Source organism: Cervus elaphus, chromosome 2, assembly GCF_910594005.1.
Source record: "Cervus elaphus chromosome 2, mCerEla1.1, whole genome shotgun sequence".
In the NCBI taxonomy this organism is placed as follows: domain Eukaryota; kingdom Metazoa; phylum Chordata; class Mammalia; order Artiodactyla; family Cervidae; genus Cervus; species Cervus elaphus.
In genome coordinates, this window is record NC_057816.1 from 21,304,586 (window position 1) to 21,448,156 (window position 143,571).

General features: G+C 42.3%; 5 protein-coding genes and 1 non-coding gene across 14 annotated transcripts; 1 reads left to right on the forward strand and 5 right to left on the reverse strand.

Annotated features, from left to right (window-relative positions):
* Nucleotides 1-9,394: 9,394 nt before the first annotated feature.
* TRNAE-UUC lies at nucleotides 9,395-9,467 on the reverse strand. Its single transcript has one exon. It is a non-coding gene; the product is annotated as a tRNA-Glu (tRNA).
* Nucleotides 9,468-21,737: 12,270 nt separating this feature from the next.
* LOC122704902 (secreted protein of Ly-6 domain 1-like) lies at nucleotides 21,738-45,156 on the reverse strand. Its single transcript, XM_043920004.1, has 3 exons — nucleotides 44,998-45,156; nucleotides 23,509-23,622; nucleotides 21,738-22,397 (listed from the first exon to the last, which is right to left on the reverse strand). The coding sequence occupies exons 1-3, from the start codon at nucleotides 45,068-45,070 to the stop codon at nucleotides 22,273-22,275; spliced, it is 312 nt and encodes a 103-aa protein (XP_043775939.1). The 5' UTR covers nucleotides 45,071-45,156; the 3' UTR covers nucleotides 21,738-22,272.
* A 14,519-nt stretch (nucleotides 45,157-59,675) lies between these two features.
* LOC122675267 (acrosomal protein SP-10-like) lies at nucleotides 59,676-66,178 on the forward strand. Of its 4 annotated transcripts, XM_043873733.1 has the most exons (6): nucleotides 59,695-59,816; nucleotides 62,112-62,180; nucleotides 62,370-62,541; nucleotides 62,593-62,648; nucleotides 64,703-64,822; nucleotides 65,812-65,936. In XM_043873733.1, the coding sequence occupies exons 1-6, from the start codon at nucleotides 59,765-59,767 to the stop codon at nucleotides 65,934-65,936; spliced, it is 594 nt and encodes a 197-aa protein (XP_043729668.1). In that variant the 5' UTR covers nucleotides 59,695-59,764. The 4 variants fall into 4 exon arrangements, with proteins under 4 accessions (XP_043729636.1, XP_043729668.1, XP_043729657.1 ...); XM_043873722.1 differs by having other exon boundaries at nucleotides 62,370-62,648; XM_043873701.1 differs by having other exon boundaries at nucleotides 59,676-59,816; nucleotides 62,112-62,648; nucleotides 65,812-66,178.
* An 8,505-nt stretch (nucleotides 66,179-74,683) lies between these two features.
* On the reverse strand, nucleotides 74,684-98,066 carry CHEK1 (checkpoint kinase 1). 5 transcript variants are annotated; one of them, XM_043873782.1, is made up of 13 exons: nucleotides 97,616-98,066; nucleotides 90,976-91,060; nucleotides 89,036-89,259; nucleotides 87,922-87,986; nucleotides 87,759-87,828; nucleotides 86,614-86,802; nucleotides 86,097-86,201; nucleotides 84,202-84,297; nucleotides 81,856-81,964; nucleotides 81,483-81,660; nucleotides 80,686-80,817; nucleotides 76,957-77,058; nucleotides 74,684-75,558 (listed from the first exon to the last, which is right to left on the reverse strand). In XM_043873782.1, the coding sequence occupies exons 2-13, from the start codon at nucleotides 91,038-91,040 to the stop codon at nucleotides 75,463-75,465; spliced, it is 1,431 nt and encodes a 476-aa protein (XP_043729717.1). In that variant the 5' UTR covers nucleotides 91,041-91,060; nucleotides 97,616-98,066; the 3' UTR covers nucleotides 74,684-75,462. The 5 variants fall into 5 exon arrangements, with proteins under 5 accessions (XP_043729717.1, XP_043729706.1, XP_043729726.1 ...); XM_043873771.1 differs by lacking the exon at nucleotides 97,616-98,066 and adding an exon at nucleotides 91,812-91,935; XM_043873791.1 differs by lacking the exon at nucleotides 97,616-98,066 and adding an exon at nucleotides 91,483-91,798.
* Nucleotides 98,067-98,518: 452 nt separating this feature from the next.
* STT3A (STT3 oligosaccharyltransferase complex catalytic subunit A) lies at nucleotides 98,519-119,391 on the reverse strand. 2 transcript variants are annotated; one of them, XM_043873745.1, is made up of 18 exons: nucleotides 119,202-119,391; nucleotides 117,005-117,137; nucleotides 116,181-116,241; nucleotides 113,709-113,830; nucleotides 113,184-113,329; nucleotides 111,587-111,677; nucleotides 110,304-110,410; nucleotides 109,477-109,641; nucleotides 108,069-108,249; nucleotides 107,114-107,269; nucleotides 106,084-106,175; nucleotides 105,258-105,413; nucleotides 104,816-105,004; nucleotides 103,697-103,813; nucleotides 103,477-103,579; nucleotides 100,497-100,685; nucleotides 99,569-99,684; nucleotides 98,519-98,623 (listed from the first exon to the last, which is right to left on the reverse strand). In XM_043873745.1, the coding sequence occupies exons 2-18, from the start codon at nucleotides 117,090-117,092 to the stop codon at nucleotides 98,585-98,587; spliced, it is 2,118 nt and encodes a 705-aa protein (XP_043729680.1). In that variant the 5' UTR covers nucleotides 117,093-117,137; nucleotides 119,202-119,391; the 3' UTR covers nucleotides 98,519-98,584. The 2 variants fall into 2 exon arrangements, with proteins under 2 accessions (XP_043729680.1, XP_043729690.1); XM_043873755.1 differs by having other exon boundaries at nucleotides 119,120-119,237.
* Nucleotides 119,392-126,677: 7,286 nt separating this feature from the next.
* On the reverse strand, nucleotides 126,678-140,494 carry EI24 (EI24 autophagy associated transmembrane protein). Its single transcript, XM_043873821.1, has 11 exons — nucleotides 140,342-140,494; nucleotides 137,202-137,314; nucleotides 133,955-134,100; nucleotides 133,157-133,217; nucleotides 132,247-132,313; nucleotides 131,110-131,234; nucleotides 130,683-130,802; nucleotides 130,192-130,303; nucleotides 129,390-129,501; nucleotides 128,776-128,850; nucleotides 126,678-127,715 (listed from the first exon to the last, which is right to left on the reverse strand). The coding sequence occupies exons 2-11, from the start codon at nucleotides 137,241-137,243 to the stop codon at nucleotides 127,553-127,555; spliced, it is 1,023 nt and encodes a 340-aa protein (XP_043729756.1). The 5' UTR covers nucleotides 137,244-137,314; nucleotides 140,342-140,494; the 3' UTR covers nucleotides 126,678-127,552.
* Between the last annotated feature and the right edge of the window lie 3,077 nt (nucleotides 140,495-143,571).

The window sequence follows — 143,571 nt, forward strand, 5'->3', positions numbered from 1 at the left end:
CTTTGGATGACTTTTGGTGCTGTCCTTGAAAATCTTTGGGGACCAAAATCTGCCTCCTCATCCTTAAACCAGTGTAGTCCTTATGCCCCATCCCTTTCCCAAGGGATCCTGGTCCAGGGTAGCTATATGGAAGGCACTGAGTGTGTTCTGCACAATTGCTCCAAAGCTAAAGGCAGCTTGTGAGCACAGGGCTGGGACTATGGGGGTGTTCAGCCCAGATCCCAGGGAACAAATGCTGAGCAGACATAATCTCTTAGTGCTATGCAGGTGCAAGCTTGGAAATTTCACTCCACTTGGTTAGAACCCATACCTTTCCCCCCAACCCCCTCTCATATCTCACCTTCTAGTATCTGCCATATCTCCCAGCAGGTAATGTGCCATATTCTTGTTCAAGGTTATTTTGGAAAAACAAACAGCTCTAGTGGGGCATCATTCACATAGTATGCAACTCGCTCATAAAGTATACACAAAGTTATTTATCCTGGATGGATTTTGAGATTCCCATGTCAAAGACCCCATTTCCTTAAATATCCAATGGGAGCAACCTAGTGGGGTATTTCTTTCCCCAGATGGCATGCAGGACAAGTACTTGGAGCCAGGCTTTGTCCCTCAACTCCTGGGTCCTACTGTGTCTTACATACCTTGGTCGCAGCCCATTCTACCCTGACTTCCACTTCCTGTGTGTTTCTCTGCAGCTCCAGCCACCTTATGTAAGGTCTGCACTATTTTTAAGAGGGGCATATGTTTGCATGGGGAGGGGAACTGCACTGCCGAAGGAGGCCCCGGTTGCAGAACTTCCGATATGTTCTTCTTCAATGTGAAAGGTAATGCTGTTAACGCAGGGCTTTTCTGCCTTGAGCGGGCACCTCATTTCTGACCCTGGGGAAGGGCTGCAGTCTGAGGGGCCCTCCCTGGGAGGTGGATATGTCTCTGGTCTGAGGCTGGGCTGGATGCGGCTGGGAGAGATTCCAGGTACGGTTCTCTGGTGCTGAGTGTCAACATCCTTCCCATCCAGATGGCTGGCTCTACAACCACACGCAACTGGACTGTTACGATAAATGTAGAGCTTGGAACTTGCTGCGCGGACACTTCAAAGTTTCAAGTTTTTGCTGTAAAGGCCGAGATTTCTGCAATATGTACAGAGGAAGATCACTGCATTGGAAGAATCACTAACTGCTAATTCCCTGTTAGAGGCGGTGTCCCCTCACCCTTCTCTTCCCCGTGTCTCTTGTCCTGGATCCTTCCACACTCCCTCCTGCAGAGCATTCGGTGTCCTCCTCTCTCCTCCAAGTTTCCCTCTTCACTTCCCTCCTGGCCACCAGCTCCTTCCCCCCAACACCAAATGCTCTCAGCTCAGCTCCCCCTTGGTTCATCTCTGGCTTCCTTCACATCTGTAAATCACCATCCCACCCTCACCCCTCACAGTTACTCTGCTCCTCTGGCCGCCTGGTTTCTGATCCCACCCACTCAGAAGTGACTGCAGTGTGCCCAGAAAGGGGATGGGTTCCATTTTCCACATCAGGAGTTCCTGGGGTTAGTGGAAAACTCAGGAAAATGTGTCCACCTGGCAGATGGACAGAGAGGCCTCAAAGTCCAAGAAGATACCAAGTACCGAGGTCCAAAGAAGAAAAAGTAGGATCATCAGATTTAGATGCTACACACATACTCAGAATCAATTGACAGCTTTGGTGATAAGGCTTACAGAGTTTCTCTAGGGAGTGAGGTGGGAAAGGGGGTGGACAAGCCATTGACACTAGAGGCTACCCAAGGGAAAAGTGGGTGAAGGTCACTCTGCAAAAAGGGTCCTGGGTGTGGTCCTGGAAGTAGGTGGGGAAGCAGGACAGAAGAGCTGGATTCAGTGTTTCCATGACGACGTGCTTGTTATTGGCAGAGCGGGTTCCGTGGAAAAGTGGAACAGAGGCCACCTCACAGCAGGTTAAGGCGTGAATGGACCAGGACAGGAGGACGAAGTGAGGGTGGGCAGCCCTTCCAAGGAGTTTGGGAAGAACTGAGAATGCGGAATAGCATCTTTATAAGAACAATGAGTTTAGTAAGTTGGCAGGCATAGGAAGATTTATGTCTTCTCTTTAGTGTAAAAATGCTTCTATTATTATGACTAAAAATACCTGTCACCATCTTATTATCACTCTCGCTCTGCGTGTGTTTTTTCTGACCTTTTGACCTCTCTTTTCTCCTTTGTATTATTTCCTCTGTCCTTACCCTTTTCCTTTATTTTTTTTCCCTATCCACTCATGATGCAAGAATATTATCATCTTACTTTACTTTTTTACTATAATCTTACACTTCTCTTTCATTTAAAACAAAGTATGAATAATATTTTGTTTCTTTTGTAGAGTCTAAAAATTCATGTTTGTATGATTTCTTAATTTCAGTAAAATTTTTTGAACTTGTGAGAAAGTCTTCTGTATAGCCTACTTCTATTTTCAGAATGTCAAGTGTAAATATTTTTATGGTATTTTCTCCCTAAAATTGAGGTGAGATAGAAAATAAAATATAAGGCCAGTTAGATTAGCCTTTGTAGGGCACCACCTAAGTCAGAGCTTTGTCTTTAAACCCTAAAATATAGCCAGGACGTGGAAGCAACCTGAATGTTAATCAACAGATGAATAATTAACGAAAATGTGGTACATATATGCAATGGAATATGACTCATCCTTAAAAAGGAATGAAATTGGGTCATTTGTAGTGATATGAACAGAACTAGAGTCTGTCATGAAGAGTGAAGTAAGTCAGAAAGAGAAAAGCACATGTCATATATTAACACATATATGTGGAATCTAGAAAACTGGCACTGATGAACCCACTTCCACCCTGGTCTATGCAAACTTGAAGGATGTTTTGATGATAATAGTGCATAGGACACAATGCGCACTGTGATATTGGAAAGGGGCATGTTATCACTGGGGAAGCTAGGAAAAGAGAGTGGAAAGCAGATAATGAGCTGGCCAAAACTTCTCATGGAAGTTTATGCTCCTCAAACATCCTGATGGTGCTTCCTCAGGGAAGGATCTTGGTGCCATTGTGAAAAACTCTACAAATAGCAAATGCTGTAGAGATGAGGAGGAGAGGGAAGCCTCCACACTGCTGGTGGAGATGTAAACTAGTGCAACCACCATGGAAAACAGTCCAAATATATATATATATGATCCAGAAATCCCACTCCTGAACATATATCTGGAGAAAACTCTAATTCAAAAAGATGCATGCAGCCCAATGTTTGTAGGAGCACTGTTCACAATAGCCAAGACGTGGAAAAAACCTAAATGTCCATCAACAGATGAATTGATAAAGAAGATGTGGTACACATACACAATAGAATATTACCTAGCCATAAAAAAGAACAAAATAAGCCCATTTGCAGCAACATAGAAAAATCTAAAGATTATTATACTAAGTGAGGTAACCAGAAAGACAAATACCACACGCCATCCCTTGTATATAGAACCTAAAATATGACATAAATGAACGTATTTACTAAACAAAAATAGACTCAAGGCTTCCCCTGTGGCTCAGATGGTAAAGAATATGCCTGCAACTCAGGTTTGATCCCTGGATCATGAAGATCCCCTGGAGAAGGAAATGGCAACCCACCCCAGTATTCTTGCCTGGAGAATTCCACGGACAGAGAGGCCTGGCAGGCCACAGTCCATGTGACAGTCAGACTCACAAAGAGTTGGACACAACTGAGTGACTAGCACTTTCACTTTGGAAAACAAAGATATGATTGACAAAAGTGAGAGTGGATAGTTGTGGGGCTAATCAGAAGTTTGGGAGTAGTAGATACACACTCCTATATATAAAATAGATAAACAACAAGGTCCTACTGTTTTGCACAGGAAACTATATTCAGTATCCTGTGATAACCCAGAATGGTAAAGAATATGAAAAAAGATATATATATATATATATGTGTGTGTGTGTGTCTGGTCTGTCTATGTAAAGCTGAATCACTTTCCTGCACCCCAGGAACTAATACAGTAATGTAAATCAACTATGCTTTTTTAAAAAGACTTTTATCCTTTACTTCAAGGACAGTAAATGTGAATCACCAACAACTAACTATACTTTTTAGAAAAGATTTAGGGAATGTGGCCCCACTGGAAAATGCCTGTGACAGCTATCTGATTATGCTAAAATAAAATGGAAATGTGATATGACTAAAATAGCTCCACTTGTGTATCTGAACCTCACATAAATCATTTAGAAGTATTTTAAGTTAAATCCACACCAGAAAAGGCCATGCTTGCCTCAAAGAAGAATATACTGCCCCACATTCCTGGCTGGCCTTCCTTCATCCATTCTTCCTCATAGTTTCTTAAACAACATTCCGTAATGCATCCACACTAGGCTGCACTGGAAGATAATGGTCAGTTTAAACGTTGGAGTTACTCTGGATAAGACTTGCACCTCCGTGAATGATGTGTTGTGAAATTTTTCTGGTTTTTCAGGAGAGGAAACTTCAGAGGTCCATCAGAAATTGAGAGCTTGATAATGTCATATATTCAATTTATCCTGAGCCCATGAGACTTCCAAAGTTGGGAGAGATCTAACAGTTAGTTCTAATTCATGGTATTCCAAGCTTATTCAGTAAACTCCCCTTTCACTCCCCAGAACTTCAGTCTGTTGCTGCTGCTGCTGCTAAGTCACTTCAGTCATGTCCGACTCTGTGCGACCCCATAGACGGCAGCCCACCAGGCTCCCCCGTCCCTGGGATTCTCCAGGCAAGAACACTGGAGTGGGTTGCCATTTCCTTCTCCAATGCATCAAAGTGAAAAGTGAAAGTGAAGTCGCTCAGTCGTGTCCAACTCTTAGCGACCCCATGGACTGCAGCCCACCAGGCTCCTCTGTCCATGGGATTTTCCAGGCAAGAGCACTGGAGTGGGGTGTCATTGCCTTCTCCGGAGCTTCAGTCTAGAGAATAAATTATATGGTCAGTCGACCTAGAGGTCATCAGGCACAATCTCTGTCTCAGTTCAGGAATCTTCTCCAGGGCAGCAGCCAGACAAGTGGCGTCTAGAACTACCACAGGCTTCCAGGCCCACGCTGATCTCCATCAGATCTTGCAGTAATGTGTCTAGGTAGAAACCCAACCAGGAAGTGTCCCAGCCAGAGACCAGACTCAGAAATTAGGTGGATCTGGGTTTGAAGACCCGTTCCAACATCTACTGGCTATGAAACCCTGTGTGTGTATGTGGTAAGTTGCTTCAGTTGTGTCCAACTCTGTGCGACCAGGCTCCTCTGTCCATGGGGATTCTCCAGGCAAGAATACTGGAGACCTTGGCAAGTCATTAATCTATAGGCCCTAGTTTCCCCATCAGGGAAATAGGGAATATAACACTGCTTAAGTCACTCGGTTCTGCATTCAATTCTTTATATTCATCTTCTGTTCAACTACTAACTAGAAAATCCAGTTAAGAAAATTTTAATTTAAAAACTGGAACTAAGTAATATCACAGGTTTATATTTAGTGACCTCTCTTCTCTGCCTGTTTCTTGGGCTCCTTCTTATTCACTACAAGGGCTAATGTTAATGCTGAAGCTCCAGTTCTTTGGCCACCTAATGCAAAGAGCCAATTCATTGGAAAAGGCCCTGATGCTGGGAAAGACTGAAGGCAAAAGGAAAAGGGGTGGCAGAGGATGAGATGTTTAGATAGTGTCATCGACTCAATGGACAGGAATTTGAGCAAATTCTGGGAGACAGTGGAGGACAGAGGAGCCTGATGTGTTACAGGCCATGGGGTCCCAAAGAGTCAGACACAACTGAGTGACTAACACTTTCACTTTCCCTGAGAAACAGAAAAAGTTTCATCAACTGGGGATTTACTTTGAGAGCCTGTGATACTTCCTGGAATGAGTCAGTGGTAGAAGAGCACTGAGCTTTTTATTTTATTTTGTTTTATTTTATTTTAGCACCGAGCTTGTTAAAAGACCCTGACAGTGTACATATTTCCATGCTTCTCCGCAGTGGTTCCACCCTCTCCTCTCCCACCCCGTCCCGGGTTCATGAGTCTGTTCTCTATGTCTGCATCTCCATCGCTGCCCTGCAAATACACGGCACCATATGTGAAATAGACAGCCAGTGGGAATTTGCTCTATGATTCAGAGAACTCAAACCGGGGCTCTGTGACAACCTAGAGGGGTGGGATGGGGAGGGAGGTGGGAGGGAGGTTCAAGAGGGAGGGCACATATGTACACCTATGGCTGATTCATGTTGATGTATGGCAGAAACCAACACATATTTTAAAGCAATTATCCTTCAATTGAAAAAAAAAAAAAGAGACTCTGTTAGGGGACCTGCTCTGCCAATGACTGGCCCCTGTCTCTACCAAGGACAGGACTTCCCTGATAGCTCAGTTGGTAAAGAATCTGCCTGCAATGCAGGGGATTCTGGTTCAATTCCTGCGTTGGGAAGATTTGCTGGAGAAGGGATAGGCTACCCACTCTAATATTCTTGGGCTTCCCTGGTGGCTCAGCTGGTAAAGAATCCACCTGCAATGCAGGGGACCTGGGCTCGATCCCTGGGTTGGGAAGATTCCCTGGAGAAAGGAAAGGCTGCCCTCGCCAGTATTGTGGCCTGGAGAAGTCCATGGACTGTATAGTCCAGGGGGTCGCAAAGAGTCAGACATGACTGAGTGTCTACCAAGGACTACTATAAGGCCAAAGCCCTGGGGTGGGGGAGGCGGGGGCCCTTTGACCTACTTAAGGGACTGCCTTCTGAGGCCGATGGACAAGCTGCTAGGGCTGAGTGCAGCTCTAGTTCTGTCTCCTGCCTGGTGAGTGCTGGGTGGGTGGGGAGTCTCATAACCTGGTGACCCTGGTAAGCTGGTCAGCTGACTCAGCGGCTGACCACCCAAGGAAGAGCTGCCTCTTGAAAGCCATGTGCTACATTTTCATCATCTTTGTGTAAAACACATTCTTTTAAACAATTTTTAAAAAACACATCAAAAAACCCTAACAGAGTATAGCAGATTCACTTTGATGTATAACTGAAAATAACACAACTTTGTAAATTAATCATGCTCTAATAAAAAAAGGGAAAAAAATGCTGGTACAAACACATTTAAAATTTTTTCAGTTTTTAAAAGTTTTAAAATGTACTTAAGATGTTAAACTTAGATGTATTAAAACTCATTTGCTTAAAAAAAAAACAAAACCAAAAACTATAGCAGAGTGATCAGCTCATCCCAGCTAGCCTGGGACTTTTCTGACTTTAGCACTGAAAGTCTCACATCCTGGAAAACCTCTTTTTTCTCAGGCAAATGTGAGATGGTTAAACATTTACGTACATGACAATAGAAGCATAGGGACTAATATGTTTATGCTGATTGTTGTTGTTCAGTCATTCAGTTGTGTCTGACTCTTTGCAACCCCATGGACTGTAGCACACCAGGCTCCCCTGTCCTTCACTATCTCCTGGAGTCTGCCCAAACTCACGTCCATTGAATTGGTGATGCCATCCAACCATGTCACCCTCTGCTGCAAGCTTCTCCTGCCCTCAGTCTTTCCCAGAATCAGAGTCTTTTCCAATAAGTCGGCTCTTTGCATCAGGTGATATTAGAACTTCAGCTTCAACATCAGTCCTTTCAATGAATATTCAGGGTTGATTTTCTTTAGCATTGAATGTTTTGATCTCCTTATATTGATTAACTCTGGTTAATAGATTATTTAATAGTTTATTTTACTTGTATTGTACGTGACCTCATATACTTTTTTTTGAGTCCAGAAAAGTTTGGTTATATTCTCAGCATAGGAATGGTAGGAACACTTCTTATGGACAATGCACTTTCTTTCTTTCAATTTTTATTTTATATTGAAGTATAGTTGATTAATAATGTTGTTTTAGTTTCAGGTGTACAACAAAGTGAATTTAAAAAAAATAGATACATGTATATGTATAACTGAATCACTAAGCTACAGACCACTTTGCTGTAGACAAGACTTTTAAAACTTGTCTTCAGTGACCACATTTTAATTTGCTAAACAGGAAGCTGGGGGAATTATAAAAGTCATTTTAAAGCAATACTAATTGCATTCATTGTTCCAGCTGTCATCATCAATAGCCTATCCCTGAATTTCCTGGTTAGGACTAGACCCACACTGACCTATATAGACTGGAGAATTTGGGATTGATGATTGTTTCTGTTTCAGGCAAGCTTTTGTATTGGGACAGAGAAATAACCAGACCCAGACTCACCTGTCATCCAACTCTCTCCTTTGTCATTCTCATTATTTTTAAAAGTCCAGGAAAATCATTATCGGAGTATTAAGTATATATTTGTTGAAGCTTATTTATGAAAAACAAAATGTTTTAAACTATTATAAGGATACTGAGTAAAATGGGGAAAGATTAGAAATAGATTTAACAGTAATATAAATGTTAATAATAATATGATGATTTAATAACAATGTAAATATTATTATTAAAAATAGATTTAATAGTAATAGAAATATTCTTCATTTTATATCAAGTCTTTTTTTTTTAAATAAAAGGGCTGGGGGAGAAAGAAGGAAAAGGCAGAAGAGAGAAAGAAGGAAATGAAAGAGAAAAAGAAACAGGAGAGGTGTGAAACATGATAGAGAGAAGGGGAGGGAGAATCTAATGGAAAATTAAAGATTAAAAAAAAAGAGATAAAAAGATGGATGAGGGGTTTCCCTGGTGGTCCAGTGGTTAAGACTCCATGCTTCCACTGCAGGGGACCTGGGTTCAACCCCTTGTTGGGGAACTAAGATCCTGCAAGCCAAGTGGAATGGCCAAAAAAAAAAAAAAATTGAATTGAATTAAATTAAAAAAAATTTTTAAGCCCCTCTCTCTTCTCCGCTTAAAAAAAGAGAGAGAGACAGAGAGAGACGGATGAAAATAGAGATTCCTAAACTGATAAGGTAGACTTTTTTTGCACTAATGTAAGGAAAGGAAAAAGATGACAGAAATTTATCTTTGTCTAAAAAGATGCTAGAATCTTTTTTCCTTAAAAAGCTGTCCTTTAATTCAGTCTCTCCTCTAGCTACCACTCCATTATCTTCTTATCTTCTCCAAGCTTCTTTTAAGAAGCCTTCACTTACTATCTTCACTTCCTCTCTGTGTATTAACTCTTTAATCCTCTCTGATCTGGCTTCTGCCACCAATTCTCACCAGAACCTGCCCTGACTAAGGTCATAGCAGGCACCAACGTCATGATTGGACCTTGCCTGTTTCTCTAACAATGTTGACACATCCCTGCCTCTTAGAAATTCTGCCTTGAATTCTGGATGCTGTTCCTTTTAGTTAGACTTCTACTTATCTGACTAGCAGCCCCTCATTCTAAAGGTGCTTCCCTCATCCAACCTTGTATTTATTTCAATTTTTTGGCCACGCCATATGGCTTGAGGAATCCTAGCTCCCTGACCAGGGATTGAACCTGGGACTTCTGCAGTGAAAGCACAGAGTCCTAACCCCTGGACCACCAGGGAATTCTTCAACCCTTTAACTTTATTGTTCCTTAGAATTCCATGCCAGAGAAGCCAATGGCAACCCACTCCAGTGTTCTTGCCTGAAGAATCCCAGGGACGGCGGAGCCTAGTAGGCTGTCGTCTACGGAGTCTCACAGAGTCGGACACGACTGATGCGACTTAGCAGCAGCAGCAGAATTCCATGCAATTCCTACCATTCAGCACCTGGGTCAGTGGAAAACCACCTAACTCAGGATTTTAGCAGCTTATACATCCTCGGTTAGCATGTAGCCATTTATGATCCCAAACTTCACATCTCCAGCTGTACAATTATCCAAGTGTTCACACCTTTGTATCCAGCTACCAAGCCCATCATTTCCTATGTGGCCAATAAATAATTCATCATGTTTGCAGAGAAAGGATCTCCCTTTCAGACTCTGTATGATTAAAAAACAAGCCATCCATTCAGCGAGGAGCTAAAACCAGTGTGAGAGATGAGAAAACACAGTCAAAGTCCTAACCAATGGACTGCCAGGGAAGTCCCTGCAATGAAATAGTTGAGAATGTTTAACAGTGATAGACTATTTTGGGGGGGCTCCCAAATCACTGCAGATGGTGACTGCAGCCATGAAATTAAAAGAAGCTTGCTCCTTGGAAGAAAAGTTACAACCAACCTCGACAACATATTAAAAAGCAGAGACATTACTTTGCCAACAAAGGTCTGTCTAGTCAAAGCTATGGTTTTTCCAGTAGTCATGTATGGATATAAGAGTTGGACTAAAGAGAAAGCTGAGCACCAAAGGATTGATGTTTTTGAACTGTGGTGCTGGAGAAGACACTTGAGAGTCCCTTGGACAGCAAGGAGATCAAACCAGTCCATCCTAAAGGAAATCAGTCCTGACTGTTCATTGGAAGGACTGATGCTAAAGCTTAAACTCCAATACTTAAACTCCAATACTTTGGCCACCTGATGTGAAGAACTGACTCCTTGGAAAAGACCCTGATGCTAGGAAAGATTGAAGGCAGGAGGAGAAGGGGACGACAGAGGGTGAGATGGTTGGATGGCATCACCAACTCAATGGACATGAGTTTGAGTAAGTTCCTGGAGTTGGTGATGGACATGGAAGCCTGGCATGCGCCATCCATGGGGTTGCAAAGAGTTGAACATGACTGAGCAACTAAACTGAACTGAACTGACTCAGAAAAAGGGTCTGACATATCCGCATGCCTCAGTCCTCGGAAATAAATAAGGTAAGATTTTGTATCGTTGTTGTTGTTCACTTGTGTCCGACCCCATGGACTGTAGTGGCTGCAGCAACTGTAGCGACTCTTTGCAACCCCATGGACTGTAGCCCGCCAGACTCTTCTGTCCAGGCAAGAATACTGCAGTGGGTTGCCATTCCCTTCTCCAGGGGAATCTTCCCAACCCAGGGATTGGACCTGCATCTCCTGGGTCTGCTGCATTACCGCTGAGCCAGCACGGAAGCCCCAGGGTCCTGAGCACCAGTCCCCAAGTCTCTCCCTCAGTCCACACAAGTCAGTCGTGTCCGACTCTCCACGGCCCTGTGAACTGTGCCCTCCGGGCTCCTCTGTCCGTGGGATTCCCCAAGCAAGAATACTGGAGTGGGCTGCCATTGCCTCCTCCAGGGGATGGTCTGGTAAGACTGGATGATGCTGGGCCTTGAATGCCAAGCTGTGAGCTTTCTAGATTATTCAAGGAAAGAGAAGGCTTGGGAGATCCATGAGAAAGACCAGAGGGAGCCTTGATGATTGTGATTACAGAGAAGCTGGCAGGGACCTGAGAGGCCTGTCCTTCTCTGCAGGAGCCTCTTCCTCTCCAGGGTCCCTGATGGGGGACTTCCAGTCTCTCCAGCTTCCAGGATAGGGGTTCAGGCTGGGACCAGGGTGGAGCAGGGTGATTAATGGCACAAGCTCCATAACTGGTCGGGTCTGGGCTCAAATCCCGACTCCAATACTTACTGGCCAGGACTGTGGCCAAGTTACTTAACTTTTCTGAAAGCATCAGCTGCCTCATGAGGCAAATGAGGACCACAGTGGAACCCACCTGCTGGAGTTTTGCCGAGGTTAAATAAAACAATGCCTTATAGGTACTTGATGTGTGTTAACTCTTTTCATGCGTGTCTTATCCCTGTTATATCTTTGCGTGCAGGCCATCACAAGTCCTACATAAAACTTTGGGCTTGGGAAGGAGATGAAGACTGAATCTGATGACCCTCCAACTTCTCTTCCTCTGTTCCTTGTATTCTCTTGGGCAGCCCTACACCTCCCCAACATGAGCAGACGCCAGCCCCTCACGCAGACACACAGCTACACTTCTCTTTCCCCTCACATCATAGAACATGACAGCCTGCTTCAGCTCAGCCTAAGGGCAGGCCTAGTCCTGCACGGCTTACCCTCTCTCACAAGCTTCACTCTCACAGATGTTCTACTCAGGACAGCCATTATCTCAGCCATGGGCCAAAAGACAAGGGAGCAATGCAGGCTAGAACGGGGACAGACAGCCCAGCCCAAGAGTTCTTCACCAGTTCCTGAGTTAAGCCAGTGGAAATGGCATTCTCTTACAGCATCGTGCCAGCCAGTTCGGATCAGCCAAGCTGAGGGACTGTAGTGAACAATCGCAGGCATTGTGGGATCAGCCTCACTGGGCAAAAACTCCTCATCACGGCAAGCAAGTTCTGTTTCCCAGCTCCCACTTCCCAGAAGCCACACCCCAGTGTGTCTGCAGGCGCCTCTGTCTCCACACCCCACCATGACACCCCCAGCCCCATCCCCGCCAGCAACACAGGGAGGACTTATCTGTACTTCATCCCTGCCCGGCTGCAGGCAAGACTCTCCATGTTGTGTGTGAGGCATGGTTGGATGAGGCGGGGCAGTTGGGGCAGCTGTGAGGATGGATAACTAGAAGGAAATGGGTCTGACACATTCCTTCAAGAGCTCCATGAATCAGGCTTTGATTCTTTGGCCAGCTACTGTGAGCACACAGCCTCTTCTGCCTTAACTTGGATGAGAGAATTCTTCCCAGACAACTCCTCCCCACCAGCTTCTCACAGAACTTTCCTTGGATTTCCCTCCCCTGGGGTCACTATCTGTTTAAACTAAAGTGGACCCCAAATTCATGTTGATGCACTACCTCCAGTGTGATCGTATTTGGAGGGGAGGCTCTGGGGGGTATAGGTATACCTCGCTTTTTCAAAAGTTTGCTTTATGCTACTTGCTTTTAGGAGATACCTACGTTTGTACCTGTTTTCCCTAACCAAAAGGAACCTGGAGAGAACTTGCTTTTACAAAAAAAAAAATAAAAGCGATCGAAAAATGAAGATAGTATTGCAGCATGTGTTTTTTACCAGTCTTTATAGAGACAGCCAGAGCCTCATTGTCTAACTCCTCCCCAATAACTACACTCAGCATCTCAGCCTCAAGCTACCAGTGCTTAGAACTGTGTCTGTGAATGTGCTTTGTCTGGATTTATTTTGTGCAACTGTTAGAAAGATATGTCCTAAGGTAATTGCTTCTTTACTTGACACTATTTCAGCTTATGAAAGGTGTCACAGAAGCGCTCTACTTCCAGATAGCAAGGGAAACCGGCAACTCGATTTGTGAGACTGAGCCCTCGTGATGGAGTTAGTGCCCTTAGAAGAGGAGACAGCAGAGCTCGCTTGCTCTCTCACCGTCTCTTCCCTTCGTTCTTCTTCTCCTCCTGTCTCCTTCTGTCCCCTTTCTTTCTCTGCTACTTTCTGCCAGGTAAGGATGGCTGCCAGCTGCAAACCAGTAAGATAACCCCCACCAGGGAACAGAATCAGTCAGCATTTCAATCTTGGACTTCCCAGACTCCAGAACTGTGAGAAATAAATTTCCATGGTTTAAGCCACTCCGTCTGTGGTGTTTTGTTATGGCAGCCTGCGTTGACTGAAACACCATCCAGCGATTCTAGGGAGAGGTCAGCTTTGCTCTGTGAAGTCCTTCTGCTCTGAGACCCTCACAGGAATGAATTACCTGCCTCTTTCAAGCATGTCCTTCCTTTTTATTTTTGGAAGAGGTGAGGTTTGTATTTAACTTCTCTGAGGACAATGAAAAAAAAAGATTCCCTGAGGCATGTTGGTGTCCCTGCTTCCTCCAAAGTCAGTAGAAAACCAGGGTTCTGGGAAGCGGGGCTGTGCAGCCGGCAGCTCATCTTCTTGGAAACCTTCTGTTCCTGAGGGCCGTGGACCCACTGCAGCTGCTGGGAGCATTTCTGCTCTGCAGGCTGCAGGGAGTGCTGAGTGCAAGAAGCAGGGGTCGGGGTTCCTTCCTCACCATCCCAAACCATCTCCACTGGGGGAAATTATCTGGAAGAAGCTTGGAGAGTGTGTTGGTCTGCTAGGGCCACCATAACAAAATTCCCTGGTGGCTCAGATGGTAAAGAATTTGCCTTCCGTACAGGAGACCCCAGGTTCGATCCCTAGGTTGGGAAGATCTTGGAGAAGGGCTGCTGCTGCTGCTGCTCAATCTCTTCAGTCGTGTCCGACTCTGTGAGACCCCATAGACGGCAGCCCACCAGGCTCCCCCGTCCCTGGGATTCTCCAGGCAAGAACACTGGAGTGGGTTGCCATTTCCTTCTCCAGTGCATGAAAGTGAAAAGCAGAAGTGAAGTCGTTCAGTCGTGTCCGACTCTTAGTGACCCCATGGACTGCAGCCTACCAGGCTTCTCCGGAGAAAGGAATGGCAACCTACTCCAGTATTCTTGCCTGGACAATCCCAAGGACAGAGGAGCCTGGATGACTACCGTCCATGGGGTCACAAAGAGTCAGACATGACTGAAGTGACTTAGCATGCACACATGCATACCAAGATATAACAACAGATATCTTTAAGTGATAGAATTATGAGTGTTTTTCACTTTTCTTTTTGTGCACAAAAAATCATTTTCACAACCAAACAAACGTCACTTGTTGGTCCTATCATACCCAGGACATCATTTATGACTCCCTGTGTAGGATCACCAGCTCCTTAATTAAGGTTGATGTAATTGGAAATGTGAAACTGCTTGTGGCTGCAGTTTACGTCTGTGGTGGTTAGACTCTCAGGGCAGCTTTTCTTTTTTTATTCTAAAGAAGTACTGTTGATTTACAATATTGTGTTAGTGTACAATAGGTACACTATACAATAGCTATACAGTAATGTGATTCAGTTACGCATCAGTCAACCATCCTTGTGTCTCTGGAATGAATCCAACTTGATCATGGTGTGTGATCCTTTTTATATGTTGTTGGGTTCAGTTTGCTGAGATTTTGTTGCAGAGTTTTACACCCATATTCATCAAAGATATTGGCCTCTAATCTTTTTTGGTAGTGTCTTTATCTGGTTTTGGTATGACAGGTGGCAGGAATACATGAAGGAGAAAAGACAGCTTCTTCAGTAAGTGATATTGGGAAAATTGGACAGATACATGTAAAATAATGAAATCACAACATTCTCTAACACTGTATACCAAAAAATAAACAAATAAATCATAACCACCTCAAAGTAGATTAAAGACCCACATCTAAGATGGGACTGTCCACTGGTCAAACTCAGGCTCCCTCAGCAACCCACTACCACCTGGAAAGCTGCTTGCTCCATACATTCTTACTGAAACCACCAGTGGTGGGAGAAGTTGGAAGTGTGCTGATGAACAGATAAAGGTCTTCCTGTCACCCATGTATGTCTCTGTGTTTGGTTTGAGACACCAAATGACAGAAACCAGTCCCTTCCATTGCTTCTCAGCTCGGCTTCTAAACCTACTTCCCTCCCTCCCTCCCAGGGCTTAGCATATTTTTACCTCTTAATGTTTTTTCTCTGTGTCAATTATCAGGGTTTTCAGTGTAATTTTTACGGAAGGAAGAGACTTGGAACTGGTATATGGAAACTGATTGAAGGGCTGATTGGGATGGGGGCCAGTGATTCCATGAGAGAGAGGTGACTGTACAAGACAACATACAGTGGGAGGGTGTGGGATTGTTCTTAATCTTTTAACAGTCCGAAACAGGCTCTAGCTAATTGTGTAGGTTCCATATTTGCCAGACAAACTGCTTGATCCCAGTCATGATTTTCTTGCCCTTATGCCTTGCTGGGCATTCACCCATGAATGTGTTGACAAGAGAAGACAAACAAGGTGAAGGAGGCATTCGAAGCAAGTAAGCCATGTTTTAGGAAGAAAAGATAAGTCATCAATCAGTAAAATGCAAATCAAAACCGCATTGGAACCCATAGGATTATAAAATGGTGTAGCCACTTCTGATAACACTTTGGCAGTTCTTTTAACTTTTCGTTAAAAAGTTAAACAGCAAATTACTGTGTGACATAGCAATTTCATATCCAGGAATTGGCGAAATAAAAATTTGTTTAAGGCAGAACAAGAAAAAAAATTCAAGCATAAAATCCCGTCTCTATCCATTTGGGCCACTGCCCCTCTTTCAGTTCAGTTCAGTTGCTCAGTCATGTCCGACTCTTTGTGACCCCATGAATCACAGCACGCCAGGCCTCCCTGTCCATCACCAACTTCCAGAGTCTACCCAAACTCATGTCCATCAAGTCAGTGATGCCATCCAGCCATCTCATCCTCTGTCATCCCCTTCTCCTCCTGCCCCCAATCCCTGCCAGCATTAGGGTCTTTTCCAATGAGTCAACTCTTCTCATGAGGTGGCCAAAGTATTGGAGTTTCAGCTTCAGCATCAGTCCTTCCAATGAAAACCCAGGACTGATCTCCTTTAGGATGGACTGGTTGGATCTCCTTGCAGTCCAAGGGACTCTCAAGAGTCTTCTCCACCACAGTTCAAAAGCATCAATTCTTCGGCGCTCAATTTTCTTTATAGTCCAACTCTCACATCCATTCATGACCACTGGAAAAACCATAGCCTTGACTAGACAGACCTTTGTTGGCAAAGTAATGTTTCTGCTTTTTAATATGCTATCTAGGTTGGTCATAACTTTCCTTCCAAGGAGTAAGCATCTTAATTTCATGGCTGCAGTCACCATCTGCAGTGATTTTGGAGCCCCCAAAATAATTGATTATATTCTTTGCAGCCAAAGATGGAGAAGCTCTATACAGTCAGCAAAAACAAGACCAGGAGCTGACTGTAGCTCAGATAATGAACTCCTTATTGCCAAATTCAGACTTAAATTGAAGAAAGTAGGGAAAACCACTAGACCATTCAGGTATGACCTAAATCAAATCCCTTATAATTATACAGTGGAAGTGAGAAATAGATTTAAGGGACTAGATCTGATAGACAATGTCTGATGAACTATGAACGGAGGTTCGTGACATTGTACAGGAGACAGGGATCAAGACCATCCCCATGGAAAAGAAATGCTAAAAAGCAAAATGGTTGTCTGAGGAGGCCTTACAAATAGCTGTGAAGACAAGAGAGGCGAAAAGCAAAAGAGAAAAGGAAAGATATACCCATTTGAATGCAAAGTTCCAAAGATTAGCAAGGAGAGATAAGAAAGCCTTCCTCAGTGATCAATGCAAAGAAATACAGGAAAACAACAGAATGGGAAAGACTAGAGATCTCTTCAAGAAAATTAGAGATACCAAGGGAACATTTCATGCAAAGATGGGCTCAATAAAGGACAGAAATGGTATTGTTAGGGGAAGCACACTGATTGAAACCGCCCACCCTGGCCAGGCACCATAGTAACCATTTGCATGAGTTGTTTTATGGCAGGAGATCCTGATAAGGAATACGGAACTAATAGGCCACCACCAGCCGGAAGAGGCCGGGAAAGATCGGAAGAGTTCGGGAAAGATCGAGAGGAGACACTACCTGTCCGTCCACTTCCCAGAATCCCTCTTGCTAGCATCCATCTTGGCTGAGCGATGCGTGCGCCACCAGGAAAGACTCTGAATTAGAATGATTGGCCAAAGACCACCCGGAAACGAATCCCATCACCATAAAACCCAAGACTGCGAGCCACGCGGCAGAGCAGTTCTCCTGGGTTCCCTTACCTACTGCTCTCCACCCGGGTGCCCTTTCCCAATAAAATCTCTTGCTTTGTCAGCATGTGTCTCCTCGGACAATTCATTTCCGAGTGTTAGACAAGAGCCCAGTTTCGGGCCCTGGAAGGGGTCCCCCTTCCTGCAACAGTATGGACCTAACAGAAGCAGAAGATATTAAGAAGAGGTGGCAAGAATACACAGAAGAACTGTACAAAAAAGATCTTCAGGACCCAGATAATCACGATGGTGTGATTACTCACCTAGAGTCAGACATCGTGGAATGTGAAGTCAGGTGGGCCTTAGAAAGCATCACTACGAACAAAGCTAGTGGAGGTGATGGAATTCCATTTGAGCTACCCCTCTTTACTGTGCATTATTTTCGTGCTCAGTCATTGAGTCGTGTCTGACTCTTTGCAGCCCCATGGACTGTGTGCATTATAACATCCTCATTATGCATTAACCAGATCTCCTTGAAAGATGTAAGAATGCCTGCTTGACTGAAAAAAGAATTTTCTTCTGACGCCAGCAAGGTAAGTCCTTAGGAAATAACATTCTTTCTCAATCCTGTAAGGGGTCACGATGATCCACGACTTGTTTTGGAAGTACAGATATGGACTATGTAGACTATCCATATGCTACTTTGATATATAACATTTTGTCTCAAAAGTGTACATAACTGTGCTTTGATCTCTTTCCGAGAGACTGTTTCCTGGGTTATAATCCTCAGATTGGGTTGAATAAAATTCCCCCCTTCTTTCTTGGATTGACTACTGATTAATTTTTTCTTTGACAGTATACATGTACAGCTACGAATTGTGAGTTTGTGTTTTATTCAGGGACTTACTGAAGAATATAGCCTGGATAACAGCCTCTCAGTAGCTCTAAGGGGATTATCTGAAGAGGCAGAGGGGCTTCCCAGGTGATGCTAGTGATAAAGAGCCTGCCTGCCAATGCAGGACATGCAGGAGATCTGGGTTTGATCCCTAGGTCAGGAAGATCCCCTGGAGGAGGGCATGGCAACCCACTCCAGTAGTCTTGCCTGGAGAAGCCCATGGACAGAGGAGCCTGGAGGGTTACAATTCATAGGGTCATAAAGAATTGGACACGCCTGAAGCGACTTAGCAGGCACACATGCACCCAAGAAAATTAAAAACAAGCTAACACAAAAATTAGCACACAGATGTTCATAGTAGCATAATCCATAACAGGCAAAAAGTAGAGGAAAAAAAACCCTATCCATACAATGGAATATTTTTCAGCAATAAAAAGAAATGCTGTCCTGATGCATACTTGTCTACTTAAAGAAAAGTGTACAGCCAAGAGTTGTGAGTTCATGTTTTATTCAAGGACTTACTGAGGACTATAGCCTGGACAACAGCCTCTCAGTAGCTCTGAGGGGATTATCTGAAGAGGCAGAGGAGAAGCCAGTTTGTGGTTTTTGGCTAGGGAGTACATGAAGCCAACTATACATCTTGATGAAGGTTAACTGCTAGTCAAAAAGAACACCTATCTCAAGTTAATGACTTTAAGGTTTTTCCACTGTATAGGAAGATGCAAGACTATGGGGTTATTATCATTTTTCCTGAGATATATATCTAAGGACCTAAGGGGCCTGCTTGTCCACTGCACAGGGTGCTTCATCTGTTATCATCTGAATTTCCACTCAGAGTGCCCAGGGAGCCCTGCAGTGGGTTACAATTTAACCCTCGAGAAACTGGGGGGTGAGCAATGCTCTCTGCTCTTCTTTAACATGCCACAGCATGGGGGAATATTGAGCAAACGAAGAACTATAGAGAAATGGTAAGTGCTTTCAAATGTCAGCTGTGCCTTCATCTTTGGGTTTTCTTCTTTCTCAAAAGGAGTTTGAGATGGACATGTAGATGCTGCTATATTAAAAATGGATAACCAACAAGGGTCTACTGTATAGCACAGGGAACTCTTCAATGTTCGGTGGCAGCCTGGATTGGAGGGGAGTGAGAGGGAGAATAAAAGAAAGTGAAAGCTGCTCAGTCATGTCCGACTCTTTGTGGCACAATGAACTGTATAGTCCATGGAATTCTCCACGCCAGAATACTGCAGTGGTTAGCCATTCCCTTCTCCAGGGGGATCTTCCCAACCCAGGGATCCAACCCAGGTCTCCCACATTGCAGGCAGCTTCTTTACCATCTGAGCCACAAAGGAAGTCCTTGAGGGAGAATGGATACATGCGGATGTATGGCTGAGCTCCTTTGCTGGTCACCTAAAACTATCACCACATTGTGGTTTTTTGGTATATACTTTCCTTTACCCTATTTTCTTTTTCCTTTGGTTAGTTTTGGCTGCACGAGGTCTTTGCTGTGCGAGGGCTCTCTCTAGCGGGTGGGGGGCTTCTCCTCTTGCAGCATGCAGCCTCAGTGGTTGTGTCGCATGGGCTTAGGTGACCTGAGGCATGTGGAACCTTCCTGGACCAGGGATCAAACCCACATCCCCTGTACTGGCAGCAGATTCTTAACCCCTGGACCACCTAGGAGGTCCTATCACAACACTGTTAATCCACAATACCCCAATACAAGACAAAAAGTTTAAAAAAAACAAAACCCTTTTTAAAGATTGGAAACTTCAAGAGAAGAATAGTATTGTATAACACGCAAATGCTATATGAAATTCAAACACAATATTGTAAAGCAATTATACTCTCATTAAAAAAATTTAAAAACCTAAAAAAATCTATAAGAATTTTAGAACACAGCCATGCTCATTCCTTTACCTATTTTCTGTGGCTCCCTTTTTGCTACAAATGGCAGAGTTGAATAGTTGTAAGAGGCCTTATGACTCCTAATGGAGAAGGAAATGGCAACCCACTCCAGTATTCTTGCCTGGAAAATCCCATGGACGGAGAAGCCTGGTAGGCTGCAGTCCATGCTGTAAAACCTAAAATATTTACTCTCTGGTCCTTACAGAGAACACTGATCCGTTCTCGCTCCAATTAATAACTCTTGGATTGGAGAGCAGCACTGTGAACTTTGGAGACAGATTGTCTGGGTGGAAATCTACTGCCATAGTTTTGGGAACTTACCACACTCCTTTAGTCTCTAGTTCCCTCATCTATAAAATGGGAATAATAGTACCTCCCTCACAGGGCTGTGAGAATAAAAAGATACAATGGATACAAGGGTACTGCTTTTGATATGTGCTACTTATGATTATTATTATCATTGTTATTATTATTATTATTGGCTACTTCACAGAAAGATATAAATGCTGACAGCAGACACAGTCACAAAGGTGGGATACACTGTAATGACACTCAACACCTTTGTTAATGAAATGCACCTTTGGGTGAAATATTTAGACATCGATTACGGGTGGATGAAAAATGGGTACTCAGCGTGCCAGAATTAAATCACATATGCACTCTGCTGCTTTTAAAAAAATATTTATTTATTTTTAAATTATTTATTTATTTGGCTGCTCTGGGTCTTAGTTGTAGCATCTGAGATGTAATTCCTTGACCAGGGATAGAACCCAGGCCCCCTGCTTTGGAGGCATGGAGTCTTAGCCACTGGACCACCAGGGAAGTTCTTGCATTCTGCTTCTTATTCTAAAGATAATTCTACCACTCAGAATTATCTCCAGTCTTCTGTTCTTTGCAGATGGACTTTCTCTGGTTCTCCATCATGTGACTGAAGATGGGTGCCCCAAAGCAGATGAGTTTCATATTACAGTTCTAATCATGTTCAAAAAATTAGCCTCTAAAATCCAATAACAAAATGCCAGGAAAGAGAATTTTATTGACACAACTTGGCAAGTGTTCACCACTGACCCAGTCAACCCAGACCAGAGGAAAATCTTAGTATGTCCATATAGTTTGTACCCTCGAGGAGATGTATCTATTAATACACCCATTCTCCCGCTCAGCCTGTGGCATGTATTCTGTGAATACAAAAGCATGCTATGGCCATCCAGAGACCATTATCAGGTAATAACCCCAAAAATGCAGAAGGCTGCAAATAAGAAAAAGAGTTTATTGAGAGTCCTAAGAATTGCATTTTGGGAGGCAACCATTTGAATGGCAACTCAAACGTGCTCCAGGTGGGGCAATAGACAATAGTGGGGGATTATAAAGGCAACAGAGACATTCTAGAGAAGAAACAAAGTTATTATTACAGAACTATGATTGGTGCTGGCAGGCATTCAGTCACTTGCTGGCAGCAGATTGGTTGCTAAGCTGTGCTCTCTAAGGAGAAAAGAAGAAAAGTTCTAGGTGGTCTCAGGATGGCTGGGTTCAAAGGTTATGTTGGGTTTAGCAGTGGATGTGTGTAAGTTTCATTTCCTTAATGCCTCCCAGCTCCATCTTAGATCCCTTTGACATAAGCGACTCCATTTTTTTTTAAGCCACTGATACTTAAGAGATTTGAGTTACACCACCTAGCCCACTGAACTAACCCATTATTTATGGAGCCCCTCACACTTCTACTTTTTTCAGCCTTGGAAGACTCCCCCTCCTCCTTCAGTTCCTGTCTCCAGAACATGCAGAATCATAAATTCAGCTTTCCCCAGACCCTGCCTTTTTAAGCAGCCAATCAATGTAACTGCCAATTAGGACCTGAAAAGGGAGAAAGTACCCTTGTACATAGCTATGCCCACTAATCTTCATCCCAATTTGGTTTCAAAGACTACATCCCTGGGGCTTTTCGCAGTGAAGGAAAAGGAGTCTGAAGATAGATCAAATCTGAGACTGCTTCTCACAGGGGATCCACATTCAGATCAGAGAGTCTTGGAGACTGTGGTGGCTTGGGGGCTTGCAATTTAGGGATTCCTAAATTAGCTTCATCCAACAGATCAGGGCAAAAGCTGGGGGCCCTGTCTTTAGAACTTGTTGCAGAGAGGCGAGTCTTGACAGCATTTATATTCCACAGTAATATCGAAATTAAAGAGCTTCATGGGAATACATAGTTGGCTACAACCCTGGTGTCCGTAGGAAAGCTTGCCACCTGGAGAGGAGCAGAGAAGACAAGTGAGACCCCAGAACCCAGGACGCAGCCCCACGGGTGTGAGGCTCAGCATATCCTGGGGGAACTGCTCCTTAAATATTCCTGAATGAAGCACAGGATTAATGCATCAACCAACTAATCAAGAATGAGGGGGAAATAGCACATTTCATGGAGGAGGACTCATACTCTCAGAAGAGAGAATGTCTGCCACCTAGAACTGAGAGACTGGAGGTAGGGCCCCCTGGTGGGCTCTCCTGGGATAGTTTTGCAAGCTCTGTATGCAAGCATGCATGCTCTGCCGCTTCAGTCGTGTCCGACTCTGCGATACCATGGACCGTAGCCCGCCAGGTGCCTCTGCCCATGGGATTCTCCAGGCAAGAATACTGGAGCCATGCCCTCCTCCGGGGGATCTTTCCGACCCAGGGAAGAGTCTCCTGCATGGCAGGCAGATTCTTTATCAGCTGAGCTACCAGGGAAGCCCAAGCTCTGTATATTAGAGTGCAATCCATCCCCACTCCGCCCCCCCCCGCCAAGAGAAGACAGAAAGGATGAATAGAAACTGTCCGCTCCGCCCTGCCCATTTCTCCCCCAATCTATGTCCCTAGTTCCCCAAAACCCCATCCCAGTCAGGTCCCACTCAGCCTAATTCCAGTTACCTTCAGGAGCTAAACTCCCTGCTTTCTCCCTCTCTTCCTTCCTCCTCCCTCCCTCAGTCACCCCTCCCTCTCTCCTTCATCCCTCTCTCCCTCCCACGCTCCTCCCTCCCCTCTCCTCTCCCTCCCTCAAAGGTCCCCATTCCCGTTAAGGGCCAGTGGCAGCCCAGTACCAGAACGAGGGGATAATGCTTCACTGCTGCTGCTGCTAAGTCGCTTCAGCCGTGTCCGACTCTGTGCGACCCCAAAGACAGCAGCCCACCAGGCTCCTCCGTCCCTGGGATTCTCCAGGCAAGAATACTGGAGTGGGTTGCCATTTCCTTCACTAATTTAGGTTAAAAAAAGAAAACCAACCCCTTTCTATGTAGCTCCTGCTCCCTGGGTTCCTGAGGGACACCCACTGTCAACCCCTAACCTCCAGCAAAGTTCACGCCGGAGACCTGTCAGGCACCACCTACCTTCGTAGATCTTCCTCAGAAAGCACTGCTGGTTCTCCTTAGTCTGACAGGTGCCTCCTGTAGACTCGCAGACCCCGCTGGCGTTGACTCTGTGGCACTGGAAACATTCTAGAGCTGGAAAGTCAAACCAACAGAACAAGGTTCTTCCAGGCCAGCCTCCCGGCAGCTCAGGAGGCTGTGCGCCCGTGACCCAGGGGCGCCTGCGCGCTGACGGTTTCCCTCCTCCTGATGAATGTTCTGGAGGCAGGTGATTTCTCCCTGCTGGGCTTCCACCTGGGAGGAGGCATGCGTGCCCCTAGGCACAGACCTGCACCTGGGCACAGAGAGCTCTCCGTCCTCCCGGGGACCCGCGGTGCCGCTGGAGGAAGGGCAAGTCCTTCACTGCGGCTCCCCGGATCCCACTTGCCAGCTGATTATCACCCCAACCCCAGGGCCACCACTGAAGATGTTCCGTGTGAATGGCATCTGCAGGAGCGGAGCGGATGAGGGCTGGAGTGAGAAGTCAGCACCATCTGCTGCTCTCTTTCTGGAAGAGCCCCCCATCCTCCACCCTTCCTGTTCATCTGAAGAGACAACCCCGAGGACCCCAGGACTCAGCCTAAAAGCGGGCAGGGAAGGGAGAGACAGGACAGGTGGGCGGAGGCGGTTGGGAAGAAAAAGAGATCAGGAGAGAGTGAGGCAAGATAGGGGGAGACAGCTAGCAGAGGAAGGCAGAGAGAGAAGGGGGGAGGAGGGAGAGGAGGGGGGAGGAGGGAGAGGAGGGGGGAGGAGGGAAAGAGGGTGATTGACAGCGGGAGGGAGGGAGATGAGGACGAGGAGAGAGGGAGGGGTCTGCTGGACAAACGCCTGTGCCCGGGGTCTCAGCTCCTCACTGCTTCCTCCGTGCGATGAGCACCCAGCTGTCGCTGGTCCCCCAGTTATTTACCAAACAGTGAGCTCCTACCAGTGAGAGGCGCTATTCTAGGTGTTGGAGATAAGAGGCTGAAGGGAGCACCGAAACATCCATTCCATCTATCAAACACTAAACAAATAAATTGGGGAAATGACTGACAATGAAGAAATAAGAAAGGTTATTTCAGGTCCTGGTGACTCATGAGGACAATGGGAAGGAGGATCATTGAGGAGTGAGCGTGAGGAGGCTGGGGGCGGGGGGGGGGGGGGGGGGGGCGCAGAGAGCTTTCTCAGGGGTGACTTGAACTCAAACCTGATTTTTTTTTTTTTATGCTAACCACTAAAACAACTGGCAGTAGCTGGCAAACTGGCTCCAGGAAGATACCCCGGCAAGTGCAGAGAGAGTTTCTGAGCTCCAATTAGCTTGGCCAGTTTGAGAAACAGAAGCATCAGCACAGGCAAAGTGGAAAAGGGCGAGCGTATTGTAAAACAGGACTGAAGAGGATGGCGTTCAGACCACAAGCACGCATCTGCTTAGACCTGCGCGGCTGGGGTGGTATTCATGGACCATGTGTGGCTGTTGAGCCTGTGAATGACAGTAGTCCAAATAGATGGGCTGTAAGTCAATTTCAAACGCTTAGCGCACACACACACAAATCGTTTAAATTGCTGATCAGTGACTTTGATGTTGATTACATGCTGAAATGATAGTCCTGTCTGACTCTTTGTGACCTCATGGACTGTAGCCCACCAGTCTCCTCTGTCCATGGCATTCTCCAGGCAAGAATACTGGAGTGGGTTGCCATGCCCTTCTCCAGGGGATCTTCCTGACCCAGGAATTGAACCTGCATCTTCTGCGGCTCCTGAATTGCAGGAGAATTCTTTACCACCGAACCACCAGGGAAGCCCAATAGTTTAGATATGTTGGGTTAAATAAAGTGTATATTAATTTTATACATTTCTGAGTGTTTTAATATGCCTACTGGAAGAGTAAAAATGATGTCTGCAGCCTGGCTTGCATCTTATTTGGACCATCATTTAGGCCATCATGAGAACTGAGATTGTATTCGAAGTTGGGAAAGGCCATCAGAGGCTTTTTCAATAGGCAGTGATATTGACTAGCTTTTTGCATGTACACTCTGGCAGCTCGGCAGACAATACTTTAAAGAAGAGAGTGACAGAGGCCCAGGACAGGGTTGGTGGAACCTGGAAGTTGGGAAGGAAGCCACGAGTCAACTGCGTCCAAGCAAAAATGTGAGAAATTATAGGTCAGGTATATTGAAATAGGGCTTCCCAGGTGGTGCTAGTGGTAAAGAACCTGCCTGCTAATACAGGAGATGCAAGAGACCCAGATTCGAACCCTGCGTGGGGACGATCTCCTGGAGGACAACATGGCAACACACTCCAGTATTCTTGCCTGGAGAATCCGCAAGGACAGAGGAGCCTGGCAGGCTACAGTCCATAGGGTCACAAAGAGTAGGAGATGATGAAATGACTTCGCATGCACACATAAATGAGGTATGTATGTGGGAAACAGGGACTAGGAAACCTACAACAGAGCAAATAGAAGGTCATTGCAATGTGCTTGTCATGGTTTTATCTTTTTGTGTCATTTAAAACTATACATTTATGTTTTTATTTACTCACACATTTTTATTTTGCAAAAAAGTTTCCAAAATTTCAAAAATAATGAACTTTGAAAAATACATGCTCAATAAAAAAAAAAAAAACTGAGCTCTCAATTCCTCTTCCTGTAAACTTAATGATGACTGTATAACCTGAGCAGTCTGTCTTGTCAATATTTACCGTCACCCATCGATCTGTGATGTCCTTGAGCACATGAAACCCTACTGGAGATACAAATCTGCTTGAGAATTTCAGTGATTCTTTTACCGTCACCCATGGATCTGTGATGTCCTTGAGCACATGAAACCCTACTGGAGATACAAATCTGCTTGAGAATTTCAGTGATTCTTTTGAAAGTTATAGTCATTTTATTAGAACTTTGCCCTTGGATGATTTCATATGAGCAGCTGCAACAAAGGCCTCACGTGTCACCGGCTGAAGCAGGTGCAATTCCTCTTGCCCAACCCACAGCCCACAACCTCCTCAGCCTCCTGAGGCAGCCCCTGCGGCATATGTGACTGGCTCACTCATCATGCACATTGGGCAGCTCAAACAGTGGAGAGCAAATATGCCTGGGAGCATCCTTCTCCCAAGAACAGATGGGGAATTGGTGGATGAATATGCCAACTTTCCTCCCATGAGTTGGATCCCTTACACTGTCCTCTACAATTTCCAGCAGGATGGGCTCCATTTGTTCACCATGGTGTCCAGCTTATTAATTTCTTTGCGTGTTCCCAGGTGGCCCTAGTAGTAAAGAACCTGCCTGCCAATGCAAGAGACATAAGAGATTCGGGTTCGATCCCTGGGTTGAGAAGATCCCCTGGAAGAGGGCATGGCAACCCACTCCAGTGTTCTTGCCTGGAGAATCCCATGGACAGAGGAGCCTGGTGGGCTACAGTCCATAGGGTCACAGAGAGTTGGACAGGACTGAAGCAACCATGCCTGCCTGCACATTGTCTTACGTCCCCACACCCCTCCTGGTATTTCCTGGAATCAGCTTCCAGACAAATGATTTTTTATTCTCATCAGCTTCAGATGATGGATTTTCATTTAGATCGTGTATGCTCTTGTAAATTAATTTTTCATATTTTGTACTCCAAGTCTTCTTATGCTTTTACAGAACAAACAAAACACCAACTATTAGCAGGCTGATTCCTTTTGCTAAGGAACATTGGAAAAAAGTGGTGCCTGTTAATGCCAATGATCATTCCAGTTTTAATCCATCATGGAGTAAAAAAAAGCTATGAAAGTATATTCTATAGAAGGTAAAACACCTTTTTGTAATGCTATAATAAATTTAATTGGAAAATCCACAAAGCATATAAACTCATTTATTTTTACAGTGGAAAAATAAATACAAATGCCAGTAGAATATAGTATTGCAGCAAATGTTACTAAATTGAGAACCCAGAGAGCAAAAACTGCCCTTGCAGTTGGTTTTGATGCACACATAATTGTGAATTGTATCCTGTGTCCAAACAAGATAGTATATGAATATATACTATTCATATAGTATGAATGGGAAAACACAAAGAATATAAATAAATGTATATGTAAGTATATTTTAAATATGTGTACATTAAAATATATATAAATATTAATATATACAATATTTATTAATATATAAATATTAAAATAATTGATGTATTTATATAGCACATATGATGAGCTATATATATGAAAATATATATTCTATATGTATGTGCACATACACACCCACAGGTATAATAACTGAACTGTAAAAGTTTCGTGGTAAAGGTAATGTGGAATAAAAAATAGTCTTCAGTAAAAATTCTCCCTGCTCCCTGTCATCAAGCAGATCAGAAAATGGTTAAGCTTCTGAAGAACTACATTGGGATTCAATCTAAGTGTTCTACAACAAGTGAAGGGCATTTTGTAAAAGGTCCCATGAGTATTCATTGCACTCTGGTCCTGTAATAGAGAGTCTGACTCCAGTTTTTGACGTTTCACAACTGGCAACCTTGAAGTCTTGCCCCTTGTGTCCCACACGTGGGCCCCAGGAGCTCCTTCTTTCAATATTGGTGGGAGTTTCACACCACACAAGCCCCTACCTGAATGCAGGAACCATCGCCCTGTCTCTCTTCCTCACCATCACCTAAATTCAGGAGTCTCTTTTCTCTGCTCCCCCAAGCCATCTTAAGACACCTGGCAGTAAGCCCTGCTCTCCCAAGAAAGCCTCACGAGATAACTAAAAAGGCTTTTCCTACCCTCCTGGTACGTATGTGGCATCCTCAGTCTTGACATATAATCCAAGTTTGGGTGAGGATCCGTCCTGTTTCTATCGTATAACCCCAACAGTTTAACATCTTCAAGTGTTCAACAAATGAAGCACCCAAGCATTTCAGCTTTCAAAAATGTTTAACCAGTTGAAATTATGAAAAACAGACTTTCAAGCAAAAAAGATATTGAAATGAATTCCTACAAAAGCAGAATGCCCCCAGATTATAGGGTAAATGGTCATCTTATCTCTTGGACATTCTAATATCTAGGCAGGTAGACAAAAAGTGGAAGAGACAGGCAATGCCTAGAACCATAAGCTGCCACTCACCCAGGTTCCCCTCTGTCCTCGTACATGCTGGGGGGTAGGGGGGCGGTGGGGGGAGCAGGGGAGCTCACCTTGCAGGAGTCCGAGCTGTGAGGACAGGACCGCCAGCAGCAGTAGCAGGAGGCACTTAGCCATCTCTGGATCTGGCTCCAGCCCCAAAGACTTGGAGAAGGCAGGACTAAACCACAGCCTCAGGAGCCTCTGAGATCCCGACTTTATAATTCCAGGCTGGGAGGAGCAGCCAATGGCAGCACAGGCAAAGGCTCACACTTTCCCGGACAAAGACGACAGAGTGCCTGAAGGAACGAGGGCCCTACATTCTTTCCAGCAATTACTGGCCTTGCTCACTGCCACTGGCCCTACTGAGGAAGCCAAGGTATGTAAGAAGAGCTGACTCTCTTGTGTCCCCATTGCACAATGGTAAAATTGAAGACTAGAGTCTGATTTACATCACCTAGGGACCTGGGAATTCGGTTAAATTAGTGATGTTTTACCATTTAAGAGGTTTACCATACTGAACATAACTACTGAAGTATGGTGTGGATAAAAATCTGCTATTAAGGATTCTCTTATTAAAATAAGCTAGGGAAATAAACACATGCTTAGACTTTGTAAAGTGCAGGCCAGACACAAATAGATTTTGATGATAGTGTTACCAACCAGGGTTCTTGGTCTTAATCAATAGAAGTTGATCAGAGGCCAGACAGAAAATTCAGGCAAAGCTTTATTGGGGCCCCTGCTGCAGCAGGGGAAGTGGGAACAAGCAACAGGTTCACTTGCTCGCTTACTCGCTCAGGGGAGACAAACTTGTTCCTTATATGGGGTGATGGTAGGGGTGTGTCCAGGGGTCAGGCAAGAGGGGTTACTTAGGTGGTTCGCCCACCCCTTTAGTGGTGGTGAGTGCAGGGGCCATGCATATACCCTACATTTGCTTCCAGCTCTTCAGAAATTGGGGCTTTGGTCTCTTTTTATCTTGTCCATAATCTGTTCCAACTGCACATGTACACAGTTATTTTTAGTTTCTGTGGGGGTTTTTTTTTGCTCAAGGAGACATTTGTCAGTTACAAGCCCTGGAGCAAATTGTCCCAGCCTGTTTATCATATACAAGCACTCGAGCAAAGGATCCCTGCCTGTCTCGGTAGTATTGTCTCCTTTCTTGGAAATGAAACACAACTGCATTTGTTTTTTTTCACTTTTTGGCAAATAGGAACAAAGTGGAGTATTTCTCCCCAGGTCATCAAGATCTGTACTACAAGTGTTACCGAAAGAGTGTTGGGGGGTCTGGCTGCTCACCCCTCAAAAGCCAAAAAACAGGCCAGGTTGGTGGAAAGTTTGCTTTATTTCAAGTGTTGGCACCTGGGGGGTAGGGGGAGGTGGGCAGGGAGGGTGGTGGACGTTGTCCAAAGGCTGACTCCCCTCCCTCCCCGGGTAATCAGTGGGGCAAGAGCTTTTATAGACAGAAGGAAGGGGCCACATGCAGAAACAGCACAGTCAGCGGCTTCACACTGGTCATTGATAGTCTGGCCCGCATCATCTTGACTGTTTCAGGTTTAGTGAATCTTCAGGTCCAGGGTCCATTTGTTCCCCCCGTTTTTAGATGAATTCTCAGAGAATTGTGGCAGCTTATGTCATGGGTACTGTTTGGTCATAATGTAGCTAAGTTCTTCACCCTAGTGTTCTCATATCTATAAAACAGCTCTCAGGATGCAGCTCAAAATATTATCTATAGTCTTTGGTGGCTCAGATGGGAAAGAATCTGCCTGCAATGCAGGAGACCCGGGTTCGATCCCTGGATCAGGAAGATCCTTTGGAGAAGCAATGGCAACTCACTCCAGTATCCTTGCCTGGAGAATTCCACGGACAGAGGAGCCTGGCGGGCTAGAGTCCATGGAGTCACAAAGAGTTGGACAAGACTGAGTAACTTTCACTTCTCTTGAGAAAGAACTAAAAGTCCTTGACTATATTTAATGGCCATATTATTATTATTTGGTCTCCTTTGACTGTTTTCCTTTATTTCCGTATTTCTCATTTCTCTGATTAAACATATTCTTTGACTAAAGTTTTCCACAGAAAAAAGACAGGTGGAGGACATGGGGGGTGGGGTGGGGGAAGCACCATAGATAGGGTCCTGCTCTGTTTCACAAGCGACCCAGAGTTCTCATTATTTTTTTGAATCTCATTTTTCCTTTTAAAATGAAATTTTCTTTTCTATTCTGGATGCTGGACTACAGCTAGTGGAGAACTCACTTTCTAGAACTGTGTCAGGAGAAAATCTGCTGACCCATCCCCACACCATCCAATGAAATAACTATCACTGGCAAAAACGATCTTAAATACAATCATTCTAAATTTCCGAAAATTGTCATAGGGGCATACAGCAAATCAAGAAACTTTTTTTTTTTTTTCAAGAAAATCTACTAAATCTCAGTAGGAACAGTGAGAATCCAGGCAGGTAATGCCACCAAAAGTGGGATCCAGATGCTTGTCACTCAAAAGCCATTGAAGAGGCCAGGTTGATGAAATGAAAGTTTGCTTTCGTTTGGATGTCAGCATTCCATAAGAATATAAGAATCTGAAGTTCTCCCCCAAAAGAACAAACTTGATTTTAAACAGAGTGTGGGGATGTTCAAGAAAAAGGACGCCCTCAAAAACAATGGAGATTTTGGTGGTAAGCAAAGAAAAGACTCTTACCTCCCTGCAAGGAACACCATAAGCTGTAGGTTAGCTAGTTTACAAGAGAGACCCAGAGAGAGAAACAGCTAAGAAAATCCTACTTGGGGCAGAACAGATATGAAAGACTGGGCTGAAGGTTGACCTTTGCAAAGGGGCCTGAAAATAATTGAATCAGACTCTGAAGATTTTCATGTCCCAGGAGACCGTCAGCATGAAGTCCACAGCTTTGTGTAATGACAGTTTCACAGAAAATCAGGGAAAGATCTGGCATACCCCTCTCATCCCAGGAAGACTGTGACCATGCTCTAAACTATGTCCTCTAAGGGTGACATCAGAGCTGACACACTACAGGGGAAATAGCTTTCACTACACTTGAAACTGCTGGGGTGTCATCTCTGGCGGCTCTGAAGGACACCGGTACCATAGTCCTTTATGTCTCAGCACAAAAATAATCTGGTGAGAGGCAAAGTGATAGGTGAGCTTCCCAGGTGATGCAGTGATGAAGAATCACTCTGCCAATGCAGGAGATGCAAGAGACGCAGGTTCAATCTCTGGGTCAGGGAAGATCCCTTAGAGTAGGAAATGGCACCCCACTCCACTATTTTTGCCTGGAAGATTCCATGGGCAGAGAAGCCTGGTGAGTTATAGTCCATGGGGCTGCAAAGAGTTGGACACAGCTGTGTTACTGAGCACACACAGCAGAGTGATAGATAAGAAGTGATATATTAGAATAAGATGCTTGTGAGGCTTACAAGTAGGTGGACGAGAGGGTACCATGCCCTGAGAACTTATGGGGCTACAGGTTTATAATCAAAGGAAAAGTGGGGATGTGGAGAAGAACTTCTTGGTCTTTTTTGAATAGACATCATGCTTCTGTCATCAGCTCCTTCTCCAGTTGACCAGGGGAATTTTCTTGTTCCTACATGGTCAAGCTAGGCTCACAAATTACTGTTTTTGTGTGTGCAGAGCACATGTCCTAGGGATCATTCATTTACTGAGCTCATCGGGTAGGCTGTGGGTCTCATGCCACCATTGTTTTATTGTTTTGGGGCATGTCTCACGCTTTTGTTTCATGGTTTTGTTGCTAAGCAAGCCTGCTTGGTTTTGTGATTAAGCAAACCTGCTTTCTTGAGTAATCATTAGCTTAAGGGGTCTCTCATATTTTTTTCCACTTATAATCCTCTGGTGGGATTAACTAATCACCTACTTTGTCCCTTTACTCTGTCCCTATCACAGTAGTCCAACCAATTCACTAAACAAATAAACAGAAAATCACAACAAAAACAACAAATGCTGGGAGGTAAGGTGAAAGAGCAGGAATCAATATCCAGAATTGCAGTGATTATTTGTTTAAATGTTCAGTTTTCAACCCCAAATCATGAGAAATGCAAAGAAACAGGAAAGTGTGACCCATACACAGAAAAAAAGAAAAAACAGGCAAGAAAAACCTCCTGTGACTGGGGGGTGGGAGGTGTGGAGGGGGTGATGTTGGTCAGAGGGCACAAATTTTCATTGTAAGATGACTAAGTTCTGGAGATCTAATGTGCAGCATGGTGACTGTACTTAGCAAAACTATATCGTGTACTTGGCATTTGCTAAGAGAATAGATCTTAAGCGTTCTTACAACACACACACCCCCCCCAAAGATAACTATGTAAGATAGATTTTTAAAAATAATTTCATTTATTTATTATTTGTTTTTGGCTATACTGGGTCTTTGTTGCTGTGTGCTGGCTTTTCTCTAGCTGTGGCAAGCAGGGGTTACTGTCTGGTTGCAGAGTTGTGGCTTACTGTCTGGTTGCAGAGTTGTGGCTTCTTTTGTTGAAGAGCACAGACTCTAGGTGTGTGGGCTTCAGCAGTTGCAGCACACGGGCTCAGTAGTTGAGGCTCCCAGGCTCTAGAGCACAGGCTCAGTAGTCATGGCCCATGCACCACATGCTCTGTGGCATGTGGGACCTTCCTGGACCAAGATCGAACCTGTGTCTCCTACACTGGCAGGCAGATTCTTTACCACTCATTCACCAGGGAAATCCCATAGATATTTTAATTAGCTTGACTGTGGTAAGCATTTCACAGTGTGTACATACGTGAAACCATCACACTGTATCTTTCAAATATGCATAATTGTCATTATCAATTATATCTCAGTAAGGGCTTCCTGTGGCACTAGCGGTAAAAAACCTGCGTGCCAATGCAGGAGACATAGAGACATAGATTTGATTCCCTGAGTCAGAAAGATCCCTGGAGAAGGGCATGACAATCCGCTCCAGTATTCTTGTCTGGAGAATCCCATGGACAAAGGAGGCTGGCAGGCTACAGCCCATAGGGTCACACAAACTCACACTACTGAAGCAACTTAACATGCATGTATACCTCAATAAAGCTGGGGTAGGGGTTTCAGCTGAAAAAAAAAAGTGCAGTCTAAAAGTTGAGTTGTTGTTCAGTCGCTTAGCTGTGTCCAACTCTTTTTTGATACTATGAACTGTAGCCCAACAGGTGCCTCTGTCCGTGGGATTTCCCAGGCAACAAAATATTGGAGTTGGTTGCCGTTTCCTTCTCCAGGAAATCTTCCTGACCCAGGGATTGAACCCATGTCTCTTGCATTAGTAGGCAGATTCTTTACCACTGAGCCACTGGGGAAGTCCATGTTGAAAGTTATGTTAAAACTTTATCAATAATTAAAGAAAATCAGATATCCCAAGTTAAAGAATTTAGTGCTTTTCTAGGTATGGGAAGACCCAAGAGTCTAAGCTCACTGAAATCATTCCTTTGCTATGCACCTAAGCTATCTGGGGCTAGTATCACATCCTAAATTCCCTCAGGGCTCACCAGTGTTGCAGAGAAGAAGCCAATTGTGACTCCATGTTGGAAGCTGTTTCTTTGACTTGCTTTTCATTGCTGCTGTTATTGTAACCATACATAATGGCTTGCCTCATAGGACCCTACCCCTATGCCTGAATGTTAAACTAAAGTGCCTTTGTTCAGCTCAGAGAGAGATAATCTGACCCTGCCCATGTGTGAGTGGCTACAAAAAAGAGATTAACACACCCCTTCCAAAGGCTGGCCCTTCCCAGAGATGTTTTGCAAGACTGAAGACCCTTTTTACTTCCTCACTGCCTCTCCCTCTCTATTCTGCCTTTTGACTTTAGTTCCTCATTGCTTCTCTCTCTCTGACTCTGTGAAAGAATCTGTCATCCAGACCCTGACAAGATGGTTGCTTTGAGACATTAGTCTGCCATCTTCTCGGTCAGCCTCGGATTCATTGGCCTCTCGTGCAGTGAGCAGAGCAAGCTTGGAACGAATTTGGAAAACTGGCCAATGAAACCAAGAGATGAGATGTGGAGGCAAGGATTACAACTTTATTTGGAAAGACAGCTGACTGAGAAGATGGCAGAATAATGTCTCAAAGTAGCCATCTTGTCAGAGTCTGGATGCCAGGTTCTTACAGAGTCAGAGAGAGAGAAGCAATGAAGAACTAAAATCAAAGACAAGAATAGAGAGGGAGAGGCAGTGAGGAAGTGAAAAGGGTCTTCAGTCTTGCAAAACATCTCCAGGAAGGACTGGCCTATGGAAGGGGTGTGTTAATCTCTTCTTTTTGTCTAGCCATTCACAGGTGGGCAGGGCCAGATTATCTCTCTATGAGATGAACAAAGGCTCTTAAGTTTAATAGTCAGGCATACAGGCAGGGTCCACTGATGCAGGCCATTGTGTATGATTATAATAACAAAAGCAACAAGAAGCAAGTCAAATAAATAGTTTCCAACTTGGAGTCAGAATTGACTTCTTTATAACAATATGGTTGTTTCTGTTTCTCTGGGGAACCCTGACAGGTACATTATCCAGAAAGCTCAACAAATTCTTAATAGGGTAAACCCAAAAGAGATTTATACCTAAGATTATCATAGTAAAAATGTTTAAAGATAAAAAAAAAATCTTGTAAGCAGCATAAAAAAAAAAAAAAAAAAAATGACCCATGACATACAAGGGACTTCCTCAGTAAAGTTAAAAGCTGACTTCTCTTCAGAACTAGTGGAGGCCAGAGGACATGGCAATGCTACCATAACAGCAGAAAGGGAAGAGGGACTGGAGAGCCTCCTGATGAAGGTGAAAGAGTTGCCTTAAAACTCAACAGTTGAAAAACTAAGATCATGGCATCTGGTCCCATCACTTCATGGCAAATAGATGGGGAAACAATGGAAACAGTGACAGACTTTATTTCCCTGGGCTCCAAAATCACTGTGGATGGTCACTGCAGCCATGAAATTAAAAGACGCTTGCTGCTTGAAAGAAAAGCTTTGACAAACCTAGACAGCATATTAAAAAGTAGAGACATCACTACGCCGACAAAGTTCCATATGGTCAAAGCTATGGGTTTTTTTTCCTGATGGCTTAGAAGGTAAAAGTGTCTGCCTACAATGCAGGAGACCTGGGTTCTATCCCTGGGTAGGAAAGATCCCCCTGGAGAAGGAAATGGCAACCCACTCCAGTACTCTTGCCTGGAAAATCCCGTGGACGGACGGAGGAGCCTGGTAGGCTACAGTCCATGGGGTTGCAAAGAGTCGGACACAACTAAGTGACTTCACATTCACTTTCATGGTTTTCCCTGTAGTCATGTACAGATGTGAGAGTTGGACCATAAAGAAGGCTGAGCATGGAAGAATTGATGCTTCTGAACTGTGGTGTTGGAGAAGACTCTTGAGAGTCCCTTGGACATCAAGACCAAACCAGTCAATCCTAAAGGAAATCAATCCTGAATATTCATTGGAGGGACTGGTGCTGAGGCTGAAGCACTAATATTGTGACCACCTGATGTGAAGAACTGACTCACTGGAAAAGACCCTGAAGCTGGGAAAGATTGAAGGCGGAAGGAGAAGGGGACAACAGAGGATGAGATGGTTGGATGGCATGACTGACTCAATGGACATGAGTTTGAGCAAGCTCTGGGAGATGGTGAAGGACAGGGAAGCCTGGTGTGCTGCAGTCGCAAAAAGTCAGACACGACCAAGTGACTGAACAACACTGTTAGAACAGGCTGGCTCAAGGGGGAGCTGAACCCTTTCGCAGGCTAGTAGCCAATTTTTATAGCCTCAAGACAAAGAACATTCCTCCTGGAAGAGTGACATTAAGTGGTTGGTTAGGATGCTATAGGGTGCGTAATAGGGTGGATATTTTATCTAGTATGGAGTCTGGGAACTGGCCGGTGTAGATCCAAAGGCTCATGGCAACAGTTGCTATGGGGCTTGGTCAGCTTCAGAGATTTTTGTCCTAGGACCTTGTTACCGGGCTGCACACCCGTGACCTTGGTAGAGTGCTCCACAGATCCCACATGCCACAGAACAGCTAAGCCCAGGAGCCACAACTACTGAAGCCCATGTGCCTATAGCCCATGCTCCACTGCAAAGAGGCCACCACAATGAGAAGCCCTCATACTGCAACTAGAAAATACCCAGCACAGCATGAAATCTTTTTAAAATGAAGGTGAAATAAAAGACATTCCCAGTTGGACAGCCAATGCAGATGGTGAGGGGTGGGAGGGTGGTAACACTAATAGAGAGATTTCTGCCAAATAACATATACTATGTATAAAATGCATCCCAAAGAGTTCATGTACACTCTGCTGTATTTAAAATGGATAACCAACAAAAACCTATTGTATAGCACGTGGAACTCAATGTTACGTGCCAGTGTAGATGTGTGTGGAGGTTTGGGGGAGAATGGAAACATGTATATGTATGTCTGAGTCCCTTCACTATTCACCTGAAACTATCACATTGTTGTTAATTGGTATACCCCAATACAAAATGTTTTTGGTGTAAAAAATAAGTAAATAATTTTTTAAAAGTGCATCCCAATGACACAATGAAAGTGATAGTTGCTAAGCCATGTCAAACTCTTTGTGACCCCACGTACTGTAGCCTGACAGGCTCCTCTGTCCATGGGAATCTCCAGGCAAGGATACTGGAGTGGGTTGCCATTCCCTTCTCCAAGGGATTTTCCTGACCCAGGGATTAAATCTGGGTCTTCTGCATTGCAGGCAGATACTTTACCACCTAAGCCACTGGGGAAGCACAATGACACAATAAAAGATGTTAAAAGGAAAAAAGTGGGTTTTCTTCCCCTCACATGTATATTAAAAATTATTTTGAACATGTTGTTGAGAAATAAATATTCCCTGGATTTCTTGGTGCTCATATAAAAGGTCTAGCCTCCTGGGACATGGACACATACACAGTTTAAAGATAAGAAGTGTTTGCTCTCACTCTTCTGGGGAACACTTCCCTTTTCACAGACCAGAAGGATTCAATCTAATTCCTTGTCTACTTATTTGCTCTGATTCAGGAGAATAATATACTTCCCTTATCTCTCTGAAAGGGCCAAGAAGTTACTGCCTGAACTAGGTCCCTGGGTTAAACTCCCAGGAAGACTGCAACACTCACCCTTAGGCATTTACATTTCAGACAGGAAGGAGCCTGGTGCCTTGGAGACAACTCTAGGTTGAGAAGAAAGATAGTCGCTCAGTTGTGTCCAACTCTTCGCGATCCCATCAACTGTAGCCTGCCAGGCTCCTTTGTCCATGGAATTCTCCAGGCAAGAATACCAGAGTGAGCTGCCATTCATGCTTCTCCAAGGGATCTTCCCCCTCCAGGGATTGAACCTGGGTCTCCTGCATTGCAGGCAGATTCTTGACCTGAGCCACAAGGGAAGCCTAGATTGAGAAAGTCAAGGACAAATGATGGCCCCTAGAGGCATTTACATAGCAGAGACGTGCAGGGAGAATTCAGGAAGTCTCCAAGGAGCAAGTTTTCCTCCCTCCTTTCAGGAAAGCCTGAACTCCTTATGGATTTAGAGAAGGCAGAGGAACCAGAGATCAAATTGCCAACATCCATTGGATCATTGAAAAAGCAAGAGAGTTCCAGAAAAACATCTATATCTGCTTTTTTGACTATGCCAAAGCCTTTCACTATGTGGATCACAACAAAATGTGGAAAATTTTTCAAGAGATAGGAATACCAGACCACCTGACCTGCCTCTTGAGAAATCTGTATGCAGGTCAGGTAGTAACAGTTAGAACTGGACACGGAACAACAGACTGGTTCCATATCGGGAAAGGAGTACGTCAAGGCTGTATATTGTCACCCTGCTTATTTAATTTATATGCAGAGTACATCATGAGAAATGCTGGGCTGGATGAAACACAAGCTGGAATCAAGATTACTGGGAGAAATATCAATAACCTCAGATATGGAGATGACACCACCCTTATGGCAGAAAGTGAAGAAAAACTAAAGAGCCTCTTGATGAGAGTGAAAGAAGAGAGTGAAAAAGTTGGCTTAAAACTCAACATTCAGAAAACTAAGGTTATGGCATCTGATCCCATCACTTCACGGCAAATAGGTGGGGAAACAGTGGAAACAGTGACAGATTTTATCTTTTTGGGCTCCAAAATGACTGCAGATGGTGACTGCAGCCATGAAATTAATTGTTTACTCCTTGGAAGAAAAGCTGTGACCAATCTAGACAGCACATTAAAAAGCAGAGACATTACTTTGCCAACAAAGGTCCATATGGTCAAAGCTATGGTTTTTCCAGTGGTCATGTATAGATGTGAGAGTTGGACTATAAAGAAAGCTGAGTGCTGAAGAATTGATGCTTTTGAAGTGTGGTGTTGGAGAAGACCCTTGAGAGTCCCTTGGACAGCAAGGAGATCTAACCAGTCCATCCTAAAGGAAGTCAGTCCTGAATATTCATTGGAAGGACTGATGCTGAAGCTGAAACTCCAATACTTTGGCTACCTGATGAGAAGAGCTGACTCATTGGAAAAGACCCTGATGCTGGGAAAGATTGAAGGCAGGAGGAGAAGGGGACGACAGAGGATGAGATGGTTGGATGGCATCACTGACTCAATGGTCATGAGTTTGAGTAAACTCCTGGGAGTTCGTGATGGACAGGGAGGCCTGGCGTGCTGCAGTCCATGGGGTTGCAAACAGTCGGACATGACAGAGTGAATGAACTGAACTGAATTATAGAAAGTCTGAGGACAGCGCTCTCTCTCTCTCTCTCTGGTAAATAAATGGCCCCAAATCCATTTTCTTCCACTTTCACCTATGGACTATGCAGCCACTTTTGTAGGAGACTTTTCTACTTTTATTGCATCACCCCAAGAGTAAAGTCTAGAGCAAGGGGAGTCACACACATTACTACTATGAGAGCATTAATTTAAAAATACCTTTGACACAGAACATCTTCTACACACATTCAGGTAAAAATTAATAAAGATACATGCCACGAGTTCAGGGAGTGTTTGACGGGAGGATTCCTACGTGCTGCCTCTCATAAGTCCTTTGTCCCTCTTCAAGCGGAACAGCACGCTGCTCCCAGGAACTGAGGTCATTGTGTGAGGCAGGCTTGGGTCTCCTTTAGTAAACATTCTCTTTAGGACAAAACTGCTTAGTCTTGCTCCCCCTTCATGAGATATGGATTGTCTCCTGACCTTGTGACTAGGATTACCCCTTGTTCCCTTGGTAACGGTTTTACTGTATGTTTGGTTTTCTGATCTCTATCATTCCCGAAAGAAGTTTCTTGAACTACAGCCTATATATACTCATAGAAAAATCATTAAAGCACCTTTGCTTCATCAGAGCTTAGGTCCCTGGGTCTTTTTTTGTCTCTCTCTCTCTCTCTTTTTCTGGCTGACTCTCTAGAGCGTGGAGACCCATCATGCTCACTTTCCTGCCTGGGCTTTTAAGACCCTCTCGAGAAGGCACTTTGTGCCTTCACCCCCTCGAGAGGGCACCTGGTGCCTTCGTGAGCGATGCAAGTCCTGTGTCAAGGACTTTATTGGTCCTCTGCGTAAGCCACGGGATATCAGCCTCTTTCTCTCTTTTACTTTCTTATTGTTGACTCCATACCACCAGGTTCCAGTCCATTAAAGGACCCCAAAAAGTGGCGCCAAGAAACAGGGACTCTGGTATACGTGGCATATCGGGTGGAGTGACTCAGGGACCTATTGAGGTGGGTAAGCACTAAGGCATGGGTCAAACGGCTGGAAAGCCCCATCATTTTTCTACTTTACTTCACCATTTGTTTAAAGTTCAGGGACTTCTGGTTTCACACCAACGAATAGAAGCTTGCCTTCAAACAGTAGTTGAACATAATCCCTGGTTCCCTGATGAAGGCAGTTTTGATTTAGAAATTTGGCACCGGGTCAAAGAAAATGTTGAATAAGCCACTGGGCAAGGAGAAAATATTCCAATTGATTTTTGGCCCTTATGGGCTCTCATTAAAGCTGTAATGCTACCATTTCAAGGTAATTCTAGCCCTCACGATATTCGACAACAGACAGAACACTTATTGCATGAATATGAACTAGATGATGACACTTTACAAAAGGCTCAATTAGAACAATGTAAAATATTTCAAAACTTTCCTATTAGCCTTGCCCCGGCTGCTCCAACTCCTCCTCCTCCTTCTCCTCTGCCAGCAGGCAGGTATCCAGAGGTCTCTTCTTTGTTAAAACTTAATGATTCAGATAACGACTCTCCTGAGGCATTTATTGATACCAAAACTGCCAATGCTCTTATGGACAATTATGATAAGTCCTTGACGCAGACTCATACTTACAAAAAATCAGCACTTATCCACTTTCCTCAGCAACAGAGACTCTCTGATTTACTGGCCTTGCAGTCACAAGTTTCTGATGCCAATGTTTTTTCTGTCTTTCCAGTTTTAAGAAATTCTGACACTCAAGGGCACATAATACCTCAATATGACAGTATTAATCTTTTTCACATGCAACAAATGTAACTATGTATGGCCCACATTCACCTTTTACAAGAGAGCTTCTAAATGTTGTGACATCTTCTGTTGGAAACTTTATTCCCTATGATTGGCGAACTTTAATAAAAGCTCTCCTTAAACCCGGAGAATATCTTCAATGGACAATGTGGTTTCATGATATAGCCAGAGATCATGCTAACAAGAATGCTCAAGCTGGCACTCCCCAAAATCAAATTACTTATGAAATGTTAACTGGCTCCGGACAATTTGATACTATAGAAGCTCAAATACAATGCCCTCGTTTGTTGCATGAACAATTAAAAACAGTGGCCCTTGAAGCTTGGGATCCAAGTACTCCTCAAGGAGAGCCTACAAGTAGTTACACTAAAATATTACAAGGACCTAATGAAAGTCATGCTGATTTTTTTGGCTGGATTAGAAACTGCTATTTCCCGCACTGTAATCGGAGAAGAAGCTAAAAGACAGCTAGAGAGATTACTTGCTTATGAGAATGCAAATCAGGAATGTCAAAGAGCTATCGCTCCAATTCATGAGAATGGAACTATTATTGATTATTTGAAAGCTTGTCGCAATCTAGGATCAGAAACTCAAAAGATGCAGATGCTAGTTGAGGCAATGGCTGCTACCTTTGGAAAGGGAAATGAAGGATGCTTTATTTGTGGAGATAAAAATCATTTAAAAAGGGACTGCCCTAAGAAGGCTAATAAAATACCAAAAACTTGTCCTCGCTGCCGTAGAGGAATGCATTGGGCCCAAAACTGTAAATTTAAATTTGATATTGATGGAAAGCCTATTCCGGGAAACTCCAAACAGGGGACCCCCCAGGTCCCCTACAACAAAAACCAGGGGCAAATTCTATCTTTTCCCTCAAACCCTCCACACCCGGCAGTGCTGCCGTCAATATACCAGCCCTAAATGATTTTTTCCTTTACCCTCAAGCAGTCCCTACTAGAGTGCCTACCGGACTTTTTGGACCCCTGCCCCCACAAACTTTCGGTCTTTTGCTTGGCCAATCTAGTCTGACTTCTAAAGGAATTACTGTTCACCCTGGAATAATCGATTCAGATTATAAAGGAGAGATTCAAATTATGATGTCATCTCAGATTCTATGGCAATTCAAAAAGGGGGACAAAATTGCTCAATTACTTCTTTTACCTTACATTTCTATTAACTCCTCTAATAATGTACGGACAGGTGGATTCGGCAGTACAGATCAAAAACAATCTTTATGGACATCATTAGTATCTGAGTATGCCCGACCAAATACATAAATATCAAAATTAATGGTAAAAGATTTTCCAGTCTCTTTGACACTGGATCTGATATTACTATTATTTCCAAACATTTATGGCCCAAATCCTGGCCTGTACAAAAGGTCTCTTGCCATATTGCAGGAATTTCTCAAACTAAAGTACAAGAAGTTTATCAAAGTGTTCAAATATACCCATGTGAGGGACCAGAAGGCCAACCTGCAACATTAAGACCTTATGTGATAAATGTACCCTTTAATCTAATAGGAAGGGACTTACTTATGCAATGGCAGACTCAAATATACATTCCACATTTTTCCTAGGGGCCACTGCTCATTTAACAAACAAAGCAATTATTAAAATAATTTGGAAGAATGACGAGCCTATTTGGACAGAGCAGTGGCCCCTTACAAAAGAAAAATTACAGGCTGCTAAAGAACTTACAGACACACAATTAGAATTGAAACATATTGAGGAATCTTGCTCTCCAAGGAACTCTCCCATTTTTGTTATAAAAAAGAAGTCTAACAAATGGCGCCTCTTAACAGACCTTAGAAAAGTTAATGCATCTATGAAACCTATGGGTGCATTACAACCAGGAATCCCATCACCTACTACTATTCCTCAAAACTGGCATATTATTATTATTGATTTACAAGATTGCTTTCTTAATATGCCTTTACACCCTTTAGACCGAGAGAGATTTGTTTTCTCTCTCCCTTTTCCTAACCACAACGGGCCTCATAAACGATATCAATGGACTGTGCTGCCTCAAGGAATGATGAATTCTCCCACCATGTGTCAATAATATGTGGCTAAAGCCCTTGAGCCTGTGAGAAAACAGGTTCCTGACTTGTTATTCATTATATGGATGATATATTATTTTCAGCTCCATCTGTTTTAGAAACTCAACACATGTTTGATATAGCTCAACTATGCTTAAAAAACTCTGGGTTAATCATTGCCCCTGAAAAAATTCAAACCTCTACACCTTACCATTACTTAGGATTTATTGTTAATAGACAGTGTATTATTCCTCAATTAACTCAGATTTGTACTGATAAATGATCAACTTTAAATGATTTTCAAAAACTCTTGGGCAATATAAATTGGATTAGACCCTCATTAGGCATTGCTAATTATCAACTAACTAATCCATTTAATACTTTGAAAGGAGATCCTAATTTAGACAGCCCTCGTTCACTTTCTCGAGAAGCACGAGAGGAACTCTATTTAGTGCAAAATAAATTACAAAAACAGTTTCTTACTTGCATCAGATTAGATTTACCTCTAGAATTATTTGTACTGCCCTCTCTTCATTCTCCCACAGGACTTCTTGCCCAACAAGAACACCCAATAGAATGGATCTATACACATTTTAGAGGAGTAAAGTCACTTACACCTTACCTTGATTTAATTGCTCTTATCATTATCAATGGAAGAAATAGAACTAAAACTCTAATTGGCTCTGATCCTAATAAAATTGTAACACCTATCAATAAATTTCAATTTGAAAATGCATTACAAACTTCCACCGATTTTCAAATAGCCTTTCTAGAATATTTTGGAGAAATTTCATTCCATTATCCATCTAGCAAGCTATGGAATTTTTTCAAAAATACTGAATTTATTATTTCCCACATTGTCAGCTCACAGCCTATACTACAAGCTGAAGTTTTTTATATAGATGGAACTAAAAATGCCAAAGCCTCATTCTGGTCTCTCAAAGAATATAAAGTCTTTTACAGTAAGTTCCATTCTGCTCAACAAAATGAATTATATGCTCTTATTCAACTTATTTGCCTACATCCTCACTCCATTAATATAGTCTCTGATTCCTTATAGTCAGTTTTTGTATTAAAGAATATAGAAACCTCTATTATAAATTCCAATCAACCTATTATTCAACAACTTTTTTCAGAATTACAATCCATTATTAGAAGCCGCACTTCTCCCATTTACATTACCCATATTCGGGCACATTCTTCCCTTCCTGGTCCTATGACTCATGGTAATGAACAGGCTGATAAACTTGTTCCTTTTGCTACTCCGGAAGAACAACATGCTTTGCTGCACAACAATGCTGGTTCCCTACACCAGCTATGGAAAATCCCATACCGCCAGGCTAAAGAAATTATTAATAATTGCTCTACTTGTAAACCCCTACATCTTTGACCCATTGCACAAGGTGCTAATCCTCGGGGGTTGCAACCTAATGAACTATGGCAGATGGATGTAACTCATTGTCCTGAACTTTCTCCATCTCTCTTCCTACATGTCTGTTTCTACACCAATTCTTCTTTTATATGGGCCACACCTCTTCGCGGTGAAGCTACACATCACGTTATAACTCACTTATTAGCCTGCTTTGCTATAATGGGAACTCCTAGCTCTATTAAAACAGACAATGGCCCTGCCTACACTTCAAGATATCTCAAACAATTTTTACAATCCTTTTCTATTAAACATATTACTGGCATTCCTTATAATCCACAAGCACAAGGCATAGTCGAATGAGCACATCACACACTAAAATTACAAATAAAGAAATTAAAAAGAGGAAAATACATAGGAACATTGCTGTCTTCCTCATCTAAAACAGATTTTACTAAATTCCAACATAAGGTATTTTCTAAACCTACAACTATTGTTAATATGGCTTTGTTTTAAATTTTTTAAACTTACCACAAGGAGATATCTTGACTAGAGCAGAAAAACATTTCGAAGAATTGAAGGATTCTTCTTTTCCTCTGCCCATTTGGTACCAAGACGGGTTAAATAAACAATGGAAACCTGGAAAATTAATCTTACAGGGAAAGGGGTATGCTTGTATTTCCCCAGATGGATCCAACGAGCTTACATGGCTTCCTCTTCGGAAGATCCAAGCCAGGGGGGCCCCCAGCCTTCAAGATAAAGAGAGACAACAAAAACCCCAGGAAGAAGAAATTCCAATACGGGCCATGACCGCTTAAAAAATCTCCAGAAAACGCCACTCTCAGCGGCATCAACCTTATGATCTCCCCTCTTGGGGACAAAGAAAAACACTCACTAATCAAGCTGAAAATCTGGTTTCTCAACAGGGAATACCTCGGAATCCTGAAAATGTTTTCGTTGCTCTGCTTGCTTTGCTTGTTTGCGCCTCCCCCGTTCAAGCTGAATCAATAAATCACACTTACTGGGCTTACATACCTAACCCCCCTTTACTTTAGGTTGTAGACTGGACGGAGAGAGGACCAATCGTATTGACTAATGACTCCACACACATGTCTTCTCCCTGGAGCTTTAAAGGGCCCTCACACCCTGAAGAAGAAGGGAAACTAATTAATATCTCTTTAGGTTATGAAGTCCTTCCTTTATGTATGGGCCCAGCAGAATTATGTATAAACGTTAGTCGACAAACTTGGGCTTTCGTCCTGCCTCCCAAAAAGGATTTTTGGACACTGCTTGGATTATTTACTGCCCTTTCTTTGTCAGTGAACCATGTTTATACTACTGAAACTTTAGGGAAAGAATTAGGGAAAGAACAAAGAACAACATGCCAAGGGTTTACTAATAAGAACTTTAAATATATTCCTGTTCATTGGGACAAATGTCAGGCCAAATCAGGAAAATTAATGTTTGTAGCCAATCATACAATTGTTGATTGGGGACCCCACAGTATGTGGTTATTTCATTGCTCAGATGATATTAACAGTACTGTATGTGATTACATTATCCAAGTGGCATGGAAGGTTACCAATACTACAATGGAGCATCACCATGACAGAGGACTTCTTGGATGGCATGACAGTGGAATGGCCCCCCCTCGTCCTCGAATCGTCCTCGATAAACAGACTGGGCCTGAACAATGGGATATCTGGAAGCTTGCTGCAAGCACTGAGGAACTTGGGACTTGGACCGGACATTTCACAAGGACCAATCACAGCCATAGCAATTATTTCTTTCGCTATACTCAATCATATTTTATACAAGCCTGTGTTCCATTTCCTTTTGTTATAGCTATAGGAAACTTACAATTCAATAAGACTTTACGTTCTGTAACTTGTATAAATTGAAGATTATATACTTGTCTTAACTCCTCTATTTCCTTAAGATATGACTTTCTTTTGATTCTTCGATCTCTATGGTTACCAATAAATCTCCAACGGCCCTGGGAAGAAGGTCCCATGGCTGGACTTGCTTCCTGGTTGCTTACTAAATTGCTCCAGCGATCTAAACGATTCATTGGATGGCTGATTTTTAGTATTTTGGGATTAATAGCCATTTGCACCACTGCTGCTCTCACTGGTGTTGCTTTACAAACCTCTATTCAGACACATAATTTTATTCAAAATTGGACTAAAGATGCCCATACTATATGGGCCACTCAGACTCAGATAGATGAAGAAATTCAAGAAGAAATACAGGAACTGAGAACAGCCATCGAATGGGCTGGAGATCAATGAACAGATGTACAAAAACAGGTGATGCTAAAATGTGACTGGAATGCTACTCAATTTTGTGTTACTCCTGTTCATTTCAATAATAGTGCCTACAACTGGGAACAAATCAAGTTTCATTTACAAAACCTACATGATCTCTGAATGTACAATTATTACAAAAGGAAATATTTGAAACCTTTTCTAATAATCTGCCCTCTTCCATTGATATGGAAACTTTAGCTAAACAATTAGCTGATCAATTATCTGGGCTAGACCCACGTGGATGGTTTCAAAGTCTTACTCATAGCATTGGGTCTGGAACCATAATTTTGGTGATTGTCTTAACAATTATATTTGTTGTCTACCATTGCCTTCATGCAAAGATTGTCAAAACTAAACAAACTCTGATGGTCAGAACTCTTCTTACAAATATTATAAATAAATAAGGGGGAATTGTCAGGGAGTGTTTGACGGGAGGATTCCTACGTGCTGCCTCTCATGAGTCCTTTGTCCCTCTTCAAGCGGAACAGCACGCTGCTCCCAGGGACTGAGGCTATTGTGTGAGGCAGGCTTGGGTCTCCTTTAGTAAACATTCTCTTTTTGACAAAATTGCTTAGTCTTGCTCCTCCTTCATGAGATATGGATTGTCTCCTGACCTTGTGACTAGGATTACCCCTTGTTCCCTTGGCAACGGTTACTGTATGTTTGGTTTTCTGATCTCTGTCATTCCCGAAAGAAGTTTCTTGAACTACAGCCTATATATACTCATAGAAAAATCATTAAAGCACCTTTGCTTCATCAGAGTTTAGGTCCCCGGGTCTTTCTCTCTCTCTCTCTCTCTCTCTCTCTCTTTCTGGCTGACTCTCTAGAGCGTGGAGACCCGTCGTGCTCACTTTCCTGCCCGGGCTTCTAAGACCCTCTCGAGAAGGTGCCTGGTGCCTTCGTGAGCGATGCAAGTCCTGTGTCAAGGGCTTTATTGGTCCTCTGCGTAAGCCAGGGGATATCAGCCTCTTTCTCTCTTTTACTTTCTTATCGTTGACTCCGTACCACCAGGTTCCGGTCCATTAAAGGACCCCAACACCACAAGTTCAGTGTTTTAAAAATATTTTAAAGTGTTATTTTAGAAGTAAAATATCAGGCTTCTCTGGTGGTCCAGTGGTTAAGAATACACATTGCAGGGCAGGGGACACCAGTTCAATCCCCGGTCCAGGAAGATCCCACACTCTGCAGAGCAACTAAGCCCGGGTACAGCAGTTGTTGAGCCGGTGCTCTAGAGCCCAACAGCTCTCTGCAACAAGAGAAGCCACCGCAATGAAAAGCCTGAGCACCACAACTAGAGAGGAGCCCCTGCTCGCCACAACTGCAGAGAAGTCCGCATGGCAACAAAGACCCAGAACAGCTAAGAATAAGTAACCAAATAAATAAGTAAAGACTTATTTATAAAAATATAAAAATAAATCTCTCTCTCTCTCTCTTTAGTCGCTGCGTCCTGTCTGACTTTTGTGATCCCATGGACTGTAGTCCGCCAGGCTCCTCTGTCCATGGGATTCTCTAGGCAAGAACACTGGAGTGGGTTGCCATTTCCAATTATCCCTTTGTCAATGTCTTGGCTTTCTGAGAGATTTCATTTGGGGTCCTTGAAACTGAATAGGACCCCACAGGGCTCCTGGGCACGAAAGCCTTTCTGTGTCCCCTTCCCTGAGTTCCAAAGGGCAGGTTCAGACAGCTGCTGATCGTGGAAGGGATGAAATGCAGACAGTGTAGCCTTGGAAGCAAGGCTCTGGTCCCCCCTCAAGGCATACACAAAACAATATTTTTGAGTTGTTTTTCAAGTAGAGAAACTCCTCCAGGTGGGAGAGGCAAGCTGCCCACAGGCACCTAGACCTCAGATAGCTGGAACCAGAGGCTGAAGATGACCACTCCCACTGACCTCACCACCAACCAATCAGAAGAATGTCCATGAGCTGATCACACCCTGCTCCTTGAACACTATAAAACTCACTACTCTCTCTAGGTTGGAACACACAGTGTTGACGGCTCTGGACCCCTTTGCCTAGCAAAGCAAAAAAGCTATTCTTTTCTATTTCACTCCAAACTCTATCTCTGAGATTTAATTCGGTGTTGGGGCACAGATACCTATTCAGCTTCACCCTCTTCTGGCCTCCATGAGCATATTGACTGAAGAAAGTTGCTTTACCAAGTGATTTTTCTAGTCTCTTGATTATGTGGTTTCTGAGGGGCTCAGGTAGAAAGATCCCATGGATGGAGGTGCCTGGTAGGCTGCAGTCCATGGGGTCGTGAAGAGTCAGACACGACTGAGCGACTTCACTTTCACTTTTCACTTTGATGCATTGGAGAAGGAAATGGCAACCCACTCCAGTGTTCTTGCCTGGAGAATCCCAGGGATGGCGGAGCCTGATGGGCTGCCGTCTATGGGATTGCACAGAGTCCGACAGGACTGAAGTGACTTAGCAGCAGCAGCAGGTAGAAAGAGGGAGTGGAACCTGCAGCTTAGCTCAGCCCTGAGGGATTCAGTCTCTGGGAGCTTCTCTACAAAGAATCCAAGTCTAGGGAAGCTCCCAGCTCAGTGGGTGTTACAATGACATACTGCTCTCCTTGATGGAGAGTGCTGACATTAGGGGAAAAAAAGGCACAACATGAGGGTTTCATGGTTGGTTTTATTTGGGGGAAAATGAGGACTATAGCCCAGGAGACCACATTTCAGATAGCTCTGAGGAACCGCTCCACAGAGGTAGGGTGGAGAAGGTCAGTATACATGTGATTTGGTGTATACTTTGGTGAAGGGGGAGTACATGCAATCAAGCACTTTTTTTTTTTTTCATAAGATTTCTGCTAGTCATGAAGAACAGACACCATCATGAAGGATTTCAGTGCTTTTCTAGATATGGGGGGATAAAAGAACTGGGCTCATAAAAATTGGCTCCTGAAGATATCTATCTAAATACTTGTTCTGCTAGTTTTCCCCAGAGAACAGAGTGTCTCATTTCTGTTCTGCACCCTGAGCTTCTTTCAGGGGGGTGTTTAAAGTCAGCAGCTGCAGCAGTACATAATTTAATCCTTGTAGAGGTAGATGGCAAGTGCCCATGGCAAGTGCTGATTTAAGAGGAGAAAATATCCACCTTGAGGTTATGAAGATGGCTAAATACATAACAAGTTACAGTTGGACAGGGGAGATTGATCGCAGTTTATTAGTCGTGTGTGAGTCCATGTGTGTGTGTGTGCTCAGTCGTGTCCAACTCTGCGACCCCATAGACTGTGGCCGGCCAGACTTCTCTGTCCATGGGATTTCCCAGGCAAGAATACTGGAGCAGGTTGCCATTTCCTCTTCCAGGGCATCTTCCTGATCCAGGCATGGAAGCCACATCTCCTGCTTTGGCAGGCAGATTCTTTACCACTGGGCCACCTGGGAAGCCACTATTAGTCACACAAGATGCCTCAATTATGTGGCAGGATAACAAACTGACACACTCTATCCTTCTCTCCTTCTCCTTCCCAAGAGAACTCTAATTTCTTCTAAGAGGCTTCCAGGCTTTTCTCAAAACCTGGCCTCACAGACGGTTTTTTTGGCAAGCACAAACAGAAGTTGTTTAGAACAACTTTGGGCTTCCCGGCTGGCAGGTGAAGAATCTACCTGCCAATGCAGGAGACACAAGAGACCTGGATTTGATCCCTGGGTCAGGAAGATTCCCTGGAGGAGGAAATGGCAGCCCACTCCAGTATTCTTACCTGGAGAAATTCATGGACAGAGGAGCCTGGTGGGACCCCAGTCCATGGGGTCCCAAAGAGTTGGACATGACAGAGCAACTAAGACTTTTGAACTTGAGGTCTTGTAGACTGGGAGGTAACGTTTCATTAATTGTTCTTTGAGGGGATTTTTCTCCTTCTCTTAATTGAGAGTCATTCCTCTGCATTTTCATTTTACTGAACTTCATTTGTCTCTATGAATTTAGGAGAAACTGTTATCTGCTGTGGTCTTGAAAGAGTGTTTTTATGTGGGAGCATCCCTGTGTACACCGTGTCCAGTATTTTTGTTACAAGGACTGGTTTTAGTGTGGACGCCAGCCATGTCTTTCCTCCGAGTGTGCTGGCCATTATGCCCTTGGTAGGCTGTGTGTGTTGTGTTGGGGTTTTAGAGTCTGTGCAGGATATGAGGTGGGGCTTCCTCTCCACACTGTGCTGTCCCTGCTCTGGCAAGGGTGGGGTCTGCTCCCCAGTTGCTCAAGTAGAGGTCCCAAGGGTCTGGTTTGATCAGGCTCCATTGCTGTTGAGTGAGTTCCCTGCCCCAAAGGAGAAGATTGCTGAAGCAGGTGAAGCCTGTGCACTCACAGAGGGTCCAAACACTCCTGCATAGTCATCCGTGGTTCTGTTCAATCCAGCCCAACTTCACGGCCTTTCCTGTTGTGTCGATCTCAGATCCAGGGTATGCCTGCGGTGTGGAGTGGTGGTGTGGGTTTGGAGGTTGGGCTGTTGTGGCTGCAGGAATTGAGGTGCTGACATTTCCCAAGACCTGTCCTCCCCAGACCCTGGGCTGTAGCTAAACCAAGTCCTCTCGCAGGGCCTATCCGATGTTCAGCGCTTAACCCCTGCACCCGCTTGTGGTACCACCCAGCCTCTTGCAGAGGCTGTGGCCACTGAGGCCTACCCGAGTCATACGCCAGCCCCCCCTTGTCTGTCTGTGCTGAGTACTTAGTTGCTAAGTCGTGTCCGACTCTTGCAACCCCTTGGACGGTAGCCCACCAGGCTCCTCTGTCCATGAGGATTCTCCAGGCAAGAACACTGGAGTGGGTTGCCATGCCCAGGGGATCCCTCCAGGGGACCTTCCCAACCTAGAGATTGAGCCCAGGTCTCCCTCATTACAAGCAGATTCTTTACCATCTGAGCCACTTATGCATGCTTGCTCCTTGGAAGAAAAGCTAAAACCTAGACAGCATATTAAAAAGCAGAGACATTATTTTGCAGACAAAGGTCCGTCTAGTCAAAGCTATGGTTTTTCCAGTAGTTGTGTATGGATGTGAGAGTTGGACTATAAAGAAAGCTGAGCACCAAAGAATTGATGCTTTTGAACTGTGGTGTTGGAGAATATTGACAGTCCCTTGGACTGCAAGGAGCTCCAACCAGTCAATCCTAAAGGAAATCAGTTCTGAATATTCACTGAAAGAACTGATGTTGAAGCTGAAACTCCAACACTTTGGGCACCTGACGGGAAGCACTGACTCACTGGAAAAGACTTTCCAGTGATGCTGGGAAAGATTGAAGGCCGGAAAAGGGGACAACAGAGGATGAGATGGTTGGATGGCATCCCCAACTCGATGGACATGGGACCGCAAAGAGTCAGACACGACTTAAACTGAAGTGACACGAAGTCCTCCCCCAGGGCCTGAGATTCCGTGCTTAGCGGCTGCGCCCTCTTGTGGCGTCTCCTGGTACATACTCTGACGTCTGCTGTGGCCAGAGACCTGCCGCCCCGCTTGCGCCGTCAGTGGGCTCTGCGGTTCCCGTCCAATCACACCCCAGGGGCCCTGGTCTGTTTCTGCAGAGCTAAGGCCAATCTTACCCCAGATCTCGTGTCAGCCTTTGGTGTGCTGTGAGTGGGCCAGGGTGTTTGCACCTTCAGGTTGGGAAGTAAAGCAAGGCAACAGCAAGCCAGCATGCATGCATTCCTCACAAGTACAGTCTAGGCTCCTCCAGCCCTTGGTCTGTGCCAGTGGATTTCCTGGGAGGCAAGGGGACTTGTCTCCTCCACTTGGGGCCCTGGATGGGATGCCCTAATTGTAGCTTTACTTGCTCACCCCCCGGGGCAGGAGTCCATCTGTATGGACCTTCTCTTCCTTACACATCCCTTCAAGTGTGCAAGTTCCGATGCAATGCCTTTGTTGTCCATCCTACTAGGTTACATGAAGATCTTTTTCACAGCTTTGGTTGTACAGTTCTTTTGCCAGTTTCCAGTTTTAAATGGAATTTTTTTTCATTTCTCTTTTTGTTCATTATTGGTGTATAGAAAAGCAACAGATTTCTGTATGCTAATCTTACACTCTGCAACTTTACTGAATTCATTCATTAGTTCTAACACCTTTTTGACAGAGACTTCAGGGTTGTTTTTTTTTATAAAGTATCATGTCATCTGCAAATAGTGACAGTTTTACTTCTTTCTTTTAAATCTGGATACCTTTTATTTCTCTTTGTCTAATTGCTGTGGCTAGGACTTTGAACACTGTGTTAAACAGACACCAGCCCCTACTATTTTCTATTTTCCTCGGAGCTCATCTGAGTTGCCACTTGAATCTTCCAGTTCCCTGACTGGAGCCCAACCTCAAGTTCAAGTTGGAGCTGATGCCTGGAGAGCAACCCCTAGGAGCTGAGAGAGTCAGGGAGAGGAGCAGAGGATCCTCTAAGAGGAGGGAGATGACATACAGGATGATAGCTGGCTACTTCAGGGATGTGGCCCTCTACAACAAGGGGTGATGGAATGAAGGAGTAAACAGTTAGGTTACATCTGTAAAATGAGCATAATATCTTTACCTCACCCATTTCCTGGGTTTTGGGGGGGAATGTTTTATCTGATACTCTACATGGAAAGTATAGATATTTTTATACAGGTATCACTAACTTCTGGACATACTCTGAACCTGAAAGTGCATGTGAAAGTAGAAATGTGGAAAGTAGCCTCTGTGTTGGACTTCCTGGCTGGTGCTGTGGATAGGAATCCCCTTGCCAAGGCAGGGGACATGGGTTCGATCCCTGGTCTGGGAAGATTCCACATGCCTCCGAGGAACTAAGCCTGTGTGCCACAACTACTGCGTTTGAGCTGTAGAGCTCATGAGCTGTGACTGCTGAAGCCTGTGCACCTAGAGCCTGTGCTCTGCAACGAGAGAAGCCACCGCATCAAGACACCATCCCGCTGGGAAGCCCGCGCACTGCAGCGAAGACCAGCCCTTGCTTGCTGCCACTAGAGAAAGCCTACGCAAAGCAACAAGGGCCAAGCACAGCCAAAAATAAATATTATTGAAAAGAAAAAGGAGCCTCTGTGTCACAACCAGGTCTTCATTCCTAGTTAACTAACATACTAAATTCCTAATTGCAGGTCATCATTTAGAAACAATCTATAATATATTTACTTTCAGAGTTCAAACCTATTCCTTATGGCCAGTGATCCTCACAACTGTTCATGTGTGAAGGCAACTGGATTAAGTCCAAAGAGCATCCAGTTGAGGTTCAGGGTCCTAATTTTGGTGCAGTTGTTTTTCATTTGTAACTCAAATACTGAGTTTATGGAACCTAACATTCTTATTTCTGGTACCACCATTTTTGTTGTTCAATCTCCCACTTTATTTTTGCAATCAGGAGAAGCAGAATGAAACAATTTTGGAGTAATCTCCCGAACACTGCTGAGACCAAGCTGCCTGAGTTAAGTGAGGTGGGTCTGGTCAGTGGCACCCTCTTGTGTCAAATGGGAGCATTCTTTGTCGGTAGCTGCACCAGATTTAGCATTTCATGTTCAAAAGTACAGATTGAGTAGTAGCTCAGCTGGTAAAGAACCTGCAGGAGACCCCAGTTTGACTCCAGGATTGGGAAGTTCCTCTGGAGAAGGGGATAGGCTACCCACTCCAGTATTCTTGTCTGGATAGAGGAGCCTGGCAGACTACAGTCCAGGGGTCACAAAGAGTCAGACATAACTGAGCACCTAAGCACAGCACTGAACAAAAGTAGGAATGCATAGGACTGCCAGCATGTCAGTTCAGTGTGTGAGCTTCAGCAGCCAGCTGTCTGACAAAATTAATATAAGAAGTAACTGTCAGAACTAGACTTCTGAGCCTTTCCATAGGTGTGAGCCTTCAGACTTAGCCCAGGACTTCTTCCTCAGATTTGCAGAAAGTCCTGTACATAGCCAAAGTTAAAAACTGTTTTCTGAATGCCTGCTAAGAAGTCTAGAGAAATCTATTGGCAGAAATGGGTATTATAGATTAATGAGAGGAACATATTATTCATGTAATGGAGAAATATAATTATTGAAAACACTGGTTCTAAGTGAATTGGCATCGTCTTGGATAGATTAAGTTCCCTACTGATGATGGCAAAGAAAAAACTACAAACTTTTCCAGTTCTGAAAGCTAAGGCCTCTGTTTTTGTAGAGAAATGGTGAAATCTGTACATCTGTGAAGGCAGAACCAAGGGTACGACAGGGGGTGGAGAAGAAAATTGTTCTTCCCAGGATGTGAGGACGATTGGGGGAGATCTGTGGTTATTAGGGCTCCAGAGAATAGAGAGAGAGGCGTGGAGAGGGAGGAGAGGTTGTAAGCAATGCAGTGGTTGTTTACATCCTCAAACCTCAGACTCTCAAAAACCCTGTGTACATAAATGCCTTTTTTTTTTTTCCGGTCACACCACACAGCATGTAGGATCTTAGTTCCCTGACCAGGGATTGAACCTACACTCCTTGCATTGGAAGCACAGAGTCTTAGCCACTGGACTGCAGGGAATTCCCGTTTTTGTTGGTGGTGGTTGGTTGGTTTTTCTTTGTTGTTAGTATTTCTTGATTTGACTGGGTTAGGTGTTGGTGGCCCCAGGGCATGTTTTGAGCCATATATATCTCATCATGTACAATCAGGGTAGGACATTTGGCATTTTGCAACAGTTCATTCCCCTAATAATATAAACTGAATGAAGCTTATAGTCCAATGGGAGATGAGGTGAAGGGCTGGACTTCCTCAGGACGCGGTAAACTCAGCGCCTGATGGGAGCCCTTCAGTCCCCCACACAGGCTCTACTCACCTCAACCTGCTCTACCGAAGAAGCCACGTTCTTTCCTGGCTTCTTTTGCTCTCATTTTTAACTAGCTTTTAATTTTTTAAAAATAATGTTATTTATGTATTTATGTTTGGCTGTGCTGGGTCTGTGTTACTGTGCGCAGGTTTTTCTCTGGCTGTTGCCAGGGGGCGCTTACTCTTCCTTGCAGCGCCCTGGGCTTCTTGTTGTGGTGGCTTCTCTTGCTGCAGAGCATGGGGCTCTAGGTGGGTGTGCTTCGGTAGTCGTGGCGGGCTTCCATAGTCGCAGCAGGCTTCGGTAGTCGTGGCGGGCTTCAGTAGTCGTGGTGGGCTTCGGTAGTTGCAGCTCCCCAGCTCCAGAGCACCAGCTCAGTAGTGGTGGTACACATGATAATTTCAGCATCACAAATATTGAGTTTCACGTGTTCTGGGATATTGAGATGGAAGTGTCCAGCTGGTATTCCAGCTGGTATTCAGACATATGGGTCTGAACTAAAAAGAGAGGAGTCTGTGCAACAGATTGGTGGATCTGGGGAGTCTCCAAATGGTAGGTGCTGACTGACATGAATTAAGAATTAATTCTTGTCAGGACGTTGAGATGGAGAAGTACAATGTCAGGAAGGGGAGAGGGGAACCATAAAAATACAGAGGGCATTGCATATTCAGAGAATAATTAGAAGTCGTGTATGGATGTAGGCATGAGAAGACTCTTGAGAGAGTCCCTTGGACAGGAAGGAAATCAAACCAGCCAATCCTAAAGGAAATCAGCCCTGAGTATTCATTGGCGGGACTGATGCTGAAGCTGAAGCTCCAACACTTTGGCCACCTGATGCAAACAGCTGACTCATTAGAGAAGACCCTGATGCTGGGAAAGATTGAGGGCAGGAGGAGAAGAGGGGTGACAGAGGATGAGATGGTTGGGTGGTATCACCGACTTGATGGACATGAGTTTGAGCAAACTCTAGGAGATTGTGAAGGACAGGGAAGCCTGGCGTGCTGCAATCCATGGGGTCACAAAGAGTCAGACATGACTTAGTGACTGAACAATAGCAATGGAGGTGGCTTGGGATGGAGCTTGGGATAAAGGTGGAGGAAGGAAAGGGGAGGAACAGAAGGACAAGACAGAGGAAGGAAATGTCGGGACAGATTTTGTGCCGGGAACCAACACACGAGACCCTACCCATGACAAGGTCATGAGGGAGAAAACCTGACGGGCAAGGTGAATCAGGTTTTCAGGGATTTCGAAAAGGCCAGCTCACGAGATCCAACCCATGACAGGTCATGAGGAGAAAGCCTGACAGGCAAGGTAGATCAGGTATTCAGGGATTCCGAAAAGCTGCCCCCGGCGCTCACCTTAAAGATGATATCTGTCTTTCTGATGCCTGCTTCAATAGACTACTCCCTAATTTCTGTGACACAGGCAGAAGGCCTTCCCCGATCTCTTCCCAAATAAGAATCAATTTAGAACTTAAATCAATAAGTTTCCCAGGTGGTGGTATTTTGTGAGATTATCCAGGGTGAAAGGAGTGTTTTAATTTAAACTCCTTTGCTGGTAGTTTGTTAGCCAAATACATTTATGCCCTTGGTACTAATATGCATGATTGCTTATAACATCCTAATCATAAAATAGCATAAACAACCTGATTATGTAAAAGCCCTAATAGACATAGAGCCTTTTTGAGGGGTGAAGGAGTCCTATTAGAAAACATAAGAAAAATTATTCTAAAGGTGGTTACTGGGTTGACGTTTGCTTGCTGTGTTTTGCTTGCTGTGTTTTTGCTTTTAATGTGCTAAGGTTGTGTTATAGAAACCATTGTTAACATAGTTAAAGATTGAGAGAAATAAGAACTTAGCCCTAGAGTGGTAACAATGAGATGGTTGTTAATTGTCAGCCAGGAGTGCTAGGCAGAAGCTGCTTCACCAAAGTCACAGAGTCAGTGTGGGGTAAACTTCTTAGATAAACACAACTGAAAACTTCTGCAGAAGGATTAATTTTTGTGTTAACAAGGTTATACTTCTACTCTGTACTGTTGCCCTATGAGACTGCTACCTTTCAGTTAAGGTCACCATAGAAACAGAAAATAGGTTTACATTCATCTGACTTGCATAAAATGTTAATAGGCCCCAAGGCCAGAAGATAATGTACAAGACCCTCATAAACAAAGAAGTATGCAGGAAACACCCTGGTTTCGTGAAAGACAAGCTGATGTAATGTTAAACTATCTTCCCCTTAGAAATGTACTAACTTAGGGTATAAAAGCCACGGTAAAAAATAAAGCATTGTCAGACTCTGCTGCACCCCCCCGTCTGGTCTCTCTCTCTCTCTCTCTCTCAAATAAAGCATTGTCAGACTCTGCTGCACCCCCCCGTCTGGTCCCTCTCTCTCTCTCTCTATTTCTCTCTCTCCCTTGCAGACTTGGCCCTATCAAGGCTGGTTTCACGTGTTTCTCTCTCTCTCTCGCTGACGCCGTTCATCCTGAGGGTACCCCCTGGATCCTGCCGAGGCTGGACCCCAGCAATTTTGCATGGTCTTGATGGCCTCCCCTGGCAGCAGCACTGCCCAGATGAAGTGAAACACCTGAGAATCCTAGTTTTGTCCTTCAGCTCAAGCCAAGTAGGGTAGGCCTCTGCAACATCCGACCCCTGAGGTCCTGCTTTCTCCAACTGACCCAGAATCTTCACCCAGCCCACTCTAGGGGCTACCTATACCTCTACCTCCATGAAGTAGAGAAAAGGCAACTCATTCATTCCTTCATGGAGGAAAAAAAAAGTATTGGGGTGGCCGAAAACTTCATCCTGGTTTTTCCATAACAGCTTATGGAAAACCCAAGTTAACTTTTTGGCCAACCCAGTATTAAACACCTATTGTCTGTCAGCATGCTCTCAGGTAACAAGGACTCAACAGTGATCAAGACAGACTGAAACACCACTTTCATGGAGCTTAAAGTCTAATGGGAGAGAAGAGCATTCAATAATTATAAGAGTGACAAATATGTCTATTCTAGATCCAGCATTCCATGGTATATGTAATGAAGGGTCCAAGAGAGGTGAGCAAAGAAGAGGGAGGAGATGGGAGCTAGGAGATCTCTGCCACCAGTTGTGTCTGTAGCCCTCCAGGCTCCTCTGTCCATGGGATTCTCCAGGCAAGAATACTGGAGTGGGTTGCCATGCCCTCCTCCAGGGCATCTTCCCAACCCAGGGATCGAACTCACGTCTCTTACATCTCCTGCATTGACAGGTGGGTTCTTTACCACTAGCACCACCTGGGAGGCCCCGTCTTCCAAAAGTTCCAGCGTAATACCAGGTAGATGCTTCGCTGTACCCGTCTTCTCAGCAGTCACAGCCCGAGGCTGTAGATCCTTTTCCATATCCTTATCAGGTACAGTCTCCTGTCACCCATCTGAGTTTGCCATCTGTTTCCTGCCAAAACCATGACTGATATGGACCTTTACGAAAAGATGATTGACAGAAGTGAACAGGGTTAAGGAAACAACAACAGCAAAAATAAAGTTGGGGCATCCAGGTATAGCAACAGTAAGAAATCATCATCCTTCCTAGGCCTGAGACGGGGAGGGGAAGGAAGCCATGCTACCATAGCCTGGTGGAGAACAGGAGCCACGAGGAGAGACACTCAACAGAAACAGTCTTGTCAAGACCCAGCTAGCATCAGAACCGTGGCAGGAAGGCAATAGGAGGAATAAACACTTCAGTCTCGTTCTGTGTGTGTGAGTTCCCTTCTCCAGTCTTCCCCTGGCTAAACACAATCTGAAGCCAAAGCCACCAGCCTTCAGGTGAGCAGCTCAATAGAGATCAGCCTTCTGAGGCCCCGACCAAAATAAAAGGGCTGATCCAGAGAACCAAAAAAAAAAAAAAAATACCAAAACCAGCTAATCACACCTCACGGTCATGAACACTTTAAAAAGAGAGTAGATGGCTTTTAAAATTTATTACATAGAGTATATGTTATTTTGGCAACTTGATTTTTTAAAGAAAAGGCAGAGAGCCACAGTAAAGTGTCAGGCACGGGGCACATCAGCCCTCACAGTGTGGTTTGCTGGGGGTTGCCAGAGCGTCAGCGTGCCGGATCAGGCACCTGATCAGCACAGCCCATTGTGAGGAATCACGGATTGTCTCTGAGGTTCTAGAATTCCCAGACTCTGCAGCTCGGCACTGGAAGCCTCTGCTCACAGTTTTTCTTCACTGCTCTTGGGCGCCCCACACCGGGGGCCCCTCTTGCCCAAAATCCAGATGAAGAATTTCCTTCTACTAGTGAGTCTGTGTTTCCTTGGATCTGCCAGAGGTGAGTCCTGTCTCTTGGCTCTAGGTGGACATGGAGAGGCCTCTTTAAGGCCCTTGAAGACGGAAGACCAGCATCTTAGTTACCCAGACCAATCTGACTCGGAAGTAGGAGTGGCTGAACAAGTTCAGCCAACTCTTAAGAGTTGCTGAATCGGTTGATTCCTCCTAGTCAATGGCTTCACCATCAGAGACCTGCTTGGCACAGTCTCATTCCTAATGCTTTCAGCCACTCGACGTTGAATCTGATGCTCTGTGAAATGAGAAGACAGGTCTAGGGTTCTGGAAGCCTGGGAAGGTTGGCCCCGATGAACTGAGTGTGTGGGATCATTGTGTAGCTAAGGTAGAAGGAGAGAAACAGAAGGGAGTGAGGTATGCCTGAATGTCATCCTGGGGCCAGAGATCCTAGAAGCCTCCCCTTCCCGGTTCTGGCCTATCCGTTCAGTCATCCGTTTTTCCTTTCAGGATCCCCATTCAGGGTCAACTCTGTTCCCTTCCTCCTGCAGAAGTGAGAAGCCATGAGTTTCGAGCTCTCCATTAAACAAGAGTGTTTTCTGTAATGTCAGTTCTCTGAGATTTTGTCTTTTGCCTTCTTCAGTTTTCAAAAATTGACTCAGAAACAAGCTACATAGTTACCAGATGGTAGTATGTGCCAGCCACTTGGTGAGGTAGTGAGTCATAAATGATAAGAATGACCAAGAAAGGAGTGTGCTTTTTCAAAACTCTTTTTTTGTATCAAAAATCTCTTTGTTAAAACTTCTGTTCACTTTTGAAGAATCAGTCAAGCAGGTAGCATAGAAGTAACAACTTTTTAAAATTAAAAACTCCTAAAAGCCTTAGTCGGATTTCCCAGGTGGCATAGTGGTAAAGAATTCACCTACCAATGCAGGAGATGCAGGTTCTATCCCTAGGTCAGGAAGAGCCTCTGGAAGAGAAAATGGCAACCCACTCTGGTATTCTTGCCTGGAATAACCCATGGACAGAGGAGCCTGGCAGACTCACAGGGTTGCAAAGAGTGTACACAACTCAGCACTTATGCAAAAGCCTTAGTCTATCTTATATTTCCTTTATCAACATATTCTAATGCTAGTCTTTTGAAAGTAGTTGGTTATAAGGACTTCAAATCACTCAAGATACACACACACACACACACACAAATTCTTACAGGATTATAACCAGGATGATACTGACTATATTATATTCCTCTCAGCTTTTTGATAGGATTAATAACATACTCGTCATTAAAGTCTATTCCCCACCCTCTTCTAGGTTATTCAGCCTAAATCAGTTACTCAAAGAGTAATAGTAATTTAAAAAAGAGTAATAATCAAATTGTCTGCATGATGCTACCCTTTAAAATAAAAGCTGTACTTAAGGAGTATTTGTCTGACAGTCATTGATAAACTGGATTAAATGTAGTAGAGATAGGTCAGAAGAGAATGACCAGCTAAGAGTTTTGTAATTCCAAACGCAAGGTCAGGAGGAGGAAAAATTAAAGTTAATTGAGCATTTCAGCAATGGACTAGGCACTTCACAGTTTACCTTATTGAAGACTCATGACAACTCCATGAAGTAGGAGTAAATGGTACATCAAAAGGAATCTCAATGCAGAGATATAGAAGTACATCATATTTTTATCTTAATAATTCATAGCAACTTGGTTTCCGGTTCCCAACCACATGGATAGGGGATTGGGGGTGGGAAAAAACATGAACTTGCCAAATAAAGGTCTTAATCCCTTCTGGTAATTTTCGTGGCCTCATTAAATATTTGTCATCTCTAGTTTTAAATTCATTTTGTTTGGAGTTTAAAATCTTCCGCCCTCGGTTTCAGCTAGAATTACTCAGCTGCTGAAACACTGCAGAGTCTCTCTCTTGTCGTATCCCCATTCCGACCTTTCACCCACAGAGGAACCGGAGGGAGGCCAGTAGTGGAATTCTGATTACATCAACGATGGGATGTTGATTTCCTGATGCTGGCTTTGTCAGGGAGGCACAGGCACTTTTGGTGCCCCTGTGCCCACTCAGGGTACACAGATCCACACAAATATTGTGGATCTTAAAATTCTTCCCTTCAACCACTAAGGTAGTCTCTGCGGTTGCTTAACACCCCTGGCCTTCATGGTCCCTCGAGCCATCGGTTGACTGCGTCTAGCTTCTGCAGTACCTTCAGGTGCTTGACCAGACCCCCAGAAACCTAGCGATCCCACAACATTAGCCTTGCTCCATAGGAAAGGACTCCTTACCCGGACATTCTCTCTCACCCTCACCATCTCTCTTCTATTACTTCTCCATCCTAGGAGCATCAACTCAATCTGATGAGCTTCTTGGCTCTATGGATCATCAACCATCAGTTCAGCAACTCTCAAGTGACTACTTTTCACTTGCAAACCCTCCGGATGAGGCTTTATATGAGACTTCAGTCGACAGCGCTTTGAGTGAGCATGGTTCAAGTGAGACAGCTGCAGCCCAACATGCTTCCGGTGAGCCGCTGGCAGTTGAACACGCAGGCGGGCCGGCTTCAGTTGATCACGCTACTGCGGTTGAGCATGCTCCAGGGGAGGCCGCTGCCGGTGAGCACACTCTGAATGAGCACGCTTCCGGTGAACAGCCTTCTGTGGAACAACCTATAGGTGAGCAGCCTCTAGGCGAACAGTCTGTCGGTGAACAGGCCATAGGCGAACAGCCCACAAGCGAACAGGTTGCAAGTGATAAGCCTGCAGGGGAACAGTCTGCAGTTGAACCGGCCTCAGCCGAACAGGTCTCAGGTGATAAACTGAGCGATCAATCTTCAGGGGAACAGCCCTCAGACCTCCCGCCTTCAAGCACATTTTCAGGTGAGTCGTAATTTGCGTGGGTGCCTTTCCTTGACTTTCGGTGGGAAGTAGGTGACACATCAGGAAAGCCAGTTTTAAGGCATCCAGAAGAAAGAACAGTTCAGACACAGCACAAACAACTCTCTCAAAGAATCTCTTTACATTTCTTGGCAAGAATCCCCAGAGGCAGGATTCAGGTGTTGTAGGGCTTTTGAAGGCTAAACAGTTCAGAGGGCCCTCTTTAAGAAAAACAAAATACAAACTGTCAGCTGTCCCTGCAACTTCATTCCACATAAGAAATTATGAAAATGAACACCCACAGCTCCACTGGAAGACGGGGCTCATGGAAGACAACCTTGGTGAGCTTCAGGCTAAATCGGCCTGTTCACAAACTATGTTAAAATCTTTACAAATCCTACAACGACATGTCTAGCACCAGAACTGGTAGCTCTTGGATTTTTTTGTTTGAACATGATGTCAGTGGAAATAATAAACAATCATTAATAATAGAAAGGTTTTATTTGAGCCAAACTGAGGCCTAGTTGGCTTTGCAGATTAGTCTGAGAAACGGCCCTGGAGAAACAGTTTACAGCACAGTTTTATATCTCATCCAAACAAGGCACATTGAACAAATCAGGGATATATTTTTTCATGGTTTTAAAAAACACAACAGACCAGTTCATACACATACAGCACGTACAGTTTGGGCTCCCCACCTGGAAAGTGAGTTTAATCATCAATGGAGGACTAGAATCCGTGTCCCAGAAAGAAGGGTGTTTAATCTTTATTTTTAATGTGGACTTTTTTTTTAACTTCTGGTCAATGTGACCTTTCCTTTAATAATTAAAGGAGATGTACAATGTATGTTTGATAGGCCACAAAGAAGCTAATGTAGTTAGCAAAAAATTCAAATTAACTCAAGTATAAGCCAGAATGACTTCTCTAGACCTCAATATGTGAACGTTTCTTTTATCAGTGGAAAGTAAAGCATGCCGACACTTCTGTCTGCAAGACACAGAAATAAGTTCCCAGGACAACTGCAGTTCTTTGGTTCTTACAAGGGTTTGTTCAAGGAAGGAAAACAAGATTTAAGGTTTAATGTCTCAAGTTATTACCAGACATAAACACTTTATGTTCACCCCATTTGTGTAAGTAGCAGTATTCCAAATTTTCAGAAGAGAGAAGTGAGATTTACCTCCTCTGGTTAGAAAGAAGCAAACCTTGGTTTCACACTGAAGTATGACTCCAAAGCCCATATTCTTTCCACTTTATGCTTTCTTAATTAGGAAATTGGCAGTGGAAATAGGCAATATTGAGTCATTTCAGACATGCTCTGCCCTTTGTGACAAACTGCCCTGGTTGAGGTGAATTTGAGAGTAGAGAATTGATACAAACACTTTATAGGTTTGCAACATTAGAACATTCCAACATAGTCTTCTTTTTTTTTTTTAGGCTGTCTTTTTTTTTAAATAGCAATTTCTCTTTTCTTTCTTATTTACTTTTGATGCATACCATTTAACAAGTCTTTATTGAATTTTACAGTACTGCTTCTGTTTTATGTTTTGATCTTTTGGCCTTGAGGCATGTGGGTTCTTAGCTCCCCAACCAGGGATTGACCCCTCCCCCCACCCTGCATTGGGAGGAGGAGTCTTAACCACTGGATCACCAGGGAAGTCCTTAACACAGCTTATTAATCAGTCAAATTTTACTGCAAATGTCTGTGCCTTGTGGATAAGTGAGAGTATAGTGGGGAGTATGAACGTCATGTGAAAAGTTCCATTGCACCTATTGAGTTAGACACAGCAGAAGGGCATCTAATGAGCAATGTCCAGGAAGCCCCTGGGCTATGAATTAAAGTCAGTACTAGAGGGAGAAAGGTGGGATTCATCAGCAATGAATATCATAGATGAAGCAGTAAGGATGAAGTCCTTTTCTCTGATATGGAAGAGAAGATGCTTTTTCAGACCCACGAAATGGTTCTGTTCGTTGTCCATCCTCCCTTCCCAGATGTGTGACTCAAGGCTACACACCTGGGTCACAGGGTTATTTCATCAGGCTGATCTTAAACTTTTCAGGCCCGTCCTTAAGCTGCCACACATGCTCTTATATGAATGACCAAGGAAAATGTCTTCGTGGAGAGGGAGTCTGCGCCACCCAGAATTCCCAGCAGTGCATGTTAAAGAAGATCTTTGAAGGTATGTGGGGACTTCATGGGCTGGTCTTTGACAGAGAACTCATCATCCAACTTGAATACTGATGGGAGAGGGGGTGGTTAGGGTGGCAGGGGCCGGAGGAAGGATCAAGCTGGGATTCCCTAGAAGCTTTGAGATTCAAGAGGTCCTCAATTCTTTCAAGAATCAAGAGTAGAATTCCAGCTATTGAGGGAGAGGCCCTTCCCCAAAGGCCTCTGATATCTTAAAAGAAGACAGGGAGATTGTCTCTTCCTATTAATGTGTGAGTTGCCCCGTGAGCCAGTGGGACAGTGACTTGCAAGCTCAGGAATGTGTCTGTCTTGTTCATGGCTATATATTCTAGCACTTAGCACAATGCCCAGTCCATGGTATGCATTTAGTAAACATTGAATAAATGAATTAAGTAGTCAACAGTTGTCCACTAGTCTGTGTTCACAAGTTGCCAGACCTGTCTGAGTGTATTCCCACACCTCTCTACCCTTACAGTCAATCCTTGTGCTTGGCTGCTCAGAGGTGTCCATCACTTTATGACCCCATGGACTGTAGCCCACCTGGCTCCTCTGTCCATGGGATTCTCCAGGCAAGAATACTGGAGTGAGTTGCCATTTCCTACTCCAGGGGTTCTTTCTGACCCAAGGATTGAACCTGCATCTCCTGTGTCTCCTGCATTGGCAGGTGGGCTCTTTACCACAGTGCAAACTGGAAAGCCCATATTCAGTCCTTATCCCTCAAATAAGGGAAGGGATCTTGGTTACTTTATCCTGTGAACCCCACTGCCTGACTTCCCTTGTGGTTTGTCTGGTCCCTCACTAGAGAGAGTAGGCAACTGATGGGGAAACAGCCCAGAAGAAACAGGTGGAAGGGGAGGGGAGAAAGAACATGCACGTTGGAGGACTTGGTCATGCTCTGCAGGGACTCTGGGGACCATGGATGAAAGGGAAGATTCAACAAGGAAGCCTGTACTCTTTACAGCCTGTCTCTGCTTCTTTCAGGTGGAAAACTTCAATTCATGGTTCAGGGCTGTGAGAACATGTGCCCATCCATGAACCTCTTCTCCCACGGAACCAGGATGCAAATTATATGCTGTCGGAATCAGTCTTTCTGCAACAAGATCTAGCAGCCTATACCCTGGCTTCTTGATCTGACTCAGGCAGCAAAAATCCTCCACCACCCTACTGGGCTCAATTTATATTTAGTGTCTTCCCCAGGCAACTGCTAATTATGTCAGACCAGAAGCTCTAATATCCTATCTTTCCTCTCCATGCCGTTATCCATCCTTCTCTGCCCTCCGTCTTTCTTATCCCTTACCCCATCTCTCAACATTCTTTTCTTTCTCAATAAATTATGCATAATTAAAGAATACTGACTCTAGGCAGACGTCTTTTCCCATCCACCAGGGGCAGGGTCACCCTGAGCTTCCTTCTGCTCCACACACTAAAGTGGTTGCATTTTTAAAAAAGACTTATTTCACTTTTTTATTTTTGGCTGTGGTGGGTCTTCGCTGCTGTGTGTAGGCTTTCTCTAACTGCAGTTGCGGAGCAAGGGCTCTAGGCAAGCCGGCTTAGTAGTTACAGCGCACCGGTTTAGTTGCCCTGCGGCGTGTGGGATCTTCCCAGAGCAGAGATCAAAACCGCATCCTTTGCATTGGCAGGTGGATTCTTTACCACTGGGCCACCAGGGAAGCCCTAAAGTGGATGCATTTTTAAACAATTCCACATTTCTCAAAGTGAAGGGGTCCCCCAGGGCAGGGACCATGAAGAGGAATGCAAAGTAGGTGTTTAGGAGCTTAAAATAATATAGCAAGTCCTCATCTCTGACCCCAACCTTTCCATCCCTATGGAAACCAAACTCACTTCTACTTACCACAATGTTCAAAACCTACCCCCCTTCTTGGGACCTTGAGAGTTATAAGTGGAGACTCTATGCTTAACAGAATTATAACAATGATTCCTTTTATCTGCTACATAAATAGAACAGGTCATAATTATCTTAATTAAATCTTTTTCTCACACACAATGTCACTGGCTTGTCTCAGCATAGAGGGGTAGGTGGAAACTGTATAAGCCCCTCTCATCTTGTATTAGAGTTACACTCTTCAAAGTGTTTTCACAGCTGATCCGCTGAAAAGAGCCCAGAAAGGCAGTGAGGAAAGATAGCATCACCCTGAGTTCACAAGTAAGAAGTCTGACATCGAAATGTTTTATATATGCAGATTCCATGTCATTCCAAACATATCAAGGTTACAGAGCAGCAGTGAGCCAGGGTCAGATTTCAAAACCAAAGCTGCATGATCTCAATCTGAGCAAATAGCACAGTATAAATATTAGCTAAAACAGTTCTTTCAACACCAAAATCAAACCTCTGTCCCACACAAGCCCATTTCTTCTCAGCCACTGCTCCCCACACCTGTTTAAAAGCCCCTGAAAAATCAATGTTTTTGCTCTGGTTCTTATCAAGGATTTTTTGTGTGTGTTTGTAGGAAAGATTTACTTGAAGAAATATTACAACATATAAAAACTATATTAGGTCTTAATTTCCACTCACACAGTGGTAAATTTGATATACATAATAAAAAACTTTAAAAATCCAGAATGGACATAGTACCTCACAGTTTGATCACTAAGTCAAATTAGCTGATAAGCAAACCTCACAGAACAGTCTCCTGTCAGCCAAGGTCAAAAACACCACGTACAACACATCTAAACTGACAGATTTAAAAATATATTAAAAATATAACAATGTTAAAAATATAACAATGGTGGTGCATGTTGGGGACCCCTGATGTTAGAAACAAAGAGAAATTAAATCCTACTAACATTATAGATGCTATTTTTTTGATGGAGGGAGATAAATATTAGTTAAATGTTATTAAACATAGCTAAATCTATTGTGCTGTGCTTAGTCATTCAGTGGTGTCTGACTCTTTGCGACCCCATGGACTGTAGTCCACCAGGCTCCGCTGTCCATGGGATTCTCTATGCAAGAACACTGGAGTGGGTTGCCATGCCCTCCTCCAGGGGATCTTCCCAACCCAAGACTCCTGCACTGTACGGGTATTCCTTACCGTCTGAGCCACCAGGGAAGCCTAATCTATTAGCTATGTACTTTGAGGGAATAAATTCAAATATGTTGTTACAACTGAAGGGTAGGGGAGTTTTGGCTTCCAATAGTGGTGGATTATTCAATATCACAGTATTCAATATCCAAGTCTATGCCCCAACCAGTAATGCTGAAGAAGCTGAAGTTAAACAGTTCTATGAAGACCTGCAAGACCTTCTACAACTAACACCCAAAAAAGATGTCCCACTCCAGTATTCTTGGGCTTCCCTTGTGGCTCAGCTGGTAAAGAATCCACATGCAATGCGGGAGCCGGAGACCTGGGTTCGATTCCTGGTTGCGAAGATCCCCTGCAGAAGGGAAAGACTACCCACTCCAGTATTCTGGCCTGGAGAATTCCATGTACTATACAGTCCATGGGGTCACAAAGAGTCGGACATAACTGAGCAACTTTCACTTTCACTTTCATTATAGGGGACTGGAATGCAAAAGTAGGAAGTCAAGAAACATCTGGAGTAACAGGCAAATTTGGCCTCGGAGTACAGAATGAAGCAGGGCAAAGGCTAATAGAGTTTTGCCAAGAGAACACACTGGTCATAGCAAACATCCTCTTCCAACAACACAAGAGAAGACTCTACACATGGACATCACCAGATGGTCAATGCTGAAATCAGACTGATTATATCCTGTGCTGCCAAAGATGGAGAAACTCTCTACAGTCAGCAAAAACAAGACTAGAAGCTGACTGTAGCTCAGATCATGAACTCCTTATTGCCAAATTCAGACTTAAATTGAAGAAAGTAGGAAAAACCACTAGACCATCCAGGTGTGACCTAAATCAAATCCCTTATGATTACACAGTGGCAGTGAGAAATAGATTTAAGGGACTAGATCTGATAGACAGAGTGCCTGATGAACTATAGATGGAGGTTCACGACATTGTACAGGAGGCAGGGATCAAGACCATCCCCAAGAAAAAGAAATGCAAAAAGGCAAAATGGCTATCTTGAGGAGGTCTTACAAATAGCTGTGAAAACAAGAGAAGCAAACAGCAAAGTGGAGAAGGAAAGATATTCCCATCTGAATGCAGAGTTTCAAAGAATAGCAAGGAGAGATAAGAAAGCCTTCCTCAGTGATCAGTGCAGAGAGACAGAGGAAAACAATAGAATGGGAAAGTCTAGAGATCTCTTCAAGAAAATTAGATACACCAAGGGAACATTTCACGCAAAGATGGGCTCAATAAAGGACAGAAATGGTAGGGACCTAACAGAAGCAGAAGATATTAAGAAGAGGTGGCAAGAATACACAGAAGAATTATACAAAAATGATCTTCATGACCCAGATAATCAGGATGGTGTGATCACTCACCTAGAGCCAGACATCCTAGAATGTGAAGTCAAGTGGACCTTAGAAAGCATCACTATGAACAAAGCTAGTGGAGGTGATGGAATTCCAGGAGTTGAACTATTTCAAATCCTAGAAGATGATGCTGTGAAGGTGCTGCACTCAATATGCCAGCAAATTTGGAAAACTCAGCAGTGGCCACAGGACTGGAAAAAGTCAGTTTTCATTCCAATCCCAAAGAAAGGCAATGCCAAAGAATGCTCAAACTACCGCACAATTGCACTCATCTCACATGCTAGTAAAGTAATGCTCAAAATTTTCCAAGCCAGGCTTCAACAATACATGAACCGTGAACTTCCAGATGTTCAAGCTGGTTTTAGAAAACGCAGAGGAATCAGAGATCAAATTGCCAACATCCAGTGGATCATTGAAAAAGCAAGAGAGTTCCAGAAAAGCATCTATTTCTGCTTTATTGACTATGCCAAAGCTTTTGACTGTGTGGATCACAACAAACTGTGGAAAATTCTTTAAGAGATGGGAATATCAGATCATCTGACCTGTCTCTTGAGAAATCTGTATGCAGGTCAGGAAGTAACAGTTAGAACTGGACATGGAACAACAGACTGGTTCCAAATTGGGAAAGGAGTATGTCAAGGCTGTATATTATCACCCTGCTTATTTAACTCATATGCAGAGTACATCATGGGAAATGCTGGGCTGGATGAAGCACAAGATGGAGTCAAGACAGCCAGGAGAAATATTAGTAACCTCAGATACACAGATGACACCACCCTTATGGCAGAAAGCAAAAAAAAACTAAAGAGCCTCTTGATGAAAGTGAAAGAGGAGAGTGAAAAAGTTGGCTTAAAACAACATTCAGAAAACTAAGATCATGGCATCTGGTCCCATCATGGCAAATTGATGGGGAAACAGTGACACACTTTATTGTGTGTTTTTTTTTTTTGGCTCCAAAATCATTGCTGATGGTGATTGAAATTAAAAGACACTCATTTGAAGAAAAGTTATGAGCGACCTAGACAGCATATTACAAAGCAGAGACATACTTTGCCATTGAAGCCCCGTTTAGTCAAAGCTATGGTTTTTCCAGTAGTCATGTATGGATGGGGAGAAGGAAATGGCAACCCACTCCAGTATTCTTGCCTGGAGAATCCTGTGAACAGAATCCCACCAGTGAACAGGTGGGATGTCATCTATGGGGTGGCACAGAGTCAGACACGACTGAAGTGACTTAGCAGCAGCAGCAACAGCATGTATGGATGTGAGAGTTGGAGTATAAAGAAAGCTGAGCACAGAAGAATTGATGCTTCTGAACTGTGGTGTTGGATAAGACTCTTGAGAGTCCCTTGAACTGCAAGGAGATCCAACCAGTCCATCCGAAAGGAAATCAGTCCTGAATATTTATTGGAAGGACTGATGTTAAAGCTGAAACTCCAAAGCTTTGGCCATCTGATGTGAAGAACTCACTCATTTGCAAAGACCCTGATACTGGGAAACATTGAAGGTGAGAGGAGAAGGGGACGACAGAGGGTGAGATGGTTGGCTGGCATCACCAACTCAGTGGACATGAGTTTGAGTAAACTCCAGGAGTTAGTGATGGACAGGGAGGCCTGCCGTGTTGCAGTCCATGGGGTCACAGAGTTGGACACGACTGAGCAACTGAACTGAATTGAATGGTGGATTAGTTTGGGTGAACTAACCTTCCTTCAGATAAGAATTTCAAACTATGAACCAAAAATTAGAAACAACTACTTAAAAATTTCTCAAAAGGGAACCAGAGAGAAGTCACCCCTAAAAAGACTAGGATAGCACTGGGTGAGACAGATAGTTCTGAGCCTTTATGCCTGAGGGTATTCTCAAACCACATGTCATAGGGTGGCAGAAATCCAGTTTACTGGCTTGAGGTCAGAGAACATAGGCTGGAGTTGGCAGAGCAGCTGTAAAATTAGGGGGAAATCCTGGAAAGGGAACTACAGAGGGGATAAACTCCAAAACTTGAGTATAAACTGACCAAATTCTTGGTTGACACTGACTCTGGGAGGCTCAACAAGAGCACCTGGAAGCAGAGAGAACTGAGCAGAGATTTTCGCTGTTGTCCACCTCAAAGAAGACCAACTTTGGAGTTCAGGTCAACCCAAGTTACCTACCCACGAGAACAAATGTCAGTTCTCTAGAGAAACACAGAGTCCAGAATCTCTCAAATGCATCATTCACTGTGTCCACCACATAAAACAAATTATCAGGGGAAAAAAAAAAAAGGAAAATGTAACTCATAGCTAAGAAAATTAAAAAAAAAAAAAGATACTGGTCTCAAGATGGACCAGACATTGAAATTAGTGAACAAAAGCAATAAACAACTATTTGAGATATGTTCAAAAACCTAAAGGAGAGGATTAAGAGGTACAAACTTCCAGGAACAAAAGAAGTCAGGGGAATGTAATGTACAGCATAGGAAACACAGTGAACAATACTGTAGTAACTTTGTATGGTAATAGATGTTAACTAGACTTATTGTGGTGATCATTTGTAATGTATAAAAATACCAGGGACTTCTCTGAAGTCCGATAGTTAAGACTTCACCTTCCAATGCAGAAAGTGAAGATTCGATCCCTAGTTAGGGAACTAAGAGCACACATCCCTCATGGCCAAAAAAAAAACAGAACATAAACAACAGAAGCAATACTGTAATGAATTCAATAAAGAATTTAAAAATAGCCCCCATTAAAAAAAATCTAAGAAAAATATCAAATTGCTACATTTAACACCTGAAAGTAATAGAATACAAGTCAATCATGCTTAAAGATAAATGATTCCAAAATTTTAAAATTAATTTAAAAGGGGGGAAAGAACCTAAAGGAAATTAGTCATTTGAATAAATTGTGTTTTGGAAACACAAAAACACAATTCTAAATGATCCATGAGTCAAAATATAAACAATAAAATAATTAGAAAAAAAAAAATTTGAAAAAAAAAAAAAAAAAAATTTGAGCCAGGTAACAAAAATACAACACATGCAAATTTATGGCATTAAGTACAGTGAAACTTAGAGAAATGCATGATTTTAAATACTTGCATGCAACACATAAAATTGACACAGGACTAGTATCCTGAGAGTAAAAAGTGAGTGTTCGTCACTCAGTTGTGTTCGACTCTTACTGACCCCATGGCCTGTAAGCCTGCCAGGCTCCTGTCCATGGAAATCTCCAGGCAAGAATACTGAAGTGGGTATTCTTGGGGAAGGGAGAAGATTCCCTGCTCCAGGGGATCTTCCTGACCCAGGATCAAATCTAGGTCTCGTTCTCTGCAGGCAGATTCTTTACTATCTGATAAGCCACCAGAGAAGCCCAGATATCTCTATTTACAGAAAACAGAGAGGGCAGCTGAAACACGGAGAAACTGAACCACAGTGATGCAAATTCCGACTAAGAATTAGACAGTAAACCAGCTGGGTTCTTCTACCAATAAATTACAAGGAGAAAAAAAATCAGACAGAGCGAGAACAAAGTGGGAACTTAAAACCAAAAGCAACTTAGACATCAGTCAATTTCTAGTATGGACTTTATTTCAATCCTGATTCAAAAAACTGTAAAAAGTAAGAATTGGAAATCTGAACACTGGATGGATATCAACGAAGACCCATGGGGAAAGGATAATCTTCACCAGTGCTAAATTAGATAGCCATATGGGGGAAAAATGCTACCTGACCTCCTATTATACACAAAAATCATTTTCAGGTAAACTGTAGATCTAAAGGTGAAAGCCAAAACTATAAAGCTTTTGGAAGATAACAGAAAGGAAAATCTTCATGATTTTAAAGTAGGGAATGAGTGTTTAAGTAGGAAACAAAAATTGCTAGACAGAGGAAAAGTCTTACTTGAACTATATTAAAACTACAATCTTATACGAAGTGTGAAATAAGCCACAGAATGGGAGTGCACATGTTGCTGTTCAGTGGCTCAGTCGTGTCTGACTCTGTGACCCTGTGGACTGCGGCCCACCAGGCTCCTCTGTCCACGGGATTTTCCAGGCAAGTATACTGGAGTGGGTTGCCATGCCCTCCTCCAGGGGATCTTCCCAACCCAGGGGCTGAACTTGAGCCTCCTACGTCTCCTGCTTTGGCAGGCAGGTTCTTTACCAGCAGTGCCACCTGGGAAGCCCTATTTTGTACATATTTGCTGAATTAAATAGGAGCTGCTGAACTGAATTCAGAGTATGAAAACTGTATCAAGGATGATTTCTAGAGTTTTGGCTTAAGAAACTAGGGGTCTAAATGTGGCATTTATTGACATGGGGGGAACTAGGGAGGAGTAGGTTGGAGGACAGGGATCAAAAGTTTTATTTGGTCAGGAGATGACTATTAGTCAAGGGGAAATGTCAGGTAGACCATGGCTGTAAAAGTCTGGAGTTCAGGGGAGAGGTCAAAGCCAGGGACAACTTTGTTTACGAGAGTTACCAATCGTTGGCTGACAATTCTCTCTCTTTTTATTCTTTTGGCCATGCTGTGTGGCATGTGGGAACTTAGTTCCCCAACTAGCGATCAAACCCTCGCTCCCTGCAGTGGAAGCTCAGAGTCTGAACCACTGGACTGCCAGAGAATTCCCTGGCTGACAATTCTCAAGAACAAAATTTCTTATTTGAGAATGTACTGGCTTAATTCTTAGAAGTTGCCTATAGGTTTAAATTTATTCCTCCTGTGGGTTGTTGTTGCTCAGTCACTCGTGTCTGACTCTTTTTGACCCCATGGACTGCAGCACGCCAGGCCTCCCTGTCCTTCACAATCTCCCAGAATTTGCTCAAACTCATGTCCATTGAATCAGTGATGCCATCCAGCCATCTCATCCTCTGTCGTCCCCTTCTCCTCGTCTTTAATGTTTCCCAGCATCAGGGTCTTTTCCAATGAGTTGGTTCTTCGCATGAGGTGGCCAAAGTACTGGAGTTTCAGCTTCAGCATCAGTCCTCCAGTGAATATTCAGGACTGACCTCTTTTAGGATGGACTGGTTGGATCTCCTTGCAGTCCAGGGGACTCTCAAGAGTCTTCTCCAACGCCACAGTTCAAAAGCATCAATTCTTCGGTGCTCAGTCTTCCTCATGGTCCAGCTCTCACATCTGTACATGTCTATTTGAAAAACGACAGCTATACCACAATAATGCCATTTACCAAGATACACAATATATGACAAACTCTATAAAGTTTCATGTTCTTGGCTTCAGACTAGAATAACTGGCTAATTTTTATAAATCACCAAGAAACAGGAATACTGGGACCCAATCTAACACATTCAAATGTTAATATAAATTGTATTCAAAGAACAAGATCTTACTAAAATTAATAGGTGAAAAAAGCCAGGAATCAGATCAATTTCCATTACTTTCTTACGTCTCTAGCCTCTTTCATTCCTCACCGTCTAGAGGTTTAGTCACCAATGAGTTTACAGAGTTAGCTATTCATTTTCAAAATAGAATTTATTTCTGTAATAAAGAATTAAAATATGGCTGTGAAAGTAGAAAATAATATAGAAAAATATTTAAAATGTGCAACAGTAATTCTGAGTAAAGATAGTTAAGCACTAGAATTTATGCTCAACTTCTATTTGAAAGACCAATCATACATATTAACTATACCAGAAAAAAACATACCTACTTGCAATTTTAATTATTGTTCAAAAACAGCTTTAGGTACCTGGTCAGGCCCTTTTAAGTACAAATCTTGGGGTATACATTTTGAAGCTGGCTTCACTTCAGACTGACTGATAAATTTACTGTCCCACAAAAAACAAGGTTTTTGTTTTTGTTTTTTTTACTAATTTATCCATGTGATTAAGTCAATGTGCAGGAAATATGTACTTTTTGGATGGAACCAAACGTTTTGGCAGAATGGGACAAGAGTATAATTTTTCATTATATTGGTATAAATGTTGGTAAACTCATGTAACCCCAGAGCATGGTTTCCACCAGGTGGGTCTCAATTCAGATGCTAAATGCACATGAAGGACTATCTAAATGAATTCTATCCACCCTTTCCCCAAAGTTTCACTTACAGTTAAGATACAGATATTATTTGTATGAAGAATATACAAAAGAATTGGAAAATGTTTGGCTAGAGGGAAGACAACTCTTCAGGGACTATTGTTTGCAGTTTGCAGAATAGATCATCTTCTCTAGGAAGAATAATGTCCACATAGCAGCACTATATTCACCAGGAATCCCAGAACCAGTGGATCTATCATGTGACAGGAAGCCAAACCTTCTGGCTGCTCACAACATCACTCAGCTTCCCCTTGATCTTCAGGAAGTGTCTCTTGAATTCCAATCCATCACCCTATATTAGGAATAATAGCCAAAACTCACGTTAAAAAAAAAAAAAAGACTATGTCATAAAATCAAACTTTCTTTAGTGGTACGTAGAGACAAACATCCATAGATAGGTCCAGCTATCCTCGTCTTCAGGTCCTCTTACAAAGACAAAATACCTTCATAGAAGAAAAGTGAAAGTGAGAGTCGCTCAGTTGTATCCGACTCTTTGTGACCCCATGGACTATACAGTCCATGGAATTCTCCAGGCAAGAATACTGGAGTGGGTAGCCATTCCCTTCTGCAAGGGATCTTCCCAACCCTGGGATCGAACCCAGGCCTCCCGTATTGCAGGCAGATTCTTTTCCAGCTGAGCTACAAGGGAAGCCCGTGTAGAAGAAATGCCTACATAAATAATTCTGACTTGATTTTGGGTCCATTACACTGGGCCCAGAGAGCAGAAACCAATGGCATCTTGTTCGTTTCAATTGTTGATAGCTCTGGACCTAGGTCACTGTTTTTCATAGGCACTGGGAGTTTAAACTAAAAATTAGCTAAACGACTACACTTAAGTCTTGCCAAACCACTGTGGCAACAAAGCCAGTGATTCAGTTATGAGAAGGATTTCACTACTCTAGGATCTTAATTTAATTCCATACCAAGCATTTGGACAACAGTATTGCAGCAAGCTGCCAATATAAAGAAAGTGACCAACTCTTCCAGCCTTGTTTAGAGCCATGTACAATCTTTCAGGAAATAGAGAAAATGCTATTTTGGTCTTATGTATCAAGGGCTTTAAAACTATAACCTCAGAACCACTAATTTCTAAAGAAAGAATCAGAAATGTGAATAAAACTCTGTATATGAGTATGAATCACAAAGTAGCTTATAACAGATAAAGTTTCATTAACTATAATGTGCATTTTGACAAATCACAATTTTTATAAAAAATACTATATACAAATTCAATAAGAAAAAGCTTAGAATACTACAAAATGCCAAAGGTAATTAAAGATAAAAATAATTTATGACTATTTTTATTTTCTTTGTTACTTACAGATCACATAAAAAACAAAAACTTTTATAATAAGGAATGTCATTTGAAAAAACTGTTTTGGAAGAATAGATAATGACAAGAACAAATGTTCATAATATTAAATTTAAAAAAAAAAGTTAACATATATCTAAAATATAATGCCAGTAAAAAAATCTCCACATAAGAGTATTTCCATATAGCATGTATCACAAGTAATAGTAAGGTTATTCTAATACAATATCAAAAATAAATGTTTTCTGTGGATGACTTGATTCTTACTTTCTTCTTTACACTTTGTGTTTTTAAAATTTTCTAAAATGAACATGTAATACTTCTTCAAAAATAGCAAAACAAAGCTTTCTCTCTTAAAAAATGTGCTAATCTATATACCTTAGAAAGCCGGAAGTCAACTAAGATCTTCTCATCCATTTCTACCAGATTCACTTTGAAAATCAGCTTATTGTTTCTTCTATCAGTTGTTGATACAGTAACCTAAGAAAATAAAAATAAGGTTAAAGCATATGAGTGGGTAGAAAATACTCTAAATAAAAACTATATAATCTCAGTTCAGTGATACTGCTGGGATGCAAATTTGAGAAAAGCTTCTACAATAGGAGCAGTGCCGCCAAACATTCCATTCCTTCCAGGACTTTCCTCTCCTGACGGGTACATGGGTGTCCACCCAGACCAACCTGTAAACAGGATGCAGCACCATCACTGGGGATTGAGTCTATGTGAACACTTAGCAACAGAAGAAATTTAGTGTTTTATCAAAATACAACTGAAAGAAGAAACAGTTGAAGAGAATGAAACCAGAATGAGAGGGAAAACAAGATTATTAAAACAGAAGAAAGAAAAAGAGAGGTTAGGTTTTTGGGTCAAAAGCTACGACAGCGATCAGAAGATGGCGAAGGTTCTAAGAGGTCTTTCAACTTCCACTTTCACTGTTTTAGAAGCACAGGCTAGAAGATGGTCATGAAAAGAAAGGCCCAGCCAACAGCCAGCACCAAGACCCCAAAGGTGGATGAGGCTGTCTTGGACCACCAGCCACAGAAAAGCCATCAACTTCAGCTGGACGGATAAGCCCAAGTTAAGATCAGCAGATTTGTCTAGCTAAGCCCAGCCCAAAGTACAAAAACATTTTTAATAATTCTCACCTCACACAGGGAGCTGCTGCTAAGTCACTTCAGTAGTGTCCGACTGTGTGACCCCATAAGCGGCAGCCCACCAGGCTCCCCTGTCCCTGGGATTCTCCAGGCAAGCACACTGGAGTGGGTTGCCATTTCCTTCTCCAATGTGTGAAAGTGAAAAGTGAAGTCGCTCAGTTGTGTCCAACTTGTAACGAACCTATGGACTGCAGCCCACCAGGCTCCTCCAACCATGGGATTTTCTAGGCAAGAGTACTGGAGTGGCTTGCCATTGCCTTCTCCGTCACACAGAGAGGGCTTTGATTAAAAAGAGACAATAACAAGTGTTGACAAGGATGAAGAGAAATTGGAACCCTCATACATGGCTGGTAGGAATGTAAAATGGTGTCGCTGCTTTGAAAAATCATTTGGCAGTTCCTCAAAAGATAAACACAAGAGTTATTGTATGCCCAGCAATTCTGATCACAGGTATGTAACCAAAGAAATTGAAAACTTCTCCTTCTGGACTGAAACTGCATCCCCTCAAAATTCAGATGTTGAAACCCTAACTCCCAATGCCTCAGAATGTGGCTATTTTGGAGATAAGACCTCTTTAAAGAGGTACTTGTTGTTGTTGTTCAGTTGCTCAGTTGTGTCCAACTCTTTGCGACCCCAGGGACTGTCCTTCACCATCTCCCAGAGCTTGCTCAAATTCATGCCCACTAGGTTGATGATGCCATCCAACCATCTCATCCTCTGTAGTCCCTGTCCCCTGCCTTCAATCTTTCACAGCATCAGGGTCTTTACCAATGAGTTGGCTCTTTGCATCAAGTGGCCAAAGTATTGGAGCTTCAGCTTTAGCATCAGTCCTTCCAATGAATATTCAGGGTTGATTTCCTTTAGGATTGACTGGTTTGACCTCCTTGCAGTCCAAGGGACTCTCAAGAATCTTCTGCAGCACCACAGTTCAAAGGCATCAATTCTTTGGTGCTTAGCCTTTTTTCTGGTCCAGCTCTCACATTCATACATGACTACTGGAAAAACCATAGCTTGGACTATATATACAGTCCTTTGTTGGCAAAATAATGTCTCTGCTTTTTAATATACTGTCTAGGCTTGTCATTGCTTTTCTTCCAAGGAGCAAGTGTCTTTTAATTTAGAGGTGACTAGGTTCAAAGGAGACCATTCAGAGGGCCCTAATCCAATCTGACTGGTGTCTTCATTAGAAAACGAAATCAGGATACAGAAAGTGACAGATTCAGGGGAGGTGTGCAGAGAGGACAAAACATAGGAGGAGACAGCAAGAGGGTGGCCACTTAAAAGCCAAGGTTCCAGAGGAAACCAGCCCTGCCAGAATCTTGGTCTTGGACTTCAGTGTCTAGAGCTGTGAGAAAATAAATTTCTGTAAATAAACAAATAAATACCTCCTAGTCTGTGGTATGTTGTTACGATGGCCCTTGCAAACTAAAATACCTGTCTTCACACAGAAACCCGAATGATCACAGCAGCATTATTCATAACAGCCAAAAAGTAGATACATTATCCCAAATGTGCATCAATAGATAAATGCTTACACAAAACAGTCTATCCACATAACAGGCTATCATTCACCCATTAAAAGGAATAAAGTATTGATAAATGCTACAACATGAATTAACCTTGAAAATACTATGTTAAGTAAAAGAAGACAAACACAAAGGGTCATAACTATATGATTCCATTTATAGGAAATGCCCAGAAATAGGTAATCCACAGAAAGTATATTAGTGGTTGCCAGGGAGGAAGGAACGAAGAATGACCGCGAATTGGTACAGAGTTTATTTGGGGGGCAGTGGGAAGTTCTATATTTAAATGGTGATAATTCCACAATCCTGTGAACATACTTAAAACCACTAAATTGTGTACTTTAAAATGGTTAAAGTGATGATTTTTATATCACGTGAGCTTTATCTCAATAAATATACCTTAAAAAAAAAAAAGAGTAAGATATCTATATAAGTGAGAGTCTAATCAGGCTGGCTTCAGGTTTCCTCATAGTAACATTTTCCCGTAACTTTTAATTTTGAAAGTTTACACATCTACAGAAAAACTGAAAGAATCCTACAATAAATAACCACAAATGTTTATTGGCCTTATAAACCTAGATAAGCATGTTTACTTCTTTTTTACATGATTGTCTTTTTTTTTTAAGTTTTTAAACTAAGTTATAAATTACACACACTTTACCACGTGTCTCCTGCAGACATTCTCTTACAAACCACAGTATTATGATCACACCAAAGAAATCTGACACTGATACAAAAACATTATCTAACATAAAACTCATATTCAAGTTTCCCAAATTGTTCTAATAACATCATTTATAGCTTTCTTTTTCTTTAAATCCATGATCTAGTGAAAGATCACGCATTACATTATTTATCAAGCCTCTTTAGTCTCCTTTAATACAAAATATCCCTTTCTCTTTGTTTCTCATAATATTAAGACTTTTGAAAAGCCTAAAGACAGATAAGAATGTCAATATTATAAATATGCTATAACAATGTAAACAACAAAAATTGGCAGTTGGGAGCAGGGAAGATGGAGGAAGCACGGAATTGTTAATGGACCCATCTTTCACAGAAGGAAGCTCATTGCTGTTACAATTTAAGTATAATGTATAGTTTAAAGAAAATAAGACTTGAATCTCTTAGTATTTTTAATAACCTTAGAGAAGCCTTTTAAGAAATACTAGTTCTTAAGGAAAAAGCATTATACTTAAATTTCAATGGTTTCTTTTTCAAATTAAACTAATTACTTTAAATTTTAATATATACATAAAATGACAGCACTTTTAAATTTATTTTTAATTGAAGGATAATTGCTTTACAGTATTGTATTGATTTCTACCAAATATCAACATGAATCAACCACAGAATGATATCTCTTTTTTTACTCAAATATTTTAAATTTTTCTTCAGGAAAAGATCTAACAAAAATCCATGAAACATACCTGATTCATACAACTTTTCTTCCACTGATAGCCCAATTTCTCACAAGTCTCTTTCAGGCATTGATAAGATTTGTCTGCATCCAATTTGGTAAAAAATCGTGTCATTCTTTTGACTAAGCGCTGCCAGGGGTTCTACAAGTCAAATAGAGGAAAGCTGAATAAATTATCAGACTTACCACCAAAAGTAATCATACTATAGCTATTTGGCTTGAAAATTCCTTTTTCTGACTTTAGATTCTTATACATAAGTGTCTCCCGTAGGGAATTCCCTGGCAGCCCAGACGTCAGGACTCTGCCTCCAGTGCCAGAGGCCAGGGTTCAATCCCTGGTTAAGGAACTAAAAACCCACATGCCACGGTGTGGCTAAAAAAGAGGAAAGAAAGTCTCGAGTCTCGGGATTTCTCTGGTGGTCCAGTGGCTAAGACTGTGCTCTCAATGCAGTGGGCCCAGGTTTGACCCTGGGTCAGGGAACTAGATCCCACATCCTGCAATGAAGACTGAAGATCCTGTGTGCCACAACTAAAACCCAGTGCAGCCAAATAAATTAACATTAGAAAAAAAAAGTCTCCCCTAATTCTCTCGTCAAAAAAAAAAAAAAAAACTGTATCAAGTGTTAATACTGTATTTCTTAGATTGACAAAAAAAAAAAGACTTTGAGACAATAAAAAATAGAGCTGCCATTATTATTTTTTTTAATTTTTTTTTAATTATTATTATTTTTTTTAATTAGTTGGAGGCTGATTAGTTCACAACATTTCAGTGGGGCCATTATTATTTGAGGAACTAAATTTCCTTACCTGTGAGGATCCTGGAGTGCCAAGCAATTGACTATTTAGAAGCATGTGATCAGGACAAGTGGGCTGGGAAAAGCTGATCCCTTGTACCAGTTTGTCAATGTATGAAGGGCTGGTGTCCCATAAGGAAAGGCCTGTCCGTGGTTCTGGCTGAGAACTGGAGTACTTCACACTTTCTTCACTAAGGCATTAGGATATGGAGAAAAATATACCTTTAAATAAAGTTCTTTAGGTCTTTCTTATATGGCATTACCATTCTCACACTGAAAAAAATTATATCCATCTTAAGAAAACATTATATACATGGATTGTTTTTCATGGGGACTATTATATCCAACAACTACTTGATCTTTTATTAATTATTAACCGACCTTACCTAGAAGCACAGTTTACTGGAGAGAAGTCCAAGTTGGATTGAATATGTTTAGAGAATCCACCAGGAGACTCGGATACACCACTAGAAGTAGCCCGGGGCCTCTTTGCCCCTAAAAAAGAGAACATAAATACAGATGCTTTCCCACTTGGCAAATTGAAGTAAAACCATATCTCAATTCATTTCTTAAACACAAAATACTTATATGATAGATAGTGGCTCTTCCTATATGATTTTATGAGAAAAGTGGTTAGGAACTTCTGACTTGGAATCACTTGTCAAATTGTGCAAACTACACATTTCATAAATCTTGACCTACAAGTATGTCCCAAGTGCATGGTGTCAATGTTAAGGCAGTCATTTTAATGGTACCATTTTTGGTAGCAGAACAATGTTCTATGAAGACTAAGAGACCCAGCAAGAGGATCAAAACCTTTTAAAATTAAAAATAATTTGTGATAATGACAATGAATGTTATGAATCTGCTCTCCTCAACCTTCATTGTTCATGCGAGTCAATTCCTAGGTAGGTTGATAAGAAGCCCAAGGTTTCTGAGGAAGAGAAAGGGGTCTGGGGCTCTCAAGGAGAAAAGGTCAAACCTTCTTTCTACATTGCTTTGTCTTAGTCAATATAACAATGTATCTTGCTCAGTGGTATGTTTCTCCTTAAGAACCTTCGGACTAATCCTGTCATCTTAAAATGTGTATTACGGGGGTGGGTGGTAAGATCTTTCTATTGTTGGTTCTAATCTTATTAATTTAAGCTGTATGTTGTGGGAGTGGGTCTGATAAGGCCTTGATAAGACTAGCTGGCGGGGGATGAGGGGGTGGGTGGCAGCATTCTCCATCCCCCTTCTAATGTCCATGTCAGAAGCTTTCTCAGTCCCTTTTCACTTTAATAAGACTCTGCTATACAAAAGCTCTTGAGTGATCAATGCTGGTCCCTGGTCCCAAAGTTAAATCTTTTTCAGAGATCAGGAGTCCAAGATCCCTTGGATAAATCTTTACTGAAAATAATCATTATAGAGAATAAGATGCCACTGTAAATTCACGGCTACTCCCCTCCACGGGATCCTCACCCCTAACAGGCTATGCTACATTTCTCTAATCAGTTTTCTCTTCCTTTCCCCAAAATGATTCTTTAAAAACATCTATACTCCTAACAAATTACCGAGACACCCTCCAGTACCTCATTACTTACATACATCTCCCATTTCAGTCACTGGAAGCTCCCTCGATTTGCCGCTACCAAATCTAACTTACTTGCATTCCTACCTGTCCTCTCTTCCTTTCCATCCTCCCATCAAATGTTCATTCCTCTACTTGAAAAGGACCCCATAACCCTCCTTTCTCCTTAGGGACCTTGCTGCTTTTTTCTTTCCTCTCTCTTAGACTTTTAGCTTCTTCCTCCCAATTGGATCTGGTGGTTCAGTGGTAAAGAATCTGAAATTCTAGAAAGATCTTTTAAAACCAAATATATAAGCATGTCATTTTCTTGCTTAAAATCTCCCAAAAGGTTTTCCCATGGCCTTCAGTTAAAGCCCAAGATTCTTAGCATAGGTTATAAGGTCCTCCATGGCTTGGTTCCTATCTACCACCTCATCTCAAATCTCTCTCCCTCCCCCCCTTCTCCACTCACTTATTCACTCCATGAACATTTATGAAATGCCTAAAATGGACCACACACTGTACTACGCACTGGCGATGTAATGCTGAACAAGCCAGACATGGTCCATGCCACACATGCCTTCTCTCAAGCTCCTCAAATGCACTACCTTCTAACCACCAGGTCATCCCTGATGCTGCTTCCATGTTTGGAATCTGCCACTCGTCTTGCTGCTACTCATCTGGCTAGCTCCCCTTTAATCTTCAAATCTTAGATTTAATGTTATTTCCTCAGCAAGGTAAACGTTCTCTGTCACTTAAGACTAGGTCAACTACCGTATAGCTCAGAGAACTCTGCTCAGTGTCACGTGGCAGCCTGGGTGGGCGGGGAGTTAGGGGGAGAGTGGATACACGTATATGTGTGGCTGAACACCTTTGCTGCACCTGAAACCATCACCACATTGTTAATCAGCTACACTCCGATGCAAAATAAAAAGGCTAAAAAGAAAAGACTTGGTCAAACTCTTAGCTACAGTACCCTGACTTTCTACTTTGTAATTATTAAAGAACGAAAAATTATTTTTTATATTTCTGTTTTTTGTACTAGAGGCTATCATCTCCACGAGGACAGAGATCACAGCTATCTTGTGTTGTTGACTTATGCTGACTTTACAAGTACCTTTTCTTTCACAGGAAAAAAAAAAAATTTTTTTTTTTTTTAAAACTTGTATTTTAAGCATATTACCTTTCTTGAGTGGTTTGTTGTACCATCTATCTTTCTTGATGTCTGGGATGGTAATCCTTACTGATGGGTTCTCAACTAAGATTTTATGTAGCAGAGCTGAAAACAAAATATTAAGACAACATTTATAAGAGTCATGCAGATTAGAAAAGCCTATAGCTTGTGGTGTAAAATACACATTCTTTATTGCTCTCGTTAGGTCCAAATACTACTTCTGGGGAAAAGAAAACAAAGCCACTAAATTTTTGCTTGAATTTCATGCAATTATTCCTTGCTACTGTCTATATCTTTGAATATTCTTCCCAGACCAGACTCGCAGTTGTTTGTAAATAGAACAAGAGCTGGGTGGAAATGTTTCTCTCCACTTGATGATATTTACACAAAGATACAAAAACAAAAAACAAACCAGAAAACCTCTATTTACACAAAGATAAAAAAAACCTCATCCATTTTCAATACCAAACTTCATTGTTCTAACATGTCATACTAAATTCTCATTCACACAATTTTATAATGAAAATTTACTTTCCAATAACTTTTTAAGAGACAGTAATAAAAACAACCATCATCCTAAGACCTTAATTAATTGATAAAGAATTCATACATCTCCCAACACCAAAAGAATCTTCTAATAGACCAAAGATTTAAATGGAAAACAAAACAAAACAAAAGCCATGAAAACATAGGTAATTTTTTTCTACTGTTGAGGGTAGAAAAGACCTTTCCAAACATGACAATATAGTCAGAAATCAAAAAGGACAAGACACTAGATTTAAATAAATAAAATATAAAACTTCTGTATGTCAAAATAGCATAACAAAGTAAAAATGCATGACAAACTGTCAAAAATATTTGTAACAAATGCATTGATATAATGACACTAATATTTTCTTAAAAACTTCATATAGAATAAAAGGAAAACTTCCTACCAAAAATGAGCAAAATAGACGTCCACAAAAATAGACAAAAAAGCTAATAAATCCATACAACTTCATTGATACTAAATTTAAAATAAAAATTTTAAAGTTAGAATATATTTCTTACAGGTTGGCCTATTAGATTAGTTAAAAATGTTTAAGGGGCTTCCCTGGTGGTCAAGTGGTTAAGACTCCCTGATTACACTGCAAGGGTACAGGTTCATTCACTGGTGGGAAAACAAAGACTCATGCCTCAAGGTGTAGCCAAAAAATAGCTTACATGTAAACTAGGTAGACTGTGATGAAATGGTACAAACTTTCTGGAAAACAATTTGGCAAAGTAAACCATAATAATTAAACACTGTATACATCTTTGACCCTGCAATTCCACTTCTGGGGTTTCACTTTAAATAACTGAGACATATGTACAAAGATTAAGGTATACGGATGATCATCATATCTCTTTCACAACAGTGAAAAATTAGAAAAAATTCTGAATCTCTAAAAAGGTGAACTGGAGAAGTATAGTAAGGCATGTCCATATAGCAGAATACCATCACAGTTTTTAAAAACAGTGATGAATACTTACAAGTATAGTCATGAAAAAGTGTTCACTTAGCATTAACACACATACTCACACAAAGTTTACAAAATAACATGTATAGTGTGATGTCATTTTTTTTGTGAAAAAAAAATACTTATAAATAATATACATATATAACAAACATATATACTTACATATTTTCTACTACAAAACACATGCAGATATCAAAATATTAAAGGAAGCTACTTCTGAGTACTAGAATTATAGGGTTGGATTTTAATATTTTATTTATTATTTTTCTACTTTATCTACAAAGATCATGTATTATTTATATAAATTAATTAAAAGTTAAAAAAATATGTAAGAAAAAAATTCACACAGCACTAGGCTTCATTATCCAGGAAATCAGTACTTTACATTCAAGATAACCCAGTTACCTAGAGGAGCAGAATCAATTTTTTTCCAAGGGTTGAGATATGTTTTCTTTTCTTTCCAATCACAATATTCCTGACAACTATCACTAGGCTGGTCCCACGGCAATTCTAAAAGGAAACAAGACTCGGTTTTCTGAATGTTCAAATCATTTTACAGTAACGATTTTAAGGGAAAATAATCAGTGACACAAATCCATTAAAAGTTTCCTTCAAATTAATTAAACATGGTTTAAGAAATTTTAAAGACACTTCTAAGATAGATAATCCACTTCTGCCTTACTATTTCCAAAAGTATTCACATCATTTTAAGAGAGAGCTACTGTGATATTTCATTTAATAGCTACACATAAATCATTTTTTTAAATCTTTGGGATTAAAAGTTCCAACTTAGTTATAAATAGGTTAATATTAAAATACTATCACATAAATATGGAACACCTTGATTCATTTCATTTATTTTGGTACAGAAAACCTGGCTTTTCAAAGGACAGGAATTTTATCATGATTAAATAGCTCTTACCTCCAGCCAACATTGCAGTAAGTACTATTCCACAGGACCAAACATCGACTGGCTCTGCATGAAATTCTTTTCTCTTTAGAAGTTCTGGAGCAACGTATGGTAAAGTACCACACATCTTGTTCAACAAACGCTCCCGATTGTTATGCCGAAACACGGTTGCTAAGCCAAAGTCAGAGATTTTGAGGTTATCTAAGTCAAAGGAAAAAAGGATGGTGCCGAATGAGAATGTTTGGTAAACAGGTACACTTAAAGGGGCTTCCCAGGTGGCGCAGTGGCAAAAGAATACACCTGCCAATGCACGAGACTCGGGTTCAGTCCCTGAGTAGGGAAGATCCCTGGAGGAAGAAATGGCAACCTACTCCGGTGTTCTCGCCTGGAGAATCCCATGGACAGAAGAGCCTGGCAGGCTACAGTCCATGGCGTCACAAAGAGTCAGACCCGACTGAGCAACTGAGCACATACACAAATACTAAAAGGAGTCAAGGTTTACTGGAAAACTGCTGGTGTCATTTTAGATTTGTGGAACTTCTCTACCTTAAAGTGATCAAAAATAAATTGTAATAAAGAAGAAATAAAAGACATCATCATATAACTAAAACTAGAAAAAGGCCTCATGGCTTCTATTAACTTAACACAAATACTGTCAATATACAAACAGCATGGACCAGGTTAAAGAAAGATCCTGAAGTCAAAAGGGTCTTCTAGAAAAGAGCACTTAAACACTGAGAGCAAAGCCATGTCCTCACCCGCCTGTGCAGAGGCAGGAGGTATCAATAACACTCTAGGCACAGCTTTCTCAGAGATGTATAAACCCAGCTGGCTGGAAGGAAGCATATAAAGACACACAGAAACTCAAGATCCACAAGCCTCCAGAGCTTCTCATCAAGGTGGCTATGTTTATAAAAGGAGGAGGAACTCTGTACAAAAAACAAATTAAGAAGAGCAAATTTCCTAACTTCCCACCTTTAAGACACACAAACTGTAGGCAGAACTTTCACCTTAACTATACTTACTGAATATTTACCATAACTGAGTGGCAAATTAAGAAGCTGCCCTGAAATTTCAGTAATGCAAAAGCCTTGATCCTGCCTTTGTATGGCTGTATTAAAATGATTTTGGTAGCAGTGACAAAACGCTAAACTTACCCCTTTCATCCAATAGGAGATTTTCTGGTTTAATATCCCTGTGAGTTATTCCAATACCATGCAGATAAACCTAAAAGAGAAGCAGAGGGACGCAACCAGAACTGAGTAACTTATTTCACTAAAACTAATTTTAAATAAAAGGAAAAGAGACCACTGTACCTACCACCCCTGCCATAAGTTGATGGAAGAACCTCTGAGCATCTTGTTCAGGCATGCCTATGTCTGGCTCTAAAAGAATTAATTGTGAAAGTTAGTTTATCAGGTAAATATAGTCAGGCATCAACCACACAGTCTCCTAATTCTAAAGTTAAACATCTATAATTGTACTTTTGCAAAAAGAATCTAATGCTTACAATGAAATGACTCTGGAGTCCACTAATACATATATTGCTAACAACTCACATTTCCCCAACTGTTAAGTGGCAAAAATAAGTTAACATCACAGGAAAATTAGAGAATAACAAAATATAGCCCAAATCAAGAATGCAAGATATACCTTGAAAGCCCTGACTTGTACTACTTATGATTTACTTGATATCCTTCAAATTCACCCCTAATTTCTTCTAAATGCTATGCCAATATTTTCTCTTCTCCTGAACTGTAATTGTCAAAGTGGAAGCCTAGCAAATTTAAGCTGGTTTCCTAAGTATTTAACAACAAATTTAAATTTCATAAAATTTCTCACACCACAAAGCCATACATGTCTGTGAATTTCTTTCTTTTATACTCAACTCTTTTCTCAGATATATTTTTTTGGAGATTCTAATAATCACTTTTTAACTATTAATACAATATATCTAAATAATAAATTTAGGTCCACAGAATATATTTTATGTACTTCTCAGTATTCTTTAATATCAAGACTTTTAATCTTAAGTAGCAAAAACAGTACTTTATATATATATAAATCCTATAAAATTCTCAATTATTTCACTTAAATAACAACCTCTTATTTCAAATCTGTAAATGAATGCAACGATTTCATGAAACTAGAATGTCTACAAAGAAAAAAACTGCATAGGCATACAATATATTGCACTTATGATACTTCATGCACCAAGAAATCACAGCTTATCATTCTTAAACTTGGGGAAAAATTTCTTTGATGACTCTACATATGCATTCAGTGTTGATATAAGTTGCAAAAACAAAGAAATTTACTTGTTTCACTATTGCATAAGCAATTCTGAATAGACAGTGAACAAACAGAAGCCCCCAAATTGAGACAAATTTAAAAACGTATTTAGCAGAAGAATTATCTGAATTTTTTTCCATACCTATTCTATCAAAAAGTTCTCCCCCACTGCAGTACTCCAAAAATAGATACTGGATGTTGCCTTCTCTTCTGTGACCATAAAATTTCACTACATTCTCATGATTTAACATTTTGTTGATACAGATCTCTTTCTTAATATTTTCTGGACAGTCTATGGCACGTTTCATATCCACAATCTTCACTGCAACTGCTTCTTCAGTTCTTCTATTCACAGCAAGTTGAACTCTAAAAAGAAAAAGGAAGAAATACAATATTCCAGACATTTGAACTGTATTTCTTTTAAAACTTCAAAAGATTAAACATAACTCATCCAAAACTATTTTACCTTTATTACTTTCGCCACCTGGAAGAAACCACGGGAATGGTTTCTGCCATGTCCTCAACAGATAATACTCCTTTCTGAAACGTGAAGTATAATAGCTAATGCTCCAAAGAAGTCATTATGTTGTACATCCAAAAGTAATATATAAACACTTGATAAATTAAAATGGAATAACAGCAATTCTAGGCCACATCACACATATACATGCTCTATTCATTTAATTTCTCTTCCAGTTTTACTGAGCTATAATTGACATAAAGTACTGAAATGATTATCACAATAAATTTAGTGACAATCCATCATTTTTTAGATAAAAAATTTAAAAAATAGAAAAAATAACTTCCCTTACTATTTTAAATTTCATGTATAACATATAGCAGTGTTAGTGATATTAATCATGTTGTACATTATATCCCTAGAACTTATTTATCTTATAACTTGAAGTTTGTACCTTTTAACCATCTTCATCTAAATCTCCCTCCCCCAACACCCTGCTCTGATAACTACAAATCTCTTCTCTTTTTCTATGAGTCTGTTTTTGAAGTATAATTGACTTACAATGCTGAGTTAGTTCCTGTTACAAAATAGTGATTTGATATTTGTATACATTTCAAAATGATCACCACTATATGTCTAGTTAGGATATGCTACCATACAAAGTATTACATAATTACTGACTATACTCTCCAATTGTACATTTCATACTGGAAACTTATTTTGCAACTAGAGGTTTGTACAAGTATTTCTCTCCTCCTCCCACCACCCTCCCCTCTGGCAACTACCTGTTTGTTTTAACTCTGTTTCTCTTTTGTTACATTTGTTCATTTGTTTTGTTTCACCTAGTAAGTGAAACCATACAGTATTTGTCTTTCTCTGTCTGACTTATTTAAACTTAGCGTAATACCCTCCAGGTCCATGCTGTCCCAAATGTCAAGATTTCATTCTTGCTCTATTCATTTAATTTTAATAACATAACCTAACATTTATTAATCTAGTAGTATATATGTCTATGGTAAATGTTCTAAGTTCCTACAGGATATGGACTATTCCTGCCATATGACAGCTGAAAAAACAGGCACACAAGGATATTAGGAAGCTCACCTAGGGACTTCCTTGGTGGTCCCCTGGTTAAGACCCCACCCCATGTTTCTACTGCTTGGGGCACAGGTTCAATTTCTGGTCCGCCTCCCGGCAAGCAGGATGGCACGGCCAAAAAAGAAAAAGCTTGCATAAACTTCACAAAACAAAGGCCGGTAATGTGGCTCCAGAGTCTGTTCATTTGCTCATTTAACCACTATGTTCAAACCCCAGTAAAGAATATATGGGAGGAGAAAACCGACTTCAGAAATCTCTAAATTTTAGGGAAAAAAATGTTTTGTTTTGCTCTGTTTTGTACCTCCCACCCCCGCCTCCCCGCAAAAGAAGAAAAAACAAACAGTTAACCCTTACAAAAGATTGTGTAGCTTCAGTTTCCCAAAGTTTTGGAATTTGCATGCAAAGATCTGTTCTTTTGGGCGCCACAGTATTTAAATAAACAATTCCAGAACAATGAATATGTACTCAAAGGAGACAGAAAACTAAAGCAAGTGTGAAGGCGGGTAAAACGGACTCAGACTCACTCTCCATAGGCACCTTCTCCCAGGGTTTGCACCAAGTCCCAGTCTTCCACAAAGGGCACTGCCATGACTCCACTAAGTCCCGCGGCTGTAAAAGCAGGAACCCAGAAAAGACGGTTGGTGAGGAGGAGCTTCAATCATTTCTGAAGCCTCTGAGCTCCGCCTCTTGTCGTGATTCCCCCAAGATAAATCACAGCTCCTGGTTTCACATCATCCGTATTTTATCCAAGTCTTTTAAAGCATGAGCAAGTATCCTAAACCGCGGCATTTGATTGATAACTCACAAGCCCCACTGCCACGCAAACCCGAAGCTGAAACCCCGCTTTCCAGGCGGCAGAGGAAATGTACTAGCAGCGCTGAGGAGGGCGACCAGTGCCGTACGGCGGGGACCGGTGAAGGGGGTGAGAAGTGAAGTCTCGGGTTAGGGTAAGCGGACGAGGGCTAGTGGAGGAGGAAATAACCGCGGGGACCGCAGCCACCCCTCCCCACCCGCTCACTCCCAATTCCCACCTCTACCCCGTCCCCAAGGTCAGGAGGAGCCCGGGGCGGGGCCAAACTGCCCCAAGAAGCGGAAGGAAGGGCTGGGTGGCACCCGGGCCGCCGGGCCCCAAACCTTGGGGGTTCCCAGCCAGCAGAGGAGGCTTCTCTCCAATCCCTGTATAACGAGGACCCCCGCCACCATACTCCTCCACCCTCCGAAACCACGCCTCCGAGGGAGCCTCTCCGATCCTTTGGGATCGGAACCGAGAACGTTCTGTCGCCGTGCCCCTCCTAAATCATGTAGTCCCCGAACGCCAGCTCCAGGCGCCTTTCCCACTCTACCGGCCGCCCTTCCTCACCAGGCCGTCCTTTGCCCGCCACCACAGGAATCCAAATGCAGGGCTTTTCCCGCCAAAACTTGGTGGCGTCACATTGTCGCAAACGCGCGCTCCCTTGCCGTAAAGCAAAGAGGTGCGCGTTCCTGGCCCGGCGGATCTGCAGATTGGCAGCGCCTGGGGCCAGCATTGGTCCTCCGTGCCGGCGGAGACCGGCGGGACCAGGGTTACTTTGGAATCGGGACTAGATCCTGGCCTAAGAGGTTTCGGAACTGCGGACTGCATCGGTTGCGAATGACCTCCGGGCCCAAACGCGAACTGGGATCCGGCCTGTGACTCCGCCGTCCGGCCTCGAGCTCCGGGGGAGAGCGGCACCGCGGGGCTCGCTGCCCGCCACCCCGAACCCCCGAGCACCTCGCCCCATAGCCTGGCAGGGTAACCAGGATCACACGCCATAAGAGCTGCTTCAGTGACTTTAAAGCTCGGCCCAGGTAGAACTGGAGCCCAGAAGCTGGGAACAGCTGTTGAGAATTGATCCTGTTTAGCTTGAAAGGAACTTTGTGATGTGAGCGAGAAGCATCGAACACTGGCCGCACTGCAGTGGGGTGGGAAGGCATCCGGGTGAAGAATGCTATTGTTTTGTGGCTTGAGATAATGTCAAGAAAACCAATTTTGCCCTGTCTTGTCCGAACTGGCACCAAAACAATACCTCCCACTCAATCTTTTTGAAGGAAGTGCAACTGCATAGCTTAGTTCTACCCACTGTCTTTAATGTGTAAGAAACAGGCAGATATAAGCAAAAACGCTGCGTTTTTACGATGCATAGTTTAAAAGCAGAATAACCAGTTTAGGTGGGAAAGTAAAGTCTGCGAAAGAGACTGGCTAGAGAACAAAACAATGTGGAAAAACTGAAATAGATACTCCCTCTCGACAGCAAAGACTAGGAACTCAAAAGCGCAAGTAAGGTCACCTTCATCAAACTCTCCAGTTCTTAAAGCTGGGCCACATACATTTAGCATAATTAGCTCTTGATTGTGATACTGGTAAAGTAAGTGTACAAAAATGCACACACTGGATTTAAAGAAAAGTCAGGGACAAAAAACGAGTCAGAACACTTCGAAATTCAACCACACTTGAGGTTTCAGGTAAGTTTTCCAGATTGTTTACTCCATTTTGTCTAGTTTCTGCACTACCTGTTACAAATAAAGAATATGAAGCGAAGGCCTGCACAGTTTTTTGTGTCTGGATACAGTAAAGGTATCTTACCCTGAAAGAAAAATGAGATACACACATTTCAGGCAGAGTATCAGCTAAAGATAGCATATGGGAGAATAGATACAAGAAGCTCTGTTCCTTTCTGAAACCTTACTAAAATAGAAAATTCTAATAGTATATATTAAAATAAGTTAATGGAATATTTTACTATTTACTATTATGTAAATTTTAATAGTATTAAATAGTAACTATTAATAGTAAATAGTAAATATCCCATTAATTTATTTTAATATTTACTATTAACAATTTACTATTTTAGTAAGGTTTCAGAAAGGAATAAAGTTTACTATTTTAAAGTAGATTTTTAAAAGGCAATAACCTATAAATATAGATGAAAAAACAAAATTTTAACATAGATGAAAGAAGATGAATTCCATCTTAGAATTCCCTAAAGGCTCAAGTTGAATTAGTTATATGACAACATATAATTGAATGGGGTTTTGCAGGTGGCGCTGGTGGTAAAGAACCCACCTGCCAATGCAGGAGACACAAGACACAGGTTCAATCCCTGGGTTGGGAAAATCCCCTGGAGTAGGAAGTGGCAATCCACTCCACAACTGAGCACACACATACATGTAACTGAATGAGGCAAAAATGAGGTGAAGTCGTTCAGTCATGTCTGACTCTTGGTGACCCTATGGACTGTAGCCCACCAGGCTCCTCCATCCATGGAATTTTCTAGACAAGAGTACTGGAGTGGGTTGCTATTTTCTTCTCCAGGGGATCTTCCCAACCCAGGGATCAAACCCAGGTCTCCAGCATTGCAGGTAGACACCTTATCCTCTGAGCCACCAGGGAATCTCTGGTGGTGAATGAGGCAAAGGTGAGGCTAAAAGATGGTGAAGGACTATTTATGAAGCGAAGAGATCCCTGGTGTCCTCCCTTTTCTGTGTAGGGAAGGAACTGCCCCTCCCTAAGTAGGTCCTAGACTTGAGAGGGAAAATACATGGTTATCTAAACTGCAGAGGATCAGGCCCAGTTAAGTCTTGGATACCTAACTGAAAACAAAAGGATTAAGTTTATGTACTGCAGGTTATTTTCCAATCCCAAGGAAAGGCAATGCCAAAGAATGTTCAAACTACCTCACAACTGGACTCATCTCACACGCTAGCAAAACTAATGCTCAAAATTCTCCAAGCCATGCTTCAACAGTACATGGACCATGAACTTCCAAATGTTCAAGCTGAATTTAGAAAAGGCAGAGGAACCAGAGATCAAATTTCCAACATTCGTTGGATCATCGAAAAAGCAAGAGAGCTCCAGAAAAACATCTACTTCTGCTTTATCGTCTACGCCAAAGCCTTTGACTGTGTGGATCACAACAAACTGGAAAATTCTTCAAGAGATGGGAATACCAGACCACCTGACCTGCCTCCTGAGCAATCCATATGCAGGTCAGGAAGCAAGTTAGAACTGGACATGGAACAGCAGACTGGTTCCAAATTGGAAAAGGAGTACATCAAGGCTGTATATTGTCACCCTGCTTATTTAACTTATATGCAGTGTACATCAGGCAAAATACCAGGCTGGATGAAACAAACTGGAATCAAGATTGCAGGGAGAAATATCAATAACCTCAGATATGCAGATGACACTACCCTTATGGCAGAGTGTGAAGAAGAACTAAAGAGCCTCTTGATGAAAGTGAAAGAGTGAAAAAGCTGGCTTAAAACTCAACATTCAGAAAACTAAGATCATGGGATCTGGTCCCATCACTTCATGGCAAATAGATGGAGAAACAATGGAAACAGTGAGAGACTTTATTTTGGGGGGCTCCAAAATCACTGCAGATGGTGACTGCAGCCATGAAATTAAAAGGCACTTGCTCCTTGGAAGAAAAGTTATGACCAACCTAGACAGCATATTAAAAAGCAGAGACGTTACTTCACCAGCAAAGGTCTGTCTAGTCAAAGCTATGGTTTTTCCAGTAGTCATGTATGGATGTGAGAGTTGGACTATAAAGAAAGCTGAGCACCAAAGAATTGATGTTTTTGAACTATGGTGTTGGAGAAGACTCGAGAGTCCCTTGGACTGCAAGGAGATCCAACCAGTCCATCCTAAAGGGAATCAGTCCTGAATATTCATTGGAAGAACTGATGCTAAAGCTGAAACTCCAACACTTTGGCCACCTGATGCAAAGAACTAACTCATTGGAAAAAACCCTGATGCCGGGAAAGATTGAAGGCGGGAGGAGAAGGGGACGACAGAGGATGAGATGGTTGGATGGAATCACCAACTCAATGGACATGAGTTTGAGTAAACTCCGGGAGTTAACGATGGACAGGGAGGCCTGGCATGCTGTAGTCCATGGGGTTGCAAAGAGTCAGACACGACTGAGCAACTGAACTGAACTGAAGGTTAAACCTCTGAGCCTTTTTTCCTCACTTGACTCCCAGAAGTCTGGCAGCCTGGCTTATATTCTTCCAAGGACATAAAAGCCTTCTTAAGGAAATCTTACCTACACAGAAAAGATTTAAAGATACTGATATCAGGGACTTCATAATGTTAACAACTCAGCCAGATCACAGGAGAATGAAGCCCACATTAATTCTCTACCCCACCCCCAACAGACCTTCCAATCACCTTTTTAGGGTCCTTCTTTTTAAAAAGAGCAGACAAGCAAGAATTTGAAGAGGACTTTAGTACAAAAGATGTCCAGAAAAAGGAATATTCAAACACAAAAAGCTCTTGGATATTAAAAAAATATGACAGTAGAAAAAAAGAAAACAAAATAGATAGTAAAAAAAGTTTAGGACATCTCTAGAAGGAAGAATAAACAGAGAAAACAGAGGAATAAATCTAAGAATATTGGAAGACTAATCCAGGAAGTCCAAAATCCAAATAACTTGTTTTTCAGAATGAAAAAGGGAGTTGGGTGAATCCAGAAACAACTCAAGGAAATTTCCCAGACTGAAGAACTTGACCTTCCATATTTTTTTTCGCATTTTTTCAAGTTTAAAGTACCCAGCTTTCTGGATACATTATTGGGAAAATTTCACATTTTACATAAAAAGGGAAGACTACTAAGAGTTCTGGGGAGGGAATGAGATGGAATGGACACATACAAAAAATTAAGAATCAGAATATCATTGCACTTCTCAGCATTTGGAAGACAGAAAACAATGGGCCAATGCCTTCAAAAACAATTCTAAGGAAAAGTTATTCCCAGCCTGGAACTCTACACCAAGTCAACCTATGATTCAAGTGTGACAACAGACACTCAAGATCTCAAGAAATTATCTCCCATACACTTTTTCAGGAAAGTAGTGGTAATAAATTAAGAAAGAAGGCAGGAGATTAACACACAATATGACAGTGCAGGGGTCCACGACACCCAGTCCAAACTGGAATATACCAAAACAAGACATTTCTAAGAAGGAATACTTAATGAATCTGAACATACTGTAAGGAAGCTGGCACAAATGAAGGAGAGCCTGGGGAGAAATTAGCGACAAGAACAAAACACAAATGAAAACCTCTCCCCACTCAAAAGTTATACAGAAAAAAAAGTTGTTGCAGTATACCACATGGTCTCGTTGTGAAAAGCCTTAACGTAAAAACTACTGAGTTAGCCTAAACCATAACTGTAAAAGAACCTTGAGATGGTAAGGATGTGTCCATGGGAATAGCAGGATGGTGAAAAAGAGCTAAATCCTCATTTTCCACACCAAAAAGTCAACAGATGATACTAAAAATTGAAGAGCCAACACATAGCAAAATAAAGCAAGTTATTTAATGATATGGAGGTAAGTAATGTGAGAATCAGCAGAGTTGAAAGTACCTGAACTTTTGGGTACCTCTGATGGGGGTCGAAAACAGTGTTGTCTCTTTTTAGAATTAATGTTTTTTTACACTCAGTTCACTGTAACAGTGGAAATTACACGTAATTAAAAAAAAAAAAAGCTTCGTGTAGTCTAGAAATTAATAAAATTAAAATCATAAGAGCAGCAAGTGCAGTGATAAATTAAAGGCTTATCATCCTTACAGAGGAAGACACTAATGATCTCTGGTATTACTCCCATTGGTTTGAAAAAAAAAAACAATAAACAACAAAAAAACCCACCTTAGAACCACCTCTTCCTCTAGGGAGGAATTCTGTATATAAATCAAGTCATGTACTTACATACAGTAAGTCAAGTCTTAACATCAGTTCTAAATCTTACCCACAATTGAAGCACCTAGTTCATAAACTGGCTTGGAAGGCTGCTTCCTGGGTACACAGGTAGACCTGAGCATCCTTTAGGAACACCACTTTGACTTATCTGAAAGTCAGGCCATTGCTCCTATTTCTTAAACAGGTAACAGTAAAGAGTTACCTTGTGTTCTTTTTTTTTTTTTTTAAATAACTAAGGGTTTATATACATCACTGACGTAAGTCTTAAAATACCCTAGGATAACTGAACATAAGGCTGTTTGTCCTAACATTAAACATGATGGGACTCCTGTGCTTTCTGTAGCTAACTTGGCAAGGCCTTCAAAACCAGAAGATCATAGGGCTTCTTAGTAAGATGTAATAATAAAGAGGCAGACACAAAGGGACAAGAGAAGCTCACCTTTAGGTAAAACCAACAGGCTGAGTGCACCAGCTAAAGCAAACCAGCAGAGACATGGACTATATCATGGATGAGTGAGAGCGCTGAAAAGCGAGATTTCAAATAGATAGGCATGGTTACAAGTCAGCTAATTCAAGAACACCTACTGACCATCCAGTTCTATACATACACTGGAAGAGATTCTTCCTCTCCATTGAGAACACTGTACTGTTTGCCTTAAGTCTTCAAAACTACTGATTTAGTCTCCCTGGATTTACTCCAGCTCAAAAATAAAAACGCACAAAAATACCGAGGCTAGTCCCAAAGACGACTGGTGTGGTCAGGTCTGGGTGGTCACCTCCTGGCCCTTGTTGTCAGAGCACCTCTAAGAACAAGCAATGTTGAGAACAGAGACATCCTGGCAACACAGCCGCCGTTCCTGCCCAGAAATGGCACTCCTCTGGTCCCGTGAACTTTTATTCATTCAGTAAATGCTTAATGAGCGCCCACTATGTGCAAGGCATTGGGCTAGGTGCTGCAGTTTTTGAAATGACAAAATTGTATATGTAGGATCGGCTAGTCGTTGATAGTTTTCCTGATTTGAGAGACAGAGAATGACAGAATGCCCCATACGTGGCTCATTTAGAGAGCTAAGACCACAGATGAGGTCTGCTCTCTGTCCTTCTACCAGCCTGGCATAAACTTTAGGCTTCCTCAAATCAGTTATAAGTCAAAACAAATAAGGCACATTTAAAAAAAAATTCCCCCCTTTAATTGACCAAAGTAAAGCCATGACATTTCATTTGGTAACCTGCTCAGAATTATAAAGATCATTCCATTTGGCCCAGCCCACACTGCCCAGGGCAAAACCTCCGGACAATTCTAATCTCATCACGCTCTGTTCTTATACACTGCATATTTTTAAAACTGTCTTCAGCGCCCTAAATGGGACGCACTCAGTGCGAAGCAGATCAGAACCAGACGTAATATTTATGTTCTTGACAAGCCTCGGTTATCCAGGTCCTTCACCTGCAACACAAAGGTATCAGTTTAACGTTTACAATCAGGTCAGCACGGGAGAGCTTCTCTACTGAGTTGGGTTCACCCAGACAGGAAGGGGTTACACTGGATTCTGCTCCCTGGTTTGGCTCTGATGTGAGACTAGCTACTCTGCTGAGCTTCTCAGGGTACCTTGTAAGGAGCTGTGTAAATGATCTGTCCTCCAAATATAGCAAAGGTTCTCAACCTTTTCTTATGTAAGAGATATAACACACTTCTATGTGACTCTGAGGGCTGAAGAATTGATGCTTTTGAACTGTGGTGTTGGAGAAGACTCTTGAGAGTCCTTGGGATGCAAGGAGATCCAACTAGTCCATCCTAAACGAGATCAGTCCTGACTGTTCATTGGAGGGACTGATACTGAAGCTGAAACTCCAATACTTTGGCCACCTGATGCCAAGAGCTGACTCATTTGAAAATACCCAGATGCTGGGGAAGATTGAGGGTGGGAGGAGAAGGGGACGACAGAGGGTGAGGTGGTTGGATGGCATCACCGACTCAATGGACATGAGTCTGGGTAGACTCCAGGAGTTGGTGATGGACAGGGAGGCCTGGCGTGCTGTGGTCCATGGACACGATTGAGCGACTGAACTGAACTGATGTGACTCCTATGCCATAAATTCTTCAGTGGGAGAGAAGAAAACATAGTTCGAACAAACACACACTCTCCTACTACCTCCCCCGTCCCCCAAGCCTGATACTCACTAAAACAGATCAAGCCTAACCCCAGCTGGGAAAATATCACTGCAACCACTGCCAGAATGACAGCAGACTGGGGTGTCTACTAAGAACAATCTAAAATAAAAGAAAAATTCCAAGCAGGCTGTTTTTCAGACACAGAAATATCCCTATGTTACAAATACGTGGCCTATTTTTAAGCACTACAGCTGCTTTCACAGTGTAACACCTGCTCACCTTGTATATCCTGACCAACCAATGTTCTGTGGTGTATGCTTCTTCTAGGACATCAAGCTCAAAGTCTTTATTCCCAATCTCAGCATTCCGGACACGGTCATAGCCTAGCGGACGCTCTAGAAAGGGAGAAAAAAAGACGACAAATTTCTTTCTACAGTGCTCATTTCCTAAGGAAACAATAAGTCCATGTGGTAAATCATACCACTGGAATGTTACTCCCTAGCATGCAGTTTGTGTAGAGTAGGGCCTACAAAAAAGGACATCAGTCAGGAAGGGCAAATTGAGTGCTATCCTAACTCACATCTTCCTCAAGATGGTGCTTGGCGGAGTCCACGGAGGTTATCTCTTCTAAGAGACAGAGGCCTGACCTCTAAGCACCTCTACTCCTGAGGACTACCACCCAGGACCTCTGGGACACGCTAGTAACCCTTCCATGGGACAGAGAACTTTCCAGATGTCACAAGCCTGCATCCACTTCAAAAACAGTCCCAAATGCAGAACCAAGACACTGTGAGTCAGAAGGAAAGACTTAACCTAAGCACATTCCTTTCAATTTATCTGAAGAAATGTAAAGTCCTTTATCATACTCTATTCCCGTTCATAATCCTTTCTCCAGTATAACACCTTTTACTGAGAGGTAATAAAAAGTAATGAACAAAAGCACAGACTTTTCTAGAGCCAGACTGCCAGAGTTTAACCTAACTCAGCACTAGTTATAGGACCTTGTGCAGTTAAGGAACCTATTTGTACCTCAATTTCATCACATATAAAATGGGAATAATATTAAACCTTTTGGACTGCTGTAAGGATTACATGAATTAGTAGAAATAAAGCATTCAGAGCAGTGCCTGGAATATAAAAAATCTCCTGTATGTGTTAGCTACTACTCTTCTTACTGTTGCTATTAAGGCTCTCAGGAATCGCTTACTGGCTTCTGTGTAAACCTGTCCAAACCGGTAGTAACACATCTTGTACATTAGGCAGTTGAGCAGCACTGGCGAGCCCTCACGGTCCACACGGAACTCCCCAGTTGGAGTATAATAATCGTGCTCCTTGATGTGTTTCCCGGTGTCTGTGCTGCCTCCAATCCGGACCATCCACAGAAATTTGTTGATGTCTAGAAAAAGAAAAAACTGCTTTATCACCAAGGTAGCTACAGCTAAATCACATAATGAAAATTCACTATTTCTAATACTTTCCTAGTGGCATACAGTACCATTTAACTCTAAAGTTATAAAAATAAGAAAGCTACTAATGAGCGTTGTGATGAGGGTGAAAGAGGAGTGAAAAAGCTGGTTTAAAACTCAGCATTCAAAAAACTAAGATCATGGCATCTGGTCCCATCACTTCATGGCAAATAGATGGGAAAAAAGTAGAAGCAGTGACAGATTTTATTCTCCTAAGCTCCAAAATCACTGTTCATGGTGACTGCAGCCATGAAATTAAAAGATGCTTGCTCCTTGGAAAGCTATGACAAACCTAGATAGTGTATTAAAAAGCAGAGACATCACTTTGCTGACAAAGGTTTGGATAGTCAAAGCTACGGTTTTTCCAATAGTCATGTAAGGATGTTAAGAGTTGTACCACAAAGAAGGCTAAGTGTTGAAGAATTGAAGCTTTTGAATTGGGATGCTAGAGAAGACTTGAGAGTCCCTTGGACAGTATGGAGATCAAACCGGTCCATCCTAAAGGAAATCAGGAATGACTGCTGCTGAAGCTGAAACTCCAATACTTTGGCCACCTAATGTGAAGAGCTGACTCACTGGAAAAGACCATGATGCCGGGAAACATTAAGAGCAGGAGGAGAAGGGGGCGAAAGAGGATGAGATGGTTGGATAGTGTCACCAACTTACTGGACATGAGTTTGAGCAAACTCCAGAAGACAGTGAAGGACAAGGGAAGCCTGGCGTGCCCTACAGTCAATGGGGTCACAAAGACTCGGACACCACTGAGCAACTGACCATGCACGCAGGCCAATCAGAACTACAATGAGGCATCACCACATACCTGCTAGAATGACTCTCATCAAAGAGACAAAAGTCATGCTGGTGAAGATGCTAAATAAAGGGAATCCTTGTGCACTGCTGGTCATAATGTAAATTGGTACAGACACTATAGGAGTCAGTAGGTAGGTTCCTCAAAAAATTCAAAATAGAACCACCATGTGATCCAGAAATCCCATTTCTTGGGATATACCCAGAAGAAATGAAATCACTATTCCCAAGAGAAATCAGTATTCACTGCAGTATTACTCAAAATAACCAAGATATGGAAATAACCTCAATCTATCAACAGATGACCTAATAAGAAAATGTGGTAGACAGATATATATATGTCTCATGGAATACTAAAGATTCCAGGGAACCATCTATTTCTACCACCTATGTGTGTACATTCACATATATAAAAATACATATGCATACAAACACATAAGCACACAAACATACATACACAAAAAACTTTCTGTACTATTTGCATATATTATTATCATCAATAAGAAAAACACCTAGAGTCACACACAACCAAACAGTGCTGAAGCAATTGTTTGTGAAAGTGCAAGTCCACAGGAACACATCCCTGCTATAGTCATTCCTCCTCTGCCTGTACAAGACACACATAGAAACTAGTCTTACTACTTTATACTGACACTTGATACATTCTATGCAGGTGAATCTGTTAAGTCTGTCCATATCAGAAGCCAGATATAATCTAAAATTTGAACATCTCTAAGAAACAACCATACAGTCAAAGAAAATTAAGACAGAAATTAGAGGTAATTATTAACTGCAGGAAAACAAGTTATTCTAGATAAGAATGTTTAACCACGGTGTAAAGGTTGACTCAGCAGTACATAGTACTTATTTAGTCAAGATTTTGAAAACGCTTTATCTGAATTTAACCAAATACTGATCGTTAACTCTACTGAGAAGATGAAAGATGAAAAGGGGGAGAGGGAAATACAGAGAACTAAATTCTTTATCTAATATAAGAAGTTGATAAAGGGTATCTAAAATGATCGATCCGTGAGTAGAATATACATATTATTTAGAAATATGAATATAAGTACTAGAAGAAATAACTGAAGGAATAATTTTCCTGGGAACTGATATTATAAGGTGGTTTAGAAACAGAGGACTACCATTTTTATTATAAACTTTCAGAAGTGTTTAACCTTTTAAAGTTGAAACAGGTATTGCTTTAAGTTTTTCAAGCTTTTTTTGAGGCAGAGAACTGTATTTGGATGATTCTTCTAACCCTGGGATTTGCTAATAATTATAGGGAACATGGTTAACATATGCCATATATATATGTATATATACACACACACAAACACACACATATATATATGAGAAACATTTTAAGTTGGGAGATGACTCTGGCTTAACCCCACTAAAAAATGCTAATTCTTAAGCTCATTCTCAGAGGCCTTATGTTCTTTATTGTTCACTGCTTGTGGAACTATTCCCAGGTCTTCAGACAATTATAGCATGCCACACTTACATGGGGCTTCCCTGGAGGCTCATGGTAAAGAATATGCCTGCAATGCAGGGGACCCGGTTCAATCCCTGGATTGGGAAGATCCCCTGGAAGAGGAAATGGCTACCCACTCCAGTATTCTTGCCTGGAGAATCCCACGGACAGAGGAGCATGGCAGGCTACAGTCCATAGGGTCACAAGGAGCCGGCCACGACCGAAGTGACTAACACTTTCACTTTTCATGCTTGCATGAGAATTCTTTACATCTACTTCCTACTTGTTTGAAACAAAAATCAAAATAACCAAACCTCAAGTTGCAAGTATGTATCAACTAAGAAAATATGTTGATAATATTAGCAAAAGGATAGAAAAGTAGGCGATTCATCTAGTTTTCTTAACCTTGTAGCTAGAAATATAATCAAATTCATTACCATCTGAAGAATACCCAGTGAGGCCTCCAAAAATGACCAGCACGTAGCTGACATCAAGCTCCCTCATGATCTCATAGGCTTTTTCTTCTGTGGATGCCATTGCCTGGAAAAACACATGCACATTTCTCAGAGCAAAATTCCAGGCCATGTGATCCCTCACGGAGAAGTATTTCCCATGAGACCCTGTGCATCAAACACTCAAATGACCCCTTCACCTTACCTGCCCTACTCGAGATATATGGGTATTATTCCATGTGTTATTATCCACTAAAATCGTCCGATTAGCCATAGCTGTGATCTGGTAGCCATAATCCCACCATGACATGACCTTCGCATCCTGAAAAGAATGAGAAATTGACATTACAAGTGTCTTACCAACTCCAAAAATCAAATACTAGGAATGGAACAGCATTTGACAGGAATTAACATACAGCTAATTAATTTCTTTACACAATCAGTTCAGTTCAGTTCAGCCACTCAGTTGTGTCCGACTCTTTGCAGAATAACATATGCCTAACAAGAAAATAAATCTTGGCACCTGGTCCTACCTTTGTATACCATAATGAAATCTCAATGCAAATCATACAATCCAACATTGCCAATACTTTTATTCCAGATCATCTTATAAAAATAAACATAATGGCGTGGGAGCTATAGGGGGCTGTGTAATATTTCCAAATAAACAACTTGGTGTCATCAGAGAAATGACCATAAAAAATGATCATAAACAATATCACAAAAATCAGCTCCTATAAAGAAAGGAGGTAGGAGGTGGGAGGGGATAAATCACAGGATATGACGAATAAAGAAAAAGAAATTCTTATAAGAATCTAACTCACAATTGGAAAAAAAAAAAGAATCTAACTCACAATTGCCAATCTCAGTAGCTACTGGAAAGGAAATGACTTCAGATGCTCCAAAGGTATAAACCAAAATATTAAAAGTGGTTATCATTAGGTGATCCTTTATAGAAAATTTGTCTTTGTCTTTTACTTCTATTTTCTGATTTTTCTACAATAAACATGCATTACTTACTGTCAACCTTTCTCTTTTACAATTGGAATGGCCTACCTCACAATATCACCATGCAGTCAATACAAGTGTCCAAGCAGAGTGCAGATAACCTGAACCAGGAAGGGCTGCTACAGAAGACATCCTGACTTGAATTGAGGTTGACCTTTAAGGCCCATTCAACACCAGGTTCTATAGTTCCAACTTCTCCAAGCTTTCTACCATCTAAAAGCTATTTGATTCACTATAATAGCAAATGTCTTTCCCTTCCTCCTACCCCCAATCCCACACCTCCCACCCCACAATCCCACACCTCCCAAATTTTCACCTCTGGAGTATTGTGACGAAGCCAATAGTACGCTTCTCGAAAATCATCAAAAATGATCCTACTGCCATCTCCACCACGAGCAGACAGCACAATGGAGGGAGAAGAGTAGGCCTCACTGGTCACCCAGGTCGAATGAAAGGTGTAGGTGATGAGAAAGAAAGCCATGACCAGTATCATGCCACTTGCCACCTAGACAAGGAAGAATAATTGTGTTGTAAACCAAATTAAATTTACATAGCACAGAACAGCTTCTTACACACAGTCAATGATTTAGAAAAAATGAACCAAAATAAGTCAGAGGCTATATGAATTAATTCTGACCTCCAGTGACAGTGCTCTACTTTACTCCCCCTCAAAAAAAACCCCACAGATGCTTGTACATGCACGTGCACACACACACAACACACACAGTTCCCCCAGCCTGTTCTGTGTTGCTTCTCACTTCATTCTTAATAGGGTAAGTAGAATCCTGCTGTTTCTTGCTCTTCTTGTCTGGTCGACTTATGTCCAAATTCTTCATGTAAGTGGACAGCACCTGAGAGACTCCAATGCCAGAAAGAATGCACATAACAGGTGCCAACACCAGCATCAGACGCACCTAGAAAAACAGGAAGCAAGATCACAATCGGATCAGTGTTTTACAAATTACAGATTTCAACCTATTAGTAGATGATGACATCTGTTTAGGGGTTTTCAACAAACATGGTCTGTCAATGGAACAGAACAAAACAGGAGAGAAAATACTTGACACACCTATAGTATAAGTTATGTGTTTTTTTTAAGTTTTTTTTTTTTCCCAGTTCTTCATGTATGTATGTATGTACATCCTGAGTAATGATAGGCTATAAAAAGTATTTCTTAATTGTGGTTTGGAATCAAAAAAGTCTGAGAAGCACTGTCTTAACTGCAATATATAAAATTTCTCCTCTCTTTTAACAACCTGGCACTCAGCACCCAAGCCGTTAAGAAAAAAACACTATCTCCCTTGTTGAGACTGCAGGAAGAGAAGGAAGGAAGCTGCCCAGGGCCTCTCCCTGACACAAGGGTATGAAACCAAGAAAGGTGGGCCTCACAATCAGAAAATGTGAGCACCCAGTACATTCCTGGGAGAGACCAACAACCGCGAGCAGCATTCCCACTCAGCCCCTCAAGTCCTCAGAGGGAAGCCTCTGCACCGTTGTCACCACTGAGCCCTCCCGGGCCGGGGGAAGAAGAAAAGCCCTGAGGCAAGGACGGAAAGGTTCACCAGGACTGAGGGCATTCCTCACCATCACAGCTGAGAAGTACATGCTGGTCACGCCATACATGATGATGAAAATCCGGGCATCAGACAGGTTGCTAAAGCAGTAATAGAGGCCAACTACAAAAATAAAGGGAAAAAAGAAGTGAAGAGCTGGAAAAACAATCAGACACAGGTAAAGATGGTACTATGGCACTCTAAAATAGCACAAAATCTGAAACCACCTAAATGTCCAACATAAGGGAGGTAGTTAACTATAGCATATTTATAAAACAGAATAAAACACATCAATTAAAATATTGCTGCATAAGTTTATGGACCATTTGCCACCTTCTTTACATACCTCTGTACTTAAAAAATTAACAAATGCTGTATCTTAAACACTAGTTCACTGACATAATCCTAAATAACATAAATTATGATAAAAAAATTTAGAGTCAGGAGAAAAACTCTATCATCTGACTTTTAATCAGTAAACAATTGGATGAATATACATTCCAAGTGTTAACAGGAGCGACAGGTATGTGGTGAGAACTCCTGAAACTTTAATATTTGTCTCTATTTGTATAAAAGACAACTTATTTTCATAGTAAGAAAAAAATATAAAGTTATTTCAATTAAAAAAAAAAAGCTCCCTATCAGTGGTACATTCTTATATCTGAACTGGCCAGAAGGTACGTTAGATGAAGAGGCTTTACAATCAGCTATGCCTACTGTCAAAATTCAATACTATCAAGAAGATAAACAGGAAGGAGTCAGGGATGACGGGTTGGGTACACTAGAAGTACTTAAAAAAAAATCTGAATTAGGGTTGAATTTTATAATACAACTGAACAAAAAACTATGAGACTCTGAGTTTGCCAGTATCTGCAATTGTTCAACTTCTGATTTCCATTCTGCTTCAAATATTAGAAAAATGTGTTTAAGCCATCTTCTGTACCACATAAATACACAGGCAAAAAACGAAAACAATAAAAATATAAGGATGGGGGTATTTTACTTATTTTGAATCAAATGATTCTTACAAAGAAGACCACTTCAGAACAAGGCAGACAGACCTGGGAACATGAAGACAAGAAGCTGTAGGTCAAAATAGTATGAGGACCAGGTCGTAGGCTGATGCTCAGACACAGAGGCAATGATGGGGATGTTGTTCTTAGCGTAAGAAGGATCCAACAGGGAGTAGAAACGCCCCGTCCAGGGAGATATTTTTCCTGGCAGTAAAGAGGCAACAAATATTTCATAATTACTTTTGAAACAAAATAACATCTGATCCTAACTAATCATAACTTTCCATAATAAGATTCTCTGACACAAAGGAGGACTAAGTTTTTGTCTAAATGTCACAAATACCTTGAGAATTTCACTGATTCCTTTCTCTCAAATGTGAGAGTACTTATGTCAGCACAGTCAGCAGAATAAAGCCAGGCTGTAAGTAAACTCAGAGAAGGAGGTGGAAACGCTTCCTGGAAGGGTTAAACTAAATCTGGTCAAACCAAGGCCTATGCTATAAACTAAGTCAAGCCATCCTTCAGTGTTGCTCTGAATTAGACAATACAGAGTCCTGGGCAAAATCAAATCAGACTCTGCGACATCTACGTGAGGAAAATGTGCCATGCTAACCAAACTAAACATAGTTCTGTCATATAGGATTAGATGAAGTCACGTTGTAGGGCAGACAATGTTAGGATTTCTCCCAACCTACCAATATACCATTAGGAAAGAAAAGGACAAAAGAAAAAAAGAGAAAGATAAGCATGGTAAATATAGTTCTGTTACCAAGTGTGAATCTTCTGAGATTAAATACTGATCGAATAAGATCTTCTTTCTATGCTGAATCCAAATACTGGCTGACAAATGGATTGAGTGTGTAATATGGATTTAATATGCATGAAATCAAGAGAAATGGGAGAAAAAGAATGCATTTTTCCTGTGGTCAGGAAATAACCCATGTTTTTGGAGTTTATGCTATGTTCATACCCATTTACACTTAATACTAAAAGCCTTTCCTACCTGTCAGCATGAGGAGAGCTCCAATGGTGAGAAGGACAAAGCCCACCAGGGAGATGACACTTCGGAAAAGAACTTCAAATTGCTGTGGATTCAACTTGCTGCGCAGATAATCCACAAAGGCGTGAATCTGGCAGAGACCAAAGACCCCAAAGGCTGCCATGTGCTCCGATGAGAGGACGGGCTGTAGGTGAAAGCAGATGTGTGAGAAAGTCAGGAAAACAATGGGTCCAGCCTTGACCTGAATCATCCAGACCAAGTTCAGACCAAAGAGTCCAGTGAGTTCTGAGGCTACCAAGGAATTAGGGCCAATCAAGGAGAGGGTCTAATTCACCTGCCACATTTCCACAGAATACCTGGAATCCAAAGTGTACCATACTCTATCAATATCACATGTCTGGCCTTTGCTCAGGCTATTTCTTGAGCCTTGTTTGTAATTTTCTCATTTTCCCAAAATTTGCATTCATTGAAATTCCCATCATTCAAGGGCCCAAGCAAATACCATTGCCTCCTACTCTGCCAAGCTGAAATACATCGCTCTCCTCTACATTCCACACACCTTAGATCTCTCCTGTAACTTAAGACAAACGGTTCTCAAACTCCACCAGGCAGCATAGTCATGGTAGAGTGAAGAGGGGGTGTTTAGACACAGACAGCTGAGCCCCACCACCAGAGCTTCTGAAACTCAGTAGATTCAAATCCAGAATTTGCATTTCTAATGAATTCCCTGATGCTGCTGAGCCTGCTGATCCAGGACTACATTTCTAGGACCACTACACCAGAGAGCTGTACGGGTGTCTTTCCCAGCAAGACTTCCTTAAGGACCAGGATCACATCTTTACTTTTTACATTTCCCAGTTATTAGCAAACTGCACATTGTAGGGGATGAGCAAAGAAAATACTTGCTGAGCTGAATAAGGGTTCCACTTTCATAAGAATATTACATGAAAAATCACACATATCACATCATTCCTCTGATTTAATAGCTGTCTCTTAACCCTATGGAGTAATGTGGTTAAAAGGTCTATGTACTGCTTCCTAAAGGACTTAATCACTTGGCCCCAATAAGAAGTTCAGGGGCCATTACTACTGAATGGGATCATTCACATTAAAAAGGACTGAAAAAGATCACTGTGATCACTCACATCAACTCAGTTCTACCAAAATATCCCTGCTTCTCCCCAAACTTAAGCTAAATTAAGAGCAATTAGACTGCATGAACAAATATTAACACACTCAGGAGGCAGACTTTATTGACCAATGATTCTGTTGTTTCAGTTAACACAAGCAGTCCAAGGTCAGACCTGTAAGTTTTAACATCCTCACCAGAATCCAAGATAAATCAATTTAGTTGGAGATGCTTAGGGAAAAGGTAGAAGAAACTAAAGACCCCACACAGTCTAGGGCTCACCTGGAAACCCACAAAGGAGATCTGCATGGAAAGAATGGTGCCCAGGCAGTAGACAGTACAGTACGCCACGTAGATCCGGTGGGAGAAACGTCCTGTGAGCATCAGCACTAGCACATGAAGAGGGATCAAGTTGATCAAGAACACGTAACCTCCCCAGGAAGAGACCTAGGACAGGATGAGAAAGGACAGCTCCTCTCAGGACTCCTCCTTGTCACCTGTGACCTTTTTAAAGAACATCTACTTATGGTAACCAAAAACTTTATTAACGCCAACTGGTTTAAACATTTTAGGTAACTGACTCCTTTAAACAGGAAAATCAAATTAAACACATTACTGTAACTCAGTCCTTTGTTCTCTATGGCTCCTATCCTTGAGATCACAAAACGAAAGGCCCCTAACCCTCGGCATTAATCTGGATGTGACCTACTATAAGGTCACATGGAGGATTTGGGGATACATGCGAAATGTGGGCAAGCAGAAACAGTGAAGGGAAGAAGTCTCAGGGTTTATGAAAGATTGAACAGAAAAAATAATATGTTAGGAAAGGAAAAAATTAAGGGAAACATATCAGAAAAGAGAGCTGGCCAACCAACATGTATCCATAAGAAATACAGTATCTGGAGACCTCTAAAAATTAAAAAAAATTTCCTCTATCTTATCATCTGCCTGCCTTGGGTTAGGCTTTGTATGGACACAAGAGACAATAAAGGCTTCTGTCCTCTGCTCCATGGTCTCAAACCCCAAGAGCTACTTCCAATTTACATCAGTTGATCCCAACAGGTATGCAGACATAGAGAGACTCCTGGAAGAAGGAAGTAAAGAGTTACCATGTAGAAGTAAGCAAGGGCACACTTCGCTGCCCAGTAGATGGAACCAGTCTTGACTGCTTTGATCCACATGTAGTAGGTGAGCAGCATGCAAAAGATGGCAATCCCTGCAGAAAGAACACAAAATTCAACAGAAGGCCACACTAGGGTAATAAATACTGATCTGCAACAAACTACCTGCATATCTCAGACCTACAATCCATTAACAGTGTAATTACTCTACATCTCTTTGTCTTAAGTTTCTGGTAAAAAAAAAAGAGTCCATAATAGTGTCTACTTCACACACATGCCGTAAAGACGAATTTAACCTCTGCATGTAAACCACCTGCAACAGAATCTAGCACGCAGCAAGCACTCGGTGTTCGGTCATTATCGCTGCTGTTCTTTTCAGACACTGCACTCCCTGCTATTTGAGTCCTAATGATATCCCAAACTATTAAGCACCACCCTGCCTCCACATCTTACCATAAGCTGGTCTTTATGCCCTAACTGCCTCTCTCTTTAATATTTGCCTGATGAAGTTCCAACTTCAGGGCCCAGCTCAAACACAACTACTTCCAAAAAGCCTTCCCTGATCCCCAAATCTGAATCTCTTCTCTCACTGCGTTCCCAAAATACTCTGTTCATTCTTCTCTCATGGCATACAATACTATCTGCTCTTCAGTATTTATTTTTATAGGTCTGAATTAACCTGCATTAATAGATTATGGGCTAAATTATTTTGTTCATTATCTACCTCTGAAATTCCTTAACTATAAGCCAATACTCTTATTCATTAACTATTTCTGTAATACCTAACACTGTTTTACCAATAACATTCAATAAATACAGAGTGATTTGGAAATAAGTCAATAAAAGTCATTACGGTTTTTTAAGAATATCCATTCCTTTCATCTAAAATAAAGCAAATGATGACAGTGTTAAAACAATAGTATCATTCAACCCTGGAGCTTGGTGGGCTACAGTAATTAAGATCACAAAAGAATCAGACACCACTCAGTGAATAAACAATAACAAAAATCCATCCAACCCTAAAACCTAACTCTACTTTTAGGAATACAGAGATGAGCCAGAGGCCTTATTTAAGGAAAATTACCAGCTACCTTTCTAGAGAAAATGATAGAGAAAGAATATAAACTTAAGAGTCTGAGGTCCCTTCCTGCCCACTTCTAATCTTCTCACCCAGACACCATTTTTGCTATTGCTAAATAGCAGATCTGAACCCAGATTCTACTGCCCTTCACAAAGCTCTGCCAGATAATAAGGTAAACTTTAAGTCTCACCTTCATTATCATAGGAGCCAGCCACAGACCGGGAGATATAGCCAGGAACCACGGCAATCATGGCAGCAGCAAGAAGGCCGGCTCCTGCATCCTGTAAGACAAGAGGGGTAATAGGAAGTCAACACCAATACATCCGGGGAGAGGAGAGGATCCACTAGTCCAATCTGTTTCTATGGGGCCCAGAGAATAGTCCAACACTTTGCAAGGGAGATGTGATGCTAGGAATGCTTGCAGCACAAGAAAGTTACACACTTCACCACCAATTCCCTCCCTGCCATGTTACTAAGTCTGAAACTGAGTACACATGCGCTAAGAACAGACAAATCATGAAATCAGTGAGATGCTGCCCCAGAATGGGCAGCTGGGTTGGAGTACCCCCAGATTTGAGTCCCCCCCAACAATATCTGCACACCACAGGAACTCCAGTCACATACCTAAAAGCTATGCAAGCATGGACAAAAGAAGACATAAGTATTTGAGCTAAAAAGTCAACAAACAGAGGTGATAATCTGCAGTGGACTAAAGATGCCAGCTTAGATAACAGAGCTGGAATATTCCAAGTCAATCTGTGATCTTGGGAAAGAGGAAAAACAAAATATAACCCACACACCAAAAGAGGAAAGACCTGACTGTTGATAAGAGTCAAATCTGGAACAGGGCAGCAAGGAGAAGGATGAAAGAGCTTTCAAACTAAACTCAAGTTTCCCAAGCCCTCCAACTGGTTTAGCACCTCTCAGGTATATCCCTGACACCACAGCCACAAAGAATAACATCCCAGGGGCCAGGGTCAGCAAGGCAGAAACCTGGGGAAGGCAAGACCATATCACAGACTCTAATTATAAGAGGCAAGTGGTTTCAGAATTTTTAAATAAATGTTTTTTAAAAAATCAACAAATAATTGTTAAGCTAAGTGTCCATTTCCAATAGGAAGAACTAACTGTTTTTGAACATATCTTGTAGCTATTTTTTCTCTCCCTTAGATTGCAAGGGATACTAGATTCAAAATCTAAATCTCACTTTAAATATTTTTTTTCCAGGACTTCCTTGGTGGCCTGGTGGATAAGAATCCACCTGCCAATGCAGCAGACACAGGTTAGATCCCTGGTCCAGGAACATTCACAGGCTGCAGGGCAAGTAAGCCTGTGCGCTGCCATCATAGAGCCTGTGTTCTAGGGCAGTCGAGCCTCAACTACTGAAGTCCATGTGCCTAGAGCCCAGGCTCTGCATTAAGAGATGCCACCACAAACGAGCAGCCCCCTCTCGCTATCTGCACAAAGCAACGAAGACCCAGTGCAGCCAAAAATAAAGACAGCAAAAAAAAAAAAAAAAGGCAGTCCTGTGATGAATAAACTAACACAAAAACTCTTTTTCCATATACAGCAAACATTCCCTTATATGTACAAACAGTTGTTAATGATAAGACACCACATACTCTAGGGAGGAACTGGGATGAAACTAGCAATTTGGCTCATTGAAAGCTGTCTTTAGCCCCTAGCTCCCTGCCCTTCTTAAGCTCTCAGTCCCCCACCCTTTAGCATCTACTAGAGACGTTCAACAACATCCATTCCCAAGTCTCCTGTCACCCCAAATCCTTCACCTTGAGCTCTTTGGTAAGGTGGTACGTGACGATGGTGGTGAAGGAAGAGAAGAGAGGGGCCAGGAACACACAGACATTCCGAATGTCTATGGTGATGTGGAAAAAATGGAGGACATGGTAGATTGCAGCAGAGGTGATCATTAAGCCTGCAACAGGAAGAAGAAAGGTCAATAGGTTATCCTCCTAAGACAAAGAACTTAAGGGAAAGAGAAAGGGAAAATCCAAGTTATCAATAAGGTGATAACACGGGGCTCAACAACCCACCAGAAATATTAACAAAGCAGCTGCTGGAGGCCTATAAATTTCCATCCTGTAGATTCAATCAGAAGTCCAAAATTTATGAAAAGCTACCCATCCCCACTCTCTCATATACATTCTCCCTTCTATATAGGATCTACTTTTAGGAATCTGTAATCAGAATGAAATTACAAGTGTCACTAAACAAAGATACTAGAAATAAAACACTGTTCCATAATATACAAATAAGTTACTGCTGTGAGGAAAAAAAAATCCTGTTCCCCTCACCTGGGTAAATTGTTCCTCCAATGATTCGTCCCAAAGGGTACCAGGCCCGGTCATCAAACCAGTTATGGAATTTATAAAATCCCTCCTCAGCCAGGAACCGGGTGGTGCGATAATTAAAGTACCTGTAGCAAGACAGGGAAGAACTGTGTCTGCTCCTCCCCAAACCCAAGTATTTACCCTAATGTGCAGTGAATTTGGCTCCTCAGGTTACACCACTGAGGAACTTATCATTACTCCAATCAAAGTCAGTTTGGTACCCAAAAGTATTTGAAGCAGGAAAATCACTTCACATTACCACAAGCCTCCTCATTTGCAGCTCCATGTTTGTCTCAGTTAACGCACTGCTTCTCTCATAAGGAAATGCAACTGGAGGCTAAGACACTTCACCAGGCTGGCACGTAGTAGGCATCAGCCCCAGTCAGAAGATTCAAGCACTCAAAAGACAGGACAGCTGAGATGTGGGCACCAATAGATTTGACTCTTTTCAAGTGACAGCAACACACAAAAGAACATTTCCATAACACATGCGAGGACACATGGGTAACTTCAAGTGAGGAGCATCTCTAAAGATGTGGGTGTAACACCAGACGCAGGATGAACATTTTTTAGTCTACTTCATAACACAAACCTCTTAATGAGTATTTAAATTTGTAATAAGATCTACTCATGTTGTTATTTAAAATAGTTCTGAAGAAAAAATAAAAAAAAATAAAATAGTTCTGAATGCCACCTACATGGTAGCATAAAAATTACATAAAAAGTATTTGATACAAAATGCTTAGAGTTATACACAGAAAGACACAGTTCTTTACGCTCAAGCTATGAAGCCCCTTAAATTTCTCATTTAAGAAGAAGTAAAAAAGAAAGACAAATAACATACAATGTATATATATAAAATTTATCATATATATAATTTATTTATATATATTATATATATATTAACAAATTTATTACATATAATAAATATATATATAAACAAATAAGTAAAGTGAAAAGAACTGTTTAATCACTAAAGATGATCATGACTAACCATCTTTCCCGCCCACCCCTCTAACCCTATTTCCTCCTTGGTCAGTCAAATTTTAGCAGCTGAAGTGAGTAAAGTAGCAGATGGCATAAATCTCTATCCTTCCATTTATTCTGATGAGTGATATTTTGTTAACTGTCAGGGAGACAGAAAGGATGGGGGTAGCAGGCAGTCACCAGTGTCAGAATCATGTCCTTCACCTAACAGTAGGAGAGGCAGAGAGACAGAGGAAGTGCAAGATAGTGGGAAAAGGTCAGGCCTGGGGTCACACTCTGGGCATCAGTTTCCTGCTCTGCAAAAGGAAGTGTCAAATCACACGATCTGTATCATCCCTTCTGTCTCTATGACTACAGAGCAGATACTCTTGCTTTCCCTGACCATCTCAACTCAATGTTCACTCATCTAGAGGGTGTGAGAAAAAGCCCTAACATACTGGTGATCAAGAACCAAAAGAATATAAGTTATCTCATTCCTGAGGGAAAAAAATTGATAATTGTATGCCTCCAAAGTGCTTTCAAATATCTACACAAAACAATATGATAAACTTGCAAACACATGTGGGTATTAAACTTGAATCAATTGTTCCATAAACCTAATATTCTATTTTTATGATCTCAATGATGCATCAAGAATCTATGATTCTGGCTCTCTAAATTTTAAACGAAGCCTTAACTTTCAGTAATACAAGTTACTCCAGTGTCTAGAAACAGAGACAAACCTCAATTCAAATCTTGGCTCCTCCATTTACTATATATGTAACATTCACTATACCTGTAACATTTACCATATATGTAACACTTACTATACATGTGACCTTGAATGGCATCTGCCAGCCTCAGTTAATTTGTAAAAAGGGGACACTAATACCTCCATCTCATAGGGTTACTGTGAGGATTTATAGATAATCTGTACAACAGCTCTTGGAACAGAATGAAGCTCAGTAAATGTCTTTCACCTATGCCTCTTTTTAGCTAATAAAATCCTTAATCAAACTCACAACTTTAAATTTTGCTCAATGTCTTAGAACTTAACTTACAGACCCAACTTACACCATACAAATTGTTAAACAGAAAAAAAGTCATCATGGATCTCAAGTTCACGACCTCTGATTTTTCTCTTGAACCTCACACACACACACCAGGCCCAGTTCCCTTTCCCTTAGGCTGTACCATTAACTGCTGACCCAGCTGAGAAGTCAGACTTCTCTCAGCTTAGCCAGGTCTTAAGCAATAGGGAGGCACACCAGCAAGGCCTCTCTCATTTTTTATAAGTTTGAGAGACTCACGTGGTCTCAAATTCCACTGGAAATGTTTCAAAAAGGGGACCATTGTAGAAATGCATAGAAAGTACATCCCCATCACCAAGAGTTCCCTGGAATTTGAATCTGAAACCCATTAACCTGAATGCTTCTTGAAGGAAATACCAGACCAAGCAAAGGTACTCACGGGTCAAATTCATGGATGACACTTTCAAATCTCAAGACAGCAAAGAGACGAGTGGAGAACGCTGCATAAAACAGAGAATTAATATTTTAATGGCAATATACCATGAAAAACAATAGTAGATAGTAATGTTGCACAGCCAATAGTATTATCCAGCACAGAAGTCACAGGAAATACAAAATAATGACTGAATAAAATATTTATCCATCCCTCCCACACACAAGAAACAAGGAAGTTCATTTTCCCGTGACAATAATACCCACATTTCCACTCAAGTAGGACACATTTAACTACTTATTATCAAGGCCTATAACAACACATTCACCTACTAGTGTTGCACCTAATATACATAGTTATCTTCTACATACGTTGACCTCCCCTTCCCACAACCTTACCTTTGGAGTGAACTAAGAGATAAGGGAATCTAGACTACTTGTGACTCATGAAGAGCAAGAAAAACCTAAGAAAACAGAATAAGTGCTGGAAAGACTTTCAGAAATACTGAGGCAGGCAACTACAGAAGACAAATATCTTTTACAAAATTCAGTATCCCAGGGTCTCTGGTACCACTTTCAGTTCTAAGAAAAACCAAAATTAACACAGCACACTTCCCATTCTTTCCCAGATGATCACTAGTCCAAACTTCTACAATCCTTGTTTCTTTTGATTTCACAAAATTCTACTGGTTGAGAACAGTAAAAAAAAGAACACATTACAATCTGCTGGGAAAAAAGCAAAGCATTTAAGAAAGCCATTACTAATTTTTTTTTTCCAAAATTTTCTCCCTTCCATATCCTGAAGAAAGAGAGGTCCATATGCACACTCACATAACACAGCAGCCATCGACAGAATGAGAAGCTTCAGAAGTGTGTCCTGCTTCTCATAGGACAACCGCAAAAATCCCAGCTTGGTCATCTTCACATCAATGGGCGGCAACAGATGACAGTCAAATAGCTAAAACTGGAAAGCCAAGACCATGAGATATTAAACACCTTCGATTTAGCTAATTCACTTCCATATTTTACAGTGGGAGAGAACCACAGAGAGAGGAAGAAGTGAACACACAGGAGAGGGTCAGGACTAAGACCCAAGCTGAGCCTGAATTACGACCAACAGACAAGGAAGTCGGCCTGTCAGAGCTGTCAGTCAAGGATGAAAAGGAATGATGAGACTCTATCACCATCATTCTGTTTCTCAGTCTTTGCAGCCACCAAGGAGCAGAACTGGCAATCGTGTAGCACGACAGGAGTAAAGGAGAAACACATGGAAAACGAGAGAGGCAAAGACAGGCAAAGAGAGAAAACAGCAAAGACTGAAAACAGAGAAAAGAATGATTAAATGGAGAAACACAGCATTCAAGAAAAGGCAGGAATGTATGAAAGAAAGCAGGGAATGAGCACAGAAGTGAAAGAAGAAGGCTGAGAAACAGAAGTCATGACTGAATCGGCACTGTTTACAGCCCTGAATTTCAGCTCCAAACTTTCTGGCTATAAGCTTCTTTCTGTTCCAAATCCCAGTGGGGTTGCAGGGTCAACTAGAGCGCATGACTAATCACTGATACAAGTAGTCATGCACTCAGGAGGGGAGTGAGAGGCACACAGGTAGATCACTGCACTTCCCATCTCTTATATCACACTTTAACTACTGCTCAAATCTACACCCACTTCCCATCAGCTGTCTCAAAGCATCCTGTAACTGACATTGCTGATTTAAGCCATTGATCGAGAGACAGCTCATAGAACCAGATAACAATCTGGAGGGTAAAGAAAATAAAATTTTCCTACTAAGGCCAAAAAAAAAAAAAAATATTGGGCTGTGTGTGGTGAGGGAGGTATTAGATTAAAATAAAATGTTGAAGGAAGGAAGTAGTCTCCAGACCATTCAGAAAGGTGATCACTTGATGGACAATATTTTATCAGCACTCAGTAGGAGCTTAGCTATTTCTGTTTAAAACAGCACTGCCTTCTTAAATCATAAGCTGGTCAAGGGCTAAGTGATAAAGAATATGCAACACTAAAGACTGAGGAAAAAAACTAATAAAAGGAACCTGGATCCTTCCAGATCTTTTTCCAACTATTACTAGAGGAAAGGAGGGAAAAAAATAACACTGGACTAGGTGGAGGGCATGAAGAATCATACATTCCTAGCTCCAACAGTAAGGACTCAAGCATCTTTTTCCATAATTAACTGTCCCAGAGGAGCAGTTGTACATTTATTTTTAATTACAGTCCCAAAGGAAAACCATACCGTGCGATCAAAAATAAACAGCTAACTCTAGGAAGTCCATAACCCAGTTACATCCCTCAAGACTGAACTTGTTTTCTCCAACGCCTGAAACAGGAAGACTTACCACTACTGAGCTGATAGGAGCCACATGCCTAGAAGACTAAGCGGATGAAATGAGAGCACTAGAACCTTTCCTTGAAAACTGAGTAAAGAAGCTGGTAATTTACACCAGGATCTCAAGGGAGTTTCCATACTGTGCTCACTGGTCGTGTTCGCACATCGCTTAACGGCAAAGACACTTTTCTTAAAACACTGGGCATCTGTCCTCCACTTCAACTGTGCCTGCAAAGTGCGGCGTCTTGTCTCACCCTGGTTCTAGTTCCCAATTGCCCACACACTTTCTCACGCCTGTCCCTCCCTCCCCCACTTCTGCCCACTACAGCAGGTCCCTCCCTCCGTCTCCCATCTTCCCAGAACTCAACACCTCCGGCACCACCCAGCGTGGGGCACCCCACCACCTAAGGATCCTAAGCGCCACCCCCTCCAGGACTAGTCGGTGCCAGAGCCCCATCTTTCCCACGCCCACCTGGCCTAAGTGCAGGACCCATCCCAGACCCTCACATCCTTCCATTCCCCCCACACCACGTCCCACGCCCCCTCCTCTGCAAGGCCCCAGACTCTGCCTGCGCCCACGGCCGCCGCCATTAAAGCCGCACCTCCTGCGCTTCGCTCAGTCCCACCAACGCCTTGGACTGCACCTGCCGCTAATCCTCAAGTTACATCCCAAGGCCTTCTCACCTGACCGGCGTTCCTCTGGAATCCGCTCGCCTCCCTCTGCCATCTGTTCAACAGTGCACCCAACCCTGGCAGCGCCGGGTCCGCCTCCCGGACTGCTCCCCATTGGCTAGTTCAGGTACAATCTGACCCTTGAAGAGAGCGATAGGGTTCTGGAGCTGTCTGTCAGACTTGGAGGCGTGAACGCAGCCGCGCTCCTACGTTTTAACTGGACAATACAGATATCACTTAGTAGCTGGAAGGCGGGACTTCGTCCAACTGCCCAGCCATGATAGGCCGGCTCTTGAGAGCCAGCGCGCGGAAAGAACACGCTCGGAGCAGTTTGGTTGAGGGCCGAGCAGTGACGTGTCGGTCTGCGGACCGCGAAGGAGTCGCGGGCGGAAAGGGCGGTGCGTTTAGCCCAGTCACGTGACAAGAAGGGGTAACGACGCAAAGGCACAGGCCGAAACTACAGATCCCCCAAAGCTGAACTGAGATCATCCGATTCCGTTTCAGAGAGTCTTGTTTTTTTAAAGGTAGAAATTGACGTTACTTAATATAAGGTTAAAGGAGAGGTGAGAAGAATTTTTTTGTTTGTTTGTTTTACTAATTCTCAATGAAAACTCAGGCGCTTCACAATCCAGACTGTTACATCTTGTACAGGATCTTGTCTGACAGTTCGCTGGAGAATCATTTGACCTTGCTCTGGTAAACTGCGATGGACGAGAGACCTGCAAATACCACGAGGCATTTCTCTTAAGCCCCTGATTCGTGAATGGGCATACCTAGGCTAAGGGGGTCGTGGGGTTTCGGTGGAAGAGTCTACGCGCGGGCTGCGTCCCCCAGGAAGGCAGAGGCGGTCCTCCCAAGTTATAGACAGGCTTCTTCCCGGAACCAGCTTGCAGCCTGGCGGTGCTCTGCTATCCCTTTGTAAGTTACCTGCCAGTGAAAACTGTCCTAACTGGCCTCTCTTACGCCTCATACCCAAAGAAACGTTGCTGAGGGCAGGGAAAGGGGCGAAGTTTCAGCAACCAGTTCCATCACCTCTCAGACACGCACTTCCTCTCCCTAGAGACCTCAGTGAACAAGAACCACACAGAAGAAAATGGGAGCATCTGGCAACTGTTTAAATCTAGTGCCAGTGTACTCAGTTCTCTTTGGCGGTTACAGTATATGAATGCAACAGACCAAACTTACCGAAAGCATATTAAATTACTGATTAAAAAATAATTAAAAAAAATAAATTAGTGCTTCAACACCACGTGTATTTTTTTCAAAATTCACATGGCCAGGTTCACCCCAGGACGTCATGTTCCAATAGATCTGCTTTTTCGTTTTGTCTTTATAATGTAGTAAATGTAATTTTATTAACAAGGAAACTGAAGCTGAACCTGAAGGAAATGCAGAACTTCAAGTAAATGCTTCTTCAAAATGAGTTTTTTTTTTAATGAATTAAAATTAGAAATTCCTCTAAATGAGAAAACATACTGTTTCAAGAACATTAAGATATTGAGATTCTCAATTTTTTAAAATTACTGAACCTGTTTCTTAAAGGAAATATGTTTAAGTTTCCAGGTGGTAAAATTAAGTCAGTTTTTTTTAGAAGTCAAAATATACAACTAAAGAATGAAGTTCAAAATCTAAGTCAAAGGATTTTCATGGTGGTCCAGTGGCTAAGTCTCCACGTTCCCAATGTAAGGGCCTGTGGTTGAATACCTGGTCAGGAAAATAGATCACAGGCTGTAACTAAGAGTTCCAGTGCTGTAAGTAAAGATTCTGAAAGCCGCAACTAAGAAATGGCCCGGTCAAATACTTTTTTAAAAAAATCTAAGCCTATTTTTAGGATGATTCTTTAATATCATTTGATGGGGAAAGGCTGAACTACAAGTAAAACTCAGGATGGCAAAGTTTGGGGGAAAGTATAGTTATTATAGACCCAGAGATTATTCATGAACATTCAGCATATCAGTTAACCCTTCTCCCTCCTGACTTATTGCACCAGAAGTTTTGAGTTGGTTGTTTCAGAAAAATGTTTTACAATCCCATCATTGTTTAGAATAATGCTATTTTTTAGCTTACTTTGTGAGAGTTGACTTAAATTGAAGAAAGTAGGGAAAACCACTAGACCATTCAGTTATGACCTAAATCAAACCATTACAGTTATACAGTCAAAGTGACAAATAGGATCAAGGGATTAGATCTGATAGACAGAGTGCCTGAAGAACCATGGATGAAGGTTTGTGATATTGTACAGGAGGTAATGATCAAGACCATCCCTAAGAAAAAGAAATGCAAAAAGGCAAAATGGTTGTCTGAGGACACCTTACATGTAGCTGTGAAAAGAAGAGAAGCAAAAAGCAAAGGAGAAAAGGAAAGATATACCCATCTGAATGAAGACTTCCAAAGAATAGCAAGGAGAGATAAGAAAGCCTTCCTCAGTGATTAGTGCAAAGAAATAAAAGAAAACAATAGGATGGGAAAAACTAGAGATCTCTTCAAGAAAATTAGAGATACAAAGGGAACACTTCATGCAAAGAAGGGCACAATAAAGGACAGAAATGGTATAGACCTAAAAGAAGCAGAAGATATTAAGAAGAGGTGGCAATACACAGAAGAACTATACAAAAAAGATCTTCATGACCCAGATAACTGCAATGGTGTGATCACTCACCTAGAGCCAGACATACTAGAAGCTAAGTCAAGTGAGCCTTAGGAAGCATCACTAGGAACAAAGCTAGTGGAAGTGATGGAATTCCAGATGAGCTATTTCAAATCCTAAAAGATGATGCTGTGAAAGTGCTGCACTCAATATGCCAGCAAATTTGGAAAACTCAGCAGTAGCCACAGGACTGGAAAAGGTCAGTCTACATTCCAATCCCAAAGAAAGGCAGTGCCAAAGACTGTTCAAACTACCACACAATTGCACTCATCTCACACGCTAGCAAAGTAATGCTCAAAATTCTCCAAGCCAGGCTTTACCAGTATGTGAACTGTGAACTTCCAGATGTTCAAGCTGGATTTAGAAAAGGCAGAGGAACCTGAGATCAAACTACCAATATCCACTGGATCATCAAAAAAGCAAGAGAGTTCCAGAAAAACATCTTCTGCTTTATTGACTATATCAAAGCCTTTGACTGTGTGGATCACAACAAACTGTGAAAGAGTCTTCAAGAGATGGGAATACCAGACCACCTGACCTGCCTCTTGAGAAATCTGTATGCAGGTCAGGAAGCAACAGTTAGAACTGGACATGGAACAACAGACTGGTTCCAAATTGGGAAAGGAGTACATCAAGGCTGTATTTTGTCACCCTGTTTATTATTATGTGCAGAGTACATCATGAGAGAAACTGGGCAGGATGAAGCACAAGCTGGAATCAAGATTGCCGGGAGAAATATCAGTAACCTCAGATATGCAGATGACAGCACCCTTATGGCAGAAAGCAAAGAACTAAAGAGCCTCTTGATGAAAGTGAAAGAGGAGAGTGAGCAAGTTGGCTTAAAACTCAACATTCAGAAAACAAAGATCATGGCATCTGGTCCCATCACTTCATGGCAAATAGATCGGGAAACAGTGAGAGACTTTATTTTTGGGGGCTCCAAAATCACTGCAGATGGTGATTGCAGCCATGAAATTAAAAGATGCTTGCTCCATAGAAGAAAAGTTATGACCAACCTAGACAGAATATTAAAAAGTAGAGACATTACTTTGCCAACAAAGGTCCGTCTAGTCAAAGCTATGATTTTTCTAGTAGTCATATATGGATGTGAGAGTTGGACCATAAAGAAAAGCTGAGTGCTGAAGAATTGATGCTTTTGAACTGTGGTGTTGGTGAAGAGTTGAGAGTCCCTTGGACTGCAAGGAGATCCAACTAGTCAATCCTAAAGGAAATCAGTCCTGAATATTCATTGGAAGGACTGATGCTGAAGCTGAAATTCCAATACTTTGGCCACCTGATGGGAAGAATGGACTCATTGGAAAAGACCCTGATGCTGGGCAAGATTGAAGGCAGGAGGAGAAGGGGACGACACAGGATGAGATGGTTGAATGGCATCACCGATTCAATGCACATGAGTTTGAGCAAGCTCTGAGAGTTGGTGATGGACAGGGAAGCCTGGCATGCTGCAGTCCATGGGGTCACAAAGAGTCAGACACGACTGAGGGACTGTACCAACTGAACTGACTGTGGGAGTTGTCATTCCTCCGGAGCTTTTGGTCTTTCCTGAAGTGTCTACTTACCTCTTTTATGTTACTGATAAAAATAAGCACGTCTTCATCTAATCAGGAACAGACCAATGTAATGTATCTGATTTCTTCTTGAAGACGTTCTCCCCAGAACCCACCCTTCCAGGTTTCACCGTAGCCACATTACCAAGATTTCTTCTCAGCACACTCTGATTTCAGTTTCACTTTGTTTTGGGGAGCCTTTGTTTTGATTAGTCATCTATTTCTTGGATTTTTTTCCCTTCGGTAGATTCTTCAAGTAACTTTTTCAGAAAAGTTGAATGGAAAGCAAACAATGCCTTTATTTTGTCCTTGATAATATCGTTAGTTTTAGAGTTATAAGAACACAATAGGGACTAACCAATCCTATACACATACAAGCACACATAAAAGCATACTTTCAGGGCATTACAATTTTATCTTCCATTACTCAAGAGTTGTTCTTGAGAAGTCTAATACCAATCTGAGTCACAGTCTCATGGAAGTAACCTATTTTTCTGACATTTTCCCTTAGAGATCCCATCTGGTTTTTGTTTTTTCCTTTCATTGCTTTTCACTTGGCAGTGGAAGGCATCTTATATGGAAACTACAGGGACTCCCCTGGTGGTGCAGTGGATAGGACTCCACCTGCCAATGTAGGGAACATGGGCTCAACCCCTGGTCTGGGAAGATTCCACATGCCCTGGGCAACTAAAGCTCTAGGGCCCTCAAATCACAACTAATGAGCCCTGTGCCACAACTACTGAAGCCTGTGCTCCTCAACAAGAGAAGCCACTGCGATGGGAAGCCCAAGCACCACAACAAAGAGTAGCCCCCACTCACCACAACTAGAGAAAGTCCATGCAGCAACAAAGACTCAGCACCACCAAAAAAAATCATTAAAAAAAAACAAACCTGTAGATGAAACTATCTATATGAAAACTCCTATTGTAGACCCAGCACCACCAAAAAAATAAATAAAAAAAAAAAAAGTCCAGAAACATTTACTGATTTTATTGCCTCCATGCTTCTCATTTTTTGAAACAAATGTTGGATTTGATTCTTGGACATCTCCATGATTGTTAACTTTTTCCATGTCTTAATCTTTTTGGTCTTTGTACTGAGAAATTTCCTCAAGCTTACGTTGTGGTTCTCTAATTTAGCCTCCTCAGCATCACTTTTAAAAGCCATCTCATTTTACTTCCACATTTTTTTAATTTCCAAGAACCTTCCTATTCTGTCCCCTTTTCATAACAATCTGTTCTTACTTATGGATGCAATAGTTTACCAAGTTCCTGTGGAAATAGTTACTCAAATTTAACTTTTATTTTTAGCATTACTTAAAATTTCCTCCAGGGACTTCCCTGGTGGTCCAGTGGTGAAGAAACCACCTCACAATGCAGGGGATGGGAGTTCGATCCCTGGTTGCAATCTAAGATCCCACATGCTGTGGGACAACTAAGACCACAGCAAAAGATCCCGCATGACGCAACAAAAACCCAGTGTAGTCTTATAAAAATACATTTAAAAAAAAATTCCAGGTCCAAGTGGTGTTCCTGTGCCTCTTAGGAAAGTCCTCAGATGATGCTGATGTTAACCCCTGGTTAAGAACTACATACTTATCTAAATGATCAATGGTCACTACTTGTCTCATAGGTCTGAAGGTGCAACAAAACATTTAAACTTGAAATCAGAGAATGAGTCTGAGGATGGGAGGCGGAACACATGGGAGAAACTCTTATCTTACCCAAAGCTTCTCTGAATTCCAATGTTTCATCCAGCTTTGAGGCCTATGGGAAATAGTAGGTATTTGAACACATAATTCTTAAGAAATTGATCATTTCTCAGTCTCCTACACAGTACTGTTAGATCCAAGAGGACAGCAATCATCTTTCTGGCTTACCCTTGAGTCCTTAGTGCCTTGCAAAGACTGACAGGGAAGGTGCTCAGATGATCATTACATGAGAAATGTTATCCTTTAAGGTGGTTCACAAACCCCTAACCATTAGTCACCCTCTTCTGAGTTTATCCCAGTTTGTCACTTCTATTAAATTTTATTTTGGTCCCTTACTATGTTCAGAGCAACGAACAAGTCAGTGCATACATATGTCCATTTAAAAGCTTCCAGCAGAATTGAACATACTCAGGTCTAAAGCTTTTACTTTTTAGAGTTGCTATAATGGACAACTTGGCTCTAGATAGGATAAAAGGGTCATGCTTGGAACAACACATACCTGTTCCTAAAGACAGTTTTGTGCATGTGATTGCTTAGATCCTCCTGGCTGCATGACTGAAAGTCAGGCTCTCATTTTCGTCTGTAGTGACCTGCTCTCCCTTATTTTCAGTTCTTATTAGTCTACTTTAAGCTGCCATTGTGAATTTGGCAAAAACAGCCTGCTCTCCCTTTGATCCCAATTTCCTAACCATTGCCCTCACTGCCTGTGTGTTAGTGAAAAGGCAAGAGAAATTTACACTGCTTCTGTACACCTCATGAGATTAGGCTTATCTACAACAGACATTTGCTAACCTAGCTTTTAGCTTTTGTACACGCCTGGCCTCTCAGTCACACTAATAAAACTTTACAGATCCCTCACTTCCAGTAACTTAAATCATTTTCTATAGCCAGGCATAGTGCTGGATAATATCACTTACCTTTATCTACTCAATTTCCCTCATCCTTCTAAGAACCAGCTTAACAGACACAATTACAAATTTCAGACAGCAAAAATGTGGCCATTTTAAATTTCATTTTAAAAACTACAACAATCTTAAATAAGGCAACTGCCAATCAGTTGCAAACTGATGAAATACACACTATTTTAAAACCTTCTGTATTCAAACTTGGTTCACATCTCCTGGCAACGATTTTTAAATCCTTATTTTTGTCTTAGTAAAGGTTTCTGTTAACCAATTGTCTATTCTCTTCCCTCATGAGAATGTCCAATTCGTTGAAGTCTGGAAGGACCTCTCTTCTTCAGAAATACAGAGGAGCTGTACATATAGACTTTAAAACAACTCAATTCCAAATTCTTTCACTACATGCCAACACGATTATAACAATATAACTCAAACTTCCTCAGGGAGTATTTTTCAGAACTAAGTTTCAGATTTAATCAAGACAAAGTCTCATGTTCCACGAATATGTTTCCTGAAGTGACAATTTGTAAATTCTGCCATTACACGTGTGAGAAACCAGCTCACGTCTGTGACATCTTAACATTGTACAGGTGTTTTGACATCTGCCCCCCCCTCCATATTTAGTCTCTTTGAAATGACAGGAAAAAAACCAACCAATCATAGGTTTAATGGGTTTAATAAGTTTACCCCTTCAGTTCCTATTTGCAGCACCCAATATTCCTTTGAAACACCAGACAGACCCAGCAGTGACCAACAGTCAAGATCAGACCTCCAGAGTTTAAAAGTTCAGGTTCTCTGAGCATTCCGTGTTGCAGTGGCACTTGTCCGAAATTGGTACCTCCCTATCTTTGGGGAGCTTTAAATGTACCAGTGAAAAAAGCTTTTTCCCCTGCAAGGGGAAGAAAGAAAGTCATTCCTCAAACCCAGTGGAGATCTGGCTGTGAGGTCTTTCTTCTGTCCCGTGTCTTCAGGCTTGTGTTTTTGTTTTGTTTTTTTTTTGCAGTGGAGCAAGAGACCAAAATCTAACCTGAGTTACAAGAAACAAGACAGTGATGGCTATAAAGGGAGTGACCAGGAGGAGCGGAGCCTCCTGTCCCTCCCACATCCAATATATGTGCTTCACAGAAAAACAAAAAAACAGGTCCACAAAATACAACAGCTAGAGTTACAAAAATCCATTCATCCAAGGGCGGTGGGAGGCAGGAAGGGAAAATGGGAGGGGAAATGGCACAGGGAGAAAGAGTATTCAAATCAGTCCAGGCACGGGGCTGGCAAATGTTAGAAAAGAGCTGCAGAAAAACCTGTGGTCCTTTCAGACTCACCAGTGTTTAAAATCCATACTGGTGTCAGGAAGATTCTGCCTTATGTGCACCAGAGACAAAAGTCTGGATTCCTCAGAGAGAAGGGAATGTGGGCAGGGCCCTTGGCAGGGTGGGCTCTGCCTTCCCTGGGAGGAGGCGGAGGTGAACCAGGAGAAGAGCTGCCACAGCATCCTTCCGATCCCACCCGGCCCCTCCGGATGGCAGGTGACCGACTCAGCGGCCTGTGGCAGCCTTCAGTTTGGCAGGAGACGGGTGGGGTGAGGGCAATTTTTCCGCAGAAGTGGAGCTGCTCAGGGCCGACTGCAGGTAGACCGTCTTGTGGAAGAGTCTGTTGCTTAAGAAAACCACCAAGGAGAAGAGGCGCAACTGGAAAAGGCTGCAAGGCAAGAGACCCAACCTGTTAGACTGGCCAGTTGAGAAAAACTGTTTTAATCGTTTGGTCACTTATTTGACTATTTTCCATTTAAAATGATACAGGGGAAAACAAGACCACTGAAATTTGATCAAGCGACTACAGATATTGGACATGCAGATTAAACAGGTAGCAACTACAGAAAACGCTGGGATTGTCACTGTCAGGAGGGCAGTGGAATCAGGTTCGATCCCTGATCCAGGAGGAGCCCACACGCACCACAACTACCAAGCCTGTGATCTAGAGCCCATGATCCGCAACACAGGAGAAGCCACCGCAGTGAGAAGCCCGTGCGCTGCAACTAGACAGAAGCCCCTGCTCGCTGCAAACAGAAAAAAGCCCATGTAGCGACAAAGACCCAGCACAGCCAAAATAAATACTTCAAGCTGTGGTCTGAAGATCTCATATGCTATGCACAGTTCACTTTCAGGAGAGTTTCAAGAGAAAGTCAATTACGCTAAGACGCACACTTAACATTACTGGATAGCAAGAACATGTAAGTCCCCAAAGCAGATTGGAAATTTCTCTAATGCATGTATCCTCACTGACTTAACCAAAATTGATCAAAAGACTGGGGTTTTCTCTGAAGTCATCAAACTTCCAGAGTGCTAGTATTGCTAAAGAATCATTTTTAAAATACTGTTTTGTTATCATTATCAATAAACTCATGTAGTCAAATCACATGACCCAGTATTTTTTAAAAGGTGGCCATTCTTACAAAATGAGCTTAACTATAGGTATAAGTGTCTTATTCAGTGAACTGTTACATTTTAAGAATATGTGTAAATATGTATAATAGCATTAATTTTTGAAACAGAAATGCACACATATGCATGGGGGAAATCTTGGGATACATCCCCGAAGTGCTACTCTCACAAAGCTGTATATTAATATTTTCCTTCAATGTGAGGTTATTTTTTAAAAACTGTAAAAATGTCTCATTCACATAACTGCAGTGTTACAACCCCAGTATTTTAGACAGAAAATACTTGCTACATTTTAGCTAATACTGGCTAATACTTACTATGCTTTGCCAGGGGTCTTTGCTTCATTGGCGCTGATAATGAATAAAGGAAAGAGGATAGAGAAGAGGCAGCCACTGTTTTTGAAAAAAATAAATAAAGAATTAGTCACCTTCAAAACAGCCATGACTTTGAAGATATTAGAAGCCCAAAGTTTGTTACCTCCAGTGCTAAATAGCATGGCTTAATGGACCCTTAAATCTATCAAACACATGTTAAAAATTTTTTAAAAAAGGATTTTTCTAAACACTGGCTATGTTTAACATTATTCCAGGAAGCAACATAGAAGAAAGAATATGGGATATAGAATCATGCAGACAATATTTTAATGCTAGTATTTCCTTGGCAGTCCAATGGTTACGATTCCATGCTTCCACTGCAGGGGGCTAAGATCCTGCATTCTTCAAGGTAGGCCCCCCACAAAAAATAAAATAATGCTGACAGACATCTATGACTATCTGTCAGGGAGAAAAATCCTACAGACCTCTAGACGGCCAAGTAAGAATGCAGAAAGCCTAGCACAGAACCAAGTGCACACAAGGTGCTCCCTACACTGAGTTATTATTATCATTTTTTAAAAAAATTAGTTCCCTTCAAGTCCTTGCAGTCCAATTACCTGACAATGTAGGAGGACTGCATTGCTGTGAGGAAAGCCAGGGGCAAACCAAATCCAAAGTAGTAAGGCCAATTCCTTTCTATGTTTGACAACCGCTGGTGCATTTCAATTCCTAAAACAAGGAGCCAATATAGTTAGGCTGCATTACTTCCTTTTAGTCAAATGACTAAATATCGAAAACAATTTATTTGAAGTTTCAGTTTCAGGTTCAGATCTGCTATTTAGAATACAACTAAACTATATCAGAATTGCCCAAATCCCATAAAGCTTCTATGCAAAGATTTTACAACTGAACAATCACAATTTCAAAGCTGGCAAGCCAAGTGAATTCTGAATTCAATACCAGCAGCATCCTATGTCAGTATTAGTTTTGAACAAAGCAAGAGATATATATATTAAAAAAAAGGCAGCCATCCTCTAGAAATCAATTAATCTCTTTCAACCATCCACACCCAAATATGCCAAGGACTTTCAACATATCCCCCAAATGATCTGTATGCACCAGCATCAAATTAACTTCTCTGATTCAGAATAACTGGTGCTCATTTATGCCCCCTTATGGCTCTGTCAGAGCTACATAATATTGAGCTCCACAGGTAGTCCTACAGTGCTACATCCCCCAGCACCAAAGAGTTAAAAAAACCTCTAAGCCAAATGTAAGTCCCCTCTTGCCAAAAAGGCTGCTTCATTCCAATGATGCGTTTGCCAAGGGCCTCAGTATTGAAGAATTTAAGAAGTTTCCTTGGCAGCACCATTTCCAAACTGGGCCTCCAAGCTCTTGAGTTTCTTTGGACAGGCTTACCTTTATTGAACCAACGATATTCGAAGCAGTATAGTGAGTAGAGGAGAGACATATGCAGGAGACTAACCAGCTGACCAACAAGATGGATGGGAAAGAGACTCACAAACATCCCCTGAAGAACAAGTATGGAAAAGCTTAATTCCAGCGCTTCGGAGACCTAACAGTGTTTACCTGCCACTCTGATTTATCGCTCTCGCTCTCTACCCAGACAGCCGGAGAGCTGCTTCTCAAGTTTCTAAAATAGCAGGCGAGTGGAGAAGGCTCAGGGTGGGTGGGAAGAGCAGAGCAGGCAAATTCATGTGGTGTTTTTTTTTTTTTAAATCATTTTATGATTTTAAAACTCTCTAGTTGTTTCTGTGAAAAAATGATTTAAAAATCATTACCTCCCATAAACTTATCTGCTCAGTATAAACGGGATACCCTGTTTTTGTGAAGCTCCCTCTAGTGGATCTTTGTTTAATCCGCCCATGTGCCCGGAAGGCCAGTCTCACCTGGAGAAGGAAGAGAGCCTGAAGCAAGAGGTTGAAGAGCATGTCAGCAATTATTTTGCTGACACTAGGGAATGGGTGAGGCTTCCTCCCAGATACCTCGAATGCCAGGTCAGCTATATCCTGCAAGAGAGAAGAGCTCACCAAAACATGAATTAAATGGCCTCACTATCCATCCCCAAAGTGAAGGCCACTGATTTGCCAAAAGACCTGCCAGGGGAGAAAAGCCCATGGACACCTGGCCTTGAGATGCCCTTATGACCTGAGAGAATAATTCCATTTTACAAGAGCCCAGAGCTCACCCGCTGGCTGCCTGACCAAGAAAAGTCCAGGCTGTGGCGTCACTCCCTACATGGCCACTAAACTGACAGGCTGAAATCTGCCACCTGGTGACCAATCATGCCGTCAGACCATGCTGCTCTGGACCTACCTGAAACCAAATCGCGTTGACGACTTTGCTGAGCACAAAGAGGGGGAGCACCCAGAGAGCACTGAAAATCGACGTGAGGAAGAACTCCAGCCACGACCAGACATCCCCGTGTAGTGACGGATCACCTAAGACAGGGGGAGGGCTTATTAGTTTATCTGGAAAGAGGGAAAGCCAGAAGGCCAGAGGTGCATCCCCTGACCTGTGACTGTGTTTCCCCTACACACACACACACACCCACACCCCCTACACACACACCCACACCCCCTACACACACACCCACACCCCCTACACACACACCCACACACACACCCTACACACACACCCACACCCCCTACACACACACCCACACCCCCTACACACACACCCACACACACACCCTACACACACACACACACCCCCTACACACACACCCACACCCCCTACACACACACCCACACACACACCCTACACACACACCCACACCCCCTACACACACACCCACACCCCCTACACACACACACACACACACACACACACACACACACACACACACACACACACACACACACACACACACACACACACACACACACACACACACACACACACACACACACACCCCTTTGCTTCTTGCCAGCACATCACTGTACCTGTTCCAGGCAGTCTTACTTTTCATAGAAACACCATATTCTGGCCATGACTCCAATTCAGAGTGGCCATGGATATGTGCTGCTTGCTTGTACAAAAAATTCTCACTTGGTGGCTGACAGGTCAGTGACTAGTAGTCACTGGATGCAGGAATCCACCTGAGTTCATATTCCAGCTTCACCACTTACAAACGGTTTAACTTTGGTAACCAATTTGCATTTCCTCATCTACAAAACGGTATCCATAGCAATACCTACTCAAAGGGTTGCTGAGAGATTTGACTTAGAAGAATCTGCCTTGCAAAGCAGGGGACACGGGTTCGATCCCTGGTCACAGAACTAAGATCCCACATGCCTCAGGGCAAATAAGACCTGATGCAGTCAAACAAATAAATACATAAAAAACCTAAAGCTCTGGGTTTAAAGTAAGTGTTCAATAAACTGAGGGAGACAGGAAAAACCTCCCCCCCTCTATCCTGGGCAGATAGCATTGAGCAATGGAGTTACTTACCAATAATCTGGGCCGTTACCGACTGAAGGACGGGAATGAACACTCGATAAAACAAGAGCAGACTGAACTAAAGGAGAGAAGCAACAAGGTAAGCATTAAAAGCCCTTCTTTAAAACAAGAATTCCAAGTTTCAAAGCACTTATTTTCCAGATGGAAGTCCTTTTATAAATCAGGAGTCCTGCAGTGGCATCATTTCCTAAAGTAGACTCATTTCTCTTTACCAGTTCTCCAGTTGAGAGGAAAAAACCTGACGCTGCCTATGGAAACAGTAAAACTTTGGGGGGCATGGGAGAACATTTCAATCAGTATTCATGCCAGTACTAAGAACACAGTCGTATTTGATTAATTAAAGCTAACACCTAAAAACATTTGTGAAATGTTTAGATTAACAAGTTGAATTATACTGAATTTCAAGTCAAAGAAAATATTTTTACTATCTGTTTTTCAAAGTACTCAAATTTCTCCTGGGGCTGTGTTGGTTCTCAGTCAACTGTAGACAACTTTCTGGTGTGAGTTTCCAAAGTAATCAATTTGAGGACACTGCTATGACCAGGAGAAGGGACAGCCTTGCTCATGTCCATCTGTCCCTCCCCTTTGAGCCTTCACAGTAACTCTGAACCAAAATGTCCAGACAATGTCATGAGAAATTGTTACCTATGACAATAAAACTTAAGTCATTTAACAAAAAAGTGTAAGTACAGGGCTGTCCCTGACATTTACATACAAGAATTCTGAGGGGGCATAAAATGACTGAAAGTACACAGAACCCTGAGTGATGGCCTTAGGAATGCATTACTAGGAGAAAGCTACCTGTCTCAGTTTTAAGAAGACAGCTGAGAACCATGAACATTGCAACAATCTGAATAAAGATGCTTCTAAGGCACTTGGAATTTGAGGAAAAAGAACTTACCCAGAAAACTCCACCATTCCAAGCGCAGCACTGAAAAATTCTGCTAACAATACGTGGTTCACTGGAAAAGACCACATGTGTTTAGCTTAACAGGTGTATAGGCTATTTCCATATTGTCATTCAGCAGCTCTCCTTTTTATATATTTTCTTTGCACCATATTATTTTTTAGCACCTATTGTTCTTCCAATGTTCTCTCCTAATATCAATGAAAAAGGCTAAAACTATTTCAAGAGAAGCATTTTTCCTTAAAAACAAAACAAACAAACTCCTTTATTTCCTAAGTCCAAGACTGGAGAAGATTAGAAGGGGATGTCTGAGATTCTTTTATCAAAATCCACATAGGCGCTCCTAGAAGCATCCACTCAGCCAAAAAAAATTTTTATGGTTCTCTATTCACCATTCTTGGAGAAGGAAATGGCAACCCACTCCAGTATTCTTGCCTGAGAAATCCCATGGACAGAGGGGCCTGGTCCTTTGGGGTTGCAAAGAGACGGACATAACTTAGCAACCAAAACAAGAACGATATTCATCATTCTGATTTCTTTTAGACACCACAGTATTTTGAACAAGGATTACTGCTAGACCTCAGTTTAATTCAACGTGAGGGGAGTAGGGAAAAATCACCTGTAACTTTTATGGGGAAGAAAGTACAAAAGACAAATGATGGAGTACTGAAACTCCACATCATTACGTAGTGTCTGAATTTTATGCTAAATTCGATCACTGCCTCAAGTGTCCCCCTACCCCCAACTGGGAGGGAGTTCAGATGCTCCCTGACCTCAGCCCCAACTCCGTACCTCTCCTGCTTCCTCTCTATGCTCTGGGCCCTCCTCTGAGCCAGGACGCTGCTTGCCCTTCTTCGACGCTGCTCCTCTCTCTTTTGCTGAATTCGAGCATCAAGCTTTGAGATGGTACAAATTCCCCAGATGGAGTCTTTGATTCCCTGTAGACATGAGCATTTATTATTTTTAAAGAAGGGAAAATTATGGATCAGAAGACTTCCCAAAGTTAGATACAATGACATAATAGTGTAAATCATTCTACTTAGTTTGCTACAAGGCTGAAGTTACCCTTGATATTCTCCTGTTTAGAAATCACTCCCAATTTACAGAAGAGTCACAAGAATGGAGAACTTCCCAATATCCTTTCTCGAAATCACCAGTCGTTGGGCCACACTGTTATTTATTATTACTGTTTATACATATATACTCATTTTTTTCTAGATCATTTGAGTAGGTTGCTATTATCATGTCTCTTTACTTGTAACTGTTCATTGTGTATTTCCTAAGAACAATGATATTCCTTAATACAAGATAGTTATCTATAAAAGAAATTAAACACTAAAATAGTTTAATCTATAGCTCATACTCCAATTTCCCCATTTGTCTCAGAAATGCCCTTTATAGCATTTTTACCCGTCACACACCAGAAATCAGTTCAGAATCACATGTTGCACTTAGCTCTCGTATCTATCTTTAGTCTCCTTCCATCAGGAACAGCTCTATAGCTGTCTTCCTTTTTGAAGTATACACATCAGTTATTTTATGGGGTGCCCTCAATTTAGGTTTGTTTGTGACCTCATGATTAGACCCCAGGTTACCCATTTTTAGCAGGAGTTATCACCTAAGTGGGGCTTCCCAGGGGGGTCAACGATAAAGAATCCACATGCCAATACAAGAGATGTGGGATTGAACCCTAGGTTGGGAAGAGCCGCAGAGAAGGAAAGGGCAACCCACTCAAGTATTCTTGCCTGGGAAATCCCAGAGAGAGGAGGCTGGTGGACTACAGTCCCTGAGGTCACAAAGAGCTAGACACGACATCGTGACTAAACCACAAGAATCACCTACGTGATGGTGTGCCTTTCCAAGTGTCACATCCAGAGGCGTGTGATGTCTCTGTCGGCCCTTGCTGGTTACACTGATCTTACATATTCAGAAGGTGTTATCCAGCTTTGTACGACTGCAAATTTTTCTCCTTGCAACTAGTAAGGAATCTGTGGGCAGACATTTCTGAGACCAGGCAAATATCCTGCTCATCAAGTGCTCTTCCCTAGATTTGGGCATCAATTAACAAGTCTTGCCCAAACCAATCTTGAATAACACGGTTGCAAAACAGTGGTTTTCTGATCCCTCTAAGACTTACCCATACTGTTAAGCAAGTTATAGCTCTCCTTTATACTCTTTTAATATGAACTGAATGCCTCAAGTATGATTTATATCCTGTATCAAACCAGCGATACAAGGATAGATTAAACACTGGTCTCCAAAAAGGACCAGGGCTGGACCAAGGCTGAAGGAAGACACAAAGAAATAATTACTGTAAAAGTATGAAAAGCTATTGCTGAGTAAGACGGAAACAACATGGGAGTATAGCTGGAGGAGAATGTCTTTAAACAGTGTACGGTGAGGGAGAGAATGATTAAGTCTCTAAGTCACTGATGGGGCCACTTGCCAATAACTGGAAGAGCCCCAGTGGTAGAAAGGTTACTGTCATTACTACGAACATCAGACCTGCCTATTACCCAGTTCAAAGGACTACCCTCATTCATCCACCCACTTTCATATTGGGCTTCCTTAATGAGCTAGGTATCAGTCACATGGACGTGCTTAAGAAACTCATAACCCGGCAGGAAAAGTATGTAAGTAAACAACAACAAAAAGTGTATAGTTTAGTAAGTGCCAGAACAGTTTTATATCCAAAGTAGAGAGGGAAGAACTAAGGTTCACACCATCAACACCGTCAAGAAGCAGAAAAAGGTATTCTGGAAACAATGGTCAACCTGGATTTAAGAATGGCATTTTCTCCTATTATGAGCAAAAACAGATTTTAGAGAAATTGGTCAGAATACAGAGAAATGGACAAGGTTATGAACTACACACAGAAAGGAGCATACACTGGCAAGGTTCACGTGATCTGTTACCTATGAGTAATGTTTATTCTTATTTTGCTTTTTAACTTCTGAGTCTTCCACAAACAGTTTAAAATTTTAAGATCATTAAGTTCAAGTGGCTTAAGGCCTAGCACGTGGCCAGGATGACGACAGGATCCCCACCTCTGACACTTACAGTCTGTCTGGGGCAGACAAACAGACAGTGCATGTGGTATAACTGATCCAGAGCTGACATTTTATCACACAGGAACAGCAAGACGAGGATGTAAGGTATTCAAGGAAGGTCACATTGCATGAATTCGCTTTGGCCCTTCTAAGATATTCCTTCAATTCCACCTCTTTTAATCAAAGGAAATAAACTTATAAACACTCCCACTCTCAGGCAGAACTGGTCTCTCTCCCGCCCTCAAGAATAAAACGACAGGGATTCCAACTAGGGCACCGGACCTCAGACATCACTATACCAGAATGTCATGCTATTGATCATTCGGGTTACTGGGTCCTAAACAGACCTTTATGGGTCTGTTGATTAGGGGTCCTAAATGTCTCTTTAATGGGACATTTTCCTAGAGCATCATCATCTCTGCCTTGTAGAATGGAAGAATAAGAGAGGTTCTATACTGTAGACCCAAACAAAGTAGGTTAGGTAGTAGCATTACATCAATGTTCATTGCTTGGTTTTCAACAATATACCTTGGTTACATAAGATGGTAATATTAAGAGAACCTGGTGAAGGATACAGTGGAGCTCTCTGTATGACCAGACAACTTCTCTGCAAGTCTAAAATTATTCCAAAATAAAGTTTAGGGAATTCCCTGGTGGTCCAGTGGTTAGGACACCATGCTCTCAAGGTCAAGGGCCCGATTCAATCCCTAGTAGGGGAACTAAGATCCCACAATTCACTTGGCATGGTCAAAAAAAATACAGTTTAAAAAAAAAAAAAGACAGTCTGGGCCCAAGCTGAACAGGGTCCCCATACTAAAGACACTCACTAGATAGGTCTCCCAAGTTTCTGTGAGATGCAGGATAATTCCTCTCTCTTGAGTAGTATGGATTAGAGTGAAAACCTATATCCAACAAATATAACACTACCTAACGGATTTTCTAGTCAGTTCCTGCAGCAAAAGGGTCAGAAGAAGATTGGACGTACTCACCCTGGCAAGGTCCTGCAGAAAGGTTTTGACACTGTCAGCCATCTCTTTACCGCCCAAACTATCAACTACACAAAAGAGAGAGAAGTGTCCCCAGAATTTTCATCATGAAGGACCTGAAAACAGATGGAGTATAATTAAGGAAAAATATTTCTCTTCAAGTTACTTCATGCACTTCTACATGACGACGTTTTCCACATACTTCTCTAGTAGGAGTGCAGTAGATTCTATCAGTTAAGTAGATACTAGCAAGTGAACCAAGTGAGATTATACCTGTAACTGCTGAAAAACCTGAAATCAACAATTTTTAAATCACTTGCTCCCCTTTCACTTTTATTCTGCGTAAATGTGCTCTTGGACCATTAGTCTCTTCTCTGGGCCATGATGTCCCTAACTATTCCTCCTTTGTTGTTGTTTAGTTGCTAAGTTGTACCCAATTCTGTGACCCCATGAACTGCAACACGTCAGGCTTTCCTGTCTTTCACTATCTCCCAGAGTTTGCTCAAACTCATGTCCATTGAGTTGATGATGCCATCCAATCATCCCTGTCACCCTCTTCTCTTCCTGCCCTCTATCCTTCCCGGCATCAGGGTCTTTTCCAATAAGTCATATCAGGTAACCATCCCTTCTACATATCCCAAGTATTTTCGAGATCCGAGATCATGAGTGATAATTACACTTCAATATCCTCTTAAGCAATATTTGTGCTTGATGTTACTTGAATGCAAATACAAGAGCAAGATGAAAGTTCTAACAAAAGTTGTTAAATACGCACTTCATACATGGGTCCCTCCGGCAGAGGTAAGTTTAGATGATGATGTAAAATTTCCCAAGACCCTAAAATATGCCTTTCCTGTTTTCCAACTTTAAATATGTACATATATATGTAAAATTTTAATAAGCATGCAAGAAATAATGAATTTTAAACTGGGCCAAAAAAAGATTAAGTTCACATATACAAACATATCTTTAACACACTATAACTTTCCCACTGTATATTTTGAGTCCATCTACGTCTCTGTAAACAACTCAACTTTGCTCCTTTTATGGCTGAGTAGTATTCCATTGTTGTACTTCCTCTGTTGATGGACATCTAGGTTGTTTCTATTTCTTGGCTATTGTAAACAGTGCTCTAATGAACATAGGGTTGTGTGTGTCTTTTTGAATTATGGTTTTCTCTGGGTTCCCACTGTATTTTTTTATTAGGTGTATGAAAAATCTAGCTTCATAAAATAATAACTTGAAAGTTCACATGTATAAATATTCTTACAATATCATGCTCTCAAGTAATGTGTTTAAGGTGAATGAAGAACCCATTTTCAAACATTTAATTAAGAACTTGGGATTCTAAAATTCTCAAATGTGACTTAATCTGAGATATCCTGAGTTTAAGAGACAGCACATAATGACAATATCACAGGCAGCTTCTACAAACCTCAAATTTCAAAACATAAGCACCCTTTGCTTAATGACCACTTCACCAAACTATACCTTACTGACCCAACTGGACTACTGCCACCTAGAACAAGAAGAACAGAGAATACAGCAGTAGGAAGGCAACTTACACAACACTGTATGTACCATCTGCTCCTTGGGTCAAATCCTACACAGATACACTCAGAGTCAGGTGAATAGTTAATGCTCATGATGATACATAAGACACTGGTTGCTAAACACTATCACGGATTCATTCTTAATCGTCTACTTCCTCATCGATGAATTAAGGGTATTAAATTTCTTCCTAGGTTTTGAGTATACAGCGCAATAACATGAAAATAAAACCTTAACTTCTAATAAACATAATCCCACTACAGAATGAGCTAGTTTGGGAGTTTAAGGAAACAGATTACTTAGTCTGGGTTTCTCACAAGGCGCTGACACAACTTGAAGCATGTCGGGCCTAATTCAGGGGGAAGAGCTCTTACATGAACCATGGCCATTAACACCTGGCTACTGCAGGGCTTCCCTTGTGGTTCAGAAGGTAAAGAATCCACCTGCAATGCAGGAGACCTGGGTTCCATCCCTGGGTTGGGAAGATCCCCTGGAGAAGGGAAAGACTACCCACTCCAGTATTCTGGCCTGGAGAATTCCATGAAGCATACAGGCCATGGGGTCGCCAAGAGTCGGGCAGGACTGAGCGCCTTTCACTCTGCGGGTAACAAACAAGTCGCGAGTTACCTACTGACCAACAGTGGCTTCTGAGGACAAGTCACTTCAATTTTACAAGGAGACCCTAGCAGCCTTGCTCCAGAAATAGTTGGTGAATTATCCGGTTTGACAAAAAAGGTCAGACATGGAGAAAAGCAACCTGCCACAACTGGAGACCAGAGACTGAATAATATACGGAGGGAATCCTCCAACTGAGGTGAAAGTAAATGAAATACATCTAGTTCACATGATTTCACAGATGGAGGAACTGAGTCTGAAGTTAAATGGCTTGCCCAAGATTACAGCACGCGAAAGGCTACAGAGAACTTCAAAACCCCGGTATTCCAGCCCTCGAGACTCTACTCAAGCTTTGCGATGAGGAATTTTGTTTAACCCGAGCATCCCAGGGACAAAATGTTTCTTAAGCCTGTAAACACAGCTGGCCATTAAATTCCTAAGTAGTCATGAGAACTGACTATCTACTGAGGCACAGTCCTGTACTTTCATTTCTAAGTCACTAAATCCAAGTCCGGAAGGCAGGTGGCTGTCGCATCCCACTCCAGGTGCGCTAAAGGTAAGCATCCTCTCTTCTCACAAGGCTCCGCGGACGCTCGGAGCCCACAGGTCCCTTCGGACCCGTCTCCCCACAGCTCCTGGGCAAACTCGAGTGGAAGCTCGTCTCTCTCGGCAACCACAGCCGTGCACGAGGCGCGGGGCAAGCTCACCTCCCGTCACACAAGGAGCTAAACCGAGCCGCGCCGCACCCGGGCAGAGAGGTTCGCCCGAGGCTGCCGGCTGCGTCCCCCGCCCCAGTCCTGCCCCGCCGCCGAGGCACTTTCTGGTCCGGGGTCCCCGCCCGCAGCCTCCGCCCGCACCTCCCAACCCCGAGCTCGGGCCCTGCTGCCCTCCCACGCCATCGCCGCCCCAGCCGCCGGGGTCCACCCCGCGAGCGGGCTGCGCGGCGCCAGGGCCTGGATCGGCCGAGCTGCACCTACCCGGCAGCTTCGCCGCCGCGGCTGCGGCTCCGGCTCCAGCCGGGTCCCTCGCCCGCCGCGGGTCCGCTCGTCTCCTCCGAGCCCCTCCGCGCCGGGCCGCCCGCTCCCGCCCGGGCGCTGCCAGGGCCGGGGCCGCTGCGCCCGCACTGGGCATGCCCGGGCCGCACGGGGCCGCTGGGAAGTCGGGCGGGCGCCGGGTCCAGCGGCCCGGGAGGAGGGGGCGGGGCCACGGCGGGTGAGGGGGCGGGGCTACGTGGGGACGCAGCCTGGAAATGCAGTCGGAGAGCCGAGCCCGTTGAGTCCCGGGTCCGTGCCCCGCCGCTTCCCCGCAAGCTGTTCCTCCATCGCCGCCCGGCTGCCCTCCTTCCGGATCCAATATCTAGTAATTGTTCTTTGCTCTCTCCTTTTTACTTCTCCGAGGTTGCCTCTCTTTCTGTTATAAATCCTAACAACGGAACAATAAGATGCAGAAGTCATCCTGTTCTATTTGGTTGGAGACTTTCTGTAACCAAAGAGTACTAAGGAATGCTGGGTTTAAATCAAGCTTATTCACCTATTTAGAATAAAATGACTAAGAATAGGTCAATGGGCCTTCCCCGGTGGTCCAGTGGCTGAGACTGCCCAGCTCCCAATGCAGCGGACACGGGTTTGATCCCTGGTCAGGGAACTAGATCTCACATGCCACAACTAAGACCTGGCGCAGCCAAATAAATAAATAAATATTTGGGGGGGGGGGGGAGAATAGGTCAAGCTGCCATGCAGTTTAGCTGCCTTAGACTTTTTTCTGGCAGCATAATGTTGGCTGAGATGAAAACGGTCAAGTAAATAGAAATGAAACTGTTTTCACCTCTGAGGCCACCAGTCTGTCTCTACCCCAGGGCGTCGAACCATCAAGCCTGATCTATAATCTTTTTCTCCCCTATTCCCAACCTCCTATATCTCTCACTCCACATTTTTTATCTGCTTTCCATTTGCCTTTTCCTTCACCTTTAGGTTTGCTTAGAGCTACTCTGCTCGGGCCACCAATAGAATCAGAATTTTAGAACTAGAAGTTATTTAGTATAACCTTACATAGTGTAAGCCCAGATGTCTTCTGACTTACTCAGGCTCAGTGACAAAACAAATCTTGACTCTCCTCGAGTTAGTTATTGACCTCTTCTTCCCTGACCAACTTCCAGCGCCATTCCAGAATAGACGAGACCTCTACACTGAGCCTGCGGAAACTTTACCAGGAAGACGGTCCGGAAGTAGAAACTAACAAGATGGGAGAAGAAAACTAAGCGTTGAGAATATCAGAAGCCTCTGAAATAAAGGGCCAACCTGGAATTTCTATATGTAAACCCCTTGGGAGGGGAACTTTTTTCTTATTTGTTTTTGCCTTGGCAATAATTTCATTTTCACTGAGAATGGATCTATGAATATCCAGTCAAGTTTCCTTTTGTTATAAATCTATTGCTTAATTTTCTCCACAATTAAAGAGAATGGAAAGGTGGAACAGGAAGAGGTCTCATCTCACTTGCCTTCCCTCTCAGGATGCCTGTTCCGTGTTTCCTGATAAATTGTTTCATGTATGTTGTCTGTTTTACCTAACGCATTTATTGTTTTATTTTTTGGCTGCACCTCACAGCTTGCGGGATCTTAGTTACCCAACCAGAGAGCAAACCTGCACCCCTTACAGTGGAAGCATGGAGTCTTAACCACTGAACCACCAGGGAAGTCCCTATGTTGTCTGTTTTTGTTTTGTTTCATATGGAAAGTGAATTCAGGTCCTGTTACTGCATTGTGGCCAGGAAAGGAATTCCCCTTCCTAGGCAATTTGAGTCATAATTACTCTGCTGGGCTTCATAGGTGGTGCTACTAGTAAAGAACCCTCCTGCCAATGCAGGAGATATAAGAGGGTTGGGAAGATCCCCTGGAAAAGGGAATGGCAACCCACTTCAGTATTCTTGCCCGAAGAATTCCATGCACAGAGAAGCCTGGCAGGCCAAGGTCTATGGTGTTGCAGAAGAGTCGGACACGACTGAGCAAGTAACACTTAAAGTCATCACGAAGAGGAGACATTCCTAAACTTCCTTTTTGTCATAAGAGTAAATATCTTCAACTATTTGTTATAAGGAACTACATAGAAATGATTTTTATTTCTTTTGGAACTTTATTTTGATAAAAATATAAGCAGTTCTGCTGAGTCTTAGCTGTCTTGTTATAAAGAGATTTAAGTGGTTTAACGATAAACTGATTATAGTAATTATTACAGTAGTGATTCCTCCAAGCTCTAGCCTTTTTCAAACGTGTGAATTTAACTGCTTTATATAAAATGGATAACTAATAAGCACCTACTGTGGAGGATAGGAAACTCTGCTCAATGTTCTGTGGCAGCCTGTATGGAAGGGGAGCTCGGAGGAGAACCAATACATGTATATGTATGGCTGAGTAGCTCTGTCATGCACCTGAAACTTGTGATGGTTCGGGCGCAGGTTGGAAAAGAATTTCCAGACACGAGGAATAGTGAAAGAAGAATAAAGTTTATTAGAGTGGGGAGGGGAGAGTCGCTGCCAGCACAGGGGGCCAGCTTCCTGATAGTCAGAGAGAGCTGCCGTTGGACAGGTGTCCTTGATTCATTTTCATACCCAGGGTGTAAGGAGCGGGATAGGGGTCTTGGATGAGGCAGTTGTATGGGGTGGGGGGGAGAAAGACAAATACCTTCTCCCTCTATGGGGAAGGAGAGGAGACAGGTTATACTGGCCAGGAGGACCTGAAATTCATTAAGAGTTACAACACTGGGGATGGGAGGGAAGGATAATAAGGGTCTGGTTTTTCCATTCCTGCATTCCAAGACCCTCCTTGGTTTTATCTGCTCTTTCCTCCTTCAGTTCAGTTCGTTGCTAAGTTGTGTCCCACTGTTTGTGACCTCATGGACTGCAGCATGCCAGGCCTCCCTGTCCATCACTAACACCCAGGAGTTTACTCAAACTCATGTCCATTGAGTCGGTGATGTCATCCAACCATCTCATCCTCTGTTGCACCCTTCTCCTCCTGCCTTCAATCTTTCCCAGCATCAGGGTTTTTTCCAGTGAGTCAGTTCGTCGCATCACGTGGCCAAAGTATTGGAGTTTCAGCTTCAGCATCAATCCTTCCAATGAATATTCAGGGCTGATTTCCTTTAGGATGGACTGGTTGGATCTCCTTGCAGTCCAAGGGACTCTCAAGAGTCTTCTCCAACACCATAGTTC

Excerpts from the sequence above, each read along its gene's own strand:
- LOC122704902 (XM_043920004.1), bottom strand. The coding sequence starts at position 45,070 with ATGGGCAGAGGAAAAGAAGAATCCTTCAATTCTTCGAAATGTTTTTCT. Across the intron at positions 23,623-44,997 it reads AGTCAAGATATCTCCTTGTG|CTCTAGAATGTTTCCAGTGC; the intron begins GTAAGTTTAAAA and ends TTGACTTTCCAG. Across the intron at positions 22,398-23,508 it reads TCTGAGGAAGATCTACGAAG|GTGGCAAGCTTTCCTACGGA; the intron begins GTAGGTGGTGCC and ends GCTCCTCTCCAG.
- LOC122675267 (XM_043873701.1), top strand. The coding sequence starts at position 59,765 with ATGAAGAATTTCCTTCTACTAGTGAGTCTGTGTTTCCTTGGATCTGCC. Across the intron at positions 62,649-64,702 it reads GCCTTCAAGCACATTTTCAG|GCCCGTCCTTAAGCTGCCAC; the intron begins GTGAGTCGTAAT and ends TAAACTTTTCAG. Across the intron at positions 64,823-65,811 it reads GTTAAAGAAGATCTTTGAAG|GTGGAAAACTTCAATTCATG; the intron begins GTATGTGGGGAC and ends TGCTTCTTTCAG.
- CHEK1 (XM_043873782.1), bottom strand. The coding sequence starts at position 91,040 with ATGGCAGTGCCCTTTGTGGAAGACTGGGACTTGGTGCAAACCCTGGGA. Across the intron at positions 81,661-81,855 it reads CCAGTAAACTGTGCTTCTAG|TGAAGAAAGTGTGAAGTACT; the intron begins GTAAGGTCGGTT and ends CTAATGCCTTAG. Across the intron at positions 80,818-81,482 it reads GCACTCCAGGATCCTCACAG|AACCCCTGGCAGCGCTTAGT; the intron begins GTAAGGAAATTT and ends TTTGACTTGTAG.
- STT3A (XM_043873745.1), bottom strand. The coding sequence starts at position 117,092 with ATGACCAAGCTGGGATTTTTGCGGTTGTCCTATGAGAAGCAGGACACA. Across the intron at positions 109,642-110,303 it reads CCCTTGCTTACTTCTACATG|GTCTCTTCCTGGGGAGGTTA; the intron begins GTAACTCTTTAC and ends ATCCTGTCCTAG. Across the intron at positions 105,005-105,257 it reads CTTACCCTATTAAGAATGAA|GTGGCAAGTGGCATGATACT; the intron begins GTGAGAAGCAAC and ends TTCCTTGTCTAG.
- EI24 (XM_043873821.1), bottom strand. The coding sequence starts at position 137,243 with ATGGCTGACAGTGTCAAAACCTTTCTGCAGGACCTTGCCAGG. Across the intron at positions 130,304-130,682 it reads AGGCTCTCTTCCTTCTCCAG|GGGATGTTTGTGAGTCTCTT; the intron begins GTGAGACTGGCC and ends CTTGTTCTTCAG. Across the intron at positions 129,502-130,191 it reads ATATCGTTGGTTCAATAAAG|GAATTGAAATGCACCAGCGG; the intron begins GTAAGCCTGTCC and ends TCCTTGTTTTAG.